Source organism: Miniopterus schreibersii, assembly GCF_964146895.1.
Source record: "Miniopterus schreibersii genome assembly, chromosome: 2".
Classification (NCBI taxonomy): Eukaryota; Metazoa; Chordata; class Mammalia; order Chiroptera; family Miniopteridae; genus Miniopterus; species Miniopterus schreibersii.
The window spans coordinates 81,577,371-81,721,549 of NC_138102.1; the positions used below are offsets into that span (position 1 = coordinate 81,577,371).

Consider the following 144,179-nt stretch of genomic DNA (forward strand, 5'->3'; position numbering starts at 1 on the left):
TACACCTTTACCTTCAACAGTGGGCTCCACTGGCACCTGAGTGATCAAAGGTCCACTTTGATGCTGTCTCACTAGTTTAGTCAGTGGCCCCACCACTGCCCACTGGAGAGATTCCTAACATGAAATTTTCCAATTTTGGTTTCTCATTGATTTGGCTCCTACCTGTACAGTTTCACATTGTCTTTGGTTATTTCTCTCTCCCTCCTTCTTCACTCTCAACCTAAGACTTGCAGTTCACTGATCATCCTTACTATTTCCAAATCTAGGCTCATCTGTTAATAAAATGCCCTAAATGTATCTTCCTACATCATCAACAGGAAGAGCACGTAATTTGGCTTTGAATAAAATTGTTATGCAGATGTTACATTAAAAAAATTTAAAAATTCTAATTTATTTTTAGTCTATAGAAGGTATACCAGATGTTACACAGTGCGCTTAGGTCATTATTCCACTGTCAGAAATTACTATGAAGAATAGCAATTTACTTATGATTATAATAAAATAATAGTTATGAAAAAAATGAAATAAAATGCCCTTTCTCTCACATCAGCTTAGTGAATTCATACTTGTGCATGATGCAACTCAAACACCTCATCAAGGAAAGTTTCTTAGCCCAATAGAAGCAGAGTTTATTATTATTATTATTATTTTCTGAACAGGTTTTATTACACAAGAAGGACAGGTCTCAGTCCTTCTTGGCTCTTGCCTTCCTCATGGCTACAGGCACATTGCTCAGCTCCTCTCTCTTCCTCTGGGCATGGATGTGTGTCCCCACCATTTTCTTGATGAACTTCAGGGCCCTCTTACCTTTAGAGACCTTGAGTAGCTCCATGGTGCCGCTTAAATGTGGCAAAGCCACACACCTCTGTGATCATGTCCCTCATGAACTTGGTGTGCTTGCTGATGGTCTTGGTCACCTGTGATCCCTGTTGAGGCCCATTGCCACTGGGTAGCTCAGAGCCATGGCTTCTGCTCTTCAATGCCTGCTGCAGCAGAAAGGCTGACCGAGTTTATAATTCTTTTCTTTGTATTGCCAATGTGGCTAGTTTATATATAAATATGTGCCTGTATAGCATTAACGACACTATTGCAGATTTTATTTACTTGTCTGTATTTCCAACTAGGCTGTGGTCTTCCTGAGGGCAGAGACCATGCCTCCCTATTCTCTGTTTCCCAGCGTCCAACTTGGGACCTGGGTGTGTGTTGGTTTGCTTTTAAGAATAGATTATTGGTTTTTATTTATTTAATTAATTAATTTTATTATTATTATTTTTAAAAATATAACTATTGATTTCAGAGAAAGGAAGGGAGAGGAAGAGAGAGAGATAGAAACAGCAATGATGAGAGAGAGCCATTGACTGGCTGCCTCCGGCACACCCCCAACTGGGGATGAAGCCAGCAACTGGGGCATGAGCCCTGACCAGGAACCAAACTGTGATCTCCTGGATCCTAGGTCAATGCTCAGCCACTGAGCCATGCCCGGCCAGGCCTGGGTATATTTTTAATAAATGTGAATTGAAGGAATATAGTCACACCTTCAGGTCAGTGTTTCCTGAAAAGTGGTCTATGGACAAACTGTTGAAGAAACACCCAGAGTCCTACAAAAAACTTCATATGGCTGTGTCCAACCCTAGATAGCTCCAAGGAGAATTCCAGAAGGAGGCTCTGGAATCTGCACTTAAAAAAAATTTTTTTGTTGTTGATTAGAGAGAGAGGAAGGGAGAGAGAGACAATGATTTCTTGTTCCATTTATTTATGCATTCATCCATTGGTTGAGTCTTGTATGTGGCCCAACCAGGGATTGAAACTACAACCTTGTTGTATGGAGACCATGCTCCAACCAACTGAGTCACCTGGACAGATCCTTGGAATCTGTGCTTTAAATCAACTCTCTAGCTATTCTGAAGACTGAGCACCATTGTTTTGAAGGCCTTTGAAGCATGTGGGATCTGTAGCCAGGAATGAAACTGTTTGACATAAGGCAGCAATTTTCAAGCTTTTTCATCTCATGGCACACATAAACTAACTAATAAAATTCTGCGGCACACCAACAAATATATTTTTTGCCAATCTGACCAAAAAAAAAGGGGGTATAATTTTGATTCATTTTCACCAGATGGCTATTGTTGTGTTGGCTGTTGTCACTTTTTTTATTTGAGAATCTAAGGGGAAAAAGGTCAGTGCCCCTGACTAAATAATCATGTATTGCATGTTTTAAAATTTCTTGTGTCACACTGGTTGAAAATCACTGACCTATGGTGATTTTTTTTCCACTGCCCACTTTGTAGTTTTTCTGTCTCCCCCTTGATAATGGTGGCCACATACCTCAGCTGTTCCTTAGATCCTATTTCCTCCCTGTTTTCCCATTTTCTGTCCCTTATCTATTTTGTAACAAGAAACCAGGCAATAGCAATTAACAGCACTTCATTCCATGATCCTTACGACAATTCTGAGATATGTGGGACTTCAAGTATATAAAAGTTGTGGGTGACATATTTGTTATCACATCAATGACTGACTCTGATTCAGGGTTTGAGGGCATTTTCTATGGAATAAAGGGAAGAGTTTTGTCTATGGCCTTAGTGAAAATTATTTTGGCAGCTTAGAAGCTCTTTTCACACTTTTCTCTTTATAATTCTGCTCTGGAAAGCTGTGGTTGCTGGACAGATGATGCCAAAAAAATGTTAGGCAGTGGTATAAGAATTCCTCAGTGAAAACAGGATTGTTCTGACCAAGGACAGTTTAACTAGAACAAAAGGAAGCCACCTTATGCATGGGCAGGCAGAACTGACAGTCTTATATCACCAGAGGACATATTTGAGAAGGAAATGTAACATTCCATCATTCTTCCTTTTTATTATAACTGTATACAATGACACATAAGAACAAAAATAATTACCTATTTTTTAAAGTAAAAATAAATCTGGGCCTGATTTCTTCTTCCCACCTCAAAGGCTGGTGAAAAGTCTAGTTTGGTCACTGTTACCAGTGGGCCCATCCCCTTACTTTACAAGAATTCAAAGGTTGTACTTCAGAAACGTTTAAATGCTCGTGTCTATGGTCGTGCAGTGTTGGAAAGCTAGGAAGATCACTCCCTCCATGCCAGCATCGGGCCTGGAGTTCTTTTACTAAGGTGTCTGGTTTCCTGGTCTGCCATTTATTGGCTGCCTGACAGGCCTTACTAGCTCCCAGGGTCCTGGACAGAGCAGAGGGCAGATTTTTGTCACTTAAAGAAGTGTACAGTTCACCGCTGTACTTCTCCAAATCTTGGGGAAACCTTGGTGCAGGCCATTACAGCCAGTACAGTTTAAAGCATTAGTCTCCATTCTCTCTGCTTCTGATATGACATAACCCCAATGTTTACCAGCTCTCTCATAGGAAGGAGCTTTAGAGACAGGTAGAGGTAGGGAAAGGAAATGACTTCCTTTTAAGTTTATACTGGCAAAGGAGCCCCCAACAATAGCCGATTGGGTTTTTTTTGATAACTCACTGTACTATATAAACACAATGGGAAAAACAAGATGGAAATAGATTAGTTTGAGAGGCTTGCCAAACCTCATGTGTAATTTTTGCCCATGGTTTGTTAGCTCTAGAGGTCATTTTGCCTTCATTTTTGTCCCCATTTCTGTGGGATATAGGCAGGCTGGTCCTCCCAAGAAGAAGAGTTACTTCTTTGCTCTCTAGCTAATAATGTTAATAGTTGTCATATGTTCTAAGATACACCACACCCTGTTCAAGGATCTCCCTCCAATTTTTACACTCCCAAAGGTATTATCATCCCCATTTAACAGATGAGGCTCACAGAAGTTAAGCAATTTTTTCTTACAGTCAGTAAGTAGTAGAGGCAGAATTTGAAGTAATGCCTACATAACTCCTAAGCCCATGTCTTCCTAACATCTTCCTAAATCTTTTAGCATTAGATTTAAAATACAACTTTTCCATAATGGCCTTACCATTATTAGCTTATTTTTTAAAAAATATATCTTTATTGATTTCAGAGAGAGGAAAGGAGAGGGATAGAGAGATAGAAACATCAATGATGAGGGAGTCATTAATCATCTGCCTCCTGCACGCCCCCGACTGGGGATTGAGCCCGCAACCCAGGCATGTGCCCTGACCAGGAATCAAACCCCAATCACCTGGATCCTAGGTCGACACTCAACTGCTGAGCCACGCCCAGCTGTGCTATTAACTTACTTTTATTAACACCCTATAGTCTTCCCTCATTTCTTCTTAGAGCTCCATTTTGTGGATAATTAAATCCATTCTCTGCTCACAGGTGTAAGCTGGGCATTCTACTGACGGCTGCAGGTATATTCTGGGTCTTTCCTCTCCTAGGTATGTCTCCATAACATCAGCGTATCAGTGATTGGAGGACTACCCCAATGACATAAGTGTTTCTAATTTAGCTACTAAATGTTTTTCTCTTCTACTGAGCCTTGGCAGTTTTTTTCCTCTTGAATTGTCTAATTTTCTTTAGATTGTAACATGGCTATTTTAATCATGGTTCACTGTGATTGCTTGTTGAGATCATCAAATCACACTTCTGAGGGCAAGTGTTGAAAAAGCATCATTAAATTTGTTCATACCCTGTCCATTGTATTTCTTAAATTTCATATTTAAACTCTTGTATTTTTCAGCAATGACTATTTTGCAGATTGACCCATAAAAGAAAATTTGCTGGCTCACTTTTGGGGACATTCTTTAAAGTGTGAAGTTTCTTTAAAGTGTGACATTTTATTTTAAAGACTAAGTAACAGGAAATTGGAGATAGTTGTATTAGAAGGGAAAAATTTAAAGTAAGAAACGCGAGAGCTACTTGAAAGAGATGGCTACCCTTCCCAGGACATAAGTCAATAGACTCTTTCTATTTTCAGATATGGTGATGATTAGACACAGTGCTGAACAATTCTTAGCCTCTTGTGTGAAAACTCTTCTGTCCAGGGATCCATTAGCGGGAACATTCTGCACAGTTCACCACAGCTGATTGGATTAGAAGGGCATCTAGAGGGGGCTTAGAACAAAATCTTTCTCCAAACTGGGAGAAGGTGGACCAACCCTATCATCCTCTCAGAAATCTGGACAGGGGAGTATATAAAAGGTTGAGTAATTGGTGGCAGGTGTAGAAGATGAAAGACCATGAGGTAGAGAGAGGTCATGGGGGACCATGAAAGATGATGTTAAAAGTAAGTAGGAGCTGCCAGGAAGCCAAATGATAGGAGTAGGGGGAGTAAAAGAGGCACAGGGAACAGGCTGAGAGAAAGAGTAGCTGAGTCCCATGGTAATCAAGCCCTCTGAAGAAACTGGAGGAACCTGTGCCTGTGTAACCTCAGGTAGCCTTAGATTTGGTGTGACTGCTTGTGGTCTTCCTTCTGGACTTCTGTGAGCCTTATTTGATGTTAGTGATTCCTGCTTACTCATTGCTATGTGTATCCTGACAATTAAACCTCATATTCTCTGAAGGAACTTGAGGGAAATTGTCCAACTAACCAGCACATCTAACATTCATTTTAAGTAGTATTTTTTTTCTCAGCTCAAATTTATTCTTTTATTCATTAGTGCAAGACATAGAAAAGATATATCAAAACTTTATTTTTGACTATAATTCTACTGGTATGAAAGACATAGAGTTTATTACTTTTTCCCTTCATTTAAGAGGAACTTAATGTTGCATTCTCTGGGCATGAAGATGAGCCAAGAGAAGAGGGAGCAGTCAATGTAGCATGGTTATATCCTGTAAGATCAGGAATGATACTTTATATAGAGAATTGATCATGTTGATGGTGAGCTATACTTATGGCTTGACATTCTGTTTATTCAGCAAAGTCTAATTTACAAGTTAGGGACTTTAGGAGAAATTGTACATTCACAAGTTTAGAGTTCTGTTTAACTCAGACAATGCAGCCTCAGACACAATGGAGACATGATGGAGGTGTGCTCTTGCATTTCTGGGTAAGGGAAGAAACAGAGCAAATAGCTGAGAATATGGATGTTGATTTAAAACCCAGCTCTACCACTTACTATGTGTGAGCTTGGGCATGCCACTTAATTTCCGGTTTCCTTATATACAAGGGAGATGATAATAATAGGAAGAATGTAGTGTTGATTTTGTAAAGATTAAGTGAAGTGATATGTTAAAGTACCTAACACAATAAGGGCTCATATAAATAGTTGTGATGGCAATAGTCATGCATGTTGTTGTAGTTGTTGTAGTTATTATCATTGTTCTTGTTAGATGGCATAGTCTAGAGATTGGCTAATTATGGCCCATGCGCCAAATCTGGCCCACAACCTGTTTCTTGTAAATACAGGTTTTATTGGAAGACAGCCGCATCCTCTCATTTGCTTATTGCCTATGGCTGCTTTCATATTACAACATCAGAGCTGTGACAGAGCATGGTCCACAAAACCTAAAATATATACTATTTACCCTTCATAGAAAATGTTTTCTTATCTTTGACATAGTGGAAACAGGAAACAGTAAAAGTTGAACAGTCATACAGATCTGCACCTGAATTTGTATGACTGTTAAACAGTTTAACAATGAAAGTGTGATGAAATTGGGCAAGTTTCTCTTTGAGAATCAGTTTTCTCATTAGTTATACTGAGATGTAAATAGACATTATTGTGGTTATATATGTTAAAGCCTTTAGCACAGAATAGTTGGTAAAATGTAAATAAATATTGACATCAGTATCTTTCTTTTACATTCCTTCTGCTTTTTGTCTTATAGTAAGAAAGATAGATTGGATGGTTCTGAGTTTAATGGCTACCACAACTATCTTAGCAGGGCTGGAAGGAATTATCTGTAGCATACTTTTGAGTTCTTAAAATGAGTTTAAATGCTTAAATGCTTCTGAGTTTGACTCGACATGAAATGTGTGTGCTGGTCATAGGGTCTCAGGAATAAGTTTAGATGTGATTGTATAATATAAATGAATGTTTATTTAAAAATTATTACTAACCATTATAATATCACTTTCTATTGAGGAGGCATATTGAGTTTTGAGACCACAATTAATCACCAACTGGGTGAAGCATTCATACAAGATCTCAAACAATTGCTTTTGGCCCAACCTTGATTTTAGTTGCCTATGTGGTGAAGAGTCCCAAGTCACCTCCTACTACTGATGTAATTGAGCCCTAACTGTCTGCAGTACCCTTGATTCCATCCCTTAAATAGACTTTAAACTTCTTCCCTAATTCTGTCTGCTTCCTTGGGTCACTTCACACATAAATGGCCTGTAACCAGATTTGCATCTCGGCTCTGCACTTGGTCACCCCAAATAAAACAAGATCATCTAAATAATGGCATACTATTACCCTTAAATATCTGAAATAAATTTAGGACAGGAAGTACAAATTGTGCTGTTTTCCAGAAGCCAGAATAAAAACCCTTTTAAGATCTCATAATCCTAATTAAAAATAAAAACTTAAATGGTCTTGGTTCACTTTCAACAAACATCTGGCTCTAAAAAAGAGATCTTCTCTGCACCAACAAACATCTTAGATAAATTCTAAATCTATTTGTGCTCGTAAATTTTAATGCTTCAAGGCACTTGAGTTCAGATAATATTGAGAGCACTTGTTCTTCAGAAAGCCTGGGGGTGGTTCAGAAGAGCAACCCAATATCTCATAGCAGCTAAACAGTGCAGAAGAGAGGCCAACTGTGAGAAAAATGCTATATTAGGAATCATTTATGTTGATATCTGACTCCTGGTCTCATATCTTAGAAACTCCTTAGGTCATTAACAATTTTATTTTTCTCATAAGATTCCCATGTAAAAGTGAAAGCTGTCATTTATTTGAGATTCATCTAAAGAATTTAAGGGAATATGAGAGTTGTGAGTTCCAGAATATTCTTTCCAGATGAAACTGTGCCTTGGTTCATCAAAAACTTAACTGGAGCCCTAGCTGGTTTGACTCAGTGTTAGAGCATTGGCCCTCGGACTGAAGGGTCCTGGGTTCGATTCCGGCCAAGGGCATGTACCTCAGTTACAATCTCCTGCCCCAGTTGGGGTGTGTGCAGGAGGCAACCAATCAATATGTCTCTCTCACATTGATGTTTCTCTCTTTCTCTCTCTCTCTCACTCCCCCCCTCTCTCTCCCTTCCACTCTCTCTGAAAAGCAATGGAAAAAATATTCTCAGGTGAGGATTAAAAAAAAAAAGCTTGACTGGATTCCTTAGCATTCAGAGAAACATAGACTGAGAAGAGACTCCCTGAAAAGATCACTGACTTTACATCCTTTATTATACACTTGAGGGAGAAGAGGCTTTGACTTGTCCAAAGTAAGACAGTGGCAGCCGATGACACCCAGGTTTCCTGCCTCAGTCTTCTGCTGCAATGAATGGGGTCCCAGCAAATCCTGAGGCTCCATCTGGGTGTGAAAACTCCCCATAATGTGTTGGCTCACATGGACATACTGATGATAAATATCAAAAAGGTAGATCAGAGCTAGGATCGGTGTGTATACCATTAAGGGAAAACAGAGAAACCATTTGTTTTTGTAAGGCACCTGCGAAAATAATAAATTAACAAAGAAGTTTTGTCTTATGGCATATTTACTAGGGCAAATACCATTGACTATAAAACTTAAGAAAGAGCTTAGTAATATTATTAATATTCTCAGTTTTGAATAGAATCCACAGGTGTTTCTTTTAAAATCATTATTATTGTAAATTAAAATTCAATGCTAAATTCTAAAAGTTTATATAAGTTATGTAGTGTCTGAAGGTGCTTGTTTTTCTGTGGATTATTTGAACAGTGCCAGAACATTTCTTGTGTACAAATTTATTTCTCACTTGTTTTCCTGGTGCCTAAAATTTTTGCCTTTAGTTTTTGCCTTTTGGATTATCATTATAGTGAACAGCTACAGGGATCTCAGTCATAGACAATGGTTTATCAGCTTGAATTACTTATTAATGCTCTAGCAGAGAGGAGAAACCTGAGGGAACGGGACATAAAATTAGTAAGTTTTGATGGAGGTACAAGAAAAGAGTGCCAAGAAAGGGAATTGCATCATGGTCAGGACAAAGCAGAAGCAAATGTTTTTTAAAATGAGAAGCATTTACAGAGAGAATAGTAGAAGCTGTTGAATAACAATATTGCCTATCTCATAATTTTGTCTAGAATCTGCCCTGGCGGCTAATAATACATAGATGCTTTGGGTTTTTTCTTTTTAGTAACAATACATTCATAACATTTATAGAGTTATAAACGGCAGCCACAGCCATGATCTCATTTAAGTGACTTTGTCAGGTTGCCTGGACAGGTTCTAGTAGCTCCATTTTAGTGACAATAAAATTGAGGCACAGAGTTATTAAGTGACTTGTCCAAGTTTATATAACCAGTGAATAGGAAAGCTAAGTTGGGGACTTGCATCTTTTGGTTCTGAACCCAGTGTCCTCTTTCTCCTGTCCCAGTTTGAGTAGGGAAAACTATGCTTCAGAGCCAGGTAACCCAGGCTTGAACTTGCCACTTTTCTTGCCAGCTTTGTGACCTTGGGCATGTTACTAACTGCTCTGAATCTCAGTTTCTTCATCTATGAAAAAGAGGAAATAATAATACCTACCTTGTAAACTTGTTGTGAGGATTCCATCAAGTGAAGCAAGCAAAGCAATCAGTTTAATGCCTGGATATGGCAGGTACTTAATACATAGAGCAATAAACACCTGGAAAAGACACCTACTGTTCCTATTTCATAGAATTCTCCTATATTTAAAGGTTAAATGATGAATTAGGGCAACTTTCAGCTTATTCAATGATAAAGTGTCTCCTTAATTTACTTTAATTCCTGAAACTAGCTCCTGTGAAAATATGTGTGTGTGTGTGTGTGTGTGTGTGTGTGCATGTCTTGGGGCACACCTGTACAAGTGTATCCACACGTACCTGTGTGCATGTGTTTGGAGTACAGCAACAGCTGGTTATCTATGTTCCTAGGCTATGTGGATCCAGACATAGTGATCAACAATGGAACATTTGTCTGCTGATGATATCTGGAAACTGGACCATGACCATAAATGTAACAGCCAGGTGGGTCCTATCTCTGTGATTGAGCCCCAGAAACACAGGCTTTGTGCTCTCAAAGTATTTCAATGGTACTTGGATTCCAAGCCTGGAAGGTTGTGAGCAAATATCTTCAGTAGACACAACTATGAACTCACAAAATTACATTTATTTTTGAGTATGCTTTATTTACAATTATTCATTCTATCTTGAAATCTTTTAGAATAGACTTGATTAAAATCATTACATAAAACAATCTTAACTTTTTGTTACATATGGCACAGAATAACTTAAAAACTTTATAAATATGTTTCATTGATGCACTAATAGGAGAAGCACCCTTTGCCAAAAGCAGTACAGTAACTTAGTTCCATTTGGCTACAGTAGCGCTTTAAAAAATGACCATGAGATAAGTGCTGTGGCTAAGAGATTAAGTATGCTTTAAACTGAGAGTTTTCCTAATTAAGGTATTTAATTTCTTTCTTTAAGTATAGAAGAATCTGCTATTCAACTTAAAGTAGAGTAAGGTTGCTCACTCTATTTTAATAGTATCGACTAGGACAGAGTTCTTTAATTACAGATCCATTAATCATTCAAGGACTGTGTTTCACTGGGGTGAGGGGTATATTTAAAAAGCCTTAATAGTCAGAAAGTCTCCAAACTAAACAAAGGTCCGGAAGGTACCATTTTATTTAAGGTCAATCAACTATATAGGAGGACCATTGTTTTCCAAACCCTCGTAGAGTTGTGTTACAGTCTTCCCATAAAATTAGCTCAACTTCCAGTTTATTTAAAGAACTTATACTTGTTACATTTTAATCTGCTTTGACAGCAATGGAAGGTCATAGAAACATTAGAACATTAATTCACATTTGAATCAACATGATACAAACATGCACACATATGTATATACTGAGTGTTTTCATTAATGACTCTTGCTTTTCCTCCATGTAAATATATAAATATCAAATAAAGTGCATGGGAACATGTCTGTACATGTATACAGATGCACATTTGTCTATAATATATACCTGAATAGATACTTATGGAGAGAAAAACACACACATTTGTAACATATATGTACTCAAAAGACATCTGTCAGGCAGTATTTATGTTCATTTTTATCAAGATTGAGTATATGGGTGGAATCTGTAATCTTTTCTCTAACTTATAATGAGATGTGCAGAGTTATAAACTAAGGCAAAATGCATAAGAGCAGAGACTTTTTAACACTTGTATTTTTATTAGTTAGTATGGTATAATCTTTAAAGTAGTTCAGATCAAATGCAGCCTTTATACTAGTGATTTGCTATAAATTCTACCTCCAAACTAAACACCTTTCATTGTATCTATAAGGACATAATTAGGATAGCCCTAATGCATTTCCAAATTATACAGTGGCACCTCCCATGTTCTTTAGTTTTTAAATCTATATATTATTCAAATGGCTTAGAGCAAAAAACTATTTCTCATTCAATAGAAAATATTATATTACTGCTTTTTTTTTTTAAAGAAAAATTGGGGAGTACAATGTCAGTGGGTAGTCTTTAGGGACATAGAACAAAAAATTTCCTCAAAACTTTGGTAGTCATAGGTTGGATCCAGGTTGAAGTACCCAGTTTTAAACTAATTGTAAATTTTGACCTCAAGTGATATTTTCCCCGTCCTGTGCTTTGTTAATATTCATCAGGAAACCTATTGAGAAAACTACCCTCAGTAGAAACAAACCACTTTCTGAACCAGTAAGAAATAAATAAATTGAATTGATTCTCAAAATAAGTCTGTTAATATTTTTGACAAGGACCAGTCCAATTAGGTCATTTCCTTTAAAGGCAAAGATCTTATTTTAATTATTTTTATATCTTTAGTACCTAGGACATTTCCTCATAGATAGTATACACTCAGAAGATGATTGTGAAACCAAAGCCGAACAGTAAATAATATAGATTGATTGCTCTGAGAGCATCAATTTACCTGATTGATGGGTGCCCATAGGAAGGTCACCTGCATTTTACAGAGATGTCCTAAGACTCTATTGCTGTCAGTAGCCAAAAGCCCGAGTTTATTCCTCAGTCCTGACACAGTCACATCAATACTGCTTACTGCTCTAAGAGAGTGTGCACGATGCTGTCATAAAGAGCAAATTACCAAACACCTCTATGGTGCCGTTTAGGAGAAGCAATTTCTAGGAATGTATTAGGTAACATTAAATTATCCTTTTGATAGGATAGCTAGTAGAACAAACACTAAAGACCATATTTTAAATTCAGAGTAAAGCCCAGGTAGTAGAAGAGAAAGCAGCAATATTTATGAAATAACATTAAAATCTTTTTCACTTCTGAGAAGAATTAACCTGAAATGCAGCAAATGCCAGCAACTTTGTGAGTATATCAAAATGGCAACTATGAAAAAGTTGTCAAGTATTTCATTTAATTATCTTAGCAATACTGACTTCATAACACTGTTCTTAGTGCCTTATTTTTTTATTGTTCCAAATACGTATCATGGTAAGTTTTAAAGAGAATTGTTCTTTAAGAAGCTATGCTATTCAATCAACTTTTCACTGTTTATAGCTATTTCTATTTATAGCAGTAGGTAACCAACTCATGCCATCAATTAACAACATAGTAGCAAGGTTTTCACTTGAAAATAGAAGTTAATTTAGATTTGTGTCCTCATTATAATTACACAATAAAAGCTAATTACTTTAAAGACATATCATTTACAATGTTAAAAATAAGCATCATAAAGCTCACAGCTGAAATGCTGTCAGAACATTTTTGAAGTGCACATTTTGTGGCATTTAACCCTGCTTTTAACTAACTGAATAAAATGAGGCATGTAGATATTGTTGTTGGTTCTATTAGACCCGCCTAATTTTTTCCAGTCTCCTATTATCTTTTCTTTCCTTTTTTCCAGATAGGTGCAAATCTGTTCTGTGGGTCCTCCACGGTTGCCATGGCAACTAGTCTCTCACACACAGCTAACCTTTTCATTCACTGTGTTGATATTGTCTGTAGGAGCATCTTCTGAATTTTGTTTTCCTAGAGGAACCATAGTGCAGTCGTTCCCTGTTGTCTTGGCATCTTTCTTTGAACTCTTTTTATGTTCCTTTTGGAGTTGACTAGATTTGTAGGCCAAGGCTGGGATAGTGTTCACTAAAATTAACTGCAATGGTTTTTTATTTTCCTTGTACTGACACTGAATATACCGCGAAAAGGCTGACCTGTAGGTCTTGTTGAACAGTGTGTACACCAGTGGGTTCACTGCTGAGGAGAGGTAACCGATCCAAACAAACACATTGAGCAGGGCTCCAATGACGTCCTCATTGCAGGACTCTTTGCAGATGACGGCCATTATGTTCGTGATGAAGAAGGGGCACCACATCACCACAAACAGAAAGAAGACGATGCCCAGCACCTTGCAGGCTTTCTGCTCATTGCTGATGGACTGCATAGTCCTCCTGCCATAGGACCCTGGCTCCCTGTGGATCGACCGCTGGAAGAGCTTTTCTGAAGACAGGGAACTCTGGGGAAGGAAGCTGAAAGAAGCTAATTTGGCCCGAGTGCCAAGATCACTCAAACACAAAGTAGCTTCTTTCTGGAGTGACTTGATAGTTAGAAAATAGGTGATTACCATGATGGTTAAGGGGATGAAAAATGACACAAAGGAGCCTATCAGAACAAAGTTATCGTCAGCAAGTAAGCAACTCCCTTCCTTAAAGACCTTGGAATCATCCTGTAGCCCGAAGACTGGTATTGGCATGGATATACCTAGAATTAGACAGAAAATGAAACATGATTATTAAGGAATTGAGTACATGAAGGCCAGAGCATTGATACATAATGGTGGCCGTGCAAAGGATTTTATATCAATGTTGTTTAAAAGCTTAACATATACTTTCAGTGACAATTTAAAATTACCTCGGAATTACAGTTCTCTTGGAATTCCTTTATTTCACCATTGTTTAAAACTTAACATATATTTTCTTTTTTAAAAATATATCTTTATTAATTTCAGAGAGAGGAAAGGAGAGGGAGATAGAAACATCAATGATGAGAGAGTCATTGATCGGCTGCAGCCCGCAACCCAGGCATGTGCCCTGACCGGGAATCGAACCCTGATCACCTGGATCCTAGGTCGACGCTTAACCACTGAGCCACACCTGGCCGGGCAAAAGTTTAACATATACTTTCAAAGAAAATTTAAATTTCTCTTGAACTTTACTTACAGGTATTAGTTATTATACAGTAATGGTAAATTATATGTATTATAATATGTAGTTATAACATTTAATTCTAATATATATTAATAATAATATATATTAATATATAATATATTTTGACTATATATAATATATAGTTTATAATAGTTGTATGTTATTTTGCCTTATATAACCTTTTACCTATAAAGAAGTACAATAAATCTAGACAATATTTCATGCTATATTTTTCTGATCATATTATATTTATTAATGGAAGAAAATACACAGAGAAAAAGAAATAAAAATAACAATGACCAATAATGATGCCATCCAGAGATAATCACCATTTACAATATGATGCTGTTTATCTTATTTTTTTAAAAAAATTTTTATGCCATGAGTTTATTTACAAACACATCTAGTATGTCAAGTTCAACAGTTGGATCCATTTTTCAAAGAAATTGCACCTCTTAAAATGCTCCTCTTCATATCTGTTTTATGTATCAACTAAAACACCTTTATTTCTTAAACAGTTGGTGTTTCACTATAAAGAAAGGTGCCGCAAATCCAGATCCAAAGTATGTAGTGATCATAGCTAATAACTGCCACTTGCTTTCCACTGAAAATGGCAAATTCTTCCCTGAGTGCTCATAGTGGCGCCTACAACCTCAGAGGCTGTGAACTGCCCAATGTTCTGTCCCAGCAGAGTGCTGTGGGGAGACCTGCAAAAGGCACATAGGCTGAAAGGGGAGGAAATGTGGTATCACACCGAGTCCTTCTTTTTCACCACAATGTGGTTTATTTTAGGTAAATACACACACACATCATGCACACATTTTATTAAATTATAAGCATTTTTCTTTTTGGAATATTTGAAAAGTACGGAAACAAAACAAAAGAGTGAATAAAGAAAAATAACATGTATTCTTGCCAGGCAGGGATACACATTTTGTGTAGTTTCTTCTTCTATTTATGTGCATATGTAAATATATATGTACATGAAACATCTTATATACAATTTTAGATCTTCCTATTCCATTTAACATTTTTGAAGTATTTTTGAAAAATATGATTTTCTAATGTGAATGTAAAGTAAACTTTACCAATTTCTATTCTCTTTTGAAAAGCTTTTTATTATAGAAAAATCCTGATATATGGCAAACCAAACCAAAACAAAACCAAGCACAATAAAACCATTACCCAGCTTCAACAATAATCAACTCAAGGGCAATTCTGTATTGCCAACACCCCTACCTTCTGCAACACCCCCAGCTCATGTTATTTTGAAGCCAATCCCAGGCATCATATAATTCAATCTCTAAATAATTTTTTACACACACACACTTAAAAAAACCTGATTATCACAGTACCATTCCCATTCCTAAACAGAAGTTTAATATTTCCTTAATATAATTAAATATAGAGTCAGTCTTCAAATTTCTAATTTTCCTATAAGGTCATTATATATCTTCAGTAGGAGAACATTCATAAGAGTGTGTTACAAAATAATAAGCAGTCACAGACTTTTATTGACAAATACACGAATTGGGTGCAGGATGAGATAATATATGGGAACATGAGCTGATGGTCAGTTGCTCTGTCACTCAAATTTGGGGAACCTCCCTCAGGCACAGGTTTAGGCAGAGGAGGGAGCAGAGTAAGTAAAGGCAACACTTTTCCTCTCATCATGCTAATTTCTCCCCCATGATGTAGGACCTTGTTAAAGGGAGATTCAGCTGGCCACCACCACCACTGTGCCGTTTTGGGGAAGTTTTCCTCTACTGGCCTGGGAAAGGCCAAGGCAATTATGTGACTGCCACAAAGGAAGAATCAGAATGATGAGGAAGAAGAGGAAGATGAATCAAATACTCTGTATAACTTGGTTTAAGGTTGCTTCTTTTGTGAAAGGGTAGATAACATAGGGGCGCCCTGGGAGAAAGTCAGAACAAAGTTTCTCTCTAGTACCTGACCAGGTTTTCAGTTCCCTCAGAACTGTATAACAGGAAGTGTCACTGCTTCTGACCACCCTGTAGGGTCTAATAAGTGGTCACACCGAGCCAAGAACACAGGTCCAATCCAGAGTTGGGGGCTACTACTTGCTTGACTCTTGCTACCCATCTGGAAAATCTTCCTTTGAGGATCTATAATCTAACTTGTGCATACTCAGAACAGAGCTCAGCTCCATTCAACCATAGACTTGACTGTCCTAACCTCATATCACCTCACACTGGCCATACTTGCCAGGAGAAAACATTAGCTTGAGTTAAAGTAATGCTTAACACAAATCTTTCTCAGTAACATTTTCCAGCATCTTCATAGATTTAATGGACAATATTTGTCACTTGTCTCTGCAAAGCCATCCCAGTATTCTTGGAAGGTGGAGATAAATGACATCAGAATTGCTCTTAAGGACACGTAGTGTGGTTAATGACTTTTCATTTCCTTCATTCTTCTCTGTCCCTGGCCTGTTGTTGGGAACATTCTTTGGGCCAAGAAGAGATGGAAGAATGATGGCTCCAAGAGGAACGTGATCTGAGACTCTTGATACACACCAGTTTTGCTTAGCCTTCAGAAAACTCTTATTTAATTTTTTTTTCAATTATAGTTTACATGAAATATTATTTTGTATTAGTTTCAGGTGTACAGCATAGTGGTTAGACAATCATATATTTTACAAAATGTTTCCCTGATAAGCCTAGTACCCACCTGGCACCATACAGAGTTATTAGAATATTATTGCTGTACTTTACATCCCCTTGACTATATTGTAATTACCATTTGTACTTCTTAATTTCTCATCTTTTACTCCCAGCCCCTCAACCCCCTTCCCCTCTGGTAACCATCAGCCTGTTCTCTGTATCTATGAGTCTGTTTCAATTTTGTTTGTTCATTTACTTTGTTCTTTAGATTCCGCACGTGAGTGAAATCATATGGTATTTATCTTTCTCTGACTGACTTATTTCACATAGCATAATACTGTCTAGGTCCATCCATTTTGTTGCAGATGTTAAGATTTCATTCTTTTTTATGGCCCAGTAATATTCCATTGTACCTATGTACCACAACTTTTTTATCCACTTGTCTATTGATGGGCACTTGGGTTGCTTCCATATCTTGGCTATTGTGAATAATACTGCAATGAACATAGGGGTGGCCTTCAGGAAACTCTTAATCATAAAGTTAAGACATGGTTTCTAAGAAGAATGTTTTATTTTCCAAGTGTTTGAATGTATAACTTAAAGGTGTTTCCTGTTCTCATCTACAATGTCTTTGTTTCACAGTTTTTCATTGATTTAAATGGATGATTTGGAGTGAGACAGACCTAGATTTGAATCTTGGCCATGGTTCTTTGCTCCTGGGCCATTACGTCACCCCTGTAGGCCTTAGTGCCTCATCTATCATATGAAGATGTCACCTACATGTCTCCATGGATGTGGTGAGGCTAAACAAATCTAATACGCAGAGACCTAGGACAGTGCTTAGTCCAGAGTGAATGCTCTCCCAATGAGAGTAGCTTTCTCTGCAGAATTATTCAGATTGAATATATTAACTTCATTTTTTTCTAATTTTGTTCTATTTCACTTTGTATATGTTAGACATTAGTATTATAATAGATCTTCTTAAACCAAAAAAAGCTAAAAAGCATTTTGGTTATTGGTTACATAGTTAATAATGATGTAATAATTAACTTCTGCTAGGATGACAAAGGGACTCAATTAATTTAATTTTTTATAGCTTGAACTGTTGATGGCTTTTCTAATGTGATAAATTATAGCTATTACTATTAGTCATGATATACATAAACAAAATATCAAGTGTTCAAAAAAGCTGTATTATTTTGTCATTAGAATCTTGGGTGTGCACCTTGAGGGCTTTTTGCCATCATTGCTTGTGACCTGATGACTTATATAAGTGGCAGTTCTCAATTAACCAGAGTATGGGATTACCTGAAACACGAAATTCTTCAATAATTTGGAATTCAGATGAGTGTTCTTGTTTGGGGAGAACGAACACACACACACACACACCCTTCCAGAATGGCTCACCTTCTGTGGTCAGGGAGGGAAAAGGCTGATGGAGCCATCTCACCGCAGTAGAGCTTTCCCTGCTCTGGGATGAAGAGCCACTTTAAATTGGATGTGGCAAGAGGCAGCCTGTCTAGAAGGGGGACCTAGGGTATTTTTGTTATACATAAAGAAGAATGGGCCACTTAAAGACCTAGTTGAGGGGGAGAATCAACTGATTAGGTCTTTAAATGGCCCATTCTTCTTTATGTATAAAAAATATCCTAAATATCCCATATACCATCCTTTTTCAGTGCCTCCCTCATAGCAGGGGTCAGCAAGGGTTTGTGAAAAGAGTAACTAGACAATTAAAGCAATACTCTATAAAGATGGGAAGGAATTTTACATAAAAGAACTAAAACACTTAGGTAGGCTTTGTGGGTACAATAAGCAGTTCAAAAAGAAGCTCCTGCTGAAAGATGCTGCTGCTGGCTTATATCTAAGGTTGCGGTCATAGCCATTTCCAGTGCATTAATTTTCTGGCTGCTTTATTTGATAATAGCTGACATCTCCTCTCACTTGAAATTTCTGCATGTAAAGCATTTTCCTTTATAAACAAACAGAAAGTAGCTTGAACTACATGACTCTGCATTTTGTTTAATTTTTCTTTCTGAGTGGAAAACAGCAATCAAAATTCAGTATCTATGTGGACCAATGCACATTTTTATTTCTTCTTATTACAACTCAGACAATGAAGTGACTGGGAAACACTGACTCTCAGAAACACACAGACTTTGGCTGGTGTCTCTTTTAGGGTAGCCCTGCTTACTCTTTGCATATAAAGTTTGCACCTCTGGTTAACATCTTACCACAGTCTAGGTAAATGGCCTTAAACCCTGGCTGTGAAAGATGAATTTTATTCTTAATCCTAGATTTTTACACTAATATCCTGGGACTGAAAGTACTTTTGAGACAGTGTTTCCTTGGGAAATAAGAAGGCTGCTTTACTAGGTAGCAATCTCTGGTAGGGAACATGACAGTGGGAGTCCCCAGGGCCTCAGGTCTTGTAGGAGGTAGAGGGAAAAGAAACAAATACTTCAGGGCTCTTGTGAAAAAGAGCAAGTTTTGGTTGATAGGTTTCATTTACTCTGGAACTACTACCTTTCCTTTGCATTTTAACTCATGCTGAATTTTTTCAATTTATAAGGATAAATTTACTAGCAGTTTGACAGAAAGCACCAGTAGTGAATGCTGCAGAAGTATTGTACTGCAGGGAGACAGGAATTGAATAATAGGGCAGCTGGGGCTGGGACTCATCATCCTTCTGATGTAGACCGTAGATCCTAAGCATAACTAGATTCCTTATAATCTATGGTCTGCTGACAAGGCAGATGCACATAAAAGTGAGAGCTGCATAAGGGTGTGAGTTACCCAAGAAATTGTATGCTTCTTCTTAGATTAATTTCAAATATCTGTAATAATAAATCATACATTTTCAAAGTACTTTCACCTATACTCATTTACTCTCAAATGATTTTTTAAAATTTATTTTATTTTATATTTTTATTGATTTCAGAGAGAAAGGGAGAGGGAGAGAGAGATAGAAACATCAATGATAAGAGAGAGTCATTGATCAGCTGCCTCCTGCATGCCCCCTACTGGGGATGGAGCCTGCAAATCGGGCATGTGCCCTGACCAGCAATCGATCTGTGAACTCCTGGTTCATTGGTCAACGTTCAATCACTGAACCACATCAGCTGGGCAAAACTGATTTTTAAAATAAAATTGCAAAAATATTAACCACACTGCTCTATGGGCAGGTAAAAATTTTACTTTATAGAAAAACTGAGGTTTAGCAAGCTTAAGTAACTTAATTAGAAATCATGTAGCAATTTAGGGGCAATATCAAGGCTCAGCTTTAGGTTTCTCAATTCTTATGGCTGATTATTTTAAACTGCTTATTTGTTCTTTTTATGTTGTAAAAGTCTATGACTATATCAAATGTCTTAACACTAGTTTTAGGAAGACTGATAATCCTAAAATCTGCAAAGTTTACATATATGTACATTGTTTGGAGAAAGAGCTTTCATCAGATTATCAGAAAAGTTTCTGCTCTCAATATAATTAATAACCACTGGATTATATCAATGTCCTACACATAGAACACACATACACACTCCCTGATGATTCTCTAATCTATTCTTTAATCTCCAAGTCTAAATTTCCTCTAGTGAGGCATTATTATTTGAGGACAGACAGATATTTAAAAACTAAAATTCTTATCATTATCAACACATTTCTTTTTTACATAGCAGTTATTTTCAACTTTGGCTGTACATTAAAATTACCTGGGGAGCTCTTAAAAATTATATTGCCTGAGCTCCATCCTCAGAAGTTCTAATATTAGTACTTTTAAAATGCTAATGCTCACAGCAGCACAATTTACAATAGCTAAGATCTGGAAACAGCCCAAGTGTCCATCAGTAGATGAGTGGATAAAAAAGCTGTGGGACATTTATACCATGGAATACTATGCAGCTGTAAAAAAGAAAGATCTCTTACCCATTGGGACAGCATGGATGGACCTGGAGAGTATGATGCTAAGCAAAATAAGCCAATAAGAAAAAGACAAATATCACATGATCTCACTCATATGTGGAATAAATGAACAAAATAAACTGATGAACAAAATAGATCCAGAGACATAGAAGCATGGAACAAACTGACGAATCTCAGAGGGAAGGTGGGGTTGGGTGGGTAGAGATTAATCAAAGAATTTATATGCACAAATTCATAACCCATGGAACAGGCAATGGTATGGGAGAAGGGTGGGTAGGGTGGATACAGGGTGGAGGGGATCAATGGGGGGAAAAAAGGGGACATCTGTAATACTTTCAACAATAAAGATAAATTTTAAAAAATACTAATGTTCAGACCCCACATGGACATTATTAATAAAACAATAGTATACCTGGATGATACTAATTTACAACCAGTGTTGAGAATCTGAGATATATATGGTTAAAAGTGTAGTAAAAATGTGTTTATTTTTAAATAAAACTAAATCAAGTAAAATTTTACAGCTCTGCCTCTTGCCTTAATTAAATAAATCTATTAATTTCCCCACAGGATCAGGTTAACATCCCACAGTAAAGCAGAGAATTGATGGAGATGGAAAGAAACCTGCCCTCTATTCCTCCCCCAATTTGTACAGGAGTTATCTGGGGGGGGGGGAGACTAAAGCTCCTAAAAGGTTTTAAATCTGTGTTCTGTCCCAGGCACTCTATGATATTTGGAAGAAATGTTCCGTCTCCCTGAAGTATAAGCAGTTGTTCACTGCCAAAGTTAGTGGCCTAAGTGTCCTTGTCATTGCTTCCTAGAAAGGCAGCCTGTTGCTCTTCTGACCCTAATTCCTTTTCCTTTCTGCTTCAGAGCCCAGAAGTTGTGCTTTTTATATGATAATCTTGCACTGAAAGATAAAAAGATTGAATTCTGACTTGTTGAATGTGGATTGTCAGCCTTACTAACACATCTGAAAAGTCATCATGTCCCTCATCCCAGGGCAGATTGACTTCCATCTACCACCTTCTACCCCTGACAATATATTACAAAACCCCAAATAGAATCTGAATGATATAATGGAATTTGAAAGAGTTATCAGAGCCTTGTTCTGCTATTGGAGTCACAAGTCACAGAGCATCTTTTCAAATTCTTTAATTTGACTTGTATTCCAGTATCTCTTTCTTTTTTAATAATTGAATTACACTATCCACAAACAATGAAAACATGTTCTTTCCTAGACTGCATATTTAGCAACATGCTCATGAGCAAAGATTAATTTACAAAAAAATTAATCTGTGCACCACATTATTGAACCTCATTTTTAAAGTATTACATCCTTTCTTTCATTTGTTTTAAAGGGGAGAGATTTTTGGAGTTATTCTTTCTGAAAGCTTAGAGAATGATTCCTACATGTGATGTTTCATTGCAGATACCCTGGTCTGGAATGTGTGTAGAAACAGTTATGGTGTCTGTACAATCAGCTTGCAGCAGGTGCCCATATAAAATCCAGGCCTACAGGTAGTCAGTTCTCCTTCCTCCAGCCTCTCTTATACACAGCTTCCTTAAATACCACAGAGATCTTATATCATAAAGCACCACAGCATCCCTAATACTCAAACCAGTACCAACTACTGAACCCTCCCTACAAAATCTTTGTGATCTGGTCTTAAAGTTATTATTCAACTTTCTCAGTTATTAATTAATTGTTTAAATATGTATTTTAAAAAAATTATCTTTATTGTTGAAAATATTACAAATGTCTCCTTTCTCCCCCCTTGATCCCCGTCACCCCACATCCATCCCACCCTCAGGCCTTCCCCATACCAATGCCTGTGCCCATGGGTTATGCTTATAAACATATAAGTTCTTTGATTAATTTCTTCCACCCACTCCCCTCCCCCACCTTCCCTCTGACATTCCTCAGTCTGTTCCATGCTTTCATGTCCCTGGATCTATTTTGTTCATCAGTTTATTTTGTTTATTATGTTCCACATATGAGTGAGATCATGTGGTACTTGTCTTTCTCTGACTGGCTTATTTCACTTAGCATAATACTCTTCAGTGCCCTCTATGCTGTCCCAAGGGATAAGAGATCCTTCTTTTTTTTTTTTACAGCTCCATAGTATTCCATGGTGTACATGTACCATAGCTTTTTATCCCCTCGGTCCTCTAGAAGTTTTTTGGTAAATTTAGATGCTCCTATGTTGGGTGCATATATGTTTATCAGGGTTATATCCTCCTGTTGGATCAATCCCTTTAGTATTATGTAGTGGCCTTGTTTCTCATTATAGTCTTCATTCTAAAGTTTATTTCGTCTGATATGAGTATTGCTAGCCATTTGTGTTTTTTTTCATTTGCATGGAAAATTTTTTTCCATCCCTTCACTCTTATCCTGTGTAAGTCTTTTGTTTTGAGGTAGGTCTCTTGTAGACAGCATATATTTGGGTCATGTTTTCTTACCCACTTAGCCACCCTATGTCTTTTTATTGGAGCATTTAGTCCATTTACATTTAAGGTTATTATTGATAGATACTTATCTATTACCATTTTAATTCTTTATGCCTATGTTTCTCTCTCTCTCTCTATTTCTACTTCTAATTACAGCAGTCCCTTTAACATTTCCTGTAATGCTGGTTTGGTGGTGATAAACTCCTTTAGCCTTTTTTTTTTTTTTTGTCTGGGAAGCTCTTTATTTCACCATTTATCTTGAATGATAGTCTTGCTGAATAGAGTAGTCTTGGTTTCAGATCCTTGTTTTGCATTACCTTGAATACTTCATGCCATTCCCTTCTGGCCTGTAGAGTTTCTGATGAGAAATCAGCTGACAGCCTTATAGGAACTCCTTTGTAGGTAATAGTCTACTTCTCTCTAGCTGTCTTTAAGATTCTCTCTTTGTCTTGAATTCTTGGGATTTTAATGATGATGTGTCTGGGGGTGGGCCTCTTTGGATTCTTCTTGCTTGGGACTCTTGGTGCCTCCTGAACTTGTGTCACTTTTTCCTTCACCAGGTTAGGGAAGTTTTCTGCCATCATTTCTTCAAACAGGTTCTCTAACCCTTGCATACTGTCGACCTCTTCTGGCACTCCTATAATACAAATATTTTTACATTTCATGTTGTCCCATAGCTCCCTTAGACTGTCCTCCTATTTTTTAATTGTTTTTTTTTTTTTGGTTCTTTGACTGAGTGATTTTTTCTACCCTGTCTTCTAATTCTCTGATCTGATCCTCAACTTCCCCTAATCTGTTGTTCATTTCTTCCAATGTTTTTTTTTTTTCCAATTACTACTATGTCATTCTTAATTTCCTTCATAGTCTCTATATCTTTTTTCATGCTGTTGAGCATCTTTATAATCAGTATTCTGAACTCTATATCTGATAGTTTGCTTATCACCATTTTGCTTAACTTTTCTTCTGGAGAATTATTTTTTTTCCTTCATTTGGGGCTTCTTTTTTTGTCTCCCCATTTTGGCTGCCTGTTTAGATTTGTTTGAATGTAGTAGGTAGATCTGCTAGGACTTCCAGTCTTTTGGATGGTTTCTGGTACAGGCCAATGTCAGATGCTATTTGTGACTGGCCTTGAGTACCCAGTTTGAAGTTTTCCACACTCCACAGCTTCTGGTTTCCTCTACTGGGGCTTGGACAGGACCAAAATGTGCACCAGGGTCTGCTTTTCCAATCCTTGTGTCCAGAAACAAATCAGGCAAAGACTCAAAGCACTCAGAGGCTGTTATTCAGTTTCTTAAAGAGCATCAGGCTGTAGAAACTCCACAGGGTGGGGTGGCCGATTGTTATCAGTCTCTTAATGAGTCTCAGGCTGTAGAAACTCCTGGGGGGTAGGATGGGAGGTTTTCCAGCAGGGTGGGGCAATTGCTTCCCCCCCCCCCCCCCAGGCAAAAGCAACAAGTTGTCTGCCTGAGAAAGATGTCCTCTGCAGTATGGGGTAATGACTCGGCACAGGAATCCAGAGTGGTGTCTTCTGATGTCAATCTCCAGAGCCCACAAACCTAGATTCTCCTTACACAGCTCCAGTCCACTCTGCCCTCCCTCTACTGGAGCCCAAGGTGACTGGCTGCATACGAAACTTTGTGCTTTGGCTCTTTAAGAGGGTGCCTGCGTTTCCAGCTGTCTCTCCCTAGCAGACAGAAACCCAGATGCTTTTCACAGCCAGCTGTTATGTGAGCACATTTCTCAGTTCTGGTGGTCTTGGCTGGGAAGCGTAGCCTGGGGTTTAGACCCCAGAGTTCTCAGTAGGAACCCCCATAGCTGAGTTATCCCTCTGGACCTTCAGCTGCTGCCTGTGAGAGCCCAGCCAGCTCTCTCGTGCCTCTGCACTTCCTATCAGTCTCTGTGTGGTCTCTGCTTTAGGTCCTTGGTTATGAGGGTGCTCTCCAGCTCATTTTCAGTTGTAGTTGATTATTCAGGATAGTTTTTCTATATTTTAGTTTTAATTCCAGTTTGGTCCCAGGAGAGTGTCAGTGTAGCTTCAACTCATTCCACTGCCATCTTTAATTCTCCTCAGTTTTGTTTTTTTAATTAGATATTTTTAATGTTGACACAATTGCAGGTGGCCCCCTTTTCCCTGCCTTTGCCCACTTCCACTCACCCCCACTTCTCCCTCCCCTGGCCTTCACCAAATTATTGTCTGAGTCCACGGGGTATGCATATATGTCCTTTAGCTAATCCCTTCACTTTCTTTATCCAGTCACCACACACCCCTCCCCTCAGGCACCAGCCAGTCTGTCCCATATATCCACGCTTCTGGTTCCATTTTGTTCATTAGTTTGCTTTATTCATTAGATTCCACGTTTTAGTGAGATCATATGGTATTTGCCTTTCTATGACTGGCTTATTTCACTTAGCATAATACTCTCCAGGTCCAACCATGCTGTTGCAAAGGGTAAAAGTTCCTTCATTTTTACAACTATGTAGTATTCCATTATGTAAGTGTACCATAGCTTTTTTATTCACTCATCTTCTGATAGGCACTTGGGCTGTTTCCAGATCTTGGCTATTGTAAATAATGCTGCTATAAACACAGGGATGCATATATTCTTTCTGATTGGTGTTTCAGGGTTCTTAAGATATATTCCCAGAAGTGAGAATGCTGGGTCAAAAGGCAGTTTCATTTTTAATTTTTTGAGGAAATTCCATACTGTTTTCCACAGTGGCTGTACCAGTCTGCGTTCTGACCAACAGTGCACAAGCTACCCTTTTCTCCACATCCTTGCCAGCACTTGTTTGTTGATTTACCGGTAGTAGCCATTCTAACAGGTGTGAGGTCATACCTCGTAGTATTTATTTGCATTTCTCTGCTGATTAGTGATGTTGAACATTGTTTTCATCTGTCCATTGGCCATTTGTATGTCCTCTTTGGAGAAGTGTCTATTTGAGCCCTTTGCCCATTTTTAATTAGATTGTTTGTCTTCCTATTGTGAGTTGTATAAGTTCTTTATATATTTTGGAAATTAATCCCTTATCAGATGTATCATTGGCAAATATGTTCTCCCATATAGTGGGTTCCCTTTTCACTTCGTCGATGGCTTATTTTGCTGTGCAGAAGCTTTTATTTTGATGTAGTCCCATTTGTTTATCTTTTCCTGAGTTTCCCTTGCCCTTGGAGACATATTGGAAAAAATACTGCTGTGAGAGATGTCTGAGATTTTACTGCCTATATTTTCTTCTAGGATTTTTATGGTTTTGTGACTTACATTTAAGTGTTTTGTCAATTTTGAGCTTATTTTTGTGTATGGTGTAAGTTGGTGGTCTAGTTTCTTTCATTTTTTTTTGTATGTACCTGTCCAATTTTCCCAACACCATTTATTGAAGTGACTATCTTTACTCTATTGTATGCTTTTACCTCCTTTCTCAAATCTTAACTGACCACATATATGGCATGTGTTGGTTTCTGGGGTCTCTGTTCTTTTCCATTGGTCTCTATGCCTGTTCTTGTGCCAGTACCAGGCTGTTTTGATTACAATGGCTTTGTAGTATAGTTTGATATCTGGTACTGTGATACCTACAACTTTGTTCTTCTTTCTTAAGATTTTTGCAGCTATTCGAGGTATTTTATGGTTCCATATGAATTTTTGGAATATTCTTTCTAGTTCTGTGAAATATACCATTGGTATTTTAATAGAAATTGTGTTGAATTTATTTATTTATTTATTTTTTAAAATATATCTTTATTGATTTCAGAGAAAGGAAAGGAGAGGGAGAGAGAGATAGAAACATCAATGATGAGAGAGTCATTGATCGAGCCCGCAACCCGGGCATGTGCCCTGGCCGGGAATCGAACCCCAATCGCCTGGATCCCAGGTCGACGCTCAACCGCTGAGCCACACCCGGTCGGGCAGAAATTGTGTTGAATTTATAGATTGCTTTAGGTAGTATGGATATTTTAATGATGTTAAAATGCCAATTCATGAACATGGCATATGCTTCCACTTATTTGTATCCTCTTTAATTTCTTTCTTCAATTTCATATAATTCTCTGAGTACAGGTACTTTATCTCCTTGCTTAAATTTATTCCCAGGAACATTATTATTATTATTAGTAGTAGTAGTAGTTGTAGTAGTAAATGGGGTTGTTTTCTTAGTTTCTTTTTCTGATAGTTCATTATTGGTGTATAAAAAATGCCATTGCTCTCTGGATGTTGATTTTGTATCTTGCAACTTTGCCAGATTCATTTATTAGATACAGTAGTTGGAGTCTTTAGGGTTTTCTATGTACAATATCATGTCACCTGCGAATAATGACAGTTTTAGTACCTCCTTTCCAATTTGGATGCCTATTATTCCTTCTTCTTGTCTAATCACTATGGCTAGAACTTTCAGTACTATGTTGAATAAGAGTTGTGAAAGCAGACATCTCTGTCCTCTTCCTGATCCTAAGGGAAATGCTTTTGGTTTTTGCTCATTGAGTATGATGTTGGCTGTAGGGTTTTCATATATGGCCTTTATTACATTACATTGAGGTATGTTTCCTCTGTTCCCACTTTGCTGAGAGTTTTTATCAGAAATGAGTGCTAGATATTTTCAAATGCTTTTTCTGCATCTATTGATATGATCATATGATTTTTTTAAAAAGTCCTTATTGATTTCAGAGAGAGGAAAGGAGAGAGAGAGAGAGAGAGAAACATCAATGATGAGAGAGTCATTGATTAGCTGCTTCCTGCATGTCCCCTATTGGGAGTCAAGCCTGCAACATGGGCATGTGCCCTGACCAGGAATCAAACTGAACCTCCATCTCTGGGACCATAAGTTGATGTTCAACTGCTGAGGGACATTTTTATGTTTCATTTTGTTTATGTGATGCACCACATTTATTGATTTGTGAATATTGTACCAACTGTGCATCCCCAGAATAAATCCCACTTGATCATTATGTACTTTTTAATGAATTGCTGGATTCTATTTGCTAATATTTTGTTGAGTATTTTAGCATCTATGCTCATTAGGGATATTGGCCTATAATTTTCTTTTTTTGTTGTGTCTTTATCTGAATTTGGTATTAGGATAATGTTGGTCTTATAAAAAGAGCTTGGAAGTCTTCCCTCTTCTTGAATTTTTGGAATAGCTTGAGGAGGACAGATGTTAGTTCTTCTTTGAATGTTTGGTAAAATGCACCTGTGAAGCCAACCAGGACTTTTGTTTGCTGGAATTTTTTTTTTTTTTTTTTAATTTCTGCTTTGATTTCTTTGGTTGTTATTGGTTTATTCAGGTATTCTGCTTCTTCTTGATTTAGTTTTGGAATATTGTATGTTTCTAGGTATTTGTCCATTTCACCCAGGTTGTCTGTTTTGTTGGTATATAGTTGTTCATAATATTTTCTTACAATCATTTGTATTTTTGTGATGTCTGTTGTTACCTCTCCTCTTCCATTTCTGATTATACTTATTGAGGTCTGCTCTTGTTTCTTAATGAGTGTTGTTAAAGGTTTATTAATACTGTTTGTCCTTTCAAAATACCAGATTTTGGTTTCATTGATCTTTTGTATTATTTTTTTAGTTTCTATATCATTTATTTCCCCTCTGATCTTTATTATTTCCTTCCTCCTACTTTGGGCTTTTCCTGCTGTTCTTTTCCCAATTCTTTTAGGTGTAGGGTTAGATTATTTACTAGAGATTTTTCTTGCTTCTTGAGGTAGACCTGCAAAGCAGACCTCTCAGGACTGCTTTCACTGTGTCCTATAGACCTGGGATAATTGTTTTTTCATTTTTGTTTGTTTCCAGGTAATTTTTGAGTTTTTTTTCTTGAACTCATTGGTAATCCATTTATTGTTAAATAACATGCTATTTAGCCTTCATGTGTTGGAATTTTTTTGATTTTTTTTTTTTTTTGGTCTTTGTTGATTTCTAGTTTCATGCTGTTGTGGTCAGAAAAGATGCCTGATATGATTTCAATCTTAAATTTATTGAGACTTCTTTCATGTCCTAACATGTGACCTATCTTTGAGAATGTTCCATGTGCACTTGAGCAGAATGTGTATTTGAGAGGTTTAGAATAAAATGTTCTGTAGAAATCATTTAAATCCATCTGGTCTAGTATGTTGTTTAAGGTCTCTGTTTCATTGTTATATTTTTTTCTGGAAGATCTATCCATTGTTGACAGTGGGAGATTAAAGTCCCCTAGTATGACTGTATGCTGATGATCTCTCCATTAAAGTACACCAAATTGTTTTCATATATTCAGGTGCTCCTATATTGGGTGCATATGTTTAACAGGGTTATATTCTCTTGTTTGATTGATCCCTTTATTATTATGTAGTGACCTTCTTTGTCTCTTGTTATAGTCTTTATTTTGAAGTCAGCAACTTTCAAGTATATAATACAGTATTATTAACTATAGTCACCACATTGTACCTTAGGTCCCTGGAATTTATTCATCTTATAATTAAACATTTGTACCTATGACCAGCATCTCTCCATTTCCCCTACCCCTCATCCCCTGGCAACCACCATTTTACTCTGCATAAGTTTAATGATTTTAGATTCCACATATAAGTGAGATAATAATATATTTGTCTTTCTGTATCTGACTTATTTCACTTAACATAATGCACCAAGTTTCATCCTTGTTGTCACAAATGGCAGGATTTTCTTTTTTTTATAGAGCTAAATAATATTACATTGTTTATATATATCATATCTTCTTTATCCATTCATCGATGGATACTTAGGTTGTTTTGTGTTTTGGCTATTGTGAATAATGCTGCAATGAACATGCTGCAGATATCTCTTTGAGAGAGTGGTTTAATTTCCTTTGGATATTATTATTGAGAAAATAGTACTGACCACCTGGACTTCCAGAAAACATCCCAGAGATCCTGGAACACCATTGATATAGAAGAAAAAGCCATCAGCTTGGAATAGGAAACCCCAAGTTTGGATCCCCTTTGATCTTAAGCAAGCCAGTTAATCTCTCTGAACCTTTTTCTATAAAATGAGAATTATTTAATAGAGTCCTCTTTAAAGGATTATCATGAGGACTATAAATGAGAATTGCTACACTGTTGGTAGTAAATATACAGTTGACCCATGAACAACACCTGTGCAATTGAAAATCTGTATAATTTAAATGGGACCTCCACATGTGTGGATTCCCAACTACCAGTTGAGTGTTGAGCCTTGAACAACACAGGTTTGAACTGCTGGGGGGGGGGGGTGTCAGTTGAATTGAGTGGGTCAATAGAAAACAATCTGCATATAAGCGGACCCTTGTAGAGCAAACTGTATTGTTCAAGGATCAACTGTAGCATTGTCTAGCAGACAAATCATAGAGAAGAATGCTTGATAGCCTTCCTTAATGTGCTCAATTCTTCATTTTTGTCTAAAAATCCTTCCTGTAGCTGAAACCTCCTATATCCCTTGTTCGGCTCTAACAGAAATGAAAACCAGCTTGCTGTTTTCCTTAAAGCTTAAAAAGCTGTCTTACTTGCCTCTTTTGCACAGAGGTCTGTTAATAAGGAACCAGTTTGTCAGTCAATATAGGGTCTTGCAGAGTAAAACCATCTCCCAGAATGGCTGATGATGGACTCCTTAGCTTTCATTTTCCATAACCAAGTAGCAAATGTTGAAAATTTAATGACCTCTTCTGTGGATGGTAACTCATAAGTCAATTGACAAGAGTACTGAGTAATGGCTGTGCAATGTGATACTGCTTTAGAAAATACACAAGCGTAACCTTATGAAACCTGGGGCTTCTTTCACAGGTGTTGGGGCTTCATGGAAATTAATGTAAATGGTTTTCTCCCAAGGCAGCTCCAATGAAAGGTTTTCAAAGATGGCTCTTCCATTGCTTGTTTTATCAGCCAGAGAGTTCTTTGGTTTAAGCAATAGGAGCTTATTTGGGCTGATTTAGCAGAAAATGAGTTTTATAAAATGATATTGAGTAGTTTAAAGAATTTTTGAGAGGGCTAAAATTCCAGGAGTAAGATTGCATTGCTGACTTGGTCCAATAAGAAAACTTTTGCTGTTTTCCTTGCCCACTGGGTACCAGAGGGAACAACATCAGAAGCTCTTGCCACACCAATGCCACTTCTATACCAGGGACTCAATTATGCAACCACTGGAAAACTGATGCCTCAGCCACCTCTATGCTTAGAAAAATGGAGGTGCTTGCACACACTCTTTGTTCACTTTGCTCTTTTCCACATCACAGTTTGCCAGGCTGCTGCTCTTTGGTGGAACCTGGGCTATATAAGCCAATGTTCTAGCTATAAGGAAGGCTAGGAATTTGAGTTCTGCCTCTTGGAAATTTCCCCAAATATAGAAAGGCTAGTTGAAAGACAGGGGCCACCACAAGTATGGCAGGCACTTGTTTCACTTGACCTGTGTATGGCATGATTTGTAGCTGTTGTAATTGGGCTGGGCCAGGGAGATGCCTCTCTCAAAGATGTCAATGCTAGAATTAGTGGTCTCTTCCTATTTTCCTGTGATTACCCCTTTTTCTGCCACTCCTGCAGTCAGCATATGTTTAAATATTTAATACTTTAAAATGAGTCAGTCTGGAAATTACATATCAATAGCTGTGAACTCAAATGCTTGCAAGGCTAGTATAGTAATATAACTGAGTTATGTGGTGGGGCATAAGATAGGGAGAGTGGTGCTTGGGAAACTGGACAGTATCTAAGGACAATAGGCTCAGTTAAAAAACATACACACCATGCAAGCAAAACAAAACATACCTGTGGGCTAGACAAATTTTTCATTATTCAATGAGCTTGGCATAGATTTGGAGCTTTAAATAAAGTTTCTGTGAGGTTCTTTTTTATTCATATTTCTTATGGGCTTTTCATCTTGCCCTTACTCTTAGGGGTCATTTCCCTGTACTGATAAACTGATGTCATTTCTACCACAAGGCTCAAATACATTTTTGTTTTGGTTCCTAAGTCCTATGACCAAGGATGGTCTTTTTCAGCTTGGGTTTCAGATGTACTTCCCTCGGACTCAGATCAATGCTGTTGTCACAGAGGTGGGTAAGTTCTTGTTCTGACTGCCTCTGGAAGAGGGAGAGACAGAAAGTTCCTAATTAGCCACACTTGTTTCTAATCAGAGCTAAACTTCTGTATTTCCCTTTTGTCTTAGCCATTGCCTCTTGAGCTGCTAGGGTTCTAGAAGCTTCTTTACAGTTCTACCTTCCATCCCTTTCATCATCTGTCAATCTAGTTGGTCCAGACTGACAAACTTCCCATCAAGTTTAGGGAAGCCTGAGATAAAGAGCCTTGGCTTTTTATTTCTCTCAGGCTGTATTCATAGTGAGTAATACTAAAAAGTTGCTCCTCAGTGGCATTTCATTTATTCCATCTTCTGTAACATTGTTCATATCCTGAAATTTTAGCAATTTCAGGATATGAACTGGAGAGATATTTCTCTAACCTAATTTCTGCTACTGAATGTCCATCTTTGCTAGTTTAAGTATGATCTTAGTTTGAAGAAAGATGAACTGATATCAGGTTAAAAAGCAGCTTTAACCAGAAATTCATCTGGTTTTTATAAAAGGATCATGTATAATTTTTATTTAAATAGCAAAAATAGAGCTTAATGATCATCTAATAAAGCATATTCCTTTTATAGTTGATGAACCAAGGCAGATATTAAATACTTTGTACAAATTTACACTGACAGGTAAAAGATTTGGAAAAAACTCTATTTACAGGCCACTGCCAGAGCTCTGTAGTATGGCATTGAGGAGAATGGAGACCAAGCCTGTGATAACCTGTCTCAAAACCCTCCTCATCATCTACTCCTTCATCTTCTGGATCACTGAGGTGATTCTACTGGCCATTGGAGTATGGGGCAAACTCACTCTGGGCACCTATATCTCCCTCATTGCTGAGAACTCCACAAATGCCCCCTATGTCCTCATTGGAACTGGCACCACTATCGTTGTTTTTGGCCTGTTTGGATGCTTCGCTACATGCCATGGTAGCCCTTGGATGTTGAAACTGTATGCCATGTGTCTGTCCCTTGTGTTCCTGGCTGAGCTCATGGCTGGCATTTCAGGGTTTGTGTTTCGTCATGAGATTAAGGACACCTTCCTGAGGACTTACCTGGATGCCATGCAGAATTACAACAGCAATGATGGGAGCAGCCAGGCAGTGGACCATGTGCAGCACAGCCCGAGCTGTGGTATGTAGAACTACACCAACTGGAACACCAGCTCCTAGTTCCCAGAGCATGGCATCCCCCCCGAGTTGCTGCATGAATGACACGGATTGTAATCCTCAGGATCTACATAAGCTGACAGTGGCCACCACCAAAGTTTGCCAGAAGGGTAAACCAGTTTCATGGAGACCAGTTTCATGGAGACTAGCATGGGAATCATCGTTGGAGTGGCTTTTGGAATCGCACTCTCCCAGCTAATTGGCATGCTGCTGGCCTGCTGGCCGTCCCGGTTCATCACGGCCAATCAGTATGAGATGGTATAAAGAGAAGTCTTTCAAGAATGACGGAATAAGAGACCTTATTTAAAAAGAAACTGCAGCAATCCTTGAAAGACTTCCAAAGAATGTTAGAGCACAGTACATATTATATCTGCCCTGCTCCCCCTAACCTCCTACCCCGCGTGCAACTGACACTCCCACAGTCTCTACCCTTTCAGCCTAAGTCATGTGTATAGTGTCCCATTTTGTGAAGCCCTGTTGTATAGCCAGATTCTCTGCATTTAGTCCTAGTGGACCCCACCAAAGGCTCCTTCATCTCTACTTGGTCCAACTGTAGCTCATCGTAGGTGACTGGTTAATACACCGTCACTGGCCCTCTGGGCCCTGCATGTTTTGGGGAGGCCCCTGTTAACCTTTCATCATGATTGATAAATGCCAGACCCCTTGATGTAGATAAATAGCTATCTATTCTATTTATTTAATTTCCCGTAGTTTGGTTTTCCCTTTACTAAGGCTCTTTCCTACATTTTCCAGGCTGCTTGGGATATGTAAAGAGATACTTGTTCATGAGGAAGAAAAAACATGAGCTTTAGGTGGCCTCCTTGCTCAGTATTATTACATGCCTGGGTATGAATAGGCAGTTTAGTGCACCTATACCTCTTTCTTGAAACCTGTATTACAAAGCTGAATTGTGGTTTCATATGTGGAAATAATATTACTTCTGTTTTTCTCCAATTAATTGCTATTGTGTTATTTTACTTCTTTCTTTGCACTGACATTACAGACATTGAGGACATCATCAAATCAATTAAGAAATGAGTGTGAAGGGGGAACAAATGTCAAAATATTTTGAAAAGATCTTAAAAAATAATGCTTCTAGCATGCCAAGAAGAATGCATTGATATTGTGAACATTTGTGATACATGTATTATTATTTAAAAAAACAACTATATTTACAGATTTCTACCATGTGTCAACTGAACTGAGTTGGTCTGTTGAAAAAATCTGCATATAAGCAGACCCTTGTAGTTCAAACCTGCACTGTTCAAAGGTCAATCGTAGTATTGTCTAGGAGTCAGAAATCATAAAGAATATTTGATAGCCTTCCTAGGTGTGTTTTTTATTTTTTTCTAAAAATCCTTGCTGTAACTGAAACCTGTTTGACTCTAACAGATGTCTGACAATTTCATCCTCACAAGGCACCAATAAGGAAGGAATTATTATCCCATTTTACAGGTGAAGAAAACTGACATTCCATAATTTGCTTCTTTCAATTAGTAAAAAATGAGCTAGGATTCAAACCTAGGACTGATTTGTTTTCTTCCATACTTCACTTTTCTTAGGACCTTGGCCTCATGATCTCTAGTCTATAGGTTCTTTACATCAGTGTTGGCTTTTTCTTTGCTTTCATTTTATAACTAATACTTTTTTGTTTACTTGTAGAGAGCCTTGAGATGCACACATATGGACATTATGTGAGATCTTATACATGGAACGGAGAATGGAAAATAAACATAACCTCCACCCCAAGTTGTGTATTGCCATCCTTATAACTAGACTTCACTCACAGAATCTTTAATAAAAGTATCCTATTCAAGGTCACAAAGAACTCTTTAATAAGGAATAAACAAATATCTAGCTGCCTACTTGGCTTCTCAACTTGGATGTCTTTAATAGGCATCCCTAACCTTACACAGCCACAGTAAAACTCCAGATTGCACCCTGCTCCCCATTTCCCCTACATTCCCTACCCTAGTTAATGGCACTACCATCCACCCAGGTGCACAGCTCAAAAACTTAGGAGTCATTCTTTCCATCATCCTCCCCTTGAAAAAACTCACCAACATTCTATTAATTTTACCTCCTAAATATATGTTATGTCCAAATCTGTCTACCCCTCTTTATCTCCACTGCCATCTCTGTGCTCCAAGTCATTAAGCTGCGTGCCTGGATTATTGCAAGAACTTCTCCACTGGTCTCACTGTTTCCACCCATACCTTTGTACCACCCCACCCCAAATCCCTCAGAAACCCCCCAGTGCACTTAAAATAATGTGCAGACTCTTTACCTTCATTACAAGTCCCCCACGACCCGGCCCCGCCTACTTCCTCCTCCTAGTCTCCTGTCACTCAGTCCTTCTTGATGAATTGCTTGAGCTGCATTGGCTTCTTTCTGATCCTCAACCCCCTAAAAACTGGTTTCCACCTTAGGGCCTTAGGACTTGCTGTTCCCACGGCCAGGAACATGTCCTGCACTTACGTTCCCAAAGCTGACTCCTTTTCATTATTTAGCATCAATTTTAATGCCCTTTCCTCAGTGAGACTTGTCCTGACAACTTCATCTAATAGTCCTTTCTCACACTGCCTGAATCACTCTATATCACATTTCCCAGATTTGTTTTCTCCATAGCATTTGTCACTATATGTACATTTTTTTGTTGGTCTATTTATTTGCTTTTTTTGTTTCCAGGAATCCGAACTCCATAAAATCAGGGTGTTTTCCTAAGATAGTGCCTGGCACATACTAGTATTTAAGTATTAAAGACTAGATAAAGATTTGTGGAATAATAAACAAGCACATTTAGAGGCCTTTGGGTCATAAAAAGAAGAAAACAATTATGACTAAATAACAGAGCTCCCCATTACCTTGGTTATAGGGGTAAAGGGCAAGATTCTTCCCAAATATAGGTCATTTGGGAGACTAAAATTTCTGACAAATTAAGTCTTTGTAGATGATGAAGGTAAAGCTATTAAGTATGAAGGTTTTCAATAGATATTACCCTTTCTCTAATATCCTGCAGTTAATAATAATCCTTTATCTTTACAACCTAAGACATCTTCATGGACATGATGTAGTGATGGTAACGATGATGATGATGATAATAATAAATGATAATAGCAGCAAATACTTGTGTGATGTTTCTTATGTTCCAAGCACTGTCCTAAGTGCTTCATACAAATTAGCTATTTTAATTGTCATAGCAACCCTGTGGGGTAGGTACTATTATGATTTCCATTTGCTGAGGAAAGCCTGGGGTACAGAGAGGTTAAAGAATTTGCCTAAGGTCACACAGTAAGTGTGGAACTAGGGTTTTGAGACATAGTCAGTTTGGCTCCGCAGACTGTGTGCTTCCTTGCTCTGTGGCCTCAGCACAGTTTTAGCTGTCAGGCATGCAGTCTCCAGGGGTTACACTATCTCACTTCAGTAAGCCTGCTGCTTAAGTCACAGCACTCAGGTCTGGTTCCTGGATCCTGCATTGTCAGGTCTGGATCCTCAAATTCATGTGGTATCCTATCAGTGATGTATGTTTATGAGTGTAAGCCTCCTTTCTGTGTTTGTGTATAAGTTTCGCATTTAGAGTCATTGAGATGCTAACCATGGGAAAGCCAGTCATGGCTTCCCAAAGGAGAGATACAAAAATGAATGAGATATGTGTGGGACTTATTCAGGAGCTTAATGTTAAGGAGTAATTATCTACTGTAAGTATTAAATGGGCATCTCAGAGTTTATTTTTAACTTAACATTTTTACACTAACATTAACAATACAGTAACATTTTAAACTTTTTTTTTTAAATTACAATTTCCAGCACAGTGCTGGAAATTTCTGGGTACAGTGCAGCCTCTGGAGGCAACCAGGGAGGCAAGATGGGTGACGGTGGCTTCCAGAGGCAACTCCCGAACCCCCCCCCACACACACACACTTGACAGGGACTAGCCCCCGCGGCGCTGCCCCGGGGGTCAGGGGTGGTTTGCCACTGAGCTTCAGGTCCTGGGGCTGGTCTGGGTTCGTTCATGGCGCCTGGCCCAAGGGCTGCATGCTTGTGGGCGAGGCCGCAGGGCCACGAGCAGTAACCCGGAATGGTGCATCTTTGACAGAAAGCAAAAAGGAAAACATCCTCATTGTTCCTTGGCATGGACACAGGTTCAGTGGGAGGATTAGAACTGACCGATCAGACTCCTGTTTTCTTGGGAGTACGGCCCATGGCAATTAGTCTCACAAATGTTGGAAATTCATTCAGTGGTCCACCTAATCCTTTAGTTTCTAGGTCTAATATATATCAAAACTCATCAGTGGAAGATGATGATGATGTTTTTATGGAACCTGTACAACCTCCCGGCCCTTCTGCACCAGTGGTAGCTAATGAAAGAACCATAACATTTACATCACCCAAAAATGAAGAACTACAAGGAAATGATTCCAAAATTTGTCCTTCCTCAAAGGGACATCATCTTATTGATGATGAAAAGCACACAGAAACAAATCAAGGGCAAGAGAAAAATTCCCCCAATTTTATTGAACCCTGGAGACCTCCTGAGACTGAAAACAGAACCTGTGATGTGGATTTCTCCACTTCCAGTTTTTCAAGAAGGTAAATGCAGGGATGGGTGGTAGTGCTATCACCACAGAACAACTCTGAAATTCAGATTGCTAATGTTACAGCCCTAGAAACACGTGTAGGCTCTGAGAACGATGGCCAACTAGAAAATACTGATGGGCAAGATATGAATCTAATGATTACACATGTAACATCACTGCGGAAAATCAACTTGGGAGATGTCTCCGATGGACTGCAGTCAAGTAATTTTGGTGTTAATATATAAACATACAGCCCATCTTTAACTTCACAGACCAAGACTGGAGTAGGACCTGTTAACCCAACAGCAGCCCACTGTCCAGTTAAAGTCACCTGTGCAAACTGCAAAAAAACCTTTGCAAAAGGGAGAGATAGCTTATCAGTGAAAAAAATCTGCTCATCTCTTTTGGTCTATGACCTACGTTCCCCTCTTCTCTCACAAGCCTGCTCCAAAGAAACTCTGGGTAATGTGTAAAAAGTAAGGCTTACTTTTCAACATAATTATTCCATATGGTTGAATATTGGTGGTATAAATTTTAGGAAAACTGTTAGAGTCTTAGAGATGAATTACTGTGTTTTAAAAATTGGTAAGCAAGTTCACTGAATCTTAAAACTAAGCTGAAATTTGTAACAGCTTTGGAGGGTTCTCTATCAAGCCCAGGTGGCTTTTGATGAAAAGGCTTTCTATTTGAATAGGCTTTGGGGTTGACCTTATAATTAATTTTGTCTGTAGTCTCCATTGAATATGTAAAAATACATATGTATTTACATTTTAAAAATTACAATTTCCTCCACTATTTCTTATGTTTATTCTCTTTCCATGAGTTCCAGCTGATTGGTGTCCTGCACCTGTGCTGATGTATATTTTTCTTCCAACTGAATCTTTAGATGATTTCATGAGTGGGGTGGGGAAGAAACCCTCTGAAAATGAAAGCAAAAGTTTATGTTCTTGTGATTATAAAAATATTTCAGGAGAAAGGTTATTCCCCAATACTCAGTAACACAAAAACTATTTGGGACCACTGAACCTGAATGTACAAAGGCTATGCTTATGTGTGTCTCAGTAAAATCATAGCTTCAGATTTTCATTTCTCATGGATACTACTTCTCTGAGAATATGGAAATAATTTATACTTTTAAAGGCATTAAGAAACAAAAGTCAGAGTCAAAAATCTAATGAGTCAGATATTTTTAAGAAAATTAAAAAGATAAGCACCTTGATGAACTATACATACAGGTTAACAAACACACACACACACACACATACCCCATAAAACATATTAACTTTAGTATTGCGGGGAGAAGTTAATTTGCCAGGTTACATACATGTTAAAAGTGAAGCAGTTATTAGAATAAGTAAAACCAAAATAATACTTTCACATACAATACCTATATGGTGAAAATAGGAACTTCTGAAAAATTTCTTCAGTTCCCCACTTCACTTTATAAGGAAAGGATGGTTTTAGAGTAACTGGGAGCGAGTCCCTGCTTCTAACAATTTGGGCATGTGGGGTAGTTACAGATGGAGCTAAATAAGCTGTGAACTTTCAGATGACATACTCACCCTTTAAAAGCTTTTTGTAACAATGACACTGTTTAATCAACTCCAGTCCACTAAATATTTGATCCTGATGCATTTTGTGGTAGTCAGAATAATGATCCCCAAGCCCCAAATATCCACATCTAACTCCTAGAGCCTGATTATGTTTTGTTACACAGCAAAGAGGAATTAAAGTTGAAGATGGACTTGAGGATGCTAAATCCACTGACTTTCAAATAGGGCCAAGATCCAGGATTATCCAGGTGGTCCCAATGTAATCACAAAGGTCCTTAAAAGTGGAAGAGGAAAGCAGAAGACTTAGATCAGAGTGATGAGTCTTTGAAGATGGTGGAAGGAGGCCTCCAGAAGCTGGAAAGGGCAAGACAATGCTTTCTCTTCTAGAGCCTCCAGAAGGAATGCAGCCCTGCTCATACCTTGGCTTCGCCCAGTGAGGCACATTTTGGACTTCTAAAACTGTAAGTAATAAGTTTGTGGTTTTTAAACAAAACAAAAGTGTTTACATTTGCAGTGATTGTTACAGTAGCAACAGGAAATGAATACATGTAGCCAAAACTTGTCCCTCCTCTGATACTTGGGTGTTGGTGTAGGTATGCACACCCACGGAGGTGGTCAGAGAGCAGCTCTCTAGACTGTGATGTGTGCTTGCTTATGCAGAGCATTTCCCTGCTCCCACTGTTCTAATTGCATTGCCATCATCCCTGTGCATTTGAAGTGACATTCACCCACAAGAATTCTTCAAAGGGACAAGCTTGATGAGTTTTGATGCCATTCAAACTCATGTGTTAACTTTTAAACCTTTCTGTGAGCAAAATAATTGTTTCATAATATGAAAAGCAGCATTGCATGTCACCTTTATTTATGCAGCTTAAATGCTATTCACAGCTGTGGCCAAGTGCGGTGAAATAAGCACTAGACTGGGAGATATAAGCCCTGGGTTCTTTCCTGGGTCCTTCTTCCTCATATGAGCTATGGATCTGAAGAACTTCTGTTCTCCCATAAAAACTTTATAATAATTTTGTCAAGTTCTTTAAAATAATGTTGACATTTGAATTCAAACTGTGTTAGAACTATGAATTAATTTTGGGGGAAATTAATATCTTAATTCTATAACTTACAATGTTAAATTATCCAAATGTGAATATTATCTTTTTAAATTAGTTAAGCCTTCTTTTATGTCCTACAATAGTTTTAAGGTGTTTTTTCCCCCCATAAAGGTCTTGGGAATTCTAATGTTAATTTATCATTTTGTATATAGTGTGACTGTCTGTGTCAATCTGATTTTTATTTCCTTTATATGGTGCATTACTTCTGAATTGTTAGGTAAACGTTGGTCTGCTTGCTTTATTTCTTTTATAGAGATCTGCTTCTCATGTACCTAGGTATTTTTCCTATGAGTTTATGTTCCCCTGGGCATATAAGCTACTAGAATGATTCTGAACAACAGGAGGAGGAACTACAGCTTATGTCGATGCCTGTGTCCCTGCAGGTGGTTCCGGTTGGAGAGGAGGATGAGCCTTAGGGCAAAAGAACTCTAACAGTAAAATTCGGGCTTAACGATTCTTCATTAGCTCACTGGCCTGGGCCACTGCTCTAGTTCACAATCCCCTGCCCCTTGGGCTGGGAGGAGCAGGAGGAAAGAGCTTAGATGCCAGCTGGCAACTCCCTTCCCTTGCCAGGTGCTCTTACTCGGTGATTCTCAGCCTTGGTAGCACACTGGAACCACCTGGGAGCTTTAAAAGTACTGATACCTGGAGCATCTGTGTGTCTGCCCCTTGGCTCCCCCTTGTGTTTTTCTGCCTGCACCACCAAGGCTATGAGCGAGATTGTGCACCTGCAAACCAGCCTGTGTGGCAACCAGGTCAGCACTAAGTTCTGAGAGGTGATAAGTGGTGAGCATGGCATCAACTTTATGGGCACTTAACCATGGGGACAGCCACCTGCAACTGGAATAGATCAATGTACTACAATGAGGCCACTGGTGGCAAGTACGTGCCCCACACCATGCTCATGGGCCTGGAGCCATGCACCATGGACTCCATGTGCTTGGGGCCCCTCCATCAGATTGTCAGGCTGAACAACTTTGTCTTTAGTCAGAAGGGTGCTGGGAGCAACTGGGCCAATGAGCACTACATGGATGGTGTGGAGCTGGTCCACTTGGTGCTGGGTGTCATGAGGAAGGAGGCTGAGAGCTATGAATACCTACAGAGACTATGGCTGACCCACTCCCTGGGTTGGGGGCCTGGGTCTGGGATGGGTACCCTCTTCATCAGCAAGATCAGAGGAGAACCTGGGCAGGATCATGAACACCTTCAGGGTGGTGCCCTCACCCAAGGTGTTGGACGCCATGGTACAGTCCTACAATGCCACCCTCAGGGTCCACCAACTGCTAGAAAACACAGAGGAAGACTATTGTATGGATAACAAGGCCTATGATACCTGCTTCAGAACCCTAAAGCTGGCCACACCCACCTACGGTGATCTGAACCACCAGGTGTCCAACACCAGGAGCGGGATCGCCACCTGCCTGTGATTTCCTGGACTGCTCAATGCTGATCTTCAAAAGATGGATGTCAACACGGTGCCCTTCCCCTGCCTGTGCTTCTTCATGCCCAGCTTTGCCCTCATGACCATCCAGGGCAGCCAGCAGTACCAGGCCCTGATGGTGCCCAGGCTCACCCAGCAGATGTTTTACACCAAGAACATGATGGCTGCCTGTGACCCTCATCATGGCTGCTATCTGCCATGGTCACTGTTTTCAGAGGCCACATGTCCATGAGGGAGGTGAATGAGAAGATGCTTACTGTCCAGAACAAGAACAGCAGCTTTTGGTTGATAGATCCCCAATAATGTGAAAATGGCTGTCTGTGACATCCCACCCCGGGGGCTAAAAATGTTGCTACTTTGATCTGCAATAGCAGGCCATCCAGGAGCTGTTCAAGTGTATCTCCTAGCAGTTCATGGCCATGTTCTGGCACAAGGCCTTCTGCACTGGTACATGGGCAAAGGCAGATGGAATTCATGGAGGCTGAGAGCAACATGAACTACCTAGTGTCTGAGTACCAGCAGGACCAAGATGCCACAGCCAAGAAGGAGGGCAAGTTTGAGGAGGAGGCCAAGGAGGAGGTGGCCTCGAGCTGTCTGGTACCTGGGAAAGCGTGAAAGCTGTGAGAACTCTTGATTCACTTACAATCTGTCCTCTGATAGCCATGTCTCACTGTGTGAATTTGCTCTTCTTCCTGTCTTGATATCACATGCTATACAGACACCACCATTAAAGCATTTATTTTTCACTATGAAAAAAATACACCTGGATTAAACCCAGAGTCTGACTATGAGCCCCAGGTGAGGCCTAGGGTATAAGGATGATTTAAAACCTCACAACTGACTCTAAGGATGAGATCTGCTGTCCTACCCCTATCCCGAAGCTACCACACAGGCTGGAGAAGGTGCTGGGCCAAGCTTTCTGCTTCTCTGCTTTGATTGGCCACCAGGCAGGCAGGCCTCTACTCAGGCAGTGTGGAGACTCTAACAGGGAATCAACTACCCTGTCTCAGCACTACCCCTGGCTCTTGGCACTCTTCCCTTCTGGGCTACATGTGTCTTCAACATGTGGGCCTGGTTGCCTTCTGTTTTCCTACAGGTTTTTCTTAGCTTTTATGCTAGTTGTCAGATTCACCAATGTCCTTCTTACTTCTGTGAGGTTTAGAAGAACTAGATTCTAGTTCTGGTGAACTTGCCTTTTTAACAGGACCTGGTCCCTCCTTACTTTTTAGCCTGGATGTCTAAAGGGAGGACTGGTCTGAGCAAATAAGTCAGAAGGGGCACTGGTTTTTGGTACCATGTGTATTTTACTTAGGATCATTATAAAATTGTAGGGGTATCAGAAGGCCCTGGAGAAAGAATGTAAAGTCGAGGATTTGATTCTTAGCTAACAAAACTAGGTTTATCCTTCACAGGACTGTTGTGTTGATTAAATGAAATAAAATGGTCTTTTGGGAGATGCCCATAGATGGTAGTCTAATTTGCATTCTTTCAGTGTGAATAGGACAGAAGTGTTAATTGATAGGAGGATCAGCCATATGAGAATACCAGAAACATCTAGTGGGCAGTGTTACAAATACCATAGGCATGGGTGTTCCTCAGTAACCATGAGCCACACTCTGGTGTTCCCTTCTCTGGTAGGATTGCTTATTAGACTTTGTTATAATTTAGTTTATTTGGAAAGCAGTCTAATGATTCCTCAAAAAATTAAGAATAGAGCTACCATACAACCCAGCAATCCTTCTCCTGGGTATATACCTGAAAAACTCAGACACGTATTCGCAAAGACATATGCACCCCTGTGTTCACTGCAGCATTATTCATGGTGGCCAAGACATGCAAACAGCCAAAGTGTCCTGCAATAGAGGACTCGATAAAGAAGCTGTGGTGCATGTACACAGTGGAATACTACTTGGCCATAAGAAAGGATGAAACACTGCCATTTGCAACGACATGGATGGACCTTGAGAATATTATGCTTAAGTGAAACATATCAGGCAGAAAAAGCTAAGAACCATATGATTTCACTCATACATGGGATATAAAACTGAAACTTGTGGATACAAACAGCAGTGTGGTGGTTGTCAGAGGGAAGAGGGTGGGGGTGAAAGGGGTCTTAATATATGGTGGCGGGAGAATATATGACTTTGGGTGGTGGGCACACAGAAATATACAGATCTTGTAACATAGAAACCCACACCTGAAACCTATATGTTCATATTAACTATTCTCACCTCAATAAATTTAATAAAGTGTTTTAAAAAAATTCAGTTTATAATTTATTAGATTTGTTCACTTTTATGCTATACATAACAAAGCTTATGCAATTTACTTCATTTCAGGCTTAAACTGACTCAAGGTTGAAGCTGTTGAAACTGACTTTTAATGTCAGGATGTCTAATAGTTATTTTTGAACTTATATTAGAATAAAATGTCACTATTTCAGGTCTGGCCCTGACTTCAACTTTTTCCAGGCTGAAATTTTGCCCTGGGATTTTAAGATCTACATGACAAAGAACAAAAGTGAACAAAGATTCCTAGGCACAGGGATGTGATAATATAATTAACATTATAATAACACTTGAGGCAGCAACAGATTAGCTAGCACCTTTGGCCAGAAGATCAAGATTCCTCCCCTTATGAGTTGAAGAGCATCTCACCGACTGATGTCCTGATTTCCAGTACCTGTGAATATGACCTTTATGGAAATAGGGCCTTTGTACATAATCAAATTAAAATAAGGTATTAGGATGAGCCCTAATCTAGTATGACTGGTGACGGTATAGAAAGGGGAAATTAGGACACAGACAAATAAGCACACAGGGATAACACTTTGTGAAGACAAAGGTAGAGATCAGGTAATGCATCTGCAAGCCAAGGAATGGAAAAGATTGTCAGCAAACCACCAGAAGCTAGGAGAGGCCTGGAACAAATGGTTTCTCACCGCCCTCAGAAGAAACCAACCCTGCTGATGCCTTCGTTTTAGAATTATACACTAGAACTGAGACAATAAATTTCTGTTGTTTGAGTTGCCCAGTTTGTGGCATGCTGCTATGGCAGCCCTAGGAAACTAATATACCCCTTTTCCCTCACTCTGCCTCCCAGGAGAAGTAGGTGGCTATGGATTGGTCAAATTCAAGGACACTCATTGAATTATTAGGTTGAAACATGTGAAAGACTGATCTTTAACCATTTTGACTTTCAGAAGGGCAGTTTCACATGATCAAACCTAACTTTTTTTACTTCTTCCTTGTCTGGAATGGAAAGGTGCTCCCAGATGGGAGATACCCTGGCCACTTTTTTTTTTTTTTTTTTTTTGCTTTCCCTTATGCTTTTGGGATTGTTCTTCTCTCATCTATGTAGGTAGGTAAAATGTAACTGGGGACAGCACTCCAAAGCTTTCCCTCCCTAAAATGGCTGGAGGCAGGTGGGGTAAGCAGGTGGGGCTCTGAAAGGCCTATGAAAATTTAAAAACCTGGGAAGAATGATCCAAGATACAAACATGCAACCTCCAATGATACTTATCTTAAGTATCTATAAAATACAACATTATGTCAACTAGCCAGATCAGCTCTGATAGTTATATATTAATATGCCATGTTAAATATAATTTTCATATTTAAGATAATGTGGGTGGATACTTTAAAGGTAAGAGTTACCCAAGGTCTTAAACAGCTGTGGGCATTGGGGCAAATAGTCTCTCCTCTGGCTACCACTATCTTGTACATATACCTTCTTCCTTGCTGGTGTATTTCCTGACATCCAAGATGATAAGATTAGAGACTCAGTGAGGATTTAGGACAAAAGGGGTAGAATAAAGCAATCCTTTGTCCTGATTCATTTCTAGTTACACGTTTCTCTTGAAAAACTGACAGCATTTTCGACAGTAGGTTAAGAGCATGATTCAGGCATCTGAGTCCTTGCCAATACTATTTTTCTCCTTTTGTAAGAGTACTCAATTAACTTGAATATTTTTTCTCTATGAAGGTTCTTCATTAAAATAAAGCAACGTATCAATCCCTCATGGCTTTATAATCAAACTAATATTCAGTTTAGAAAAAGCTTGAAATGTAAATACTTAGGTACAACTTTCTGTCTTTCCAGTGAATTTTCTATATACCTAATTAGTTAACCTCTTTTTTTCAAACCAAGACAAGAAGTAGAAACGTAAGGAAATGTTACTTCATTCACTATGATATAAGCTTATGAAACTTAAGAGGTAAAAAATACAGCAGGGTTTTGAATAAGAATATGAGTCTTCTAAATGGATGTGTGGCTTGGTTATCCCTCCACTTTAAGGGATATGTGCCTTTTAAATGGATACAAGTCTTGGATATACCCTAAAGTTTGTGAAAGGGAGTGAGCTTGTCCTCCCCCAGCAGGCTTCTTCAACTCTTAGTAACAAAATACTAGGGAGGGTAAAGTGGCCCCTAACTGTAATCTAGTATGGTGATTCTTATGTGTAAACTCTCAAAGTACATTCATCCTGGGATCACAGTTTCTTGTTAAAACACTTTTAACTGAGGTTAAAATGATATCACTGTCTCATTACTTTTTCATCCATTCAGCGAATATGTTTTGAATGTTACTAAGAGTCAGGCGTGATGCTAAGCACCAAGGAAACAACCTTGACCAAAACAACCACAGTCTCCGGCAGCATGAAGTTTATAGTTCAGTAGGAGACATTAATAAGTCATGGTAATAAATCAAGAATGGCAGCAGTTTTAGGGTGCTATGAGGAGCAGTGTGGAGGACACTTGACTTGGATTTGAGGATGAATCAAAAAAGCTTTCTGTAGAAAATGATCCTAAGCTGAGACCTCAAAACCAAGAAGGGCTTATCTAGAAAAATTGGATAAATTACCTAGAGGCAAGAAAGCACAGCACATAAAAATAACTGAAAGTAATTCAATATGAGGTAAGGATCCTCCAGAAAGATGAGTCTGGAGAGGTTATGCAAGAGCCACATCTTGAAGACCCTTCTGAGACATTTGGAGATGTTTTAACTTTATCCTGAGGGGAATGGCAGCCATTAAATGACATTAGGCAGTGAATGGAAATAATCAAATGAATAGCCTGGTAGTTTGGAAAATGGATTAAAAGGAAACTAGACCAGTAAAAAACTAGACCAGTAAAGAGGCTGATGCAGTAAGTGAGAAGTGACAGACATCAGTGGGAGTGGGGACAGAGAAAAGTGGGAAGGATTTATGGTAAGTGCTAAGAATTGGCAGAACTTAGTGATTGGATGTGGGTTCAAGGGAGAAGATGACTAAATGTTTTTAGCTTTGTAGAGCCATGGAATTTGAGAACTCAGAGAGTGGACAAGTTTTAGGGAGAAAGTAATGAGTCAGTTTGGGACACATTGATCTGGAGGTACTTAGTGCATATCCAAATGGACCTCCTTGGTAAACAGATGTGTGAGTCTGGACAAGAAAGGTGCTAGGGATTCCTCCAGAATGAGGTCTTCAGAAAGCCATTGCAGGAGGACTCCAGGAACAAGTGAGTACTGAGCTGACTCCTGAAGGATAAATAATCATGGTCAGGTGATGAAGAGAGGGAAGATGCTCCAGAAAGCAGGAGATTGTTGGTGAAAGAGCAGAAAACAATGAAGAAATATAGGGGTTGAGATGAAGAAAGAGGGCAGGGAATAATTTTTAATGGGCCTTGCATGGCATGTTTTATGCATAGGAAGTAGGAAGAAGATTCTGAGAGAGAAGGAAGATGGTAAGAATGATGCTAAGGGTTCCAGCTTGGCTGATGGTGTGCCACTTGACAGACGGGCAACACCAGGTGGGTGATGGCAAGGAGTAGCTCTGAGAAAAGCAAGATAGATGGGCCATAAATCTTGGTTTTTTATTTTACTAAAAAAATCATGAGTTATAAAAGATGGGAATTTATTTTCACTATAAGAAACAGCAATATTAATTACTTTCATTTGTAGTAAAGAATTTGTGGTGATGTCACTTTACTTTTTTCTATCAATATTAAGGTAGAGGAATTATTATACTCTAAAACTTTGTCTTCTAAAGGGATGGCAATACTCAACATGTGGGGGGAAAATACAAAACTACTGTAACTTGGTATTTGCAGAGCATGTTTCTTTTCCAAATCACATGCAGACCTCTGCAACAAAAGGTTTTTAAATAATTTGTCCAAAGTCTCAGATGTTATGATTGCGGATGCTTGCTTCTGATTTTTCAAGTTTCAGCTGAAATAAAAATGGTCAAAAAACCTTCCCTGAGCACTTTCTCTAAATAGTTCCCCTTATTACTATCATGGTACCATGTCCTGTTCATTCACAGTACTTCTATCAGCTTCAAGTTATATTTTTGTTTGTTTACATATTTGCCTTTCTCTCTCACTATACTTAAGGTCTTTGGTCGGTGTCTGTGTTGTACTGGTTGGTAAACTGGCTATCACCTCTGGCTAGACTTCTAATCTGAGACTAGAACCCACTTTATGTTGCTATATAGTACACGGAAATCTCCATAATAATTGGATTGATCTAAGAAGAGAGCATATGTTACCCAAAGGTAACATAAATTAAAACCAAACCATACTGCCAGATATGGTAAATGGGTAGGTGCATCTGTGTGTGTGGGTTTGTGCTGGGGTCTGGGATAGAGAGGTTTGTGGCAAGGGAGGATTGCAGAGCAATCACCTGTGTTTTCTTTTGGATAAAAGAGTGTTAATTGCTTTCAAAGAAAGAGGAGAGCTTTACTGAAAGAAGTCAAACTTAAACTATGTTGATTGTGTGAGTACATTAAGTGCAGAGGTCTTTAGTGAACCTTCCTCTAGAAGTTGGCTTAATTGGATTCTGACTGGGCAGAATGAATTCTTAATCAGAACATATTTTATTTGCTTAAAATGAATCTTATAGTTACCCCCTATTTATCAGCTAAGTGGTCATTAACAGCTATCAGTGGCTGACCTTGACATTCCATTGCTTGAAATAATGAAGTCTGATGGGTTAACATTATTAACATTTGCTAATGGTTTTGCACTTGTAGAGCATGAGACCATAGTGAAATAGAGCTGCTTACTAAGGCAGTTTGACCACAGGGAGAAGGTGAGGAAAGAAGTAATGAGAAGTATGGGGAGCTTGATGAAAAATGGATAGCTTCTAGAAACAATTTCTACAAATAAATGCAAATTCAGATATATATCCTTTAACCATTATATTGAAAATGTTGATTACTTAAAATTAGACTCACTGAATGTTTTTATTGTAGGTAGGAATGGAAAGTTCAGTAGGAAAATATGAATTTATTCTCTTAAAAGGCCCTCGTTATTTCAGAACAGCTGGTAGAAAACTGAACTGAATGATAAAGAAAGCAACCAGGTTCAGCAGAAAATGGAAGAGAAAAGCTTAGAAGGGAGAAAAGGTTAATAAACAAGACAGACTCCTATTGAGTGGTAGCATTTCTGAAATTTTGGTTGATGTACAAAGGATGTGATTTTATCTTATTTTCTCCTAAGCAGCTTCCTTCTCACTGATATACTTTTAGATATAAAACTTTTCCACTTTTCCTTTCCTTATCTCCAAAATGATTCTTAAATTTCCAGTACCTCCAGACACGACCCAATGACAAGAAATACAACACAGCTCCTCTCCAACAGAATCGGCTATGGGCAAAGGAGTAAACTTGCTTCTATAATATAGCTTGGGAGACATAGGAAAGGTTTGTTGTCAAATTCTCTCACCTTCCTGAAATTTTCCCATCACAGATTCATTTTCTTGTATCTTTCAAGCATCTTGATCTTTCTGGTGTTCTCTGCTTAAAATGCACACATTTATGGAAGAGGTAATAACCTAGAACCCACTAGCTCTTATCAGTCCTGTAGACACTAAAATGGGTAGAATGAAAGCTAAATCAAGGAGAGGCAGAAAACCTGAATAGGCCAATAACTAATGAAATTGAAGCAGTAATAAAAAAACTCCCAGCAAACAAAAGTCCTGGAACAGAAGGATTTACAGATGAGTTTTACTAAATACCCTCCTCAAACTATTTTTAAAAATCCAAGAGGAGGGAAAACTCCCAAACTCTTTATGAGGCCAGCATCATCCTAATCCCAAAACCAGATAAAGACACTACAAAGGAAAAAATTACAGGTCAATATCCCTGATGAACATAGATGCTAAAATCCTCACTAAAATACTAGCAAACCAGTTCCAGCAATACATTAAAAAGATCATACACCACGACCAAGGCGGATTTATTCTGGGGATGCAAGGCTGGTATAACATCTGCAAATCAATAAATGTGATACATCACATAAACAAAATGAAGGAAAAAGATCATATGATCATATCAATAGATGCAGAAAAAGCATTTGACAAAATCCAGCACCCATTTTTGATAAAAACTCTCAGCAGAGTGGGAATAGAGAGATCATACCTCAACATAATAAATGCCATATATGACAAACCTACAGCCAACATCATACTCAATGGGTAAAAACTAAAAGCATTTTCCTTAAAACAGGAACAAGACAGGGATGTCCACTTTCACCACTCTTATTCAACATAGTACTGGAAGTCCTTGTGACAGTCATAAGACAGGAAGAACACATAAAAGGTATCCAAATTGGAAAGGATGAAGTAAAACTGTCATTATTTGCAGATAACATGATATTGTACATAGAAAATCCTAAAGACTCCATCAAAGTACTACTAGATTTGATAAATTAATTTGGCAAGGTAGCTGGATACAAAATCAACATCCGGAAATCAATGGCATTTTTATACACCAACAATGAACTTTCAGAGAGAAACTAAAAAAACAATACCATTTACCATTGCAACTAAAAGAATAAGATACCTAGGAATAAGCTTTACCAAGGATGTAAAAGACCTGTACTCGGAAAACTATGGGACACTGAAAAAAGAAATAGAGGAAGATATAAACAAGTGGAAGAAGATACCATGCTCATGGACTAGAAGAATTAATATCATTAAAATGTCCATACCACCCAAAGCAATTTATAAATTCAATGCAATTCCTATTAAAATACCAACAGTATATTTCAAAGATCTAGAACAAACATTTCAAAAATTTATATGCAACCAAATAAGACCCTGAATAGCTGCAGCCATCATGAGAAAAAGGAACAGAGTGGGAGGGATCACTTTAGCAGACATCAAACTGTACTACAAGCCACTGTAATCAAAACAGCCTGGTATTGGTACAACAACAGACATATAGATCAATGGAACAGAACAGAGACCCCAGAAATAGACCCCTGCCATTATGGTCAGTTAATATTTGACAAAGGAGGCAAGAGCATACAATGGAGTAAAGACAGTCTCTTCAATAAGTGGTGGTGGGAAAATTGGACAGATACATGCAAAAAAATGAAACTAGACCGCCAACATTCACCATACACAAAAAATAAACTCAAAATGGAGAAAAGACTTAAATGTAAGTCACAAAACCATAAAAATCGTGGAGGAAAACATAGGCAGTAAAGTCACAGAAATCCCACATAGTGGAATTTTCACCGATACCTCTCCTAGGGCAAGAGAAACAAAAGAAAAAATAAACATATGGGACTACATCAAACTAAAAAGCTTCTGCACAGCAAAAGAAATCAACCTCAAAATACTAAGGAACACCACGGTCTGGGAAAACATATCTGCCAAGGATGAATCTGATAAGGGGCTAATTTCCAAAGTGTACAAAGAACTCATACTACTCAGCAAGAGGAAGACAATCCAATTAAAAAATGGGCAAAGGACCCGAATAGACACTTCTCCAAAGAGGTCATACAGATGGCCAAGAGACATATGAAAAAATGCTCAACGTCGATAATCATCAGAGAGATGCAAATTAAAACCACAATGAGGTATCACTTCACACCTGTGAGAATGGCTACCATTAACAAATCAACAAACGACATGTGCTGGTGAGGATGTGGAGAAAGGGGAACCTTAGTACACTGCTGGTGGGAATGCAGGCTGGTGCAGCCACTATGAAAAACAGTATGGAGGTTCCTCAAATAATTAAAAATGGAGCTGCCTTTTGACCCAGTGATCCCACTTCTATGAATCTATCCTAAGAATCCTGAAACACTAATCAGAAAGAATATATGCACCCCTATGTTCATAGCAGCACAGTTTACAATAGCTAAGATCTGGAAATATCCCAAATGCCCATCAGTAGATGAGTAGATAAAAAAGATGTGGGACATATACACCATGGAATACTATGCAGCTATAAAGAAGAAGAATCTTTTACCCTTTGGGACAGTATGAAAGGACCTGGAGAATATTATGCTAAGCAAAATGAGCCAGGCAGAGAAAGACAAATATCACATGATCTCACTTATATGTGGAATCTAACGTACTTACGAAACTGATGAACAGAATAGATTCAATGATATGGAAACATGGATCAGACTGACGAATCTCAGAGGGATGGAGGAGGGTGGGTGGGTGGAGGGGGAGGGATTAACCAAAGAATTTACATGCATATATGTACAACCCAAGGACAAAGACAATGGTGTGGAGAGGGCCTGGGTGGGTGGTGAGGTGGGGTGGAACGGGTCATTGGGGAGAAAAAGGGACATCTGTAATATTTTAAACAAAAATAAACAAGTAATAAATGGGTGGAATGGATTATTTTAGAGATATTAGGATTTGGAAAAAGGGAAAACCAACACCACAAGAGGTGGAAGAGTCCATTTTTGCCTTTCTACTTCTGGCTTAATTGATCTCTATTGCCAAAACTTCCTGAATCACTAATTCCCCAACTGAAGTCAATTTCAGTTTTATGCCTTGACATACTGCCAAAGAACCCAGGATAATGATGAATATTGAATATACATGGGAACAACATCCTTTATAAAACAAAATTAGATTCTGTCCTGCTTCTGCCTGTCCTTTAGTTTAGTTTCTGGGTTAGTGGTCCAGGATTCTGCTAATTTTATGTGAAAAATTAGTTGTGGACTTAAAAATGACATCTGTACAAGCATGCAAAAGAAAGAATCAGATGACAAGAAAGTTCCTTGCCAGATTTTACTCAATTATAAAATAACTGTACCTTCTGTAAGTGTACTTAAAATCACTGCATAGAAGCAATGCATATGTAGTTTTGAACCAATCAATTTAAGCATATCACACATTAGAGGAGATAGACTCATAACGGGTAGCTCCTTTAAGTTTCTTTCTTTCTTTTTTTTTTTTTTAATATATCTTTATTGATTTCAGAAAGAGGAAGGGAGAAGGAGAGAGAGAGAGACAGAAATGTCAATGATGAGAGAGTCATTGGGGATTGAGCCCGCAACCTGGGCATGTGCCCTGACCAGGAATCGAACCGAGAACTCCTAGATCCTAGGTCGATGCTCAACCACTGAGCCATGCCCGGCTGGGCCAGTTTATTTTTTTCCTGTGCATTACTTCAACCATTAAGGGCCTACTCTGTGGTAGGTACCATAATTCAAGATTACAGATGTAAGCACTGTATAAGATACGTTCTCTGTACTATTAATGTACTATTAATGTACTATTAGGAAAGATAAACTCTTGTACCATCAAGATTAATAAAATATAAACAGAACAAGAAAAATTAGCTGAGAAAATAGGATTGTAGAATTAACTTTAGGATAGATAAAGGTGGCTTTCTGGGACATATAGGCCCCCAAATGAGAAACCCCAGGAATAAGCAAAAAAAAAAAAAAAAATGGGAAAAGAAAAATCGGCTGACCCTTCATTGGGATATAGTTTGTTAGTGGCTTCTATTAAATTAACTTTATATAAGACAACTTGCAACTTATATTGGGTCATTTAACTCAAAGGGTGTCCTCTAATTGGTAATAGCTCTGGTGGTGAAATACACCACCTTACAAAACTTGGAGCCCGAACTTAAAGGAATAGTAAGAGGCAAAGTGAAGGGTGAGCAAGGTAGAAAATGATACAGTATTTAAACCCTGAAGCAAGTGAAAGCCTGGTAACTGGGGAAAGACTAGGCAGGCTTTAGGGGAGATGAGGAACAAGTGAAGAGTGGAGAAATGGGCAGATGTCTGAGGGCAGAAGGACTTATTTAGCACTTTAGCCTAGTAAAAGCATTCCAAAGTCATCCTAAGGACAATGGGAAGCCACTGAAATATTTTAAAATTTCTTTACTTACATAGTTCATATCTCTGAATTCTGCTGAATACATAAAACCAGAACTGTGGTTGTTTAGCATCCATGTGTTTGAACTACAAATAATTGGGTTAATAGGTATGTGTACTTAATGAGTGTATAAAAACCCGGGCCCTGTTCTGATCACTTGGTTAACATTAAGGCATTTTATGAAAATGAAATATATAGTGTACATGGACCATAGCTGACTGTTCCTTGAAGAGAATGATAGTATGATTCTTTCTTTAATGTATGATTTTTTTCGAAGTGTTAGAATAAAATTTTTAATGAAATTGTGTGAAGGAGCCTTAGTTTTTCTAAATTATGACAGAAGTTGGTGAGTACATATTATTGTTATGTGCAACATTGTCAATAACACAATAAATTAGGCACACACCTATAGTAAGGCAATAAATAAGTTTTTTGTTTGATTAATATAGTAAAATTTTATTTGAATGTCACCAATTCAGAATATGTAGAAAATTATTGATATTACCTATAAAATGAAATTTGTTCTACAAATATAAAATAAATTATTGGTAGAAGTATTAATGTTTACAGCACACTGTTTTCAAGTACTTGTCAGTCATTCCTGTGACTTAAATTATTAATTATACAACTTTTCAATTTAATACTCAAAGATAGCAAGGACCTCTACTTACTGACATTCTCTTTGGTATAACCCTAATTTATAAGGTTTATTCGAGAGTAAAAATTTCTTTTAAAAAAATCTGCAATTTAGACTCTTTAAACTTATTTTTTCCCAATAAATAGTCAAATAAAGTCACATTATAAATGGTTATACAACTTTTATATGTATGAATTAATATACTGCTTGTGGACACTTTAAGAGCAAATACCAATACAAGTAAGAGACTTACTTCTCATTAAAAATAAGGGAAGAGACATAGCTCTCTCCCTTTTCTTAGAACATTTTCTTTTGTAAAGTTTTAATTATAAATTCTTTCTCTGCCCCTTTGAGTTTTAAAAGACTCTTGCTAGTCTGAACTGTAATTATCAAGGGAGATAGTACCTACATTTCCCAGGTTCTGTGGATAGGTAGGAGTCTAATTTTGGCGGGTGCTTCGAAGTTGTAAAACTCCCTCCTGTCACAAAGATAGAAGTTTATTTTTCCTTTGTGCAAAGTCAACGAGCTAACACAGATGGTCACTCCTATTACCAGCTGAATCTAGAATGAACTTTGTGTTTCAGATGGTGCTGTCAAGCCTGTGACATGAGGACTAGTTATTGTTTATCTTGAGATCATGTAGGTAACAGTTGTATCTGCTCGGCTATTTGAAAGGATGAGACTTCTTTCTGTCTTTGCAGTTTCTTAGCAGACGATCTGTGATGAGTACCATATCCTGATTTTGTGCTTACTTCTTTATCTACTACCTTTGTGGAAAGGTTTTCTGGGTTCAGAGGATTTGTTTTTAACTAAACTTTCCAACAAGATCTGAAACTGATTTTATAGGTATACCTCGTGCTCTTGAAACACTCACCCAAATCTCTAGCAGATGTGACTATGTTCGTAAATGCAACAAGGGAGACTTTTAGAGAGTTAGGTGACTGGCCTGTGGCGAAACCATCCATCTCAAAGCCTGGTTCTCCTCCCTCCAAATACAGCTGATTTCTATGAGAACATATTTCCCCCCCCTTCCTCTAAATCTAGCTAATAATGCTTTGTAACTTTAATTAGGACAAAGAAGATTAATTTTACAATATCTTAAAGAGTGAGATAACAAAAAGGTGAATTGCCCTAAACTTCATATAGCCAGGAACTGTCAGCTAGCTGAGAATAAGGACTGCAAGTAGGGAAGGAGATGACGAGAGGCTCAGCTTTTGGGGACTCAAGGTTAATGAAGAAGTGACATGAAAACATAACACTTTGTGGCTTCAAAAGACAGGACAAGATGAAACAATCCCTCAAAGTTTACTAAGAGAAAAGAAGTGTTGAAGAGGTTTGTTTTAGCACCAGGGCTACAACAGACAGCCACACAAAACAATTCTGGCTCCACTAGGCTGAGATGTAGGCTGAAGCCAGTACTGTATCACATGGGGCACACCCAGAGTGGTGCTGTCCAATGAAACTGTCTGTGATGATGTGTTGTCCTATGTGCCACATGTGCATCAAATTTATTTTAATCAATTTAAACTTTAATTAGCAATATGCATGTCAGCATTTCTCACTGATTGGTAAATACATAGACACTGGAGTTAAAGTGCTCCTAAAAGTTGTCAGCAGTGATGAAAACATTTGGATGTTCGGAATGAGGTAAGCTTTTCTGGGCTCTTTAGCCATACCATGAAACCTTTCTGCTGTCTTTCTCTCATATACTTATTTATTTATTTATTAAAATATGTATCTTTATTGATTTCAGAGAGAGGAAGGGAGAGGGGAGAGAGAGATAGAAACATCAATGATGAGTCACTGATCGGCTGCCTCCTGCACGCCCCTGACTGGGGATCGAGCCCGCAACCCGGGCATGTTCCCTCACCGCGAATCGAACCCCGATCGCCTGGATCCTAGATCGACGCTCAACCGCTGAGCCACGCCCGGCCGGGCCACATACTTCATTATTTAAAATTCTGCTATCTTTGTTTTGTCCATACCCTGGGAATCCTAGGAGGATTCATTTGTGAAAGTTTTCTAAATTGCTCTGTAGATTAAAATTGTATGTAAAGTGTTTGTTACTTTGGGCAGCCCTGACTTGGAGAGATGAGACTTCTGACAGTTCACATTTATAGGGTTCAGAGAAATCCATCTGTGTGAGGCTGGCTCACAGTTTCTCCCTTTTCTGCTTCCCCCCTTTTCCTGGGGTCTCCCAGCTTCCAGGCAGAGCTAGCCTACATCGGCCTTTGAGGCCTTAGGGTGGTGCGAGGTGGAGGAAAGTAAGTGTTCTATACTAGAAATAGTAATGGACTTGGAGTCAGAAGACCTGCATTTGAGTCCCAATCTTGCCTTGTTAGATATGAAATTCTGATGAGGTACTTTGTCTCTCTGAGCCTTAGCTCTCATTTAACAAACTTATTAGGTACATGGGCTAGGTATTGTGTTCGGGGCTAGAGAATTATCAGTGAACTAGACTAGAAACTATTACCCTCATGGAATTTATATTTCATTGGGGGAAGCTGAAGATAAAACATAAGTAAATATGTTATGTAATAGAAGGTAATAAATAAAATACAGAGAAAAAGCTAGGTAAAATGGATAGGGAGTAGATGGGAGAGAGTATAACTTGGGGGGCAAGGTAGGTCTCACTAAGAAATAAATATTTGAGCACAGGCTTAAAGGGAGTGAGGCAATAGGACATGTAACATCTGGGTAAGAGCTTTCCAAGTAGTGCAGGTTTGAGTCCAGAAAGAAAAAAAGGAAAGCAGGAAAACAAAAAGTACTTGACGCTTACCTGGAACTGAGAACAATGACAACAGCTACTCTTAAATTCCTTACTATATGCTAGGACTAGAGTAGGCATAAAGTCTCTGGCATGCATTTTATATCTAAAATGCATATCTACAAGCTAGTGCCAACTGACCTTCATCCTGGAAAGTGAAAGCTAACATCTTGACAAATGATTAATTAGTCTCAAGGAAAGGGCCATTTTCAATTTGAATGTTTTGTTACATGACTTACCATTTATATCAACATTATGATATAGCCTGGTGCAGATATGAGTGTGCAATGTATAAAAGTGTGAGGAGACAGTTCTTCATGGAACTTTGAGTTTCTGTTCCTCCAGAGTATTTTTCAATGGTAGTGTCTCCATTGGGAGCAGAGGGCAGGTTGCTTACTGCTCATCATAAAGGATTCAGGTTTGTTAAGCTCAGATTCCATTTCTTTAATGCAATATACTGTGTTGCTACAGGGCCCTCTGGCATCACCCTGTAGGAATTGGGGCTCAAGCTACCAGTGTAAAAAAGGAATGATGCTCTGGCTATTGTTATCACGGGGAATCTCTGATGCAAGACTTCCGTCTCATCTGCCAGCATCCATGAAATGGTGGCAAGCTACCATTAAAATGATAAACCTTTAAACAAGTTATTGAACATTTTTTCCTGAAATCTAAATTTTAACTTTCTTAGTTCTGATTGAATTCAGTACAAAATACCGTTTATAAAATAGAAAATAAAAAGGACAGTTCATCAATTGTCCCAACACTGCTGCAAAGAGATGGTCAGTCCTTAAGTAGCTGTCTCCTTATGTGATTAATTGGAAACCTAGATCACAAATTTGTGAATTCAACAGACTAGCAATGGAAATTTTGTTTCCATTTTCAAACACCTTTTTTTTCTTCTCATCTCTCTTAAACTATGGGGATGTCTTTTGTATAGAAAGGTCAGACTTCAGGAAGCCCATAACATTTAAATAATCTGAAAGTTTAGCATCTTTGGATGTGCAAAGCTGCCATGACTGGGTCAGAGAGTCAAGCTGAATGAAATTACTGAAAGCTGCTCTAGGGCTGGAAATGCAACCTGAAGATGAAAAGGAGGCAAAGCTTGGTATTGAGACTTAATATTTCTGTTAGGACGTTAAACATGAGCAGCTGGGGTGGGGCCTGCCTTAGGGTCCTGACGGGTCGGACCCACATTGCCTTCAGACCACCCCTCTATGGGTGGCCCAGCAGCCAGCACACAGCCAGCCGACAGGTTTGGAACCAGCGGGTTCTTTGCACAAGCTCAGAGGAAAACGACATGAGCTAAATGTGACCTTACTAGGGCTCTGGACTAATTACGAAATTTGCATTGTGGTTTGACCCCCCACCCTGTGGGTTTTTCTGTATGCATTATGGGAAAAGGCACAGAAGAAATACAGTTATATAACCCCTTTCTGTCAATGCAAATGAAAGTCTCCACCCAGAAAATCCCTCATTTAAGCCATATAACCAAGGAGATTGGGGCCATTGTCTGTCTCTCTCAACTGGCCCAATACTCACTTGGAGTGTACTTTCAATAAATCCCACTTCACTTTACTTTCATTTTCGTTGACCTTAAAATCTTTTCTGCATCCACAAGAAGAACCAAGGTCCCAGCTGATAACCCCAGTCGGTAACATCTGTACAAGGTCTTTGAGGGTGAAGGCATTGCCATGAACAAAAAAACTATTCAGCAGATCATGTATTTGGAGGAATCAACCATATGACCATAAGCAAGCCTTAACTCAAGGAATTATATACAACCTATCTAACATTTCCCTAAAACACCACTGCTGGTTTTATTTTTTCCTTAAATGAGAGAATTAGCACCCTAGAAGATGTATAATTATTATGCCTAGTTCTTTGACAGAACCTACTCATAGAGAATATATCTTAAATTCCCTATATTTAACTGGATCCTATTTTATCCTTTATACAGCATTGTTATTTATCTTCAGGCACTTCCCCAAGAAAGTCTAGAGTGGCTATTTATCCTTAGACCATCCAAAAGTGCTTTATAAACTACATCTACATTCACTAGCTACTAGAATATCACCTTTTATATAAAGATGGAAAAAAGTTATTCAGAGCTAAATTAACATTCCAAACAGAAAAATTTCAATACTTACTAAAATATTTTTAAATAAGAAATTTAGGAAGACAACTTTTTGCAAATCTTTACTTTTTTATTCCCAGGTTGTTCAATAATATAACTTGTGGTGATAAAGTGACATTAAAGAATCTGAAGGAACTATAAGGGAAAAATAGATTAATAAATAAAAAGGGATTGAAGTAGATATGACACCAAAAGCACAAAAAACAGGAAAAAAGTAGATAAATTGGACTTCACCAAAATTTATACTCATGTGTATCTAAGGACATTATCAAAGTAAAATCACAACCTTTAAATAGGAGAAAATATTTGCAAATCATATCTGAAAGTTTTAATATCCATCCAGAATATATATATATATTCTGGTTGTTAAAACTTCTCCTGAATATTCTGGAGATATATACATATTGACTTAGAAAATTGAACAAAAGAAACAGCCCAATTAAATGGGCTACAGACTTGAATAGACATTCTCCAAAGATATACGAAGGCCAATAAGCACAGGAAATGACATTTGTCACTAAGGAAATGCAAATTTAAAAAAAGCCACAATGAGATCCTAGAGATCCTAGAGATCCTAATTCACACACACCAGGATGGCTAGAATAAAAAACAGAAAATAACAAACTTTGCTGTGAAAAATGGAACTCTCATACTTTGCTGAAGGTAATGTAAAATGTTGCAGTTACTGTGGAAAACGTTTGGCAGCTCCTCAAAAAGCTAAATGTAGAATTGCCATATGAACCAGCAATTACTCCTTGGTAAATAAAATAACTGAAAATGGGATTAGAACAAATTCTTGTATGCCAGTGTTTATCACATTCTCATTCACAATAGCAAAAGGTGGCAATAACCCAAGTGTCCATCAACAAGCAAATCCATAAACAAAATATACATATAATAGATTATTATTTAGTTATAAAAAGGAATGAAGTTTTGATACATGGCTATAATATAGACAAACTTTGCAAACATGCTAAGTGAGCCAGACAGGAAAGGACAAATACAATTCCACTTACGTAAAATATCTAAAATGGACAAATTCATAGACAAATAGATTAGAGGTAACCAGGGGCTGAGGTAAGAGGAAATGAAGAATAATTGCTTAATGGTTAGAGTTTTTGTTTTGGGTAATAAATTTGGAAATAAGTTTGGGATCTTGTGTGATAGTTACACAAGATTATAAATGTAATAAGACTGAATTAATACATAAAAATAATTAAAATGGCAAATTCGTTATTTTACAAAAAAAAAATTTAAAACTGCATATCTTTGTAATTAAAAAAAAATGTAACTTCTAAATTGGTAAATAAAAGCTTTCTTAAACAGAAAAAAGTGAAGAAATTACCAAAGTAAATATACCCGAGGTAATTATAGGCAAATGAAATTAAAAGGACAAATATAGACTACTAGGGATAGAATAAATCATATCAAATGTCAAATTACTGTTTTGAATAGACTACTTCATTAGTCAAAACTGGAAACAGAATTGGGAGAACAACTAATAGATTATGCTATTATACCAACATGAGGGAATAGCTTGCAGCCATTAAAAATCATAATTGTGAAGCCCATATGGAAAAATGGAAATTGATAATTAGCTTAGGAATTCAGTAGTCCAAGCTCCTCATGTTTATACAGTGTTATGTGAAAATATCAGAATACAGAATAGCACAAATGATATGTTTGCTGTATGTGGGGGACAAAACAAAAACAAAAACTGTGATATCATTGTAATTAACCCAGTTATAAATAACTGGAAAGGAACAAAGGGAAGGCCAACTATTATAGTTATTTATGCAGATTTGCCAGGAAGCTGCAGTTTAACACTCCCTAGGTAGCCACCCAAAGGGACTGGATGGGGAGAACAGACACATGCCTAGTAAAGTCTGGGTGAAACAGGGAAGGTACTCGCTTGTCAGCCACTCCTGGGAACAGGTCATTGGTCAGTAGGCATGGCCACTACAAGTGGGGAAAGATTTAAGATATTTAATCTCTCAAGTAAAGGAGTTTGCTCTCTGGGTTCTCACTCTTTCTCTCTTGTACTCTTGACTCCTGGCTGGTGGGACTCTCATGATCCTGCTGTCTTGCATTCTCCCACATGGCTCACAGTCAGGTGGACCCCACACAATGGACTGATGGACTACAATTAGCCTAATGCTCAACAGGACCCAGCTCCATCACTGGACAGAAGCTCTGGACACTGGCTTTGCTTCTAGTTCTACTGAATCCCCAACTGCACAACTTCCAGAACTGGATTAAGGGAAATGGGACTTTGGAAAACCAAGAATGTAATTCCACACAAATAAAAATCATGTGAGTCTCGTTAACACTAGGACTAAAATATTTCAAATGCTATTGCTTTATTCAATTTTTTATAAAAAGAAAAAATGGGGGAAAAAAGGTTGGCTCAATACCTTGCATCTTTATTAGTATAATCAACTAATGTGCAAAGTAACTTGGGAATTTTGAGGTAGATTTCCTTTATCCTAGAGCTGTATCAATTATATTCTATTTTAATCTGAAGACTTGTTATACCTAAACTGGGCTAAAATTAATGATAATAGAGATAAACTAGTGGTTTAAAGATAAGTTAAATTCCCATTAAGTTTTACTTGGGATCTATCTTACTAAATGTTCTCATTTAATACCAATGCTTCAGTATTCAAGTTATATAACTATAGGACTATAGAGGTAATAATTAGCTTATGAATGCGGTAGTCTAAGCTCCTTATTTTACAAGTGGGGAAACTGACTTACAAAGCTCACATGCTAACAAAAGCCAGACAACCCAGGTTGCCTGCTTCTTAATACTCTGCTCATCCTGCCAGTGCAGCTTATCTTGTGCTGAGCTCTGCATGACAATGTGTTATAGATAAAAAACCTTGGTGCTGGAAGGTCTAACTTAAAAATGTTGTTAGTGTATTGTAAATTTATACTAAATTAACTAAACCCATCATCCCAACTCTCTTCCCTCTCAACTTTTAGAATCTTTTACATTGTGAGTATTTCAGCTTGCCAGTAATTGAACTTTAGTACATGCTAGAAGCTTAATACAGCAAACGCTTCTGAAAGAGCTATAAATGCAACCTGATTCCAATTTCTGATTCTTTCCTTGTGAAAAATCTGTTAAAAGCCCATAAACTAAAATGGTCAATTTTGACCTGAAAAAGCAAGGGAAATGAATCACAACACCCTGTCTTCTTTATGATTGCTATCTACTAAATTCTTAAAGGGTAGGATTGGATTAAAAGAGAACTCCTGCCTGACCAGTGTGGCTCAGCGGTTGAGCATCGACCTATGATTCAGGAGATGGTGGTTTGACTCCCAGTCTGGGCACATGCCCGGGGTTGCGGGCTTGATCCCCAGTGGGGGGAGTGCAGGAGGCAGCCAGTCAATGACTCTCTCACCATTGATGTTCCTCTCTCTCTCTCTCTCTCTCTCTCTCTCTCTCTCTCTCTCTCTCCCTCTCCCCCTCCCCCTTCCTCTTCCTTCCTCTCTCTGAAATCAATAAAGACATTAAAAAACAAAACAAAAAAACCTCCTTCTGGTCTATTGATCCTCTCCTGGTCTAATTCTATTGCTGGCCTATTTCAGGATGCTGAACCACTGATTGGGTTGCAAAATAATCAGTTGTCTGCTCTGCATTGAACCATTATAGAAAAAGAGACAAGCAAATCATCCTGAAAATAGACTACTTGGCATTACTATTTCTAATGGGTCAATAATTTAGCTGACTCACCCAAAACCAACACTATTTCAAAATAATTACAAAGTGTTAGTGTACTTTCCAGATAGGCAAACAGACTGTCCTTGTAGATATACCACATGTTTTGGCCAGGCCAATAAGAGGTTTCAGGAGCCTTCTTTGTATTTCGACACCCAACTTGTTCTGAGTGTGATTTTGAAGGTCAAATAGAGACATAGAAATAGAATCCCTTGCTACCAGAACAAAGACACCTTTGTTCAGAAGTGTGCTGACAATTTTGGGTATTGAGACCTAACAGTGGAAAATGGAATTATAGAGCTGGAAAGGATTATCAAATGTAATTAAATTCTAGACAAATCTCACATAAGACATGATTTTTTTCTAAACAATTTCAAAAGAGCTCCAGGGAATTTACTTCAGTTGTATCTTTTATTTTTTTCTCTTAAATTCTGGTAATGTGTTATTGATGGGCAAGTCATATCTTTAAAATATCATGGTGCTTGCTCTTGGGCATGTGAGAAGTTACTTTATTGCCTTGACCAGTTTGGTCAAGGTAATACTCTTAAATTTAGTTTTTACACCAAAGATAAAGTGAGAATAGATTATGAAGAATCAAGGCCAATGCACCTGCTTGAGGAACTCAAAGACAAATAAGACATGGTCCTACCCTGCCCTTGAGAGGTTAAAAACCTAGTATGCTCTATTGCATTGTTTGACAGCTCCGTGCACTACTGGTGGAACTGCTTACATAGTTTCTTGCAAATAAGTGTACATGAAATTTACAAATCTGAAATTTTAAAGAGTATATATGCAATCTATGAGAATGTATGTGAAAAAATCTATCCAAATTCTAAAGAGATAGTTCAGGCAGTGCTTCCTGAGCTTCCACTCAATTCCTGCTGAATCAGATTATCTGGGAATAGTCCCCATAAATATACATTTCCTACTAATTTTAATGCATTTCCAATGTTTCCTTATAGAAAAGTCATCATTTACAGAAACACAGTAGGTTCTTGATACATGGGAATAAACTTAACCAAGGAGGTAAAAGACCTGTACTCTGAAAACTACAAGATGTTAAAGGAAGAGATAGAGGAAGATATCAGCAAGTGGAAGAATATACTGTGTTCATGGATTGGAAGCATTAACATCATTAAAATGTCTATACTACCCAAAGCAATCTATAGATTCAACACAATCCCTGTAAAATACCATGGCATATTTCACAGATCTAGAACAAATACTCCAAAAAATTCTTATGGAACCAAAAAAGACCTCGAATAGCTGCAGCAATCTTGAAAAAGAAAACAAGTTGGAGGGATCACAATACTGTATATCAAGTTATACTACAAAGCCATTGTAATCAAAACAGCCTGGTACTGACACATGAACAAGCACACAGATCAATGGAACAGAACAGAGAACCCAGAAATTGACCCAAACCATTATTTGACAAAGAAGGCAAGAACATACAATGGAGTAAAGACAGTCTCTTTAATAAATGATGTTGAGAAAATTGGACAGGTACATGAAAAAAAATGAAACTAGGCCACCAACTTACACCATACATAAGAATAAACTCAAAATGGATAAACTACTTAAATGTAAGCCATGAAACCATAAAAATCCTAGAAGAAAACATAGGTAGCAAAATCTCAGACATCTCACGTAGTAATATGCTTGCCAGTACATCACCATGGAAAGAGAAAGGAAAAAAAGAAATAGGACCACATCAAACTATAAAGCTTCTGCGCAGCAAAAGAAACCAGCATCAAAATGAAAAGGGAACCCACTGTATGGGAGAACATATTTGCCAATCATACATCTAACAAGAGGTTAATTTCCAAAAAATATAAAGTACTCATATAACTCAACAAAAGGAAGACAAACAATCTGATTAAAAAATGGGCAGAGGACCTGAAAAAGTACTTCTCCAAAGAGCACATACAAATGGCTAAGAGACATGAAAAGTTCAGTGTCACTAATCAGAGAGATGCAAATTAAAACAATAAGTTGCTACCTCACACCTGCCAGAATGGCTACCATCAATAAATCAACAAACAAGTGCTGGCAAGGGTGTGGAGAAAAGGGGACCCTAGTACACTGCTGGTGGGAATGCAGACTGGTACAGCTAATATGGAAAACGGTGTGGAGTTTCTTCAGAAATGAAAAATGGAACTGCCATTTGACCCAGTGATCCCGCTTCTAGGAATATATCCTAAGAATCCTGAGGCACTCACCGGAAAGAACTTATGTACCCCTATGTTCATAGCAGCACAATTTACAATAGCTAAGATCTGGAAACAGCCCAAGTGCCTATCAGTAGATGAGTGGCTAAAAAAGCTGTGGTACATTTACACCATGGAATACTATGCAGCTGTAAAAAAGAAGGATCTCTTACCCTTTGAGACAGCATGGAGGGACCTAGAGATGATTATGCTAAGTGAAATAAGGCAATCAAAGACAAGTATCACATCATCTCACTTATATGTGAAATCTAATGAATAAAATAAACTGATGAATAAAATAGAACCAGAGGCATGGAAACATGGAAGTGACTGATAAACCTCAGAAGGAAAGGTAATGGGGGTGGGTGGGAAGAGGTTAACCAAAGAACTTATTGCATTACCCATGGATACAGACAATAGGATGGTAAAGGACTGGGACGGGATGGGAACCTGGTGGAGGGGGATAATGGGGGGGGGAAGAAAGGGGGGACATCTGTAATACTCTCAACAATAAAGATAAACAAAATCAACAAAGTAGTTTCTTGTACAAGAGTGAAATTGTCTTCAGTTATGAGTCATTATTTTTGTCTATTTCACATTGTTTTAGAAATTAGTCTGATCGTGATTATGGTTGATTAGAAAAATATGTTACTTTCAAATTCCAGGCTCATTCTCTGAGTTTTTCATTCACTTTTCTTTAACACTCTTACAAAAATGGTTTAGCAAAACATGAAAAAAATACCTCAGTCAGTTGAGCAAGTGCTGGCTAAGACAGTTCACTGAGGGAAGGGCTGGTAGTGGGAGTTCTGAAGACCACAACCAGAATCTAAAAGTTCTCCATTTCCTTGAGGAACATTCCCTACTAACATTGTTACTGTAACTGCTTTCACTTTTATGAGAAATGTAAACAGTAAAAAATGAAACCTCATTAATATAATGAAAATATTTCTTGCTTGAATTAATAAGGCACTCTCCTGCTGAGTTTAAAGCTCCAAGTTATGAAAAAAGACAAAAGTGTGACTTTGAGCTTTTGCTTCAAGTTAGAATGTGAATTTCTCATGGTATATGTTTCTCATTCTTAGCTTATGTCAATGACCAGCTTTGCCAAACCTGTTTTTATGGAAACAGACATTAAATCTATGAAAATCCCGGAAAAGCTACTACAGAGATGTTTATCCAAACTTTCTTTTGCCATACTTTGCCAGGTGAGGTCTCATATGTGAAAAAGTGGGCACCAGTGGACATATTACTTTAAAGATGACTTGCTTTTGGGGTCAGGGAAGCTACAAAGGCCCCTCAGAAAACCCTGTTTCTCTCCCTCCTTTTATTTTCTTACCCCTTCCTTCATTTTCTTCCTTTCTCTCTTTTTTTAAAAAATTCATTCATTTTATTGAATCAACCAAACAACATAATTGAGCTCTTATATATGGTCAAATGGACATTCATTCTTTTTTCTCCTTTATGGGTTAGACTCTTTAATGGATGGCTTTAGGAGACAAACTAATCAACAGGGATACTGTCTTCAAGTATATCCAGGGAGCATGTCTGTTAAAACAGAATGATAGAAAGTTTGATGTCTTTGCATCATGAGCATCTAGCACATAATGGCTCAATATACATGTAAGAATGATGGTGCCTGAATAGAATGGTTGGAGACAAAATAGAACACTGGTAGATGTGAATAGGAAGGAATTGGGGAGTTAGGGTAGCTGGGAAACATAAAAGGAACCTCTCCTTTCCTTTTAAGCAGAGAAACCTTGGGTACTTACCAGGGTCTCAGAAGCCAGTGCCTACAATGGAAATAGATACAAAAACCAGCCCACCGAACACAATAAATGAAGATCAACTTTATTCCAGACAGGGTTAAATGTCTTTCATTGGGTGACACAAAATTTTAATAAGCAACAGCCCTTACCTCACCAAACAGATGAGTTAATTGCTGTATCAGGGAAGCAAGAGCACCCCTGAATTAGACAGGCCTTTGGTTTCTACATCAACAGGATGATTTTTGAAGTTCCTATATCAAATGTGTAAACTGGTGGTACTGTTGAAGAAAATGAGCAGTGGGAATTAAGTTGGTCATGTTTTAAGCATTTGAGTTAACCTGTAAATGTGGTCATTTATATAAATCTTTAAATGGTTCATTTGGGAGTTGAAAGGAATAGGAGGGCTTCTGGTGAAGATGGCAGTACACATAAATGTGGTACCTGCATCCTCCTACAACCACATCAAAATTAGAGCTAAACTACAGAACAACCATCTTTCAGAAGTACTTGGAATCTAGCTGAACAAAGTCCTACAACTAAGTATATAAAGAAAAAGCTACATGTAGACTGGTAGGAGGGGCAGAGACATGCAATAAGCTGGTCCCACATCCACGTGTGGCAGATAAAAATGAGGAGGAATATCTTGGCTTTGGAGGTTCCCCCAAGGGGTGAGGGGTCCCAGCATACACCAGCCTCCCCAGCCCAGACTTCCAGTGCCAGGGATAGAGGTCGCCATAACTTATGGCTATAAAAACAAGTGGGAATTGAGGCTGAGTGAGGAGAGCTGCTGGAGTCCCAGGCAATTCCGTTTAAAGGGACCATAAATGAATTTACTCAGACTCACTCCCTCTGAGGTCCAGTGCTGGCTGGGCAGGCAGCTCAAAAGGCACCAGAGACAATACAGGGAGGAACTAAATTGTCTGGCATCAGGGGGAGGGGCAACTTTCTCCCAGACAGAAGTGCTGGCAGAGGCCATTGTTCTTTCTTTGAGTTCCCCCATGACAAAGTGGGTAGGTGGGTGCCATGTCTGAGTCTCCACCAACCTGGTTATTACTGTTTGCTCCATCCTGGTGATTCCCTAAGATCCTGCCCCACCCAACTTGCGGGCCCACCCAAGCTATTTCTAGTGGCTTTTCTACATGAATGGCCTGTCTTGGCTCATGCTTCAGACTTCCCTAAAAACTCTCAAATAAGCAGCATCTGGCCTCTGTGTACCCTGTGCCTCTTGGTAAGTGGCCCCAGGCCTGGCACTAGCAGCAGCTGGCCTTGGTTCATAGCTAGGCCTCTCCTGGGCACCTCCAAGCCCAGTACAAGTGTCACTCACCTGCAGGTCACTTTTTAGCTCATGCCATGTGGCCCCAGACAGAACACAGGTGATAACTGACCTTGGCCTGCACCTCAGGAGGCCCCAGAGACAGCACATCCACTACACAGCTTCAGACCATGTTGAAGCACCACCCAACTACCTCCACAAGGGGCACACTCAAGGGGCAGAATCAATGGGCACAGAGCCCCACTGAAGGGAGTCCTTCTCTGTGGGGTGGGCCCCTGCACAGCAGATCTTCCATGGTGGTTGCAACCAGTCCTTGCAGCTGATTGGCCTGGGGGGGGGGTAAATCCCTCCAGTTGACATGCCAATAGCAATCAAGGCTCAACTACACTAGGAGGATATACATAGCCCACACAGGGTGGGGAGGAAGGTGGGAGGGGGTGGGCCACACCTGGAGTGCCCAGCTGGGATGAATGGGGAGGCTGTGCCACTAGAACCTATAGGATGCCTGTTATACTAGGCCACTACACCAAGCCTGGGAGACATCAGCTCTATGTAATGCATAGAAACAAACACAAGAAGGCTGACAAAATAAGAAGACAAACATTTCCCAAATAAAAGAAGAGAACAAAACTCCAGAAAAAGAACTAAACAAAATGGAGACAAGCAATCTACTAGATGCAGAGTTCAAAACACTGGTTATAAGAATGCTCAGTGAACTCAGGGGAATAGTAGATTAATGTAGCGGGAACTTCAACAGCATATAAAGGACATGAAAACCATTAAAAAGAATCAGTGAGACATGTAGGATATACTAACTGAAATGAATAATTTATAGGGAATCACCCGACTGGGCATGGCTCAGAGGTTGAGCATTGACCTAGGATCCAGGTGATTGGGGTTTGATTCCTGGTCAGGGCACATGCCCGGGTTGCAGGCTCAATCCCCAGTCGGGGGTGTGCAGGAGGCAGCCAGTCAATGACTCTCATCATTGATGTTTCTATCTCTTTCTCTCCCTCTCCTTTCCTCTCTCTGAAATCAATAAAGATATATTTAAATAATAATAATAATAATTTACAGGGAATCGACAGTAGAGTAGATGAAGCTGAGAATCAAATCAGCGATTTGGAATATAAGGAAGCAAAAAACACCCAATCAGAAGAAGAAAAAATAATCCAAAAAAATGAGAATAGTGTAAGGAGCCTCTCGGACAACTTCAAGTGTACCAATATTTGCATCATTGGGGTGCCAGAGGAGAAGAGAGAGAGCAAGTAATTGAAAACCCATTCAAAAAAATGACAGAAAACTTCCCTGACCTGGTGAAGGAAATAGATTTACAAATCCAGGAAATTCGGAGTACCAAACAAGATGAACCAAGGGGCCCACGCCAAGACACATCATATTACAAAGCAAAAGGTTAAAGACAAAGAAAATCTTAAAAGCAGCAAGAGAAAAGCAATTAGTTACCTCCAAGAAAGCTCCCATATGTCTCTCAGCTGATTTCTCAACAGAAACTTTGCAGAGATTGGCAAGAAATATTCAAAATGGTGAAAAGCAAGGACCTGCAACCAAGATTACTCTACCCAGTAAAACTATCATTTAGAATTGAAGGACATCAAAAGCTTCCCAGACAAGAAAAAGCTAAAGGAGATCATCACCACCAAATCTGTATTACATGAAATTTTAAAAGGACTTTGTTAAGAAGAAAAAAAGATAAAAAATAAGAACAACAAATGACAATAAATATGCATCTATCAACATTGAATCTAAAAACAAAATAAATAAGCAAAACAGTATCAGAATCATAGACACAGAGAATACTTTGTGTTGCCAGATGGGAGGAGGGGTTGGGGCAATGGGTGAAAAAGGTGAAGGGATTAAGAAGTACAAATTGGTAGTTGTAAGAATAGTCATGGGGATGTAAAGTGCAGCAATAATATTCTAATAACTAGGCATGGTGTCAGATGGGTATGAGATTTATCAGGATGATCACTTAGTAAGTTATATAATGTCTAACCATTGGGTTGTACACCTGTAACTAATTTAATATTGTATGTCAACTGTAATTGAAAAAGAAAAAATAATTTTAAAATAAAAATGGAATAGGAATATGAAAAAGAGTCATGATGATTCCATTCCATAGAAATTAGAAAAATGTAGGAGACCATCTTCACCATTTTGAAGTTGTTTTAAAAACTTAGATAATGGCAAGCTCTAGGAACATTTTTCATTAAGGTTCTTAAAGACACATTCTTATAGGAATTGGGCAAGAAGTTTCCATCCACCTTCATTTCCCAACAGTCCAAATTCCAGAAATAAAATATTAATTAAAAAATGAGAGCTATGAGATTAGAAACAAAATTTAGGAAGATAGTTTAAAGTGCTGGTGTACTTTTTGTTTCTTGAATCCTTGTGGCTAAAACAAAGGTGGTTACTCTCAACCAAGTAAGGGCTCATAAAACAGGGAAAGGTCAGAAAATGCCACCTTCTGGAGTTAAAACAAAGGAGGATTATAACAAAAATAGATGAGCTGTTCATCTGCAGAAATCTTTTTAGAAGTGACTCTCTAGAAGAAAAGTTTGAAAATGCCTGATAAAAACATCTCTCTCTGCTTACCCAAGATTCCAAGGTTCCTCTTTAAAAGTCAGCCAGCACCTATAACATGACTAATATAAGTACTGATCTTAGAACTGTAATATTATATAGAATAGATTATTTTGATGACTGAAATAATATTTGAAAAAGAGTCTTATAGCTAAGAAATCTTCGGCATTATTTCAGTACTTTCTAGGGGAAAGATGTTCTGATTCTAGACAACTAGTCTTGCTTATTTAGAGACAGACATCTTTAGAGTGGAAAGGGGCACTTCATCACTGTTATAGAGTTGTTAAAATATTCTTTAAAGGACTGTGAAGTTCATATATCTCAACCCTTTGTTTATCAAGCTATATTGTACGTAATGTCTTTCTCCCACATTATTCTCTCTTCTTGGAAAATTCTGTCTCATTCTCCATTTTCCCAACTTCTCTTCATCTTTCAAAGCTCAACTCAAACATTTCCATCTTCATGCCACCTTCCCTTATCCCCAGCTCTGCTGAGTTCTTTGCATCTTTATTATAATGGCAAATTCTGTTTTCTGTTATAGCAAGTCTTTCTCCATCACATCATAAGCTTTTTGCTTTGTACTTACATTTTAATTCATGTTTTAAAAAAGTCTGAAAACATATGCATTGCATCCTCTGGTAAACGCTTGTCAAATCCTTTGGTGAATACTTGTACTCTCATTTAATTCTCACATGCTTGTGTTGCACATGGCCCATTGTGGACCCTTGATAGCTTCATGTTGCTGTTTTCTATGGCCTTTTGAGAGGATTGCCCTACCAGGAAGGAATTTCCCTTGTAGGTGATTGGATCCAAGAAAATGGGTATATATTAACTATGCATTAAATAAATCAGTGTATTGTTACTTGTCAGTGTATTGTAAGTCAACTTCCTGGAGTGTGATCATCCTTTCATAAAAGAAAAAAAAAAGGAAAAAAAGAAATCTGAACTTGCAAAGTTGATATCTGGACTGTGGAATGTGGAGACCCACTAATGACTACTGCCTGAGAACTCATGAGCCATCCAGGAGATACATTAACCCGTTTTTATAGCGGTTTAAAAAACCCAAGTTAAAAGAAAACTACCTTGAGAGGCTATGTAGATTCTGATGTGACAGAACCTGGCTTAGAGGAGGATGATTCTAATATACTTTCCAGATAAGTCTTAAACATCTCAAAGCAAAGCTCACCAGCTGGTGGGGAAAAAGTACACTGATATCTCCTCCTTACAGACACCATTATTTTGGCATTTATCGTAACTACAACATGGTTGGCATAAAGTAAAAAAAGAAAAGTCTATTTTTATATAAATATTTGCTTTCCCCTTATTTACATGAAAGCCTATTTAAAAATAGCCTTTTGAAACCAAGCACATAAGGAAATAAAAGTTTCTTAAAGGTGTTTTCAGTGTCAGAATCTAGAATTAATTTTTGCATGCATGCATTCTTGGATAGGCATTATCTATTAAAGAACTTGGGCTTAAGATGAAGTATAACTTTTTTGTTTTTCATTTTTTGTTCCCTGGAAATTCATGATCTAGTGGGGGAATAAACATGATATGATATGTGAAAAGGTAACATATGGGAGGATTATGGAAGAACCAAAGCGGGACAAGTAACTAATCCTTGGAGAGAGGGGATAAGTGGAGAAGGCTTCCTAGAGGAGGTGATGCCAAAAGAAAAGCAGAAATTAGCCAGGCAAGGAGATGAGAAGGAATTTGAAGCAGAAGATACAAAAATAAAGGTGAAATGACATGGGGATAATGGGCAATTTATTGTAGCTGGAGAATAAAATGTGAGGCAAACTGTGGTAGGAAATGGCATGGAGGTGGAGGTAGGGACCCTATTTCCAGGGGCCTTGTCTCTCATTTAAGGATCTGTAATCTCCTGGCAGCAAAGTCATTCAAGGATTTCCAACAGGAGAGTGATTTAGTTAAATCTGTATGTTATACAGTTGACTTCAGTGACAAGGTAGAGAATGACAGCAAAAAGCCTGTAGATAGGAACATGTTTACAGTAGTATAGGAGGGAGATGGTGGGGGTTGGAAAGAAAGGGGATGAGTTATGAAATAGCTCGCAAGTAAAAACCAAAGGACTGTTCAATTACTTGGATATGGAGGTGAGGAAGGAGAGGAATCAATCCTGGGTGTCTAGTGACTGAGTAGACATTAGTGCCATGTTTTAAGATATATATTTCAAGAGAAGAAATGGCAGACGGTACACCTTTTGATCAGATAAGACTGAGGTTCCCGCGAGACTTCTGGCTAGAAGTGTCCATCAACAGTTGGATGCAGGAGTCTGAAGCCCTGGGGAACAACACTGTGGGCTAGAATATAGATTGATCAGCTCATCAGTGTTCTGTTAATAGGTGGATCCATGGAAATGGAAAGAACCCAGCAAAATAAGGGAGAATAAAGTGTGAGAATGTGGAGACTGGATCTCTAGAGCATACCACCACCTAAGGAGTAAGAGGAAAAGGAGTCTACCAAAACAACGGAGAAAGACCAGAGAGGGGAGGGAAGGAGCCACGGGAGGAGACAGCTTGCAGAGGAGAGAGCAGTCCACAGAATTAAATGAATACATAAAAGTACACTAAGGAATGATAAAAGATATATATATACATATATGCATATATAGATATAACATTTTTGGTGGATCAAGATAGTATCCAAGCACATGTGTCTGTACTATCTCTCTTAAAATTCCATTTAGTAATTTAAAAAGATAAAATGCTTTGATAAGAATAAATTGTGACAACCCACGAAAAGAAAAAGGGTCTATTCTCATTAGTATTTTACAAATTATGGAGGACTCTTTGGAAGACAGACAGCGGATAGGACCTGGTTTATAGAGTAACAGAATTTAAAGAAAGGGCCAAATCAAATAAAAGAAAGAACTGCAGCAAAGGTCAGTAGGGTTTGGAAGGAACAGCTTGAAATGCAAATACAGAGTCAAAGGATTACAAGCAGAAAGGGACGACTGAGGGGCGTTCTCAAAGGATGAAATCTGAGGGGAGCCTCCAGAGCCTGCAGGTTCCTGACAGCCCACGGCAGGAGGTGGCAGGAGGGGAACGTATATGGATACTAGTCCTCTGCTTTAAATGGCCAGAAGCAACATACATCCCAGCCCTGCTTCTTCTCCTCTTCCTCCTCCTGCTTTAAAGAATGAGAGCAAAAGAGCAAAGAAGCGCCGTCTGTGAAGCAGGCCAAATCAACAGTCTGACAAAAGATAGAGCGCTTCTTCTTTATCTCTGGATCATTTAATTTTTTTCATCGGTTTCCAGTGGGCATAGAGGGTGTACACTACTAACTGCTGTTTTATTGAGCATGTTGTCCCATAGCAATGGCTAGAGTCTGCCATGCAGAGAAAAGTCAGCTGTCACTCTGCCTGGGCTATTAAACAGCCTCTTACCCATGGGCGAGCATCCTGAAGGACAACATGTCCTCCAAGAGCATAGGCTTTCCGTGATGTTATGTTCCTAAATATGAAAAGAGCTGGTCAGGCGGGGGAGATGTTCCTAAATTCTCTTGCAGCTGTGGGCAGAAAGGGAAAGGATTGCTGCACTCCAAGGACACGAGAAGGAGGTGGGAGGAGTAAGAAGTGGCCCCGCAGAGCCTTGCTTCAGGGCAGTGGCAGCTGGGCTGGCCCCTCGGCAGCTGTCTGGTGCTGCAGTCCTCTAGGGAAGCACAGCAACCTCTCTCCACGTGGCTGTGAACATTCCTGCTCCTGGACACTGACCTATTCACCGGCAGGCTGGATGGTGCCCAGAGCTCTCTCCTGGGCCTCTGGGTATGACTATGCAGTGTGGCAGGGGCAAAAAGAAGGAGACAAAGGGGAGGCAATTTGATTTCACCTAGGAGAGAAAATGCAAAGATAGCAAAACTGAGGGAAAGGCAAATTAGACTAATTCTTCACAAGGTTCCTTCTGGATCCTGGTAGGTGTTGACCTACAATGCGATCTCTAAGTGGTGGGACAGAGAACAGGTTGACCGACGAATCTCTGAAACCTAGTTCTTAGGCTGACTCTTGCCAATAAGCAAGGCAGACAAAAACCTGTCCCGTCCCAGAGGAGAAAGTCCCAAGTGGGCTCTTCAGACACTGTTTCAGGCAGCACAGCTGGGTGCCTCAGCAGAAAGGCCAACAGAACACCATCTGGTTCCGAGGTGATTTTATTCAGCTGGTTTATTTTGTATTTTTCTAAGCATTTTTGTCAGAAGACACGATAAGATAGAAAAATTAAACATACATATTTATCATTCCTGTTGGACCTAAATGTGCATGTAATTTTTTAAACCTTAAGTGTTAAAATTTTTAGTAGTTATATTTGTTTATATATTCACTTCATTCCATAAAGAATTTGAAGCTGCTTACCCCCCAAGAAAAGCCACCCCCCCAAAAAAAAGACACACCAGGACCAAAAAAAGCACATAGGTCTAAAAAGTTAATTTATAAAGTTACATGCAATTCCAATAAAAAAGCAATTATTTTTTACCCTGGAATTAGGTAGAAGCTGACAGAAGCTGAGGTTCTCAAACTCACGTAAGAAGCACATGAAAATGGTCAAAAAAAGTGTGAAAAAGAAGAATGAAGGACTACTAGATCTAAGAGATAATGAAAGCCATAATTATATGTCCTCGATCAAAAGTATGCGACAGGTGAATGAACAGACTGATCATTAGAACAGAAAAAGTGCAGAAGTAAAACTAAGTGCAGGGTGGGACAAAAGTATGTTTACAGTTTTTCATACAGAAAATAATGCAATAATTAATAAATACTGTAATACAAAAATAAACTGTATACCACACTCACAACTATAAACCTACTCTTACCTTTCCCTGTATATATAGGAACTCAGTATATGATAAAGGTAGCATACCAAACCAATGAGGAAATAAATGGTATAAGTAGCTGTGTAGAAAAAATTAAATCACAGATTAAATTCTAATTGGTTTAAAGACAAAACCATACAACAAAATCATAAATAGTAATGGAAGATAATATGGAACAGTTCCTTTGTAACTTTGTAGTGGAAAAGGCAATTTTAATAATGATTCAAAATTCAGAAGCCATAAAGGAGAAAAAGCATTTATAAATAAAAATTACATAAAAATAAAATTTCATGTGAAAAATACTACCAAAATCAATGTTAAGCGACAAGTAATACATTGGGACTACATAGACAAGTGTGAAAACAAGCCAAAAAGCTAATTCCCTTAATTTATGTTAGAAAAACCAAGAACCTTACAGAAAAATGTTAAATAATGTTGTAAATGTATAACACTTATGATACAAACATTGTATTTATTCACTTAATCATTAAAACAACCTCATATGTTTTATGGTGTTGTTACTATCATCATTTATTCATTGGGAACCTAAGGTGCAGAGAGGTTAAGTAACTTGCCCTTGGTCACACAGTTTATAAGGAACAGAACCAGTAGTCTGACTTCAAGTTCGACAGCAAAAACTAGGGGCAACACCCACAGAAAACAAAATATAAATTTGCTCATAAACATAAAAAGGTACTAAAAATCTTAATTAAAAGGCTACAAACTAAAACTACTGTGAGATGCATTATTTCTACTGTCCCTCAAAGCTTCTTAATATATCTGTCCCGCCTAGGTAGGAAAGGTGAGTTTTCAACTTGCCTGAAGGCCAGAGTTTGGAACCAGTGACCTAAGCATTTAGTTTAGAACTGATGCACATTTGTCATAGTTTGGGAAGGTAAAGTACCCTAATAAATGTGACACAGCTTGCCTTTTCTCTAGAAAAGTAATAATGCATAAAATACGTGGTCATGCTTAGCCTTGAGGGGAAAAATATTTCTATTTAGACCCATTATACTTCAAAATTACTCCAAGAACTACAAATATATTTCTGAAATGAAATAAGTGCAATAAAACTTAAATTGGTGTCTTTGCTTGCTTGTCAAAATATGACAGTATATAAATAGTCATTTTCTTTTTATCTGATTTATACCTTTACCTGCTAAAGATGGTTGGGAATGAGTAGCATCCATTGTCTTTTCTCTCTGGCATTAGCAAGGCAAACATCATGAGGAAGGGTTTGTTCACTTTAAATATTGTCGTGAAATCACAGTTACCTCTGATCATGAATATTGGGTTTGTGAAGGGAAAATGAAATCCACAGAGGATCCTAGGATCATTCTTAATCTAATGCTTCAGGCTTTTCTGTCATCACTCCTTTACTCAGAGAAGTTCACAAGTAGAAAATGCAATTGATTTGTAATTATATTCATTTTCCTCAGAATTAGATGGAAGCCTTGGAAAAAATAAAATGACCAAGCTAGGAGCAGTAAGCAGTGGGAAAGAAGCAGCAAATCTCAAAAATGACTAGTGTAAGGAAACTTGAGTAATCTATGATGTGGTTACTAAGGTTGCCATTTGCTGGATCCTAGCAAACTTTGAAGGTCAGCCACTTCCTCTACGAAGCCTTTTCTCCCACCAAGCAGGTGTAACTGTTTTTCATCATCAGATTTGTGACAAAACTTTATAGAAGTACACAAGGATAAATATAACAATCCTGCCACTCTTTTAAATTTCACCTTCTTGACAAGTGTGAATTCTTTCAACAGTTTCTCAGTGCTAATACATATTTATCTCTCTATATTATTACTATTATTATTTTATCAGAATGGGCTCAGATCATACATAGCACTTCAAAACATGCTTTTTGCACTTAACTTCATGGCCACTCTTCCAGTTGAATATCAAATAACCCCAGCTCAGTATTTTTAACAGCTGCAAAATATTCCATAATTTAGATAAAAACCATAACCCAACCTTTCCACTTTTCCCAAAATTGCTATTCCCCAAGATTGCAGTATTAAAGAGTCTTATATGCACTTTTGTTTTTCTGTAGAACATGTTATCTCATGGGATTGGTAGGTCAAATTTTAGTAACTTTTGCTAGACTGTTCAAGTATAAACAATTCATATTACACAAACAGATTATGAGAGTACATAGGGCACCATATCTCCAAACCAAAATGGGTGTTTTCACTCATTTTCATTTTGCCAGTCAGATGGGTAAAAATGGTATTGCATTATTGTCTTAAATTACATTTCCATGACTGTTTAAAAGGCTAAACATTTTTTCATGAGCTTTATTGTTCATTTCAAGTTGTATCTCTGTGAATTGCCTGTTCATATAGTTCATGTCCCTGTTGGATTGTTTGTCTTTTCATTTTTTTATCAAAATGTATGTTAAGGAGATCAACACTTGGTCTGTTATGCATATACACTGAAATATTTTAATTTTGCTTATAATTGATTTTAGCCATATAAAACTTACAATTTCTCATGTAGTCAGCTATGTCTATATGTTTCTTTATGGTTTCTGCATTTTTTGACTTAAAAAGATCTATTGTACCACTAAATTACTACTTTTAAAATTTTTTGTATTGAATTTATTGGAGTGACATTGGTTAATAAAATTATGTAGGTTTCATGTGTATAATTCTATAATATGTCCTCTGTACATTGTATTTTGTGTTCACCACCCCAAGTCAAGTCTCCTTCCATCACCATTTGTTCCCCCTTTACCCTCTCCTACCTCCCCCCACCCCCTTTCCCTCTGGCAATTGCCATACAGTTGTCTGTGTCTATGGATTTTTTCCTAATCCCTTCATCTTCTTTACCCAGTCCCCCACTGCCCTTCCCCTTTAAGAGCTGTCAGCCTGTTCTCTTTTGCACCACTAGATTATTTTAAAATTATGAAAATAATCTAAAACCTATGAATTGGGACTTGTGAATAAGGAATAAAACAGTTTAGTGGGATTATGATTTATTTTAGATATATTAATAGAAATCAGTGTAATAATGACTATTTGGGATGGAAACGAAAAGCCAAGTAGAACCTCAAACTAACGGATGGGGTGAAGGAAATGAAGACATTGTGCTAGCAGCAAACATATGAAATGGGGGCAAATGGATAAACTATTACAAAGAAAAATATATGGTGAATATAAAATAAGATGAGGGAAATAAAACAGATTATGTCCCTTGCCACAGTACTGTAAACAGGATGAATTTCATTATCAAAAGGCAGTCACTGCCAGATTTTGTTTAAAAATATGCATCTGTAAGTTAACTGTGAAAATATACATAAAACAAAGGAACAAAGTAAAATGAGGGGATGAGAAAAGAACGATACACTGGAGAGATTCAAAGCATAAGGAAGAGATATGGTAATATTAGTACCAAATAAAGCAGAATTAAAGGCCCAAACTGTTTCAGGGGATCAGGGCTAACAAAGCAGTCAGGATTTCAGGAGTTAAGACTCTGGAGTGAAGGGAAGAGTGAAAAAGTACAGTAATAGTGTGAGCTGCCTTTCCCTTCAAGGCATTTGCCAATTTGTTAGCAGGACAAACTGAGAGGATGAATAGCTAAAGATTTAGCAGTAACTTAAGGTGCTAAAGAGCTCTGAAGGCTTTCATCTGAGGTCATGGAGGGAATACACCCTAGGTATAAGGGTAAACTAGACACAGACCTAAAATTAATGCAGCCCCTGACTGAATTGAGGGTACCCATTCTAACTGCCTGCTAAAGCTAAAGAACTTCTCTCTGAAGAAAGAGAACATCAACAGAGTATCCACAATTTTTTTTTTTAAAGCATTCAATATTCAATTTAAAAAAATTACCAGGCATAATTGACAGAAGCAAGAGGAAAAAACCCCTACAGAATAGCAATTCCAAAGTTACTCAGATATCCAAATAACAGTGACTAATATTTAAGAAAATAGATGAAAACATGGAGAATTATTCCAGAAAACTGGAATCTATAGAAAGAATCAACTGGGAATTCTAAAACTAATTGCCACTCCCTCTTTGACGGTCTGTCTCAGGATTCACAGTGGTCCTCAACCCTGATTCTGTACCTTAGAATCACTGGGATCTACTATGGGCCTATAATGCTCCCCAGGGGTTCTTATGTGCAGCTGGGATTGAGAATCACTCCTAACAGAATGAGTTCAAGATTGCACTGGTCCAGAAACCATAAACAGTTTTTGGGAGCAAGAACTAGTTCCTCAGTTAGGAGGTACATTCAGCAGCATAGTCCTGCTGCTCGTTGCAAGCCACAAAACCTCTGTTTACTTCGCTTCCCTAATCTATCAAATAAGTACAGCAAGATCTTTTGTTTTGTCTCCCACAGACTGTCATGTGAAGTTTAAAATGGGAAAGAGATAAGACTTTCCAAATTTTGAAAATCATACCAATGTAATTTGTGAGTATCCCCATCATACAAAAACTTTCCTGTGCTAAGGTGGGCCTTGCACAGGTCATTTCACTTTTTGCACCCCAATTTCCTCACCTACAGAGTAGAGCTACCTACTCTGCAGATTATACCTTAAGTAGCAAGGAAAACAACAGGAACTGAAACATATATTGTTTGCTTTTTATAAATTTGCATTTTTATTACAAAGCTGTGGATAGACTCACACGGCCCTTGATGTCAAGCCTGCCATCAAATCCCATAGTCTTTCATGTTAGTAGATACTGACATCCAGGTGGCCATAAGCAGGTACAGCATTTCTGCCTGCAAAGCTTTGTGACTTCAAAACAAATCCTGGGGAATCTTTGGTTACTGACTAAGCCTGTTGAGGTGACAAGTGCAATTGACTTAGCTGCCTGGGAACTCACCTTCTAGCTTCCGCTACCTGGGGTTTCCCAATTGTTAGGTGTGTGACAGATCAATACTGGCTACAGGTGAATGTGTGCAATCAACCTCCATGAAGCAGGTTGAAGTCCTCTAGTGTGAGGTGTCACAAAAGGAGGAAGGGGTCCAGAGACCCTGGGCCAGCTAAAATACCTGCCCTGTGAGCAAGTCCAACCACCTTCCTCTGTTCTCACCTTCTCCCTCTGAGCTCAGTACAAGGCACTTTTCCTAGCCCCCAGAAGTTCTATATACTCCAGTATGGGGCCCTGTATTCTTATACTGACCACAAGTCCAGTGATTATAATAAATGTTGAGGTCTCCGGCAAACTCAAATTCATAGAAGTGAATTTGAAAGCATGAAATGGGGAAAAAGCTTTTGAAGGTGGCTAGTTGCAGTTATTCCTGATTTGGACTCTATTGGTATATATATTCTTACCTGTGCAAAGCAATACAAATTTATGCTGTCAGCTAGTGACATGAATGGGTTTTTTCTTTCCTAAAGCAAATCTGATCATTACTATGTTGCAACATACCTTGCAACAAACAATAGATTCAGGATGTTCTGCTTTAGTGCAATAAAACAGAACAGGTGTCCTTGGAAGGCATGAACTGTCATTTCAAAGGAAACTCTTAAATATTGTTCTCACTTACCTACTGATATGGTCCAAACAGCAATTATTTTCAGAAATGCCTTAGTTCTGGAATTGAAGCGGCTGTGATGGATGGGGTTCTGGATGGCAACGTAGCGGTCCAGCGAGATGGCACAGAGGTGCATGATGGAAGCCGTGGAGAAAAGCACATCCAGGTAAATCCAGACTGCACAGAGCTTGCTAGGCAGAGGCCACCTGTAACCTAGGATGCAGAAGCTTAGAGTCAGTAAGCAGCCGTATGCTGCCTCTGGCATGTGGATTCTCCACTACTGCAACTGTTTCCATCCTGGGGAAAGGCACAAGAGGCAGCAAAGGGTAACATAAGCTATTTTCAATATTTCAGAAAAGCCTAATAGCAACTGTGGTTAACTATACTAGGATTTCACTGGTTGATGAACATTTCTTTTGGCTGGAACTATTTCATTTTGTTGGGGTAAACAGGTTCTCTTGAGCACTTCTTTTACTCCGTTCTGCCTAACAAAACATATCTTTTTTTGTTTGTTTGTTGTTTTTAAGTTACTTAGGTCATAAGTTATAACATGTTTTGGGCGCCTCTGCCGAGGCACCTCACAGTGTACTGTCCTTACTTATTCACACATCTTTCACACATTTTAGGTTTCCTGAGGTTAGGTCCATCCCTTAGTCATTGTTATAACTGCTCAGTTACCCTGTGATGGCATTTGGTAGTTTCTCAATAAGCACTATTGGTGTGAAGGAACAAATGATTAAAATCCGGAATGAGAATATGTCTTTACCTGTAAAAATGAAACATAATTACCTAATAATGCTTTGGCGTTAAACTCAAACTTGGGGCTTATGGGGAGCGGGAGTTGAAGACATTGGTGAAGAAAAGCATGGTGTTCCTGTCCTGAAATTGTTTCAGGGTAGTAGTTCTCAAACTTTAGTGAGCATCAGCACTCCCAGGTGGGCCCCACCTCTGGAGACTGATTCTGTTAGTCTGTAGTGGGGCAGAAGAGTTTACATCTCTAACAAATTCCCAGGGGGTGCTGATGCTGCTGGTCCAGGAACCCCACTTTGGCAACCACTACTTAGGGTGGTGGTTCTCATTATGGCCCCTCATTAGAATCAGCTGGAGAGCTTTAGGGACGTCTTGATGCCTAGGAGGGTGGGTAGAGGTGGATTCCAAATACTAAGTATTTTAAAGCTCTCCAGATGATTCCACTGGGAGAACCACCGAAGAAAGTCACCTGCTGTATTAGGGAGAAAGGATATGCTTTATGGACATAGGCAAAGTGTACTTTTGTTTGTTTTAGGGGGAATCAAATGGCTATGTAAACCTAATTAATTCTGATAACAGTATAAGCAATAGTGTTAGGTCTGTGTGCATGTGAGAAGGAAAATTATAAGACCACCTTTTCTTTACAATATTGCAGACCTAAAAAGCTGAACAAACTCTCCATTTTCAAACATACTCTCTCTACCAAAATGCCACCATGGGTATTCAGAAAAGTAAGGGTTGCAGGATACAAGCCTAATTTAGTGTCTTTCACACAGATTATTTGCAAAGAGCTTGAGCTAAAGCTAGAGCCTTTTCCTTAGCAGCGCCTGGGGGGAAGCCATGCTCAGCCTGGTCGGAACTGATGTTGGCTCTTAAAGAAGTTTTCTCTGCAAGGGGGCAGCCGCAAGCCTTAGTCCGGGTTTCCGCAGTAGGGATAAGGAGGGGGCGTTTCCTCGCCCTGCGGAGTCCTGGAGGACAGTCCAGGGAGGAGCTCAGCTCAGGGCTGGAGGCGGCTACCCGTGGAGCGGCTGCCGCCAGGGGGCGCCCTTGCAACCCGGAGCCCGAGGCCCCGGCGAGTCCGGGCTTCCTCACCCGCGGGCTGGTGCTTGCCCCGCCCACGCCAGCCGCGCGGGATCATCCCCACCCTCCCTCCGCGGTTTTGGTTCCCGAGCTCTGTGGAGAGTCATCCCTCACTCCTGGAGTTTGCTTTTGAGCAGGGTGGGGTTTTAGGAAGCGAGGACTTCTCCAAAATGTCTGGGAAATGACAGGCGAATTTAATGAAATGATCTGGTGGTGACATCAGAGTGATCAGGCAGGCTGGTTTGGTAATGAGCCCTATCCGCCCTGTGCAGACTGGAATCTGCTCTCCGTTGCTCACCTTCCTCCTCTTCCTCCTTCCCACTCCTCCCCACTCCTCAGGGCTGGATTGATATTTTTTTTTAGCCCCTAAGACTTGGCCAAAAAATCCCCTCTTAAAGACAGCACTCAACCTGTTTCCAGCTCTGGGTGACTACTGATGTGCCTGTCAGCAGTCTCAATAGGCCCTCCCTCCCCTCTTCCCTCCCTCCCCCCGCCTCTGGAAAAATCTGGTTGTATTACTTATAATTTGGAAAGAGCATCACATTCTGCTCCCAGCTGAAGCCGCCCCTGTGCATGCTGACTTGCTGAGAGGTTTGACTCTTTCAAACTCTTTTGAGAAGAAAGCAAGATGAACCTCCTTCCATTTTCCACCCCTCTCCACGCCAGACCGGTGGAGTTTATGCATATGCATTTTTAAAGAGCTGAGGGTAGAATTCAAAGGCACCCTTCCAAATTAGCTTACCTGGGCAGGGAACAATTAAAATTGGGATAATTCATTTATTCTAATGGAGACTGCATATTTTAACACTAAACCCACTGCACCACTAATGTTCTTCCTGCAGATATTCCCAGGTAATTGGGAAGGTTTTACCACTTCATTAGAAGTGCTGTAAACTATGCCAAAGATAAAACTGTTCTGTCCTAAAGGCTGGAATATTTGGGAATATAAAGGAGTGAAAATCAAGTGGATTCAGAATGACAAAGTTATTGCTTTATGACTGTATTGGGGCATTTGTAATATTTTCCACATAAAGTGTATATATTTCAAAGCACAAAACTCTTCAATGATCACAGATAATAGGTTGTCTTTTTTTAAAAAATATGTGAAACCCCATTTTAAGAGTAAAGTTTAAGTAACTAGTGTAACACGGTAGCCTTGTTCATGAACAAAGCCCTGTGTTTATTTTGTCCCTTGAGCCCTGGCTCCTCTGCTAATGACATGCACATGCTCTCTATTACTCCTGTGGGTACAGCTGGGAAACTAACGCCACTCACCATACAGGATGGTTAACATGGACACGGGCATGACAAGGAAGCCCAGCAGCATATCAGCTATGGCAAGTGACATCAGGAAATAGTTGGTGGCATTCTGCAGCTTTTTCTCTAGGGACACTGCCATGATGACGAGTATGTTTCCAGCAATGGTCAGAATAATCACTACAGCTGTCAGCAAAGCAGACCAGTTTTTCTCCTGGAGGTGAAGTAAGGAGAAGCATGGTGGTGAGAGACAGTCCTCACAGGAAAGGTTGGTTCGATTTTCTGAGTCCACTGTCCAGTTAAATGCATCTGAAGTGTTAGCTTCTCCAGAATTAAAGTCATTATTGTAAAGCCTTGTGCCATCATTTAGTTGCATCAAGCAGTTTGTACTTGAGCTCAGAGAAGTGTTTTCTTCACAAAGAATATCCATTTCTAAGCTGGAACTTGTAGCAGATGAAGTGTAGAAAAACTACCAGGTTATAGGCTCTGGTCACCATCCATTTTTGTGTCTCCACACTCTGTCACACTGAGGCTGGTGTACACGCTGGGCTCCTCTGGCTGACTTTTTTCCTCCCATTATTGCAATAGTAGTTAAAGAACTGCAGTGGCTCTTTATATTTCCTTCCTTCACAATTTTAGTAGAGTCCTCTGTTTGGTTTCATTTTTTTCTCCAAAGCAAGGTCAAAAAAGCAGAATGACTTTTAGCACAGAGGCTGAAGAGTTTTGAGCATTCAGGGAGAAAAATGTGATCCTGACCAAAAAAGAAAAGTTTTGTGACTACCAGGAATCTCGTTTATCTCTCTCATTCTGTTGGGTATGCTGATCACCCTAGGTTAGCCACAGCAGCATTAAAATAGCATGCAAGCCAAAACAGTGGGTTGCATGCCTTCTGCATTAAGAAAGTCAATTAAAAATACATCCAGTGTTAATCCCACAGCAACTGAATGTACTTTGGGTTTTAGTTCTCAGTCAGTCTTGGGCTGAATTGCCACAGTTGCTGTCAGAAATTTCAGTTTATATTATATTGCTTAGTTAATAAAAGAAAAAAGTCTTAAGCAAAGATTAACAACTTTCCACACTAGAAATTCTCATTGTGAGATGATTACCTTTTGGCCAAGCATAATTTCAAGCCAAAAAGAAAATTACACAGCAATAAAATATAGTATGAGAATATGAAAACTTACATTTGTCGTCAGGGTCCACGCATAAGACACACTGCTGTTCTGTAACTCCCTCCATCTCTCATAATCCTTAAGCTGGTAGAGAGTCCCTTCTCCTTGAGCTTCCACCAGCATAATATGATAGTAATCTGATTTCTGTTTTGCCGATTTCAAAAACTGCATGCAAGGGTCGAGCCAGTTCCAACACTGCGAGGTCCCTGCCGGCTTCCTCTGTCCCTGTTTGGCAGGGTTACTCCCTCCCCAGGCAGCTCGCCCCAGGGAGGCACACATTTAGAAATCATTCACAAGCCCCTCTTGAAGTCACACAAAGAAATCGCACAGCAAAGTAGGAAGAGCAGCCTGCACTGAGGGACACGTGGTTTCCACGGGAATGGGCTAGCTAGCTCTCAGGCGTCTCATCCCCGTCGTCGTCAGACCTGCCTCTGTCTGTGTGTCATGCACGGCAAGGTAGCAACAGCCAGGAAGGCGGACCAAACACGCTGTGTTTTTGCTATATGTTAACGTTGGGAAGTTTTCCTTTGTTTTAAAAAGAGAGAAACGAAAGAAATCACCTTTTGTACAGATTGCTAAGGCAGGTAAGCTGCACTGGGATATTTATTAGGGTGTCAGGGTGAGGAGAGAACATAAATAAGGCTAGAAAATGGTGTATCCTGGGAAAATGTTCCCTGTAGCAAGGCTCTTCATTCAAAGCCTACTGTGCCCACGCCTGAAGCGGAATGACGCTGGCAACTTGAGCTCAGAGTGGCCAAGCATATCTTGGCGGATAACTCTGAAACTGTTAGTACTATTTTGATTTATTATTAAATACATGCACCATTTAACTAGCTTATTTTTTTCAGCAGAAATGTACCACCTAGAATTAATTCAAGACCTCACATTTGAAAGAGAATAACTTGGTTGTCCAGAAATAACACTAAAAGCCTGTTTACTTGTAAGAAAGCCCTTTCTCAGGCTTCTAAAGAAGGCAGCTATATGTATGCATGGATCAGTGTACACACACACACACACACACACACACACACACACACACACACAGCTTCTTATTTTTACAGATGAGAAAATAGATTTTTTTCTGATTAGTTGGGTTTTTCTAAGTTTCTGTCCATCACCATCTTCTCTTCTTACTCTGCATTCTCCCTAGACAAATTTAACTACTCTGATGACTTCAACATGTTTGTGGCTAAATCTGTACCCTCTTATCAGATTATTTTCCTCAGCTCCAGACCTAAATATCCAGCTTTCCATGGGCCTTCCATCAGTAGCTTAGGAGACCTTGACTGCAGCACCTTCTATCAAGCGCCCATTCCTCTGCTCCCCCCACCCCCTTACTTACCTCCACCCATTCTCTTGGCTCACCATTTCTTCAGACAGGTGGCTGTTACCCATGTCTCTTCCTTCATACTCAGTGTGAGATCTTAGTCTCCAGGGCCACATCTGTATACATATTTCTCAAATCTCCTCTTCTCTAGCCCACAGCTCACACTTCTTTGGTTAAAGACTTCATCATGTGTCTGTTGGGCTGGAGAATGAGTTGTCCCCTTACTGCCCATTCCAATTTCTAGAAGAAGGGAACTGGGAGCACAGGCTTCAGGATCAAAATTTCTTAGTTTTGAATCCCAGCTCTGTAGACTCATAAGCAGTAGAATCCTGGACAATCTAGTTGCCTCCTTTAAGGCTCAAGTATTTTTACTTGTAAAATGAGTAATACCTCCCTCATAAGATTGTAGTAAGCTAAAATGAGATAATGTGTGTAAATATTTAGCCCATGTCTGGTTTATAGGATGATCTTAATGAATGTTAGCCATTTTTATCCTTATTAATATTCTTATTGATATTATTAAAAAACAAATGTCATGCCCATCAGTTTGTGCCTACATTCCCTCAGTCTCTCCCTTGTGGGGCCCATGACTCATCTTTGCTGTCCCACTTGGCTTCCAGATCTCATTACTGTCCCATAAGCAGCCTTCATGAAAATGAACTTGCAGGTTTCTAATGATTTTTAAGCATTCGTATTTGCAGTTCCCTGTGTCTGGAATACACTCACCCCCCAACACCTCCCCTCCTTTTCTGTCTGTCTGGCAAACTCCTACTCAGCTTTCAAGATTCAGTTCCAAAGTTATGTCCTCTATGAATCCCATTCCTGCTACTCACCATCTTTGTGACCTTGATTAAACTACCTAATTTCACTGTGCTTTAATTTTCTCATTTGCAAATAGGAAATAATACCTACGTCAGGATTGAATTGAGAGTTAAATAAATTTACATATGTATCTGGCACATTTTAAGTACTCAAAATAAAGATTAATTGCTATTATTATTATTGTTATTAAGCTTATTGTTACTAAGCTTTTTGTAGCTTTCCTTCCCCATGTAGGCAAACCCTATAGCACCTTCTGCAGTCTTCCATTTTAACACTCCTCACATTGCTTGTTAGCCCTATAAAGGCAAAAGCTATGTTTATCTTGTTCACAGCTGGGCACATACTTGGTGCTTTGATATGCTTGTTGAAAGAATGTGTGACTGATTTGTTATTACCTATGCGTGTGCCGTCTTTATTAGATGACGAACTGCTTATTCATCTCTATGTCTTCCATGCCAAGCATGATATTGCCTAACGAGAGGTCCTTGGAAAGTGTATTTTGAAGGAATAAATGCATTGATTGTTAGCATATATTAAAAAGCAGAATCAGTGAGAAATCTAGAATCTCAAACTCCTTTTTCATTACTTTGTCCAATGGGATACTAATTTAACTTTATTAAAATAAGAAGCGGAAATTTAACTGACAAAACTCCAGTATTGGAAAGTTACTTTAAAACTTTTTGATGTTAAATTTTTTTTACGAATTGATGTGTTATAGTTCACCTTAAAGAAATTTAATGTTCTCAGGCCATTATCCTTCATGAAGAACATCTAGGTTTCTAGTCATGGCAAAGCTAGTCAATGAGTGCTTGGTGTATGGTTTATATTGTGAAATAACTTTATTAGTAACCATCTGATCATTTGAAGTTTTGTTGCAGTTTTAGGAATACTTGTTTTGGACAAAGCAATATGGGCAAAATCTAGGCCCTTGGCTTGTCTATTAATAGCATGAGATTTAGATTTGGTAGGGATGGCTTCTTGCAGGTCAGGCACCCCTTTGAGTTTGGAGAAAGAGGGCTATGTATTGGCTGCAGGTGTGGATACTGTGGTGTGCAGCTCAGCTCCCTCCCACCTCAGAACTCCCCTGCAGCTGGAAGTGTTGGTGGCTGATGTCTCTCAGCTGATCCTCCCTGTGACAATTACCCTTAGCCAAAGAGGAAATCTTGCCTATAGTCATGCCCCTTCCCTAGGACAGTGAACACACAATGGTTGGTATGTTGCAAGGATATGAGTCTGGCCTGCTTGTCTTGGGGCTGTACAACCCTGAAGGGCTGCCTGGTTCCAGAAGTCTCCTTGGGATCTGCTGAGGCCTTTGTTGGGACTCCATTTCAGTTAAGCTCCTCCCTCTGCCTAGTCCTGCTTCCCTCACTCCCCCCCAGAACCCAATCTAAGAACTACATTTTTAAAATTGTGTTTTAATCCCTTGATGCCACCTCTGGATGAGTTGCATATTTTACAGAGAACAGAAAGATTGCCTGTATTGCTGAATGCTCCTTGTCATAAGCTTGCTCTTCAACAGACAACTGGCTTTACTATCTAATTACCGCCAGAGGAACTTAAAGTCTGCAACTCCAAAATAAAATTTATTATTTTGAGAAGATTTTCTCCAGCAATTAATGGACCTTCTGTAGGGGTACATTTTGCAACTATTTTATTCTGGGGGGTTCCCCAGAATATGGCTGCTTGAAATTAGATGTTGACTTTTTTTTTTTTTTTTTTTTAAATGGCTGCAGTGGCATTCATAGCCTTTGCTTGTTTTTTTCCAGGCTAGAGTTATTGGTTTCTGAAACATTAGTGCCTTATGGATGTTACTATATGTGAGAAAAAAAGTTTCTGAGCAATGAATTCTGGAACATACTGCATCCCATAGCCTCCATTTAGAAATTTACAGTGCACGTGAGAATATTAAAGACTATGAGAGATCCTGCAGTGAAGAAATTTGTTTATATTTATCTTTCCCACTCCCCTGCCTTCGACAGAACACTCATTGCGGGACACTTTTATTTGTTTAATGAATATAAAATATAACTCAATTTAAAATGTAAAGATTGTAAATATTTAGTTTGTTTTGAAAAAATATACATCCTTATAACCATTACCCAAATCAACATAGCCACCATTTCTATCACTTCTGAAAATTCCCTCATGTGTCCTTTTGACTTTCACTTAAATGAAAACATGTGATATATACTCATTTTGTGTTTGGCTACTTTTGCTCAGCAGCATGTTTGTGAGATTCATTCTGTTGCTGTGAGTAACTGTTTTTTTAATGAATTGTAGTCTAAGAAACCATTAAATGGCCTGGACTTTTAGAACATCAATCATTTATTTTTTTATTGTTCAAAAAAACATAGACTAGAGCCTTATTTAATCTGTCCTTTTTAGGCTTCTTAACTTTTCAAGACAGTGCCAACCTTAACGTTCACTCAATTGATTGTATTTGGTTTTGCTTTGAATTGGCAGCATAGAATTCTTTTATTCCATGTTCTTTCTTAAGAATATGTCCCTGAGATTTCTGCTATCCAAATCTTACTGATGGCTTGAGAATGAGAACAGATTTTCACAGACAATTTTCTGAATGATATGTAATCCATCACTTTTTTCAGCTGTTCCAATTCTCAGGTCTGGAACACCCCCTGACTGCTGCATGCTTGGAAAACAATGTCTTGAATTGCCTTCTGTTATGCCACTGGCTGTGTCAAAAGAAGCAACTACTTAAAATTAGCTAATGATTGTTATCTACCTTTTCAATTTGCTCATATTGGCGTTTCGTTTAACAGTGCTCATAAATTTAAAGTATTGAATGCCGTGTCAAGGACTCTTTTATTTATTTATTTTTAAAAATTTATCTTTGTTGTTGAAAGTATTACAGATGTCCCCCTTTTTTCCCCTAGTGACCCCCCCCCCCGCTTCTGTCCCTTCTCCACCAGGCCTTCACTGCACTATTGTCTGTGTCCATGGGTTATGTATACATGCATATAAATTCTTTGGTTAATCTCTTAATTGCTGAGTATAACCATGAAGATAGACAAGGTTCCTGCCTTAATTAATTTACTTAAAAATGGTGGTAATAAACATGAGTATAGGATTTAGGGAAGCAGTATAAACTTAGTGGTCAAAGGCATGTTAATGGTATTTAGAGCTAGAGAAGGGAAGAGTTCTGACGCATGAGCCCTGGGTTACTCCAGTATTTTGAGGTCAGGAAGGTGTGGAGGAATCACTCAAGCAGACTGAGGAGCACCCGGTGCGTCAGGGTGGGGATGCAAACAGCGGTATTTCAGAAGTCAGGTGAAGAAAGACTTGAAAAGGGGGAGAGAGACTGCTCAACTGGGTCACATCCTCCTGACTGTCTGAGTATAATGAGAACGAAGAAATGACCATCAAATTTGTAAAAATGGAAGTCTTTGGTGGTCTTGATTGGAACTGTTCCAGTGGAGTGTTTGGGGTAAAAGCCCAACTAAGTGAGAACAAAAAAAAATGGGACGAGAGAAAGAAGCGATGAGTACAGACAGTAGAGATAACTACTTTGAGGATTTGTGGGCGGGAATAACAGCAAAAAAATGAAGTGGTAATTGAAGGATGATAAAAGAGGCAAAGAGTTGTTTATTTTTTTCCAAGATAAGATAAACTATAACATATTTTTGTGATGATGGGAATGATCCGGTAGAAAGGGGGAAATTGACAATACAATAAAGGCAGGAATGAAAATAAGGAAATTTGTTAATACATATTACAGTTGCTCAAGTAAGAGGCGGAGGGAGCTCAGACAAGGGCTATGATTGTGGAGATGGAGAGAAGTTCACGGATGTATTTTAGAAATAAAAGCACCAGGACTTGCTAATTTATTGGGAGTGGAGAAGTAGGAGTGGAAGATTTATTGGTGAGGGAGTAAAGACAGGAATCTAAGATCAAGGATCACTTTTAGGTTTTTGGATTGAACAACTGGGCAGATCATAATGTCATTCATAGAAATGGAGGAAGACTGTAAAGTTGTGTCTTAGGAGGCAAAATCAATAATTCTGTCATGGGTATTCTAATTTTATTATTTTAGATAGAATTAAGTTTAGCTGCATATGTCAGAAATTCCAAGATAACAGGGTTACACAACAGAGAACACAACAGAGAACATTTTTCCTTTCTAAATAAAGTCTGTAGGTCCAGAGCTGACATGAGACCTTCATGATCATCAGGGACTTAGGCAATTTCTGTCTAGTCCCTCTGCCATCTTATTGTGAAACTTTGTGGTGTGAGATGGATGCTTCAGCTCCAGATATCTTGTTCACAGCCCAGCCAGCTGAAAGGAGAACGATGAACTTTCCCCCAGTTTCCTCCAGTGTACCACATGACAGACAGTTTCGCATATTCCTGTTGACCAAACTTAGATACATAGTCACTCAAGCTGCAAGGGAAGGGGAAGAGACTGGAAAATGTAGTTTTTATTCCAGCTGCCTGTCCATTCAGCTATAGATCACGGATTCTATTACTAAGTAAGAAAGGGAGAATGGGAATTGGGAAGCAATTAGCAAGTTATGACACAAACATCTAAGAGAACTTGTATAAAGGCAGTTGAATCAGGAAGTACAGAAGCAGTTGTGTCAGGGTGTATACATGGAGTTATCACCCTATATAGGTAGTATTTAAAATTGTGTGCTTTAGTTTTCAATTCTTGCCATAACAAGTTAACAAAAACTTAGTGGCTTAAAACAATAAACATTTATTATTTTACAGATTGTTTTTTTCTTTTTTCTTTTTACATACTTATTTATTTTTTAAAACCTAACCTGAGGATATTTTTTGTACTCTTTAAAAAATTTTTTCTTTTTATTCTTTAAAATATTACAGATGTTCCCCCCTTTTTCCCCATTGACCCCTTTCACCCTGCACCCACTCTCCTCCCCAGGCTTTCCCCACACTATTGTCTTTGTCTAGGGTTATGCATTTATGCATATAAGTTCTTTCATTAATCTCTCCCCACCCAGTCCCCCACCCCCACCTTCCCTCTGAGATCCCTCAGTCTGTTCCATGCTTCTATGTCTCTTGATCTATTTTGTTCATCAGTTTATTTTGTTCATTGAATACCACATATGAGTGAGATCATGTGACACTTGTCTTTCCCTGACTGACTTATTTTGCTTAGCATAATACTCTCCAGGTCCATCCATGCTGTCCCAAAGGGTAAGAGATCCTTCTTTTTTACAGCTGCATAGTATTCCATGGTGTAAATGTACCACAGCTTTTTTATCCACTCATCTACTGATGGGCACCTGGGATGTTTCCAGATCTTAGCTATTGTAAATTGTGCTGCTATGAACATAGGGGTGCATATAGTCTTTATGATTAGTGTTTCAGGATTCTTAGGATATATTCCTAGAAGTGGGGTCACTGAGTCAAAAGGCAGGTCAATTTTTAATTTTTTGAGGAGCCTCCATACTGTTTTCCACAGTGGCTGCACCAGTCTGCATTCCCACCAACAGTGTTCTAGGGATCCCTTTTCACCACATCCTCATCAGCACTTGTCCTTTGTTGATGCTAGCCATTCTGACAGGTGTGAGGTGATATCTCATTGTCATGTTAATTTGCAGCTCTCTGATGATTAGTGGCTTTGAGCATTTTTTCATTTATCTTGGTCATCTGTGCCTTCTTTGGAGAAGTGTCTATTTAGATCCTTTGCCATTTTTTAAATTGGATTGTTTGTCTTCCTTTTGTGAAGTTGTATGAGTTCCTCATATATTTTGGATATTAACCCTTTATCAGATGTGTCGTTGGCAAATATGTTCTCCCATTCAGTGGAGGGCTCCCTTTTTGTTTTGTGATGGTTTCTTTTGCTGTGCAGAAGCTTTTTATTTTGATGTAGTCCCATTTGTTTATTTTCTCCTTTGTTTCTCTTACCCTACATGTATTGGCAAACATATTGATGTGAGAGATGTCTGAGGTTTTGCTGCCTATGTTTTCTTCTAGGATTTTTATGGTTTCACGTCTTACATTTAAGTCTTTTATCTATTTTAGTTTATTTTTGTGCATGGTGTAAGTTGGTGGTCTAGTTCCTTTTTTTTGCATGTAACTGTCCAGTTTTCCCAACACCATTTATTGAAGAGACTGTCTTTACTCCATTGTATGTTCTTGCCTCGTTTGTCAAATATTTATTGAGTGTAATGTCTTGGGTCAATTTCTGGGTCCTCTGTTCTGTTTCACTGATCTGTATGACTGTTCTTGTGCCAGTACCAGGCTGTTTTGATTACAGTGGCTTTGTAGTATAACTTAATATCTGGTATTGTGATCCCTCCAACTTCGTTCTTCTTTCTCAAGATTGCTGTGGCTATTCAGAGTCTTTTTTGGTTCCATATAAATTTTTGAAGCATTTATTCTAGATCTGTGAAATATGCCATTTTTATTTTAATAGAGATTGCATTGAATTTATAGATTCCCTTGGGTAGTATGGACATTTTATTTTATTTTATTTATTTATTTTTTAAAATATCTTTATTGATTTCAGAGAGAGGAAAGGAGAGGGAGAGGGGGAGAGAGAGAGAGAGAGAGAGAAACATCTCTCTGGGAGAGTCATTGATCGGCTGCAGCCCGCAACCCGGGCATGTGCCCTGACTGGGAATCGAACCCCAATCACCTGGATCCTAGGTCAATGCTCAACCGCTGAGCCATGCCCGGCTGGGCAAGTATGGACATTTTAATGATGTTAATTCTCCCAATGCATGAACATGGTATATTCTTCTACTTGTTTATATCTTCTTCTACTTATTTTTGCCAAATCCTGGGCTTTTATGAATATAGGTCTTTTGGTTAAGTTTATTCCTAAGTATCTTAATTTTTTTGTTGCAGTGGGAAATGAGATTTTTTTTTTAGTTTCTATTTCTGAGAGTTCATTTTTGGTGTATAAAAATGCCATTGATTTCTGGGTGTTAATTTTGTATCCTGCTACATTGCCCAATTCATTTATTAAATCTAGTAGTTTTTTGGTGGAGTATTTAGGATTTTCTATCTACAATATCATGTCATCTGAGAATAATGACAGTTTTCTTTCTTCCTTTCCAATTTGTATGCCTTTTATGTTTTCTTCTTGTCTGATTGCTGTGGCTGGGACTTCCAGTACTATGTTGAATAAGAGGGTGAAAGTGGGCACCCCAGTCCACCTGAGCATGACTCAGTGGTTAAGCATCGACTTAGGATCCAGGCAATCAGGGTTTGATTCCCGGTCAGGGCACATGCCTGCGTTGCGGGCTCGATCCCCAGTCGGGGGCGTGCAGGAGGTGGCTGATCAATGACTCTCTCGTCATTGATATTTCTATCTCTCTCTCTCTCCCTCTCCTTTCCTCTCTCTGAAATCAATAAAGATATATTTAAAAAAAAAAAAAGGAGAAGAAAGTGAGCACCCCTGCCTTGTTCTCGTTCTTAGGGGAAATGGTTTTAGTTTTTGCCCATTGAGTAAGATCTTGGCTATAGGTTTGTTATATATGTCCATTATTATGTTGAGGTATGATCCTTCTATTCCCACTTTCCTGAGAGTTTTTATCAAAAATGAGTGTTGGATTTTATCTAATGCTTTTTCTGTGTCTATTGATATAATCATGTGATTTTTGTCTTTTAATTTGTTTATGTGATATATCACATTTATTGATTTACAAATATTGTACCAGCCTTGCATCCCTGGAATAAAACCCACTTGGTGATGGTGTATGATCTTTTTAATATATTGCTGGTTTTGACTTGCTGGTATTTTGTTCAGGATTTTAGCATCTATGTTCATCAGGGATATTGGCCTGTAATTCTCTTTCTTGGTAGTGTCTTTATCTGGTTTTGGAATTAGGCTAATGCTGGCCTCCTAAAAATGGCTTGGAAGTGTTCCTTCCTCTTGGATTTTTTGGAGTAGTTTGAGGAGGGTAGGTGTTAGTTCTCTGAATGTTTGGGAAAACTCTTCTGTGAAGCTATCTGGGCCAGGGCTTTTGTGTGCTGGGAGTTTTTTGATTACTGCGTCAACTTCGTCAGTAGTTACTGGCCTACTCAGGTTTTCTGATTCTTCCTGATTGAGCTTTGGAAGACTGTGTTTTTCTAGGAATCTGTCCATTTCATCTACATTGTCAAGCTTGTTAGTTATAGTATTTTCTTACAATCCTTTGTATTTCTGTTGGATCAGTTATTCACCTCTTTCATTTCTGATTTTGTTTATTTGGGTCCTCTCTATTTGTTTCTTGATGAGTCTGGCTAAACATTCATCAACCTTGTTTATCTTTTCAATGAATCAGCTCTTGGTTTCATTGAACTTTTCTGTTGTTTTTTAGTCTCTGCCATTTATTTCTGCTCTGATCTTTATTATTTCCTTCCTACTATTTACTCTGTTTTTTTGTTGTTGTTGTTTTCTTTCTAAGTCCTTAAGTTGTAGGGTTAGATAGTTTATTAGAAGTTTTTCTTGTTTTTTCAGGTAGGCCTGTAGTGGTATGAACTTCCTTCTCAGGACTGCTTTCATTGTGTCCCATAGATTTGGGGTTGTTGTGCATTAATTTTCATTTGTTTCCAGGAAGATTTTTATTTCTTTCTTGATCTCTTTGTTAACTTATTCATTTTTTAAAAACATGCTATTTGTCCTCCATGTGTTTGAATGTTTTTTAGTGTTTTTATTGTAGTTGATATCTAGTTTCATGCCATTGTGATCTGAGAAGATGCTTGATATGATTTCAATCTTCTTGAACTTGTAGAGACTTGTTTTGTGTCCTAACATGTGGTCTATCTTTGAGAATGTCCTATGTCCACTTGAGAAGAATGTATATTCTGCAGCTTTGTGGTGGAATGTTCTGCAAATGTCAATTATATTCATCTGATCTAGTGTATCTTTTAAGGGCTCTGTATCCCTGTTGATTTTTTGTCTGGAAGACCTATCCATTAAATTTAGTGGGGTGTTCAACTCCCCTAGTATGACTGTATTGCTGTCTATCTCTCCCTTAACGTCCAATAGAAGTTTTTAAAAATAAATTTAGGTGCTTCTGTATTGGGTGCATACATATTTATCAGGGTTATATCCTCTTGTTGGATCAATCCCTTTAGTATTATGTGGTGATCTTTCTTGTCTCTTGTTATGGTCTTCATTTTGAAGACTGTTTTGTCAGCTACTCCAACTTTCTTTTCATTTTCATTTGCATGGAAAATTTTTATCCATCACTTCACTCTCATCCTGTGTGAGACTTTTGTTCTGAAGTGCATCTCTTGTAGACAGCATATATCTGGGTCTTGTTTTCTTATCCATTCTTCTACCATATGTCTTTTTATTGGAACACTTAATCCATTTACATTTAAGGTTATTATTGATAGGTACTCATCTATTGACATTTTAATTCTTTAGGCCTATGCTTCTCTCTATATATTTCTACTTCTTATTACAGCAGTCCCTATAACATTTCCTGAAATGCTGGTTTGGTGGTGATAAACTCTTTTAACCTTTTTTTTTTGTCTGGGGAGCTCTTTATTTCACCATCTATTTTGAATGATAGCCTTGCTGGAGAGAGTAGTTTTGGTTTCAGATCCTTGTTGTGCATTACTTTGAATATTTCATGCCATTGCCTTCTGTCCTGTAGAGTGTCTGATGAGAAATCATCTGTTAGCCTTATGGGAGATCCTTTGTAGGTAATGGATTGCTTTTTTTCTTGCTGCCTTTAAGATTTTCTCTTTGTCTTAAATTTTTGGGATTTTAATTATGATGTGTCTGGGCATGGACATCTTTGGATTCTTCTTGCTTGAGACTCTCTGTGCCTCCTGAACTTGTGTCACTTTTTCCTTCACCAGGTTAGGGAATTTTCTGCCATTATTTCTTCAAACAGGTTCTCTAACCCTTGCTTACTTTCTACCTCTTCTGGTATTCCTATGATGTGAATATTGTTACATTTCATGTTGTCCCACAGCTCCCTTAGACTCTTCTGTTTTTTAATTGTTTTTTCTTTTTGGATATCTGATTGTGTGATTTTTTTTTCTACCTTGTGTTCTAATTCACTTCCTCTAATCTGCTGTTTATTCCTTCAAATGTATTCTTTCTTTCTGCTATATCATTCTTAATTTCCTTCATAGTTTCCCTATATCTTCTCATCATCCTAATAGTGTTCTCAACTCTATACCTGATAGGTTGCTTATCTCCATTTCACTTAGCTCTTCTTCTGGAGAATTCTTTTGTTCTTTCATTTGGGGCTTGTTTTTTGTCTCCCCATTTTGGCTGCCTGTTTGGATTTGTTTCTACATATTAGGTAGATTGCTAGGACTCTCAGTCTTTTGGATGGTCTCTGGTGCATGCCATTATCAGATGCTTTTTGTGACTGGCCTTGAGTACCCTCTTTGGAACTATCAACAACCAATAGCTTGTGGTTCCCTGTGCTTGGCTGGGTTGTTTCCTCTGCTGGGACTGGGTGCATTTGGACACTACAAGGATGCACATCAAAGTCTGTTTTGCAAGACCTGGGTCCAGAAGCAGATCAGGAAAAGATTTAAAACACTAAGAGGTCCCCCTTTGCCTACAGGCTGATTAATCTCCAGATTTTTTTTTAGAAGTCTGACATGGGTCTCCCTGGGCTAAGATCAAAGTCCTGGCAGGGCTATGATCCTGCTGGAGGGGCTATGGAAGCTTATACTTAATTTTCTTTATGTTTCTAGAGGCCAACTATGTTCCTTGGCCTGTGGCCCCTTCCTCAATCTACAAAGCCAGAAACTACAAGTAGAGTTCTTCTCATGCTGCCATCTCTCTGTGGGAAAGTTTCTCAACTTTTAAGAACTTGTTTGATCATATTGGGCCTACCTAGAAAATCCAGGTCCTTAACCTTAATCACATTTGTAAAATCTTGCTCATCATTTAAGGTAACATATTTACAGGTTGGAAGATTAAGACATGGACATATTTGGGGGTCATTATTCTACCAATTCCTAGTACTTTGAAAAGCAAAGGGTATAATAGAGAAGAACAGAGGACCTGGGCCAACCATGCCAACATTTATATTTTAAATTTAAAAGGTTTGAAATAGGTGATACACTCAGTAAAATATTCCTTTGAGAAATGGTATGACAACTTTTGTTTGAGTCTTATTTCACAAAATCCAACAGACAAAAGTGTTTCAAGAAAGAAGCAAACTGAAAAGTCCACTAATAATAAAATGCCAATTAAGATGAAGGTACAGAAAAGTCTATTGGATTTTGCAACTTGGGTTTGTTGATGATCTTGAATAGAGCAGTTTCACTGAAAGTGTTGATGTGCAAGAGCAACATGATGGTGGTGGGGAAAGAGTTCTGAAAGTGAGTTGGAGGAATATAAATTATATTGTACACAAGTGGCAAGTGCTATTGAGAACAATGAAGCATGGAAAGGAGGTAGGGATGGGAAGAGGATTTGTAAGATTAGATGGTCAGGGAAGGCTTTGTGGGAAGGTAGTATTTGATCAATGACTTGAGGTAGGAGAAGTAATGATTCATGTAGATATATGGGGGTGGAGTAATACTGTTCTAGATAGAGAAGACAGTGAATTTTCTCCATATGCAAAGGCCTTGAGGTGGGGGCATGAGTGGGATGTTTGAGAAACAGCAAGGAGGTCAGTGTGGCTAGAGCAGCATGAGTAGGGGTGAGGAGTCCAGACTGTGGATGGCTTTCCATAGACCATAGGAAGGATTTGACATTTACTCTAAGTCAAATGGCAAGGCATTTGATGATTTGGATAGAAGTATGCCATGTTCTTATATATATTAAATAGATCATGCTGGCTGCTTTATTGAGGACAGGATAGGATGACAGGTAGGTAGGGGATAGTATGGAAATAGGACATAAGTTTCAGATGAGAGATGATAATGGCTTAGACTAGGATAGTGGCACTGAATTTATGAGAAATAGCAGATCCTGTATTTATTTTGAAAGTAGGACCAATAGAACTTGCTGATTGATAGGGAAAGGATGTGGCATGCGAGAAAGAGGTGACAAGGATGACTGAGGTTTTAAATCTATGCAACTGGAAAGATGGTGTTGCTCTTAACTGATGTGGGGAGGACTATAGGAGGAGCAACTTTTGGATGAATATCAGGTCAATTTTGGGCATGTTAAACTTGAGTTGTCTTATGACAAATGAGTAACTATGTCTATAAGACAGTTGAATATGAAGGTCTCGAGTAGAATGAAGAGGTCCAGGATGCAGATATAAATTAGGATTTGTCAATATATAAACAGTATTGAAATAGGATGGGATTTCCCAAGTATCTGAGGAGGAAAGGAAGTATCCCAGGACTGAATCTGGTAGATACCTTAACATTTATAGGTGAGGAAGATGAGGCAGAATCAGCAAAGGAGACTGGGGTAGGGGTGCTGAGGATGAAGGAAAAGCAGAGAATATGGTATCCTGGAAGACAAGAGAATAAAATATTTCAAGAAGAAGAGCAAATGAAATACCATGAGGCTTTTAAGAATCATATACTTGAAGAGTGTTTCATTATCTGGGAAATTACTCACAAGTTGTTAAGCAGAGCAGGATGAAAAGATATTTAATAGAGTATGATTCAACTTTTAAAAACACATATATATGTTCCTAAACTAAAAGGAAATGCATTAAATTTTTTACAGCAATCATTTGGGCCAAGGAGTCCCTGGTGATTTTTTTTTCTTATGTTTTGGATTTTATAAATTTTCTAAAGCATGTATATATTATATTTATAAACACAGAATATTATTATTTTAAAAATATTTAAAATAATTAAAGGTCATAGGAAGAGAGCCAGGGATGATCTTATGTTCTAACCTTCATCAGAATATTTTGGTTTTAAGGTGAGATTTTAAAAAATAGCTTGTTCTCCAATATAAACAAACAAGCAAAACATGAAGATTCGTAGATACAGAGAACAGACTTACGGTTGCCACATGGGAGGGGTGTTGGAGGACTGGATGAAAAAGGTGAAGGAATTGAGAAGTAGTTTGGTAGTTACAAAATAGTCATGCAGATGTAAAGTACAGCATAGGGAATATAGTCAATAATATTTTAATAACTATGTATGGTGCCAGGTGGGTACTGGAAATATCAGGGGTGGGGAACATTTTGTAAAGTATATGATCATCTAACACTATGCTGTACACTAACAGTAATACAAAATATTGTTGGATGTAAACTGTAATTGAAAAAATAAAAAAGAAAAAAAATAATAATATAGCCAAAAATATATATATAGCTTGTTCTCTTTAGGCATAGCAGTTGTATTATTCTGGATTATTATTAGCAAGTGGCAGAAATTCAAGTCAAAGATGCATCAAAGGAAATTCTCATGTAATTGGTAAGTCCAGGAATGGATCTAGTACTTCAGGTGTGGCTGAATCTAGTGGCTAAAAAGATGTAGACTATATTTCTGTCTCTGGAATCTTCTTGGTTGCTTGAGTCTCTTCTTTAGATAGGCTCCCTCATGGAACTAAGAAAGATGGCTGTTGGCAGTTTCAATTTTCCATAATTGCAGTTTGTAAAATAGGATTTAACTTTATGATAGTCCTTTATCACATGCAGGGAAGACCCTGATTGGACCTATGTGGGTCACATGCCCATCTCTGAACCAGTCGTGATGGCTAGGGGGATGTACTCAAATTGGCCAGTCTGGGTCCTGTCACCTGGCCATCCCTGTGGGGAAAGGTCAGCACAATGTGATTGACTGCTTCATTGGGACTGTATAAAATGGACCCCTTTCCCAAATAAAAATTTTGTCCCAGACTATTAAAAGGATGGCTATCCAGCCTATTACTGAAAGGTAGTACTTGGCTTATCTATTTTTAAAAAATATATCTTTATTGATTTCAGAGAGAGGAAGGGAGAAGGAGAGAGAGAAACGCCAATGATGAGAGAGTCATTGATTGGCTGCCTCCTGCATGCCCCCTACTGGGGGTTGAGCTTGCAACCCCGGCATGCGCCCTGACCAGGAATCAAACCTTGAGCTCCTGGATCCTAGGTCGATGTTCAACCGCTGAGCCATGCCGGCCAGGCAGCTTATCTATTTTTATGCATCAGTTTGTCTCTGGCATCTGAGTCAGACTTAGGTGCTTCAAGAGACATAGCATTTATTTCAGGTCATGAAGAGGCTACTTGGTACATTCTTACTCTGGAGGTAAATAGCACTACAGTCACCCAGTGACCTAAAAGTGTAAGTGTGTTTCCTGAAATATCTAATTTATTACCAGGCATAACCTCAGTTTGGGAGAAATGAATATGTTATTAGATTCTCATTATAAAGAAATATGGTAACTTCTTTCTTATAAGAAAAACACAGAATTATTTGAGGCAAAATATTTTTGCTAGTTCCACAGAATTACCAATTTTGCAAAGATATTTGGGCAGGATCCAAAATTTTCTTCTAGCACCAACTGTGAGCACAGTGACCCTGTTAGTTGTCTGTGCTATGTGCTGAAGGAATATTCCAGGCAAATTTACTTCTTATTCCTAATTAGTGTTTGTAGTGAACCAGACTGGACTATGTGGGAAGTGAGGGTTCTCTCTGTGTGATCAGAGGCATGCCTAGCAGCCTATTGGACCTCTCCTCTGTGCCCCATTCTGGTTCCCACTTAATACTTTGGGGGCAGTGAGAGATGAGGAGACTGATAGTTGAGGTACTTTCCAAGGGACAGAAAACATTTGGGCCAACTTTACCAAACTAGCACTATGAGAAAAGTATGGGTGGAAATATACATATCAGAAAACTAAAAAATGAGAGTTCACTACTCAGAGGATAGACTTTTAACCTTTTTGATCCTTTCAAAGAAGGCTGTATCTTTTAGCACCAATATGGTAGACTCATATTCGAGTTCTCTCTCCTTTGTGTGTGGCCATGAAGGAGAAAAGGTAGTCTTAACTTTTGACAGGATAGAAAGGGTAGACCATCAACTTGATTTCTCTGTATTCCAATGGATTAAATAGACATAGCTCAGTCAACATGAATATGAAATGTTGACTTCCTTAGGAGTATAACAGCACACCAGAAAAGTCAAGTTTTCACCATTGCCTGGTCAGCATAGCTCAGCTGTTGAGCATCTACCTATGATCCAGGAGATCACAGTGTGATTCCTGGTCAGGGCACATGCCCAGGTTGCATGCTCAGTCCCCAGTGGGGGGCTTGCAGGAGGCAGCTGGTCAATGACTCTTTCTCATCATTGATGTTTTTATCTCTCTCTCTCCCTCTCCCTTCCTCCCTGAAATCAATAAAAACATATTTTAAAAAAATAAACATTTTACTATCATGAGGCCACTTTTAAAATCTAAATTATTGTTCCTTCTCCCCACCTAATATTGATGCTTCAGGCAGTTAACCCCCTCAGGACCTTTTATAAATATCTCAGATGGGGCCCCAGAAACTACTGAAATGAGTAAGAACATTAGTTCAATTTAGTTTCTCCTGAAGCCACATTATATACTGAGATAAAATTACTCTCTCTGCTTTAATTTGCATCTGAAATTATGCTCTATCATAGTCTCCAAGATAAGGTGACATATTCTATACCACTATACCCATTAAGACCTCCACAATATGGCCACATTTTATTTGTAAAAATAATTTGAGCTACTATATGCCCTCAAATCATGCAGCCCAATATCTCCTTGTTGAAGCCCATTGCTGTTTCCACATCCCTTCAAAGTTATAAAGGATGTTGGAGTCTTAGACTAAAGAGATCAGTTCTGTTTCTAACCTTATGTGGAGAGAGAACTGAAGCTGGTTAGTCCAATACTGGATTTGCTTCTTATTGCCTCATGGTGTCTGTGTTGAGGTCTCTTCTTGCTCGTCTCAAAAGTTTCTCATCTGTCATGAACGTACCCTTGTTCCTTGGTGTTCCACAGTAGTTGGTACAGTTATTAATTCATACCCATGAGATGATCATTGCCCTTGAAGTCATTCCTCTGACTGTGTTAGGTTACTTGGTTCTAAGGATCTTCCTGCCAGAACCACAAACACTTAGGCTCCAGGAGATTGTGAATTCTCAGGATAGAGGGCTCAAAGGAAAGATTGGACAATTGCATTTCAGGAATTTTCAGAGGAGATGCATTCATAGAATGAGTTAGTTTTGATGCTGTTTTAGGTCCCTTCCAATTTTGATATTGATTCTTTGAATCTAAGATAAAATAAAAATCAACAAATGACACATGCTGGTGAGAATGTGCAGAAAGGGGAACTGCTGGTACACTGCTGGTGGGGATGCAGACTGGTGCAACCACTATGGAAAATAGTATGGAGGTTCCTCAAAAAATTAAAAATGGAATTGCTTTTTGACCCAGTAATCCCACTTCTAGGAATATATCCTAAGAATTCCAAAACACTAATCAGTAAGAATATATGCACCCCTATGTTCATAGCAGCACAATTTACAATAGCTAAGATCTGGAAACAGCCGAGGTGCCCATAAGTAGATGAGTGGATAAAAAAGCTGTGGGACATTTACACCATGGAATACTATGCAGCTGTAAAAAAGAAGGATCTCTTACCCTTTGGGACAGTATGGATGGACCTGGAGTTTATGCTAAGTGAGATAAGCCAGTCAGAGAAAGACACATATCACATGATCTCACTTATATGTGGAATCTAAAAAACATACTAAACTGATGAACAAAAAAGATTCAGTGACATAGAAGCATGGAACAGACTGACTAATCTCAGAGGGAAGGTGGAGGTGGGTGGGTGGGGAGAGATTAACCAAAGAATTTGCATGCATATATGCATAACCCATGGACACAGACAATAGTGTGATAAAGGCCTGGGGAGGGAAGCGGGTGCAGAGTGGAAGGGGTCAAGGAAAAAAAAGAGGACATCTGTAATATTTTCAACAATAAAGGTAAAGTAAAATTAAATTAAATAAAAAGTTGATACTGTGTTTTAAATTGGTTTTTATTTTATTTTTTAGCTATAAAATAAGAGTATATTGTAAAAAATAAAACACTTAGAAAACGATCTTCTTTCCAATCATACTCCCCATATTTTATATCCCCCAGATATTTTCTTTGCATATTCAAGTGTGTTTGCATATATGTTTGTATGCATACATGTGATACATAGATGATATTTTATATATAATGTATATATTTAAAATGTATAATTTAAAATTATATATTAAAATATTAGAAATATATAGGCAATAGAATTCTACTGATGGATATTTATAATTTATTTAACCAATCTCTTCTTGATAAACAGGATAAACAGTGTTATGATTGAGAGTGTTAAATTTCAAAGATACCACCAAATAGCTATCTAAAAATACTGTGCTAATTTATATCCCCACAGATAATACAGGGTTTTTTAAATTGGCAATTCTAATACTTTGATGTGTCATAAACCACCAGTTGGTTACTCTAAAAAATTTTGCCTCACTGTAGAGTGAATAAAATACTTATTTTTAAATAAAATATTAATGGATATAAATATTTATGAAATATTTATGATACTTATAAAGATGAGATAAAGATGGTCCAATAGATGGTGACTGAAGTAGACTTGACTTTGGGTGATAAACACACAATACAGTTTACAGAAGACATATTATAGAATTGTATACTTTAAACCCATGTATGAAATTTTATTAGCCAATGTCACCCCAATGAATTTAATAAAATTTAAAAAATGTTTTTATTTTTGTATAAACTTTCAAGGCTTAAAAATGTAGCAATTTTTTAGAAGCCACAATCTTAATAGGTACTAGAAACCCTGCCTTCCACATAGAATATTGTCATCTGCTTTTCCTATTTCCATCAGTGTTCAAATTAACTTGGTGCCAGATAATTTCTTGACAAAGATCAAGTGCCATTCTCTAGACCATTTGCTTTAAAGAAAAGTTAAAGGCTATCATGTGTTTGCAGAAAATACTTTACCTACTAACGCACTGTGAAAATTTCACACACATGACTCATGCAGAGCTGTGCCTTTGACCAAGGTCTTTACAACTCTTTTGAATTTAATATATGTATACATATGCTACCTGATTTATCAACTTTAAATAATATCTATAAAGGAAGAGAAAACCATCATGCTCACATTGCTTCTTGTCTTTCCTATAGTTCTCCAATTTTGTTAATTATATCATTTCTAAACATTTCTAGGGTTTATAATATTAAATCTATTTTTGTAATCATAATCCCCACATCTGTTCTAGGCTTAGTCTTACAGTTTTCTGGGATGAAGGCTTCCCAGCATCTATTTTGCCATAGTTGTCTGGTTATCCCTTGGTTAATTGAAGATTGTCTCTATTGGTTTCTTCAAAATGAATCATGGGGGCTTCTAATCAAGATGGCAGAATAGGTAAATACAGTACTTGCATTCTCCTGCAACCACATCACAATTACAACTAAACTACCGAACAACCATAATTGAGAATCACCCTAAATCTAGCTGAACAGAAGTCCTATAACTAAGGATATACCAAATAAGCCAGGTTGAGACTAGAATGAGGGGTGGGTACAAAAAGCTGTACATGTTTAATGTACACAACTTGATAAGTCTGGAGATAAGTACACGTCTATGAAACCATCACTAAAATCTATGTTATAAACATATCCATCACCTTCAGAAGATGCCTCCAGCCCTTTATATATATATTTGTAATTACAAATATGTATATACATATTTGTAATGAGAACAGTCAACATAGGACCTACCCTCTTAGAAAATTTAAAATATACAATACAGTATTTTAAACGACAGGCTCTATGCTAGACAGTTAATCCCTAGAACATACTTATTTTGCATAACTAAAACTTTGTACCCTTTGACTAATACCTCCCATTTCCCCCTTCCCCTGCTCCTGACAACCATCATTCTACTCTCTTTTTCTATGATTGACTATTTTAGATCCCTCATGCAAGTGATATATCTAGTATATTTCCTTCTGTATGTGGCTTATTTCATTTAGCAAAATTCTCTATACTATTCATATTGTCACAAATGGCAGAATTTCCTTCTTTCTTAAGGCTAAACAGTATTCCATTTTATAGACATTTAGGTTACTTCCATGTCTTGGCTATTGTAAATAAGAGGACACTGTATATGTTCTCTTACCATCTATCTTCTGGGGTTTAATATGGCTGTGTATTATTCAGTGAGATTCCTCCTCATCTCCCTTTTTAAGCATCTAAACTTTTTGTCTGAATGCTCAAAAGACTTTTTTTTTTTGTTCATTTGTTTTAAATTTTTGATGTCTAGTAAGTATAGCAAGAGATATATTACTGTTGGTTGTTCAGTCAGTTCTCTCTGGAACATAGTGTGACTTTTTAAAATGTAGATTAAATTCTTCTTGAGCATCTCTAACATGTTTTTGACTTGTATCTTTAAATTTAAATTTTATGTGTGTGTGTGTATAACTTAAAACAACAGACCTTTATTCACTCACAGTTCTGGAGGCCAGACCTCCAAAACCAAGATGTCAGCTGGGCCATGTTCTCTCCAAAGGCTCTTGAGAAGAATCCTTTAAATTTTTTCCCTGTATTATTTTGATTGTCTTATTCATAATTGGTGTCCCTGAGGATGTCATATTGCCTAGAACTCTCTTCATAGCTATCATTTTCTTTATAATGCTTGTTTATTTGTATTTCATTTTATTCATTTTTCTCAACCCTATCTTCTCTTACTATGTTTTAGCAGTATCTTTTCTTTTTCCAAATGGTCTACATTTGTGTGACCCCATGAGCTAGTTCCTGCTATGTCTCCTTCTGATGTCCCTGGTAATCTTACTTGAGATTTAGAATCACTGCTTCAAGCTCCTTTTTATACAGGAGCTTGCTTTATTAAGGTCTTTACATTCATGTCGTATGTTTGGTCAAAATTTTAATCTTCTCCATGGAAATTTTTGGGGAGGGGGAAAATATTTTTGGACTGCCAGTTGTCTTTTGGTCTATTCTATTCTTTCCTTTTTCTCAGAGAATTTCTCCACAGTGTGACTTACAGCTGGTTTGGTCAAGTTCCTGGGCGCCCGCGTGCGCGCGCGCGCGTGTGTGTGTGTGTGTGTGTGTGATTTTTTTATCTTTACTTCATCCCCAGCCAGCAAAAGCTGATACTCCATGACAGCAATTAACATAAACATTCTCCCGTAGTCACCTGGCCTCACTGACATACTGCTTTCTGATTTCTCGTTCGACCCTAACTTCTCTGTGTCAAATGGGATTAGGAAAGTTCCTGCCATCAGTGTGCCCACTCCATTCAGTGTGTTACAAAGAAAAAGGATTGTTTGTCTTCCCTCTCACAGTTTACCATCTCTTGGAAAAATAGATGCTGTTAGCTTTGTCTGAGATCTGTAGCCACATACATCCTCTCTTGACACTTTCCCACACTACTTCTGACCTCTTCTAAATTTGTCAGCCCTTTCTCATATATGGTAGTTTGAGGTTGCAACAGGCTACTAGTATTGTTGAAGATGGAACCTGCTTTTGTTTTTAACTCTTAGAATTTTCTATATTGTCATTGAATGGATGAAGGGGCAAAATTGTCCTAATAACATGTTTTAGATTGGACATATTTTTGTTGCATTGGGATGAATCATGTTTGAATCAGTCACATAGATTGGATTTTCTTCCCCTGACAATTCTATTTTGCATCAAGGATTTATCTTTCATTTAATTTAAAGTTTTGATAGTATGCTTTCTAAGCTTATGAAAACAGGTAAAATGTGTATTGAAACATCAAGAAGAGAAAGCCTTCTGGCTTTTCTAAGTACAAGGAGACTTGAAGAAGAACTCAGTCTCTTTTGAGGTATGACTGCTCAAGCTTTAGGCAGGGCATTGAGAACTGATGTTTTCTCATGGCCAATTTAGCAAAAAGATTTATCTATTGTACCGAATATGAAGATGGTCTTAGTGATACTCTCTAGAGCAAAGGACATCAAACTTTAGCCCCTAAGCTAAATACTGCTTGCTGCCTGTTTTTTCAATAAAGTTTTATTAGATCACAGCTATGCTTATTCACTTATGGCTTCTTTCATGCTACACTGGCAGAGTGGAGTAGTTGTGACAAAAATCATCTGGCTTACATATTCTAAAGTAGTTTTCTGGCTCTTCACAGAAAAAAATCTGCTGACCCCTGCTTCTCTATCACCTTACAATTCTCTATTTCTATTTTTTCCATTATAGTAACTCTAAAAATAAATCTGAAAATTCCATTTCCAATCTCTGTTACCCCAGTTTATAGCATATGAATGTTCGGCATATGAACAAGCCTTTTAAATTATTTCTTATCCATAGACCTTATCCCATCTTTGTAAGCCATCAATTCACTTTTTGGGAGATGCCAGAAAATTAAATTTTTACTGATTTTAAAGGTAAAGAGCAAAGCTATGATATTTTATTGTTGTCTTTAGTCATCTTTTTTGGTATTCAGAAGTCTGTCATGTAATATATTGATCTTTCATGGTTGTATAACAGTGCCCAAATTTTGTTAGTATCTATTTTTAGGGGAGTCATGATTTGTGACTTTTAGAGCCATTTGCAATTGACCCTAGTGGCCAAGAAACAGAATCAAAGATTGCAAAATATAAAACAACTTTATTCTCCCAACCACTCCTTTCTTTTTCTTCTATTCTACTTTCATGCTTTTATTTTCTAGGCATGTTTTTCATTACTGTAACCAGAAGTTACAGTGATTATATCTTGACTGTACATGCTATTCTAAAAAGAAAACCAGTGAAGGAGGCACCATTTTTGCATGGAAATACAGTAATGGAACTAATAGTCCAGTGACTAAAACATGCAGTAAGGCTGATTACGGGGTTTGAATTTATTGACAGCATATTTTTGTTACTTTTCCCCTAAATATTTGATCTTTTGATTAAAACACAAAGATTGTTATTGAATTGTCCCCATTTTTCTCTTCATTGTGTGAATAATGCTGGTTAATTTTAAGTTTGCTTATTTGTCCTAGTTTTCAAACTTTGCTCCTCTCAATCTTCTCCAAATCCCATCTGTTCTTGAGCCAAGATGAGAACTGAGCAGTGAGGCCAGAGGCTCCATACACAGTAGGTGTTCAGTCAATGTGCTATGACTCACAATATTCCAGCTCTCTCCACATATAACAAGCTGCCTTCTAAGTGGAAACATTGTAGTGTTGTCTGTCATTCAGTTCCAAATCCTTTAATACAGGTATGTTTTTTAGGGGGGTTTTTTGGCTGAATTTGAATTTGGCTGCTGGAGTTTGATCATTACGTCTTCTTTCAATTACTCTATTTTAGTGACATACCACTGAGTCAAGATCACAGTTCCTGGTAGTTGAAAACAGTGTGTCACAGCAGTGTTCTTTCAGACATCACATTATACTCGTCATGGATATGGTTCTGGAGATGATGTCTGTCTGTCTGGTAGCTCAGTATCTACCATCTACTTTTCCATCCCAGAAGAATATGCAAAATCAGAAATATCTAAAAATCCTCTGGAGTTATCTAATCCTAAACTGGCATTAACATGCCTTTGTAGTATGCTTACCTGCACTAATACTGAGCAATACTACTGGTTATGCACCTGTATTACATTTAAAAACAATAGCAGTTGCTTTTGAATGAAACATATTTGTATCTTTTTCTTTTTTCATTTTTAAATCATTTTTATTTTTCAATTACAGTATACATACATTGTTATATTAGTTTCAGGTGTACACACCAATGATTAGACATTCCATAACTTACTAAGGGATCATCCTGATAAATGTAGTACCCATTTGACACCATACATAGTTTTAGAATATTATTGACTGTATTCCCTATGCTGCACTTTACATCCCCATGACTATTTTGTAACTACCAATTTGTACTTCTTAATCCCTTCACCTTTTTCACCCATCTCCCCAACCCCCCAACCCATTTGGGAACCATCAAAATGTTCTCTGTATCTATGAATCTCTTTCTGTTCTGCTTCTTTTATTTTATTGTTTAGATTCAATTGTTGATAGATATATATTTATTACCATTTTATTGTTCATATTTTTTATCTTTTTCTTTCTTCTTCTTAAAGGAGACCCTTTAACATTTCATGTAGTATTGGTTTGGCGGTGATGAACTCCTTTAGCTTTTTCTTCTCTGGGAAGCTCTTTATCTGTCCTCTGATTCTAAATGATAGGTTTGCTGGGTAGAGTAATCTTAGTTGTAGGTCCTTGCTTTTCACTACTTTGAATATTTCTTGCCAATCCCTCCTGGACTGCAAAGTTTTTTTGAGAAATCTGCTGACAGTTAATGGGTGATCACTTGTAGGTAACTAATTGCTTTTTTCTTGCTGCTTTTAAGACTCTCTCTTTTCCTTTAACCTTTTCCATTGTAATGTGATGTGTGTTGGTGTGGACCTCTTTGAGCATCTCTTGTTTGGGACTCTCTGCACTTCCTGGATTTTTATGTTCCTTTTCTTCACCAAATTAGGGAAGTTTTCTGTCATTATTTTTTCAGATAGGTTTTCAGTTTCTTGTTCTTTCTCTTCTCTTTCTGGTACCCCTATGAAGTGAATGTTGGCATGCTTGAAGTTGTCCCAGAGACTCCTTACACTATCCTCATTTTTTGGATTCTTTTTTTCTTCTTGTTTGATTGAGAGATTTATGCTTCCTTATATTTCAAATCTCTGATTTGATTCTTGGCTTCATCTACTCTACTGTTGATTCCCTGTAAATTATTCTTCATTTCCTTTAGTGTATCTTTAATTTCTGACTGGTCCTTTTTATGCTGTCGAGGTGCTCACTAAGTTTTTGAACATCCTTATAACCAGTGTTTTGAACTGTGCATCTAGTAGATTGCTTGTTTCCATTTTGTTTAGTTCTTTTTTTGGAAAGTTTTGTTATGATCTTTCTTTTGGGATGTATTTCTTTGTCTCTTCATTTTGGCAGCCTCCTTGTGTTTATTTCTATGCATTATGTAGAGCTGCTATGTCCTCCAGGCTTGGTAGAATGGCCCAATATAGTAGGTGTCCTTTAGGGTCCAGTGGCACAGCCTCCCTGTTCACCTGAGCTGGACTTTCCAGGTGTGGCTTCACCCTTTCCCACTTTTTCTCCAACCCTGTTCCACTGCATACACCCTCTTATTGTAGTTGAACCTTGGTTGCTGTTGGAATGTTAGTTGGAGGGATTTACCCTCAGGCTGATCAGCTGCAAGGACTGGCTGTGACCATTGACCCCTGACCAATGACCACCAACCACTGTGGAAGATCAGCTGTGCAGAGGCCTACTCCACAGAGCAGGACTTACTTCAGTGGGACTTCGGTGCCTGCTGAGTCTGCCCTTTGAATGTATCACTTGCGGAGGGGGTTGGTGATTCTTTGACCTGGTCTGAAGCTGTCCACTGGGTGCACAGGCTTTTGGGTCTATTGGAATGTATAGGCCAAGGTCAACCACTGCCTGTGTTCTGCCCAGGGCCACCTGGATTCTTGGAGATGCCAGGCAAGGCCAAGCTGTGAAGCAGGGCTGGCTGCTGGTAGTGCCAGGCTAAGGGCCACTTAGTGAGAAGTACAGATAGTTAGGGCTGCTTGGTGATAGTCACAGCCAGTCCAAGCAAAGACCAGATACTGCTTGTTTGAGAGACTTTAGGAAAGTCTGAAACATGATCCAAGACAGGCATTTGTATTGAAAAGCCACTGAAAAGAGTTTGGTTGGGCTTGAAATTGGGGTAGGTGGGGCCTCAGGGAATCACCTGGGTGCTACAAACTGTGATCCATGTTGATGGAAACTCAGATATGGCACCCATCTGCTGGATCTGTGGGTGGAGGGCTCATCAAATGAACAGTGGCCTCTGCTAACACTTCTGTGTGGGAGAAAGTTGCTTGCCCTGATGCCAGACAATTCACCTTCTCCCCATTTGTCCCTGGTGCCTTTTGAGCTGCTACTCTAGTACTGGAGCTCAGAGGGAGTAAGTCAGAGTAAGTTTGTGTTCTGTCCCTTTAAGAAGAATGCCTGGGACTCCTGCAGCCCTCTATCTCCCTCAACCTCAATCTCCACTGTTTTGTTTTGTTGGTTTTTTAAAATTTGTCTTTATTGTTGAAAGTGTTAGAAATATCCCCCCACTGAACTACTATACCCCACATCTGCCCCCCCCACCTTTAGCACACTATTGTCTGTGTCCATGGGTTATGCATATATGCATATAAATTCTTTGATTAATCTTTCTCCACTCACTCCCCACCCCTACCATCCCACTGAGATTCATCAGTTTGTTCCATGCTTCTATATCTCTGGATCTATTTTGTTCCTCAGTCTATTGTGTTTATAAGATTCCACATATGAGTGAGATCATGTAAAACTGAATCAGGAAGAATCAGAAAATCTGAATAGGCTAATAACAACTGATGAAACCCAAGCAGTAATAATAAAAAAAAAAAAACTTGCAGCAAAAAAAGTCCTGGTCCAGACGGCTTCACAGGGGAGCTTTCTAATTATTTAAGTTGTAGGGTTAGATAGTTTATTAATTTTTTTCTTGCTTTTTGAGGTAGGCTGTAATGCTATGAACTTCCCTCTTAGGACTGCTTTTGCTGTGTCCCATAGATTTTGGGTTGTTGTGTGTTCATTTTCATTTGTTTCCAGGAAGTTTTTGATTTCTTTCTTGATCTTATTGGTAACCCATTCATTGTTTAATAACATGTTATTTAATTTCCATGTGTTTGAATGTTTTTGAATGTTTTTACTGTAGTTGATTTCTAATTTCATGCCATTGTGATCTGAGATGCTTGATATAATTTCAGTCTTCTTGAACTTTTAGAGATTTGTTTTGTGTCCAAACATGTGGTCTATCCTTGAGCATGGCTCATGTGCACTTGAGGGGAATGTATATTCTACAGCTTTGGGGTGAAACGTTCTATAATATCAATTAAATACATCTGATCTAGTGTGCCATTTAGAGTCACTGTTTCTGTGTTGACTTTTCGTCTGGAAGATCTATCTAGTGAAGTCAGTGGGGTGTTCAAATCCACAACTTTGACTGTATTGCTGTTGATCTCTCCCTTAAAGTCCTTAAGGTTATTATTGATAGGTCCTTATTTATTACCATTTTTATTCTTTATGCCTATGTTTTTCTCTCTCTATTTTCTTCTTATTACAGCAGTCCCTTGAACACTTCTTGCAATGCTTCTATTTCTACTTCTAATTGCAGCAGTCCCTTTAACATTTCCTGCAATGCTGGTTTGGTGGTGATAAACTCTTTTAACCTTTTTTTGTCTGGGAAGCTCTTTATTTCACCATCTATTTTGAATGATAGCCTTGATGGATAGATTAGTCTTGGTTTCAGGTCCTTGTTTTGCATTACCTTGAATTCTTCATGCCATTCCCTTCTGGCCTATAGAGAAGTCAGATAACAGACTTATTGGAGCTCCTTTGTAAATTACAGTTTGCTTTTCTCTTGCTGTATTCAAGATTCTCTCTTTGTCTTAAATTTTTGGGATTTTAATTATGATGTGTCTGGGCATGGGCCTCTTTGGATTCTTCTTGCTTAGGACTCTCTGTGCCTCCTGGACTTGTGTGACTTTTTCCTTCACCAGGTTAGGGAATTTTTCTGCCATTATTTCTTTAAACAGGTTCTCTAACCCTTGCTTACTTTCTACCTGTTCTGGTGCCTTTATGATGCGAATATTGTTAGGTTTCATGTTGTCCCACAGTTTTCTTAGACTTCCCTCCTGTTTTTCAATTGTTTTTTCTTTTTGGATCTATGACTGAGTGATTTTTTTTCTACCCTGTCTTCTAATTTGCTGATCTGACCCTCAGCTTCCTCTAATCTGCTTATTCCTTCCATGTTTTTGTGTTTTTTTTTTTTTAAATTTATCTTTATTTATTTCAGAGAGAGGAAAGGAGAGAGAGAGAGATAGAAACATCAATGATGAAAGAGTCATTGATCGGCTGCCTCCTGCATGCCCCTTACTGAGGATCTAGCCCCCCCCCCCCCCAGGCATGTGCCCTGAACAGGAATCAAACCACAATCTCCTGTATCATAGGTTGATGCATAACCGCTGAGTCATGCTGGCTAGGCTCCATTTTTTTTTATTTTTATTTCTACTATGTCATCCTTAATTTCCTTTTTTAGTTTCCATTTATTTTCTCATGCTGTTGAGCATCCTTGTGAATTAGTATTCTGAACTCTGTTTCTGATAGATTGCTTATCTGCATTTCATTTAGCTCTTCTTCTGGAGAATTCTCTTGTTCTTTCATCTGGGGATTGTTTTTTTGTCTCCCCATTTTGGCTGACTGTTTGGATTTGTATCTATGTATTAAATAGATCTGCTAGGACTCCCAGTTTTTTGGATAGTCCCTGGTGCAGGACAATGTCAGACACTATTTGTGACTGGCCTTGAATACCCTGTTTGAAGCTTTCCATACTCCACAGCTTGTGATTCCCTTTGCCGGGGTTGAGTGAGTTTTAAAATTTCTACTTTTTCACCTACCATTTCTCAGGCTCAGTTCCCAGAGGCAAACACCATCTTTCTCTTCCATTTTGCTAAGCTACACAAAGTATTTGGCTTTTATTAGAGGCATTATGGTCATTTGGCTTGTGACCTTAGGCTAGTCAAATAATTCTGATCCTTAATTTGCTCTTCTATAAAATGGGGTTGTAATACTCTTTAGAATTATTGTAAGGATTAAATGTGATGACATCTGGAGAGTACAAAGTAGAGTAACTGGCAAGTAATAGACACTAAATAGATGAAACAATTAGGATTATAATTATAATAGTTGTTAATATACTTTCATAACAAAGCACTTTAATGAAGTTAGGAAAGAAGGTGCTCCATCTAATACTATCAGGTAACATTGCTCACCTTACTAAAACGCCTATTGCATTTTAATCCAAATTCCATAGAAACAGAAGCAATTTGGAAGCTTGTCCTACTTACAGAAAATGTTAGGAATGATGTTTTTGTAATTTGATGAGTTAAAAATTTGCCAAGCTACCTGAAGGTGAATTTTCTGGGGTCTAGACATCTCGTACTGTCAGAGTTTTAGCAGTTCATCCTTATACTCATAGCTTGTGTAGGAATAATGCATTTTACTTTTTATGTCTGTATTTGAAAGCACTTTTTAGTGTCATAGTACAAGGTCTCTAATTTCTAAAATATTATGTTGCGATTTGGTTTGAGTTTTTCATTCTCCATAGAACTGGTTCCTGACATTTTCTAATGGCCCCAACTTACCTCTTTAGTTGTCACACAAGAAACTGAGATAAGTTTTCTGAAGGTTCATGTTCAATTTCATAACATGAGTAAATTTACACAGAAAGTCATAAATACAATTTCACTACTAATTTCTGCTGAGTTCCTTTGCACATCCCAGAATACTCTGTACAGTTGTGAGCTATGCAGTTCACAGGCCCACACAGGTGTGGTTCACCATTGCCTGAAATAAATGCTTCTGAGAACATTGTTTTTAAATGGAATCAGTCCTCTGCTTTATAAGAGAATCACTATTTTGCATTTAATTATGGGCCCCATTAGGAGCATAAGGATGAGCATAAGCCTAAGAGCAGAAGAATTAGGTTTCACCTACAGTCCTCAGAGCCGAGTAATATAAATTGACTACCACTCACACTGTTCACCTTGAAAAATAGATGTCCTACAATCAATCATGTCTCTCTTAAACATTCTCCTTTTGTTTTTCTAATTATTGAACATGGCTCTTTTAAGGAGGAAAAAGTGAGATGGAATCAAGAGACCTTGATTCAACAACTGGAAAAATCAAGAGATTTTTCCACTAAAATAGGTCATCTCAATGTCATTTATATAGTTATATATATAGGTTAATATATAAGTTAAATAATCTGGGCAGGTACATATTTACAATTTTCATTAGTACTGGTTATATTATGAATATTTCCATAAATTTACTACTTTATCCTTAAAACATTAGTGTCTTGGTGGAACTAAAACAAAGAAAATCTAACTGTGATGTATCCTACACATTTTTTTTTTTTACATTCCATTTTGTTCAACTAGAAGTTTGGAATCCATATATGGGGGCCCCACTTAAGTTATATTCAAACTTTTGACTACACAGGCACCCCAGCGACTGCATTGCTCAAGTGTTAACTGTATTTTCTCCTACTTCATAGACTGTCTTTTCATCCTCTTACTAAGGTCTTTCACAGAGCAAAGTTTTTATTTTTGATTACATCCCATTTGTAGTTTTTTTTCATAGATTGTAATTTTGGCGTCAGGTTTAAAAACATTTCATGTAGCCCTAGAACCCAAAGCTTTTCTCCTATGTTTTTTCCTAAAAAATTATAGTATTACATTTGTCTGTAATTTATAGTATTACATTTGTCTGTATTTATTTATTTTGTGGGTAATTTCTGTATAAGGTGTGGGGCTTAGGTAGAGGTTCATTTTTTGTGTATATAGATGCCCATTTGCTCTAGTATTATTTGTTGAAAAGGCTATGTTTTATCCATTAACTTGTTTTTGCACCTTTGTCAAAAATAAGTCAGATCACATGATCTTATTCATATGTGGAATCTAATGAACATAATGAACCAATGAACAAAATAGATCCAGAGACATAGAAGCATGGAATAGACTGATGGATCTCAGAGGAAAGGCAGGGGTGGGTAGGTGGGTGGGCAGAGATTAACTTAAGAATTTTTATGCATACATGCATAAACAATGGACACAAACAATAGTGTGGTGAAGGTCTGAGGGAGGGGAGGAGGGGATCAATGGGGGAAAAGGAGGACATATGTAATACTTTCAACAATAAAGATAAATTAAAAAAAAATAAGTTGGGCATATTTGTGTGGTACTACTTCTGAGTTTTTTATTCTATTCCATTATCTATGTGCCTGTCCCTCTTCTAATAACACACAGTCATGATTACTACAGATATATAATAATTCTTCAAATTGAATAAATTGGTTATTTTCACTTTAATTCCCCCCCCGCCCAAATTTACAGCTATTATAAAATAGCTGTATATAAAATTTCTGTTTTTACCTTTATGAAATTCTTGCTGGTATTTTGATAGGAATTGCATTAAATAGTTTAATTTGTGTATCATTTGGAGAGAATTGACATCTTTAATATGTAGAGCCCTCCAATTCATGAACATGGTATATTGCTCCAGTTATTTAGAACTTTCCTTCTTTCATCAGTGTTTTGTGGTTTTCAGCATTTAAGTCCTGTGCGTGGATTGTTAGGTTTATAATGAAGTATTTTATGGCTTTTTTCCCTGGAATTGTAAATATTATTGCATTTAAAATTTGCTTGTTTATAGAAATACAATTGATTTTTGCATCTTACCTTATATCTTGTGACCTAGCTAAACTCAGTTCTTACATCTAGGAGTTTTTGGGGAGATTTATTGAGAGTTTCTAAATAGGTACTCATTTTCCAATAGGGACAGTTTTATTTGTTCCTTTCCAATCCATATGCCTTTTTCTATTTCTTGTTTTAGTGCACTAGGTAGAACTTCCACCACTGTGTTTAATTAGAATGGTGAAAGTAGAAATCTTTGCCTTATTCCTGTCTTTCACCATAAAATATAATGTTAACTCTAAGTGTTTTATAGATGCTCTTCATCAAGTTGAGGAAGTTCTCTATTCCTATTTTTTAAGAGTTTTTAACCATGAATGAAGTTTGTGAAATGCCTTTTCTACATCAATTGATGTGATCTTGTGATTTTCCTTCTTTAGTGTCTTAATGAAATAGTTACAGGGCTATAAAATTATCTATTTTCATGTTGGGTGAGTTATGGTAGTTTGTGTTTTCCAAAGGATTAGTCCATTTTATTTAAATTGTCATATTTATGCATGCAGATTATTCATGGTAATGACAAAATTCTTTTGATGTTTACAAGGTTTAGTGATATCTTGCGTTTTATTTCTGATGTTGGTAATTTGTGTCTTTCTCTCTTTATAAAATATTACTAGAGGTGGAAGAGGGCATAAAAGGGATAAAAGATGATGGAAAAATTAAATTAAATTTTAAAATTAATTAAAATATTGCTAAAGGTTTTCCAATTTTTTATTCCTTTTAAAGAACCAGCTCTTTGTTTCATTGATTTTATTCTATTATTTTTTCTGCTATGTTCCTTGATTTATGCCCTTTATTGTTTGATACCTTCTTCATTACTTTCTTGGGGTTTATTTATTTACTTATTTTCCCCAAGGTCCTTGATGTGAGAGCTTTGATTATCGACAAGATATTTTCTTATTTCTAACATATACCTTCAGTACTATAAATTTGCATAGTTTTCACTGCAACCCACAACTTTTGATGTATTGTATTTTCATTTTAACTCAGTTCAATATATCTTTTTCATATCCCATTACAATTTTTCTTTGATTCATGGATTATTTAGAGGTATTCAATTTAGTTTCCAAATGTTTGGAAATATCCTTGTTATCTTTCTATTATGTATTTCTCTTTTGATTCCACTGTCATCAGAGAACATATTCTGTATAGTTTTAATTATTTTAAATTTGTTGAGATTTGTTTTATGGGGCAGAATATGCTCTATCTTGGTATACATTCCATGGGTGTTTGAAAATAATGTGTGTTCTATTGTTTGGTTGTGTGTTCTACAAAGGTCTATTAGATCATCTTGATCGATAGTGTTAAATTCTTCTATATTCTGTTGACTTCCTCTCTAATTTTCCTATCAATTATTGAAAAAGAGGTGTTGAAATATCCCCCTACAATTGTGGGTTTGCTTACTTGTCTTTTAATTTCTGTCAGTTTTATTTTACATATTTTGCATCTCTGTTGTTTGGTGCAAACACATGTAGGATTCCTGTATCTTCTTGGTTGGTTGACCCTTTTATCATTATATAATGTTCCTCCCTCAATCTGGAAATTTTCTTGGCTCTGAACTATATTTTATGTGATAAAAATATAGGCACTGCTGCTTTCCTTTGCCTTATGCTTGCATGACATATCCTTTTGCAGTGCCTCATTATTGCCCCTCACATGGCCTCTACTGACACCGTGGGGGAGAGATGTCCTCTCCATGGCAATGGTGAGCATCTTGACTTCCACTATGTCTCCCCTGATACCCCCCCATCAGGGGAGAAAAAGGGCACCTTGTCCCTGCCAGGTGGGGATAGAAGTGCAGGCTTCCCATGTGGTTTCCATTGACACAGAGGTAGGGTAGCTTATTACCACCCATCAGAGATAAGTGTCCTGGCAACCTAGTCAGTTTTCTGTAATAACACCTCGGTGTGGGGCCTTTGGTTGCCTTAGTACAGCCTGGCAAGGGTGGAAGTCTAGGCTTTCCACAGCCTTTGCTGGATGGGCCACAGTTTATTTTGTACTGTTTGGTTGCAGTAGAGCAGTTACTCTTTTAAAATCATCTGTTTTCCTATGCTGCCCTTTTCCTGATTCTTTGGTTAGAGAGAGGCTTTTGTTCAGGCTTTTCTTGCTTAATCCTGTTGGTGTTTGCAGGTTACTGTCTTCTCTAGCACCCAGTCTTGAATATATAAGACCAAAAGAAAACCCAGGGAACTCACCTGTTCTATTTATCTATAGTGAGAGCAGCAGCACCATGGCTTATTACCTACTCAGTTGGGATGGTGGAAGAGCCTTTGAAAAGGGAGTTTGAATAAACTGATATTCCAGGAAGTGGTTACTATATGGACGCTTAAGAGGTTTTTTTTGTTGTTTTTTTAATCCTCACCGAAGATTTTTTTTTCTATTGCTTTTCAGAGAGAGTGGAAGGGAGAGAGAGAAAGAAACATCGATGTGAGAGAGACACATCAATTTGTTGCCCCCTGCACGTGCTCCAGTAGGGCCGGGGATTGAGCCTGCAACCTAGGTACTTGCCCTTGGTCAGAATCGAACCTGGGACCCTTCCGTACATGGGTTGATGCTCTAACCCCACTTGGCAAACCAGCTAGGGCTAGACTCTTAAGAGTTTTAAGAACTATTACCTTGTTCCTTATTTGTGTTCCATTTGTGAAGAAAGATGCCAGTTATTTAGTTTAGCAATACTTGGATAGTCTGATCTGAAAACTGAATAAATGAACAAATTAAGTATGATGGGATATGAGAAAATAGACTAAATATTTTAGATTATAAGAGATAAAATTTAAATTGTAAATAAATCATGGATATTAAAAATCTTCAATAATAAATGAAGAAGAAATACCACATAACATGAATTTACAAAGATAACTGGAAACTATCAAATTCCATATGCATTGCTCAAACATATTAGCTCTTAGATGCAATCCATTAATCATAGCCTACTTAGTCAGAAGATGTTCATTACATATTCCCGACAAATTTCAACTGTAATTTCCCTGTCAGAAGTTTGACATTCTTTATAGTATTTGCTGTGCCTTAACAGTATTTAAAAATAAGTTAGATTCCTGCAAATGTAATTAGGTTAAAGATGTTCTGTCTCCAATAAAAACTCTCTAATTGAGCAGAGGATGTTTTCTATAACCTCTTTCCAGTTCCCCTGATAGTTTCTCATCCCTCCACTCCCCAGTTTCTCTTAATCACCTCCTGTAATTTTCCTCCTTTATTAACTATTTATTACAGGCCTACCATTTTCCTGGCAGTGCTTTAGATGCTAGGTATACTCATGTGAATAGAGTGAAATTATGTTTCTTCTTTACAGAGCTTCCATTCTATTTTAGAAAATATATCACAATATGCAAAATAATATATATTTGGCTAGGTGACATAGTAAGTGCCTAGAAGAACAATGGCTCAGTGTAAGAGGATAGAGGGCTAGGGGTGGGAGAGTATTTCAGATAGGGTTGTTAGGAAAAATCTTTCTGAGGCGATTATGCAGAGTGGATAACCTGAAAATAAAAGACATTTCAAAGTGAGAGGCAACAAGCATTTATTTGAGATCAAAGAATAGCTATTCAGAATGTACCAATTCAGGCAGCAGCCCAAATAGTGTTCTGATTAGGAGACAAAGGCATTGGATATTTATGAGAAGTGGAAGGGGAACAATTACATCAGTAGAAGGAAGACATTTCTATTGGTGCAGATAACATAACATAACATAACAACATAACATAACATAACATAACATAACATAACATAACATAACATAACATAACATAACATAACAACACATAACATAACATAACATAACAAAACAACATAACATAACATAAAACATAACATAGTTACATTAATTTTAATGTTTTTAATTTTCAGTCTAGTAGCCAGATATCTGCTTTTTTGTTATCTTTGCAAACAGTTCTTTTGGGACACAATGTTGCTTTAGGCCCAGTCCAAATATTATTTTGCCTGTTTTAACATTCCACAGGTTTGAGCCATAAGACACCAAGGCAGTTCCTCTGGAATCACAGCTCCAGCTCCATTTATTATTATTATTTTGTGACAGAGCTAAGATCTAAGAAGAATTCACTTCTGATAAGGACTGAGACAAGGGCTTTCCAGGCAGAGGGAAAAGCAAATGCAAGAACCCTGGGATGTGTGATTGATTTGGGATATTTGAGGAACAACAAAAAAACTAGTGTAGATAAAGTGGAGGGAATGAGTGACAGATTGGTTGGGTAATGGGGTTGGATAAATAGGCAACTATTATGAAGAGCTGTGCATAAGAAGATTGAGACTTTGGAACACAAGTAGACTCTGGTAAAAAATTGACTGTAGGAAGTAGGTGTAGTTAAAGTCCAGATGGAGGTTGTTACAAAAATTTAGGCTTGGACTACGTTATATTGGTGAAAGTTATAAGATATAATTAGATTGGGGATACATTATGAAGACAGACTGAATAGGACTTGCTGATGGATTGAATGTGGGGTGTGAGAAAAAGAATGGAGTCAAGGACAACTCTGAAGTTTTTGACCTGGGCAATTAGGATGGAATTGCCATTTACTGAGATGTGAAAGATTACAAAACCCCCCACATATTTGGGGGTAGAGGGCAAATGTTTGTAAATTTGAGGTTTTCCTTAGACATTCAAATGGAATATTAAGTAAGCAGTGAGATATATGAGCCTGGAATTGAAATTAGGACTGAAGTATAAATTTGAGAGTACTCAGTGTTTACATGCTCTTTGAAGTCTTGAGATTGGAAAAAAGTGCCTAAAGAGTAAATAGAGATGAAGAAGAGAAGATGCCTGAGGACTGAGCTCTGAAGTGCTCTAGAGTGTATAGGAAACTGAGGAGGAGCAGCTGCTGAGGTAGGAGGAAACTAAGGAAAAGAAAAGCATCTTGAAATCCAAAAGAAGACAGTCTCACAAGATGACCAGAGTGTGAAAAATGTTGCTGAGCAATGAACAAAGAGAATATTGATACTTGATTTAAGAATTACAAAATAGGTATCATTTCATGACCTTATTGATGAGGGGTTTTGTGGTCATGAGTGGGATGAAAGTCTGATTGGGATAGACAGTATAGAATGAGAGGTAAAAAGATAGAAAAGATAATAAGTAGAGACAGTTCTTGGGTTTTGCTATAAAGAGGAACAGAGAAATCCTGGGTAGCTGGAGCAGAATGAGGGGTTTGGAGGGTCTGTTTCTGATGGGAAATATTGCAGGATGCTGAAGAAAAAGATTAAGAGGTAACTATTAGCTGCATTAAATGTAAAGTAGAATAAGATGAAGGTTAAAATAGGATAAAATAGAATAAAAATAAAATATAGCAAAATAAAAGTAGATTAGAATGGCATAGAATAAAATGTTGCATTTTAAACTGTTAGATTATTTTAAAGTTTTGTGGGTTTTTTTTTTTACCATCTCTTTCAACATCTGCTTTCCAGTTTAACCAAACACAGGATTGATCATGTGAGATGGACATGTGTTGCTTTTGTCTGCCCAGGAGCTCTCTTTTAGTGGGGGAACTGCTCTCTCTTAATTTAAGGTCAGGAGTTCAGATGGACCTAATTTTACAGCCTGTTCACCTCTAGAGTAAGCACAAGACTCCATCTCCCTCACCACTGTCCTTGGTTTACGAGTGGATGTGGAATCTAAGAAGACTAAATTAAACTCTAGTGAGATTTTTAAATATAGAGTCTAGGAGATAGAATGTCTCTTACTTTTGGAGAATAACCTATAAGCTTCAGGTAGGAAAAAATGAGGTAAATATACAAAGTAAAGCACAGACAAGCAGAACCAAGAGGTAGAAAGACAGAAAGAAGGTGTGAATGACAAGCCTCTAGATCTATCTGTGTTTGAAATGTATATACTCCCTTAACATTTCCCGATGTCTGAGTCAATAATTTCCTCTTTTTACTTAAGGTCATTGGATTAGAGTTTCTACAAGTTAAACCTAAAAGAGTCCTGACAATACTTCATATTAAATCTCACAATTAACAAAATTTCATAATTAAAGGAGTGCCAAGATTATTGGATGATAAGAATGTAAGTCACACAAAAAGTTGTTTTGGTCATTGGATTTCCATTTCTGCATGGAATTGGAGATGAGGGGTTGTATTCAAAAAGGAAATTAGTGAAGAACTATGTTGACTATATTTTATCCTTGAACTTCTTTCCTCAGATTGTAATTTCTGCCCACCCCTAATAAAGAAAATATATTGTCATGCTGGCTGCCAGCATGTGTGCAGATTTTATTCGCACTGCTGAGTGGTATGTAAAGTAATCGAGTCTGTAGAACAACTGAAGCAGATTACGTCTGCTTAGTGAGTGTATCCACATTCCTCTTGAGAGCCCACTATGGCACAGTCTCATGAAAATAAAGAAAACTTTCCTGCTGGCTGTAACAACAAAACCTATAATAGTTCGAACATTTTACTGCAGTATTTGAATAGGTGGACTAGCAATAATGCCAAAATATGGAAGAAAGTCATTCACCAGGAATTACTTATTTCTCTTCATGCAGTGGGGAAAAGTCCACATAAGGTCAATTTCCTCTGCCTTTTCAGCAAGAGATCACCAAGGTTACTGGGATCTAAGCATTGACCCCCGCGTTTTCCCAGGAGGAAACGGTCATCACAGGAGTAGGAATGGAACTGTATTTGCTGACTCATCCTCCACCAACAAAATCGCAGGGCTCCAGCCCTTTCTCCCTGAGGCTCGGGGGTTGGCAACAGCTAATGTATGTGATGGCATGTGGTGGCCATGTGAGGGGACCAAACCCTGCCTTTTCCCAGGCTATGGTTGGGAGCTTCTCTGAGGTTGTGATGCAGAGGGAGGCTCAGGGCCCAAATGGCTCCTGGCCTCCTACACATTTCACATTGACAAGATGGTCTTCCCCAAACAGTGTTATGTTTTACCTTGAAGTAGAGCTGTCAAGTCTTCTCAGTGTTCTACAGACACTCGATGATTTTTCTATGCCCAATTAACACTGCAGCTTCCCTCCATAAAAATCAGTGTGTGTGGCTGGGTGGTAAGGAAGTCTGAGTATCATACGCTGTGTATATGTGTTCAGAGTCATCCTTCTTTTGGAAAAGACTTAATTGTCTTTGAACTAGTTTGTTTTGGTGGCAGATTAAAAATGAAGCCATTGAGAGGTGGGTCCACTTTTTTTTTGCATCTGGGCTACAATGGTTTTAGCAATGGAATATGGAGAAGAAATATGCTGCGTCAGTTCTGTGCTTGGCCAGTAAGGAGACGGCAGTTCTTGCTTACTGTCTCTTGGAATACTCACTGTTGGAGTTCACAGTCAAACCATCTTGTTGGAGGGTCCATGGAAAAGCTCTGAGACTACATTCAGAAGGCAAGGGGCCCAGAAGAGCCTTCTAGTCCCAGGCATGGGAGTTCAGACATTTTGGACCATTTATCCAGATCATCCACCAGCCGATTACCACGCAGTAATTTGATGTGATACCGTTGTGGCACAGAAGATTTGCCCAGACAAACCTTGTTCAAATTCTTGACCCACAAAACTGTGAGATGTAATGCAAATGGGTATTTTAAGCCACTGAGTTTTGGGAATTGTTTGCTATGCAGCGATATTAAGATAACTGGAATGGCTTCTGACTTTTCTCAGGTTGCATACTTTCTCCTGATCACCCTTAGTTTAGAATGCAAACAGATTTTCTGTAAGTCCCTCTGCCAGTGCCCCCTGCCAGCTCATTGCATATGCTTTAACATCCAGTGGCATTTAAGATGCGGTCTCCCCTGTCTGTGACCTGCTGATATTTTATTATTGGTCCACAGGAGGACCTCGCACAGCCTGGAAGTGGCTGCCTGCCTGTGTTTTGCCTTCACTGCTTCCTACCTTACAGCCAAACTCAGTACTTTCTCACTCCACTCTTTTCCCCCAATACAAGTCCTGTAACCCAAACTTGAGTAGTTTTTCTGAAGGTATTTTTTGAGTGGGAGAGGTAACTGAAAGACAGGACTACATCATATACCATACAGCAAAAATTGAAGTTCCCCATCAGAAAAATCTGTTCTTTCCTTTGATTTTCTTACCCCGGCATATGGCTGGCTCTCTATCTCTCTAAAAATCTTCCCTATTATCTAGAGGCATGCAGATGTTTCCCTTGGCTTGCATATCCCTCTGAGTCCCAAAACAAAATAACTCTTGCAGAAGATTAGAGAAGAAGGGAGATTCATTGAAAGGGGGATATATGTAATATTCACTGTTTTTTCTTGATTTTCTGTTTGACTAAGATTCATAATTGAGCTGTCTCATGCCTTGCCACCTGACTGCCCTTCAGAGCTGAGTATGGATATTCTGAGGAGCTTTCTTAGGGGACTCTTTTCTGCTCAACCTGGATGTTAAAATGCTGGGAAGTTTGTGCTCTCACCTCTGAGCACAGCCCTCCTGCCACAGCCCAGGCAGGCCTGTGTACCTTTGGGTAAGCCAGGGCCTTGGGAAGCTTGAGAGAATGGGAATGTGTGGCTATTGACAAGTCAAATTTAGTCACACCAGCAAGTGGGCAGAATTGCCATCTTGGCTGCTTTTCACGTTTTCTTCACACTCCCTAGTCTAACCCAACCTGGGGTGTCTGATCCTCCCACTCTGTGAAGAAAAAGAAAAGCATTGAGTAGGTCCCCTCCCCACTTCAGTATCTCCTACAAGGAAGACTGCTGGCTAATTCACTAAGTATATTTCTTTGTGGTGGCTGTCTGCACCAATGTATTTCTTCTCATCCAAGTGAAACAAGTAGGTAGGCGTTGCTATCTCCCAATGCCTTGGACAGTCCCAGGGTGTAAGAAAAGGCCAGCAAACAACAAACTCTGAAGGAGTTGGGTAGCAAGCTTCCCCAGAATCACAGAAATCCCCTTGAAAACGGGGGAGACATCTCTGACAGGAACTGAAAACAGATCCTTATAGATCTGGGAAGCTTGCCCCCAGGAGGGTTATGGCCTTAAGAACAAATGTGAAACATTAGCACAAAACAAAGCCATTTGTTCATGCACATTTTATAGTTTCTACTGATCACTGTCTTTCACACCTGCCTTTCTGTAGCTCACAGTAAAAATCGCTGGATGGTAAGGAGGGTTGTTGCAGTGCCTCCAGAGCCTCAACCCTCTGCATCTCCACCTAAATTCTACATTCTCCGCATCCCACGAGCACAACACCAGGGTTAATCTAAAATTTGCTCACATGAGTTGTGTCTAAACGAAGCTGGAAGTTGTTAACTACTTGATCATAGTTTTGCTATTTTTACCAACCCTGTCACAATGAAAGCAGACTGGGGGCTTGGCATCCTACCTGACCCAAGCACGTTCTCAGCACCTTACTCCAAATGATTGGACCTTTAAGGGGCCAAACCATTTCTGACTCATCTCTAGTTCTTCAAGGCTGTCATTGAACTTTTGGTCTTATTCCCTGAGGGAGCTAATTCTCTGCTGGGCACCCCCACCCCCACCTTTCCCATATTCACTCCACTAATAGCAAGAATTCATTCTCTGAGGAACTCTTTGAATTTTCCCCCATGAGCTTCCCTAGGATAGCACCCTCTCTCAGGGCTTCAACTCTGCTCTGTTGTAAAAGGTGTGCATCTTGTGGTCTCCTGGAAAGTTCTCTGGGTTTAGACATATATATGTAGTACTATTCTCCTTTTTATCAATGTATGAACTTACTTTAATATTTCATTGGACAATAAGAATAGTATTGATATGCCAAATTTAGTTCATAGATTATAACTAAACTAACATGCTGTTAGGCAGACCGGCAAGGAAATTCTCAGTATTGGAAATGGAATATCTGTTTAGGAATGATTTCCCACTTGGATGGGCCCTCAAAAAGATCAGTGGCATCACTCTCCAATCTGTATAAGTTGTGTTCTAATTCTCTTCTAACATGGGGAAAACATCCAGGGTCCACATAGCTCTCATTTGAAGTGGATATAACAGAAGCATAGTGTCTTAGGATGGTTCTTAAAGTAATTTTTGTAAAAAAAATTATTTTAAAATTCCATTGTACACTCAATATTATTTTGTTTTAGTTTCATGTGTACAGCATAATGACTAGGCAATCATGTACTTTAGAAAGTGTTGCCCTGATATTTCCAGTACCAACCTGGCACCATACATAATTATTACAATATCATTGACTATATCCCCTATGCTGTACTTTACATACCCATGACTGTTTTTTAGCTACCAAATAGTACTTCTTAATAATCCCTCACCATCAGTCTGTTTTTTGTATCTATGAGCCTGTTTCTCTTTGTTTTCTATATTGTTTTTTAGATTCCACATATAAGGGAAATCATATGGCATTTGTCTTCTCCTGTCTGACTTATTTCACTTAGTAAAATGCCCTGTGGGTCCATTCATGCTATCACAAATGGTAAGGTTTCATTCTTTTTTATGGCCTCATAATATTCCATTGTATATATGTACCACTTCTTTTTTATCCACTCATCTATTGATAGATACTTAGGTGGTTTCCATATCTTGGCTATTGTAAATAATGCTGCAAAAAACATAGGGGTACATATATTCTTTCAAATAAGTGTTTTGGGTTTCTTTAGCTATATACCCAGAAGTAGAATTGCTGTGTTATAAGGCAGTTCCATTTTTAATTTTTTTAGGACACTCCATACTATTTTCCATAGTGGCTGCACCAATCTGCATTTTCACCAATAGTGCATGAGGGTTCTCTTTTTTCCATATCCTCATCAATACTTGTTTACTGATTTACTGATGACAGCCATTCTGACAGGTGTGAGTTGATGTTTCATTGTGGTTTCCATTTGCACTTCTCTGATGATTTGAGATGTTGAGCAAGTTTTTGTACATCTCTTGATCATCTGCATATCCTCTTTGGAGAAGTGTTTATTCAGGTCCTTGGCCCATTTTTTAATTGGATTGTTTAGTGTTGAGTTGTATGAGTTTTATATAAATATTGGATATTAATCCCTCATCTGGTATATCATTGGCAAATATATTCTTTCATTTAGTAGGCTGCCTTTTTTTGTTGTTGATGGCTTTCTTTGCTGTGCAAAACCTTTTTAGTTTGATATAGTCCCGTTTGTTTATATTTTCTTTTGTTTTCATTGCCCAAGGAGATAGATCAGAAAAAATATTGCTAAGAAAAATGTCACAGATTTTACTATGATTTCTCCTGAGAGTTTTATGGTTTTGAGTCTAATATTTAAGTCTTTAATCCATTTTGAGTTTATTCTTGTGTATAGTGTAAGAAAGTGGTCTAATTTCATATTTTTGCATGTATCTGTCCAATTTTCCAAACACCATTTATTGAATACTGTCTATACCCCAATGTACTTTCTTCCTTCCTCTGTAAAATAATGAACATAAAGGAGGAGGTTTATGTGTCCTAACATATGGTCTATCCTGGAAAATGTTTCAAGTGTATTTGAAAAGAATGTATATTTTGCAATTTTAGGATAATAGGCCCTAAAAATATCAATAAAATCAATTTGGTCTAATGTGTTATTTAAGGTGACTATTTCCTTGTTGATTTTATGTCTGGATGATCTATCCATTGATATCAATGGGATGTTAAAGATTTCTACTATGACTATATTACTGGTGATCTCTTCCTTTATGTCCATCAGTATTTGCTTTATGTATTTAGGTGCTCCTGTGTTGGTTGCATACATGTTTATGAGGGTTATATCCTCTTTTGGATTGATCCCTTTATCATTATGTAATTTTTTTTGTTTCTTATAGCCTTTGTTTAAAAGTCTATTTTGTCTCCTACAAGTTTTACTGCCCTAGCTTTCCCCCCTCCAGCTTCTTTCATTTCCATTTGCATTTGCATGGTATGTCTTTTTCCATCCCTTTAACTTTTTGTCTCTGTGTGTCTTTCTATCTGAAGTGGGTCTCTTATAGATAGCACATATATGGGCCTTCCTTTCTTATACATTCAGCTATTGTGTATCTTTTGATTGAAGCATTTAATTTCTTTATATTTAAAGTGATTGTGCATATGTACATAATTATTTTTTATTCTTAATTTCTTTAATATTTCTTATAATACTGATGTGGTGATAATGACGTCCTTAGTTTTTTTCTTGTCCAGAGGCTCTTTATTTGTCCTTCAGTTTCAAATGATAGCCTTGATAGGTAGAGTAGTCTTGGTTGTAGGTTCTTGTTTTTCATCACTTTGAATATTTCATGCCAATCACTTCTTGCCTGAAATGTTTCTGTTAAGAAATCAGCTGATAGTCTTATGGGAGCTCCCTTGACAGTAACTTTCTTTCTCTTGTTGCTTTTAAGATTCTTTGTCTTTAATATTTGCCATTTTAATTATGATGTGTTTTGGTGTGGGTCTCCTTGGGTACATTTTGTTTGGGACTCCCTGCGCTTCCTGCACTTGTGTCTTTTTTCTTCACTAGGTTAGGGAAGTTTTTAGTCATTATTTCTTCAAAAAGGTTCTCATTCTGTTGCTCTCTTTCTTCTCCTTCTGGTACTCATATGATGCAAATGTTGTTATGATTTATTTGTCCAAGAGGTCCCTTAAGCTATCCTCATTTTATTAAATTCTTCTTCCACTTGCTGCTCTGATTGGGTGCTTTTTTCCTACCTTGTCTTTAAAATCACTGATTCAATCCTCTGTTTCATCTAACCTGTTGTTGATTTCTTCCAGTGTATTTTTGACTTAAGATATTGTATTCTTCATTTATGATTGGTTCTTTTTTTATGGTTTTTATGTCATTTTTTATGCTTACTATCTCTTTGTTTACATTCTCACTGAGTTCATCCGTTCTTTCCCTGAGGTCCTTGAGCATCCTTATAACCACTGTTTGGAACTCTATCTGGGAGATTGCTTTTCTCCATTTCATTTAGTTCTTTTTGTGCGGATTTCTCCTGTTCTTTCATTCAGAGATGTTTCTTTGTCTCCCAATTTTGGCTGCCTTTCTCTATTTGTTTCTGTATATTAGGTTGATCTGGTATGTCTCCCAGTCTTAGTATGATGATTTTATACAGTAGGTGTCCTGTGGGCCTTAGTGGTGCAGTCTCCTTGTTCACCAGCACTAGGTGCTCTAGGAATGTCCCTTTTGTGGGTTATGTAAGCCCTTCTATTGTAATTGAGTCTTGACTGTTGCTGGCATATTTGTGAGTGTGGTTGACCCTTAGGCTGGTTGACTATGAAGAATGACCCTGACCACAGTGTACTAGGTGCTGGAGGGGGGCTGACCACACAAAATGGAATTTATCACAGCAGGTTCTGGTGCCTGCCAAGATCTCCCTTTGGGCGTGCTTCTTGTGGAGCTGAGTGGGTCTTATGTGGTCTAAAGCTCACCACTGGGTATGTTGGTTTTGAGGCTTTTTGGGAGGGACTCCTGTACAGTTAGTACCAGGTGCTGCCTGTGACTGGTCCTAGGCTACCTGTCTGGAGCTACAAAACAATCCAGTTTGTGGTTGTCTCAATTGGGCCTATGTGCATTTGGGAGGGACCAAACAACATACCAAGACAGGTTTCCACCAGTATCAAGCCTGAGGGCAGTTCAGCACAACACCCAAGGCATCCTGAGATCCACCTCTGCCTGCTAGCTTTCTGTTAGGCTCAGTCACTGAAAGAGCCTCTGGTGGTATGCAAGTTTTGTGAGTTAGGTTCAAAGTAAGTCACCACATAGACGGGAGTGATGTCAGGTTGACACATTCAAACTAGATGCTAGTGCTGGGTCTGAAGTTACTCAGTAAAATTCTCAGGGTACACCAAGGCCACCCACCACCTGCTGGAGGCCTGAAGACCTTTGTGGTGAGGCAGCATCAGGGTGAGGCCAGCAGCATTTATCAGACTAAAATAGACCAATATTTGGTTGTGTGGAGGGACAGCTTTGCACAGGAACAGTGGTGCAAATGTGTGATGGACAATGTCCCTTGTTCTAGAACCACACAACTCAGTCTGTGCCACTCCCTGAGTGTGCCCTGACCTAATCTAAAGCCTTCCAAGGAAGTCAGCACCATGCTCCCAGGCTGACCTCAGCTAACTGACTCCTTAGCAGGGTACAAGCCTGGCAGGGAGAGGCCACAGGAAGTCAGAAGATTGGGTCTAGTGCGTTACCTTAGGCTGATGTTCTATGGAGGGAAGTGCTTGACCCAGGAAAGATGGTGTCAGTGGGTGTTGTTGGTGAGGGACTTAGCACAGGGACCTTGGTGGCTGTCCCTTTAGCCTTCTCACCAAAGCTACATGACCCCCGAGACACCTTTCCTCTGTTGGAGTTCAGGGTAAGTAACTGTGAAAGACATTTTGGGTCTCAGCCATTTAAGAGTGCACCTGGGTTTCCAGCAGACTCCTGTCTCTCTCTGGTTTTCACAGCCAGATGTTATGTGGGTTCCTCTTTCCAGCTCTGGTACTCTGAGCTGAGGAATTCAGCATAGGGTTGAAACCTCACACTCTTCAGAGGGGATGTTTTCAACTTAGATATCCCTCCAGACTCTCATCTCAGCCACCACACGTGGAAGCAGAGCCAGCCCTCTTGGTGTTGTCACCCTTCCTATTAGTCTTGACATGATCTCTTCTATAAATCTTTGGTTATAATACATCTGTTCAGCTGTCTTCAGTGGTTATTCAGGTTGATTGCTCTATAATTTAGTTGTTATTCTGGTTGGATATGAGTATAACTTTCACTTACTCCATTGTCATCTTGGATCTTACCTCTGTTCTTCCTTAAAAATAGTATTTATTTCTTAGAAGGCTTTGTGCCTGCTCCAGTTGAATTATGTGCAGTCTTCTACCTGCAAATTCATGAAGTAGTTTCCAAAACTTTGTTAGTACAGTAAGTCACACAGTACTGCATGTGTCTGGTTCTCCATCTGGAACACTCAATGTGTAAAAGCACATTCCTTAACAGTTGTAATGCTGGTAATAAAATAGCTCCACAACTTCCATCTAACTTGGAGGTGGTACCCCAGAGATTATCATGGCTTGGTCTAAATTGATTTCTGGGTATTATAGGTTAATCTGTTTGACAGTCATAGTAAGGATGTATTTTTGGTTCAAGGAGATCTGAACTTGAGGCATAGCTATGAATTGTATTTTAGACACCTATGGTGGGATCCCTGACAGACAACATCCCTAAGAATGGGGACTGATAGATATAATACAGAGATTCTCAGAGCCAATCTTGACCCTTTCAGAGGAAAAATTCTGGAGGGAATTTAATGACAAGCAAGAACAATAACCTTGAAGAAGGGAACTATAATTCCAAGCAAGTGGGAAGACAGGAATGGAATACTCTAAGGCGCTATTATATCCATAATCAAGAATGCTGATAGGCTGAAAACATTGACAAGAAAAATGGCTAAAAATTAGAGATTTAGAATTGTATAGCTCTGTGCTGGAAATTGATCTCTATCACTTAGATGAAACTTTCTAAGCTTTAAATTACTCATCTATGAAGGATGGTAATGGTACTGGCTGTCTAATAGAGGTATTGAGAATATTAAATGAGATAATGTCTGTAAAGTGCTTTGCATGGTGCCTGGCACACAGTAAACATAAAGTAGCTATTGTTTATTATTATTATATTGTTAGGAAGAAAGTGCTATCAAGGCTGATTTTTAGAAATCATCTGATTATATGGGGCTTGGTTGTAGGGAAACATTTGCATCTGTGTTCATATAGACAGAGTTGGCTTTGAAATTTTGGGGAGATATTAGTAATAATTTCCTTAAAAATGATGGATTTGAATATAAGAGTCTTTTGGTTTCTAGCTGCAATAGAAGTTGAAAAGATCATGGAGCTTGGAGACCTACATTTGAGAGAGTTATTGCTGTACCATTTAGTAGCTTTAAATATGAACATATTGCTTAGCCTCTGAGCTATAATTTCTTCCTCTATAAAATGGGAAATTATAATAATACTCATACATAACAAATAAAATTAAATAAGCATTGATAAAAATAGTTTAACATATTAATAGACAATATTAGTTGTTATTATGGACAGGTGCAAAAGGAATTAGCAAGGTAGACTAAAAAGGCTATTCTTGAATAAAGATAATCTATTTTGTATGCTAAAGCACAGCTTCCCTTTGAAGCTCTTATAGGGAGAATGCCAGTGGAATACATCATCAGTTATTATACAGAAGTTAAAATGAAGACCTTAATCTAGATGGCAAAATAAATGCTGCTGTGCTAAAGTTCAATTTAACGATAACCTGCCTTCAAATGGAAACTGCTCGACTTGTGATGAAAATATCTTGATTACCTATGTTAATAGTGGCATGGAAGAACACAGCTAGCTAAAATTTACAGTAATTCAAATGAATAAATGAACAAGATTGAAAAAAGGGAAAGATATTCCAGGCAAAGGAAATGGTGTCGCAAAATCATGGAGGCATGAAATGACGCAGGATATTATGGAAATAATAATTGTTGACAATAAGTCATATGCTAAGCAATTAGCATATCACATACATTAAGTATTGATTTATATCATTCCCATTTTGTAGATGAGGAAATCAAGTTCAAATAGACATGTTTAAAATCACATAGCTCGGAAGTGGTAGAGCTGGGTTCAAGTGCCAGTCTGTCTAAACCTGAACACAAGCTCATAACATGGTAGTATCCCTCTGCTGGTAGTTCAGGGTGTATCAGTCAGAGATGAGTTTGTTCTTTAGAAATTAAATCCCTCAGAAAACTTGCAAATCAATATCTAAAGTCTTTAATAACCATGGGGTCTATAATCAGTTAAATTATAAACCACAGAGTAGTTTACATATATGTGTAGTATATGTACATGTTAAGTTACTTCTCTACTCCTAGTACTCAAATACTTGCATTATTTTTGGTGTATACAGATAACATGATGTGTTTTTCCTAATATTCTAAGTTAGTGTCTCATGTCCAAATGTTGAAGTTGCTGTGTGGTGGTAAATTCTGATGTAATTGTTATTGAGGTATTTGGGATAAGGTCACCTGCCTAGGGGTAGGAAGTGGAGTTTCTCATGGAGGGGATACTTCTGATATCACCCATCTGTGGAAGAAACTAATCATGAGAACTTGGAAGGTACGCATTAAAGGGCAGAAGAAGGAATTCATTACCTTTATTCTTATTCTCTTGGATTTTGCAGCACAAAGGCATGCTTGGGGGCATTCCTGGTATGTAGGAAGAAAATAATTCATGTCATGTGGAGGCAGATGGTGAGATGACTTAGAAGACCCCTCACTAAAGATGAATCATATATTTTGTATGTAAGGCATATCATTCTTGGTTATCTACTCAGGTTGTACTTCAGCATCATCTGGAGAGCTCTTAAATACTGATGCCTGGGTCATGACATATTTTAGACTGATGGTTCTCAAGGTTGCCTTCACATTGCAATCATCTGGGGAATTTTAAAAGCTACTGATGCTTGGCAACTATTATCAGAGTTTCTGATTTCATTGGTTTGTTGTAAGGCTTGGGTATTAGAACTTTAAAAGCTCCCCAGGTGATTCTAATGTGCCATTAAGTTTGAGAATAATTATCATAAACCAGTTGAATCAGAATCTCTGGAGATTATCAAATTCAGTAGTTTTTAAACTTCTCCCCACAAAAGAATCATCTCAAAGCTTCTTAAAGCATGGATTCCTCACTCAATCCTGAATTCTGAGCTGATACAATGACTTATTAAGCCTGAGGAACCCATAAGCTTTTAACTAGCTGGGAAGAAATGTGAGTAGCCAGGGTACTCTATTTGCAGTTGGTATGTGAAATGGAGGCAGGCCTGTGGAGTCTGAACTAATTTCAGGAATTTGTGTCGGAACTGAATTGAATAGGTGGATACCCAGTTGGTGAGGAGAATCAGAGAATTGGTTGATATGAGGAAAAAAATCCCACATATCTGGTGTCAGAAGCAGTGTCAGAAAGAACCTCTCACATGTTTATATGAGAAATGTCCACAATGGGATAGGAACTGTATCTACTTTTGGCCAAAATATGGGCCCCAGGGAACTTCAGAGAGAGAGAGAGAGAGAGCTGAGATTTCTTGAAGGAGGTGCTCAGATGATTATAGCACATATTATAATCGCTACTACTTGACAACTGTGTGAGAAAAGTTTGAGGATTCTCAGATTGAGTCAGGAGTGATTCTGGGCTGAGTTTTATGACTATGATGATTATTCGTTTTCTTTCATTCCCCAGATATTCTGACTCAGTAAGTCTGGGGAGGGGCCCTTAAATTTGCATTTGTAGTAGACTTCCAAGGGATACTGATGCTGCTGGTTTGAGGGACGCTCATTGAGTGGCCCTGATCTAGTTATATTTTTCTATTTGTGCTTATTTTCTTTTAATTAATCCCAAATTTTAACTAAAATTTTGTGCAAATGATTGTTGTACCTCAATTTTGCTTGAGGCTATAAGGGAAGGGTCCTGTGTTCTGATCTAGGCCAGAATATTAAAGTGGAGTTGTGTTTCTCATGAAGCAGCTGTAATCAATAAGAAGGTAAATGGATGAATGAAAGGATTGGTTATGAGGTCCAGAAATCTCTACTGGTCCATCTGACATTCTTTTCCATTTTCCATGGAGGATCTAGGGTTTGATATATTTTTAAAAGAGATATCATGATTTTACCTTATAGTAAAGAATAAGACATGTGAGACTACAAAAAAAGTGACTTAATTTTAAAGCAAGCACATTAGAACGTGTAACTTCCTTTTTCAGGGATGCTTTTGGAACTTAGCTGACAGACTTTGAAATATCTTTATTGTATCATCAGTGGCAACTTTTTTTAATTAAAAATGTTTATTATTGTCAGATCTGCCATCTATTTCACCTCAGTATTGATGTCTGAGGGTTGTCTTTCCCATGTGACATGAGAATAGAGTATTTCCCAGTTCTTTGTATACCCTCTAACTTTGGAATAAATCTAATACATTTTGAATACTAGGTTGTGAGATTCTGGGTCTTGTTAAATCCTGTGGTAAATGTTGATATTTTTGTTTTAGCAGCCTGATTATGTTCAAATTCAAGACTGCCTTCAGTGTGCTCTCAGCTCAGTTTTCAAAGTCTTTGCTTTGGATGTATCTCATGTGTGCATTAGCCAGCGGTGACCAGTCTGGGATCTGGGTGGTACTCTGTCTTTTAGTTCAGTTCTCAAAATCTCTTATGTTTTAATAAAGATCTTATCCACACATGCACAGCACAGGGCCCAAGAATGAATAACTTTGTAATGGTACTTTCACAAGCTTCTCTACCACTCCAATCTTCTTAGTACTTTTTAACTTCCTACATTAATAGTCCAGTCTCTACTCTTAGAAGAGGGACACAGATATCCTCCAGGTGAGAAAAAGTTTAATGAAAAGAATATTTCAGAAAGCCTCAGTCCAGCATTGTGCTAAGCATTTGGCATATGGCAGTAACAAGACAAGATCCTAGCCTTTGAATAGCTTATTATCTTGTAAAAGAAAAAGAAACATTGAACTAATAATTTATAAATAAGTGAAGAGCTAGTGAGAGCTAGAGCTAAGATTGCTGCTGTTTTGTTGTTGTTGTTGTTATACCAGAAGTTCTCATGGATATGTGAGGAAGGTTAACTTTTAGAATAAAAGAAATTTCTGCTGTGGAATCTAACTACATGAAATCTTTACTAACATTCCTTTACTAATATAACAAATGCAAAGGAGGTAGAAGAGAAAAGTTTAAAAAAAATTCCTTTAATGTCCTTACCTCATTTACTAGTAGTGAAAGCCCAATTTGGTAGAGGTACTTAATTTTTTTTTTTTTTATTGTAGTTGACATACTATGTAATATTAGTTTCAGGTATACAATGTAGTGATTAGACATTTATATAATCTATAAATAAGTCTAGTACTCATCTAATACCATACATAGTTATTACAATATTATTGATTGTATTCCTATGCTGTATTTACATCTCTGTGACTATTTCATAACTGGCAATTTACACATCTTAATCTCTTCTGATTTTTCACCCACCCTCCAACGCACTTCCCATCTAGAAACCATTAAAAGATTCTCTGTGTCTGAGTTTTTATCTCTTTAGTTTATTTTGTTTTTTATATTCCACATACATATCATATAGAATTGTATTTGTCTGACTTATTTCACTTAGCATAATACCCCCTAGATCCATCAACATTGTCACAAATGGTAAGATATAATTCTTTTTAATGGCAAAGTAAAATTTCATTGTACATATGTACCACTTATTTTTTATCCATTCATCTATTGCTGAACATTTAGGTTGCTTCCAAATCTTGGCTATTGTAACTAATGGTGTAATAAACATAGGGATGCATATATCTTTTTGAATTAGTGTTTTGGATTTCTTTGACTAAAGACCCAAAAATGGGATTGCTGGGTCATAGCTATTACTATTTTTAATATTTTGAGGAACATCCATACTGTTTCCATAGCTGCTGCACAAATTTGAAATCCCACCAACAGTGCATGAGAGTTCCCTTTTCTTCATTTTTTTACCAATACTTGTTTCTTGATTTTTTTGATGAACTCATTCTAACAGGTGTGAGGTGGTATTTCATTGTGGTTTTAATTTGCATTTTCTTGATGATTACTGATGTTGAGTTCCTTGCAATTGGTGTTTCAGGTTTCTCAAAGTATATTCCTAGAAGTGGGATCACTGGGTGAAATGGCAGGTCAATTTTTAATTTTTTGAGGAAATTCCATACTGCTTTCCATAGTGGCTGCACCAGTCTGCATTCCCACCAACAGTGTACTAGGGTTCCCTTTTCTCCAAACCCTGGCCAGTACGTGTCTTTCATTGATTTGTTGATGGTAGCTATTCTGACAGGTATGAGGTGATACCTCATTTTGGTTTTAATTTGCATCTCTCTGATGATGAGCGACTGAGCATTTTTTAATATGTCTCTGAGCCATATGTATGTCCTCTTTGGAGAAGTGTCTATTTAGGTCCTTTGCCCATTTTTAATTGGATTGCTTGTCTTCCTTTTGTGAAGATGTATGAGTTCCTTATATATTTTGGATATTAACACTTTATCAGATGTGTTGTTGGCAAGTATGTTCTCCCATACAGTGGGCTCCCTTTTTGTTTTGTTGATGGTTTCTTTTGCTCTGCAGAAGCTTTTTATTTTGATGCAGTCCCATTTGTTTATTTTCTCCTTAGTTTCTCTTGCCCTAGGAGATGTACTAGCAAACATTGCCATGAGAGATGTCTGAGACTTTGCTGCCTAAGTTTTCCTCTAGGATTTTTGTGGTTTCATGTCTTACAGTTAAGTCTTTTATTCACTTTGAGTTTACTTTTCTGTATGGTGTAAGTTGGTGGTCTAGTTTCATTTTTTTGCATGTACTTGTCCAATTTTCCCAACACCATTTATTGAAGAGATTGTCTTTACTCCATTGTATATCCTTGCCTCCTTTGTCAAATATTAATTGACCATAATAGTGTGGGTCAATTGCTGGGTTCTCTGCTCTGTTCCACTGATCTATATGTCTGTTCTTGTGCCAGTACCAGGCTATTTTGATTACAGTGGCTTTGGAGTATAACTTGGTATCTGATATTGTGATCCCTCCAACTTTGCTCTTCTTTCTCAAGATTGCTGTGGCTATTCAGAGTCTTTTTTGGTGACATATAAATTTTCAAAATCTTTGTTCTAGATCTGTAAAATATGCTGTTGGTATTTTAATAGGGACTGCATTGAATTTATAGATTGCTTTAGGTAGTATGGACATATTAATGATGTTTATTCTTTCAATCCATGAACATGGTATATTTTTCCACTCATTTATATCTTCCTCTATTTCTTTTTTCAGTGTCCTGTAGTTTTCCCAGTAAAGGTCTTTTACATCTTTGGTTAAGTTTATTCCTAGGTATCTTTTTTTTTTAGTTGCAATGGTAAATGGGATTTTTTTTTAGTTTTTCTGAGAGTTCATTATTGGTGTATAAAAATGCCACTGATTTCTGGGTGTTAATTTTGTATCCTACTACCTTGCTGAATTCATTTATTAAATCTAGTAATTTTTTAGTGGAATCTTTAGGATTCTCTACATCCAATACCATGTCATCGGGGAATAATGACAGTTTTGTTTCCTCCTTTCTAATTTGGATGCCTTTTATATGTTCTTCTTGTCTGATCACTGTGGCTAGGATTTCCAGTACTATGCTGAATAAGAGTGGTGAAAGTGGACACCCCTGTATTGTTCCTGTTCTGAGGGGAAATGGCTTTAGTTTTTGCCCATTGAGTATGATGTTGGCTGTAGGTTTGTCATATATGGCCTTTATTATTTTAAGGGGTGATCCCTCTATTCTCACTTTGCTGAGAGTTTTTATCAAAAATGAGTGTTGGATTTTATCTAATGCTTTTTCTGCATTTATTGATATGATCATGTGATTTTTGTCATTCAATTTGTTTATGTGATGTATCCCATTTATTGATTTGCAAATATTGTACCAGCCTGGCATCCCTGGAATAAATCCCACTTGGTCATGGTGTAAATTTTTTAATATATTGCTGGATCTGATTTGCTAATATTTTGTTGAGGATTTTAGTATCTATGTTCGTCAGAGATAATGGCCTATAATTCTCTATCTTTGTAGTGTCTTTATCTGGTTTTGGAATTAGGCTAATGCTGACCTCGTAAAAAGAATTTGGAAGTATTCCTTCCTCTTGGATTTTTTTAAACAGTTTGAGGAGGGTAGGTGTAAGTTCTTCTTTGAATATTTGGGAAAACTCCCCTGTGAAGTTATCTGGGCCAGGGCTTTTGTGTGCTGGGAGTTTTTTGATTACTGTGTCAACTTCGTCAGTAGTTACTGGCCTACTCAGGTTTTCTGATTCTTCCTGATTGAGCTTTGGAAGACTGTGTTTTTCTAGGAATTTGTCCATTTCATCTACATTGTCAAGCTTGTTAGTTACAGTATTTTCTTACAATCCTTTGTATTTCTGTTGGATCAGTTATTCACCTCTTTCATTTCTGATTTTGTTTATTTGGGTCCTCTCTATTTGTTTCTTGATGAGTCTGGCTAAACATTCATCAACCTTGTTTATCTTTTCAATGAATCAGCTCTTGGTTTCATTGAACTTTTCTGTTGTTTTTTAGTCTCTGCCATTTATTTCTGCTCTGATCTTTATTATTTCCTTTCACTATTTATTCTGTTTTGTTGTTGTTGTTTTCTTTCTAAGTCCTTAAGTTGTAGGGTTAGATAGTTTATTAGAAGTTTTTCTTGTTTTTTCAGGTAGGCCTGTAGTGGTATGAACTTTTTTCTCAGGATTGCTTTCATTGTGTCCCATAGATTTGGAGTCGTTGTGCATTAATTTTCATTTGTTTCCAGGAAGTTTTTTATTTCTTTCTTGATCTCTTTGTTAACTTATTCATTTTTTAAAAACATGCTATTTGTCCTCCAAGTGTTTGAATGTTTTTGAGTGTTTTTATTGTGGTTGATTTCTAATTTCATGTCATTGTGGTCCAAGAAGATGCTTGATATGATTTCTCTCTCTCTCTTTTTTTTTAATATATCCTTATTGATTTCAGAGAGAGGAAAAGGAGAGAGAGAGAGAGAAACATCAATGATGAGACAGTCATTGATTGGCTGCCTCCTGCATGCCCCGGACAGGATCGAGCCCGCAATCCCGGCATGTGCCCTGACCGGGAATTGAACCCCGATTTCCTGGATCCTTGGTCGATGCTCAACCGCTGAGCCACGCCCGGCAGGGCTTGATATGATTTCAGTCTTCTTGAACTTATAGAGACTTGTTTTGTGTCCTAACATGTGGTCTATCTTTGAGAATGTCCCATGTGCAATAGAGAAGAATGTATATTCTGCAGCTTTGGGGTAGAATGTTCTGTAAATGTCAATTAAATCCATCTGATCTAGTGAACCTTGTTTAGGTTCACTGTTTCTTTGTTGATTTTTTGTCCAGAATACCTATCCAGTGAAGTCACTGGGGTGTTAAAGTCCCTGACTATGACCATAATGCTGTTGATCTCTTTCTTAAAGTCCTCTAGAAGTCTTTTTATAAATTTTGGTGCTCCTCTATTGGGTGCATGTATATTTATCAGGGTTATATCCTCGTGTTGGGTCAATCCCTTTAGTATTATGTAGTGACCTTTCTTATCTCTCATTATGGTCTTCATGCTGAAGTTTATTTTATCCGATATGAGTATTGCTACTCCAGCATTTTTTTCATTTCCATTTGCATGAAAAATTTTTCCATCCCTTCACTCTCATCCTGTGTAAATCTTTTGTTCTGTGGTGGGTCTCTTGTAGACAGCATGTATTTGGGTCTTGTTTTCTTATCCATTCAGCCACCCTATATCTTTTTACTGGGGCATTTAATCAATTTACATTTAAGGTGATTATTGAAATATACTTACCAACTGCCATTTTATTTCTTTATTCCTATGTTTCTCATTCTATTTGTACTTCTAATTACAGCAGTTCCTTTAACATTTCCTGTAATGCTCGTTTTGTGATGATAAACTCCTTTAGCCTTTTTTTTTTTGTCTGGGAAGCTCTTTATTTCACCCTCTGTCTTGAATGATAATCTTGATGGATAGAGTAGTCTTGGTTTCAGATTCTTGTTTTGTATTACCTTGAATACTTCATGGCATTCCCTTCTGGCCTGTAGAGTTTCTGATGAGCAGTCAGCTGACAGCGTTAAGGGAGCTCCTTTGTAGGTAACAGATTGCTTTTCTCTAGCTTCCTTTAGGATTTTCTCTTTGTCTTGAATTTTTGGGATTTTAATTATGATGTGTCTGGGCATGGGCCTCTTTGGATTCTTCTTGCTTGGGTCTCTCTATGCCTCCTGAACTTGTGTGACTTTTTCCTTGACCAGGTTAGGGAAATTTCCTGCCACTATTTTATTAAAAAGGTTCTCTATCCCGGGCTTACTTTCGACCTCTCCTGGCATTTCTTTAATGCGAATATTGTTGTTTCATGTTGTCCCAAATCTCCCTTAGACTGACCTCCTGTTTTTTAACTGGGTTTTCTTTTTGGATCTGTGATGAGTGATTTTTTTTTTTTTTTTTTACTGTCTTCTAATCCCCTGATCTGATCCTCAGCTTCCTCTAATCTGCAGTTTATTCCTTCCAATATATTCTTTTTTTCTGCTATGTCATTCTTAATTTCCTTCATAGTTTCCATATCTTTTTTCATGCTGTTGAGCATCCTTACAATCAGTATTCTGAAGTCTATCTGATAGATTGCTTATCTCCATTTCATTTAGGTCTTTTTCTGGAGACTTGTCTTATTCTTTCATTTGGGACTTGTTCTTTGTTCTCCCCATTTTGGGTACCTTTTTGGTTTTTTTCTAAGCATTAGGTAGATCTTCTAGGACTCTGTTTTTTTGGAGGGTCTCTGGTACAGGCCAATGTCAGGCGCAGTTTGTGACTGGCCCTGTGTACCCTGTTTTGAGCCAGGAGCTATCAGCAATCCTAGGCTTGAGGTCTCCTCTGCTGGATCTGGGTACATTTGTACAGGACCAAGATGCACACCAAAGTCTGCTTTTCCAAGTCCCAGGTTTTGCAGCAGATCAGGCGAAGACTCAAAGCACTCTGAGATCTGCCTTTACCTTCACAGGCTGATTAATCTGATTTTCTTAACAAGCCTCAGGCTGTAGAAACTCCTATGGGGTAGGGTGAGCGGTTTTCTAGCAGGGTAGGGCAATTGCTTCCCCTCTCAGGCAAAAGCAGCAAATTGCCTGAGAAAGATACCTTCCACAGTCTGGGAGAATGACTAGGCACAGGAGTCCAGACAGGCATCCTCTGATCTCACTTTCCAGAGTCCACAGTCCCAGACACTCCCACACAGCTCCAGTTCACTCTGTGCCTCCTCTGCTGGAGCCCAAGGTGAGTGGCTGCACATGAATATTTTTGTGTTGGCTCTTTAAGAGGTTGCCTGCAGTTCCATCTGCCTGTCTCTGGCACACGGAAACCCAGCTTCTTTTCACAGCCAGCTGTTATGTGGGCACCTTTCTCAGTC

General features: G+C 38.1%; 1 protein-coding gene and 4 pseudogenes across 6 annotated transcripts; 3 read left to right on the forward strand and 2 right to left on the reverse strand.

Moving 5' to 3' along the window:
* Window positions 1-685: 685 nt before the first annotated feature.
* LOC308553207 (large ribosomal subunit protein eL36 pseudogene) lies at window positions 686-964 on the reverse strand (annotated as a pseudogene). Its single transcript has one exon. The product of its transcript is annotated as a large ribosomal subunit protein eL36 pseudogene (transcript).
* A 9,192-nt stretch (window positions 965-10,156) lies between these two features.
* Window positions 10,157-86,359, reverse strand: HTR2A (5-hydroxytryptamine receptor 2A). 2 transcript variants are annotated; one of them, XM_081129601.1, is made up of 4 exons: window positions 85,928-86,359; window positions 84,762-85,494; window positions 81,669-81,869; window positions 10,157-13,780 (listed from the first exon to the last, which is right to left on the reverse strand). In XM_081129601.1, the coding sequence occupies exons 2-4, from the start codon at window positions 85,171-85,173 to the stop codon at window positions 12,981-12,983; spliced, it is 1,413 nt and encodes a 470-aa protein (XP_080985727.1). In that variant the 5' UTR covers window positions 85,174-85,494; window positions 85,928-86,359; the 3' UTR covers window positions 10,157-12,980. The 2 variants fall into 2 exon arrangements, with proteins under 2 accessions (XP_080985727.1, XP_080985728.1); XM_081129602.1 differs by lacking the exon at window positions 84,762-85,494 and having other exon boundaries at window positions 85,928-86,348.
* LOC308553020 (tetraspanin-7 pseudogene) lies at window positions 32,950-33,732 on the forward strand (annotated as a pseudogene). The gene has a single exon. The product of its transcript is annotated as a tetraspanin-7 pseudogene (transcript).
* Window positions 37,574-38,491, forward strand: LOC308553542 (zinc finger MYM-type protein 2 pseudogene; annotated as a pseudogene). Its single transcript has one exon. The product of its transcript is annotated as a zinc finger MYM-type protein 2 pseudogene (transcript).
* Window positions 41,501-42,736, forward strand: LOC308553543 (tubulin beta-4B chain pseudogene; annotated as a pseudogene). The gene has a single exon. The product of its transcript is annotated as a tubulin beta-4B chain pseudogene (transcript).
* Window positions 86,360-144,179: the final 57,820 nt, after the last annotated feature.

Bases quoted from the DNA above. Each gene is read 5' to 3' on its own strand.
- HTR2A (XM_081129601.1), bottom strand. From the start codon at position 85,173: ATGGATATTCTTTGTGAAGAAAACACTTCTCTGAGCTCAAGTACAAAC. The intron at 81,870-84,761 runs GTGAGTGGCGTT...TCTGCATCCTAG, and splicing joins CATGTTAACCATCCTGTATG to GTTACAGGTGGCCTCTGCCT. The intron at 13,781-81,668 runs GTAAGTGAGAAC...GTCTAATTCTAG, and splicing joins TGTTTGGACCATATCAGTAG to GTATATCCATGCCAATACCA.